This window comes from Callospermophilus lateralis, chromosome 10 (genome assembly GCF_048772815.1).
Source record: "Callospermophilus lateralis isolate mCalLat2 chromosome 10, mCalLat2.hap1, whole genome shotgun sequence".
NCBI lineage: Eukaryota > Metazoa > Chordata > Mammalia > Rodentia > Sciuridae > Callospermophilus > Callospermophilus lateralis.
Window position 1 is genome coordinate 166,985 of NC_135314.1, and position 124,681 is coordinate 291,665.

General features: G+C 52.3%; 2 protein-coding genes across 14 annotated transcripts in view; both read right to left on the reverse strand.

Annotated features, from left to right (window-relative positions):
* Nucleotides 1–6,284: 6,284 nt before the first annotated feature.
* Nucleotides 6,285–97,704, reverse strand: Dip2a (disco interacting protein 2 homolog A). 7 transcript variants are annotated; one of them, XM_076868403.2, is made up of 39 exons: nt 97,467–97,704; nt 79,244–79,315; nt 74,769–74,885; nt 68,452–68,571; nt 66,000–66,209; nt 62,416–62,544; nt 50,990–51,109; nt 49,537–49,734; nt 44,871–44,962; nt 41,364–41,474; nt 40,141–40,264; nt 39,771–39,880; nt 39,378–39,480; nt 37,785–37,849; nt 37,558–37,651; nt 36,538–36,657; nt 34,639–34,753; nt 32,721–32,860; nt 30,870–31,006; nt 30,313–30,393; nt 29,474–29,601; nt 27,220–27,334; nt 22,122–22,323; nt 21,189–21,298; nt 21,038–21,118; nt 19,413–19,536; nt 17,379–17,500; nt 17,143–17,254; nt 16,019–16,128; nt 15,414–15,544; nt 14,826–14,994; nt 14,307–14,477; nt 12,303–12,364; nt 11,617–11,674; nt 9,770–9,844; nt 8,974–9,148; nt 8,358–8,481; nt 7,683–7,931; nt 6,285–7,596 (listed from the first exon to the last, which is right to left on the reverse strand). In XM_076868403.2, exons 1-39 carry the CDS (start codon nt 97,555–97,557, stop codon nt 7,413–7,415), a joined length of 4,851 nt encoding a protein of 1,616 aa, XP_076724518.2. In that variant the 5' UTR covers nt 97,558–97,704; the 3' UTR covers nt 6,285–7,412. The 7 variants fall into 7 exon arrangements, with proteins under 7 accessions (XP_076724518.2, XP_076724517.2, XP_076724520.2 ...); XM_076868402.2 differs by having other exon boundaries at nt 62,416–62,547; XM_076868408.2 differs by adding an exon at nt 13,149–13,178 and having other exon boundaries at nt 7,505–7,931; nt 62,416–62,547.
* Nucleotides 97,705–105,146: 7,442 nt separating this feature from the next.
* Pcnt (pericentrin) overlaps nt 105,147–124,681 on the reverse strand; it is a 118,856-nt gene continuing 99,321 nt past the window's right edge. For all 7 annotated transcript variants that reach the window (XM_076867988.2, XM_076867985.2, XM_076867983.2 and 4 more), the window contains 4 exons: nt 107,791–107,867; nt 106,848–106,989; nt 106,172–106,299; nt 105,147–105,665 (listed from right to left, as the gene is read on the reverse strand). In XM_076867988.2, coding sequence (XP_076724103.2) covers nt 105,622–105,665; nt 106,172–106,299; nt 106,848–106,989; nt 107,791–107,867 — 391 coding nt within the window. In that variant the 3' untranslated portion in view covers nt 105,147–105,621. The remainder of the gene's footprint in view (nt 105,666–106,171; nt 106,300–106,847; nt 106,990–107,790; nt 107,868–124,681) is intronic.

The following is a 124,681-nucleotide window of genomic DNA, read 5'->3' on the forward strand; positions in this document are numbered from 1 at the left end:
GTGCCTGCCCTCCAATGACCACCACCACGTGTCCTCTTCTAAGCCATGCTTAGTCACTTCTGGAAGCCCATCTGAACCTCCCTGAAAACCTGAGGACGGGCAGGTGGCCATGGCAGTGGGGCAGGCCAAGGGTACGGGTGGTGGGTCAGGAACCTTAGGTCAAGCTCCTGGGTAGGGACAACGTGGCTGTACGCACATGTGCAGCACTGGTCCTGGGACAAGAGGCCAGACACACCCACATCTGCCGAGGGGCAGCCCAGCAGGCACGGCGCGTCCTCCAGGTTTTCATCATAGTTCATTTACAGACAAGTTGGGCAACTTCTCTTTTCTCTCTTGGGAATCAAAGAGCAGGAGGCGTGGACAAAGTCGTGGAGACACCCAGGGAGACAGAGAGGAGAGTGCGACTTCCAGGAGGTCCTGGGCGTCGTCACCATGGTGACCACTGTCTGCCAGGAGTTCTCTGAGCACCAGTGAGGGAGGAAGGAGACAGCAGAGCTGTGCCCGAGGGACGAAGGTCCGCAAGGGGGTGGCAGAGCTCTGCGGCACATGCTGGCTGGCAAGGCTGACCTGCTCGCAGTGGAGAGCCGAGCTCTCAGCGCCGTCCTCAGTGGCCGCACCGCTGCTTCTGCGGCACTAGGCTCTGTGTAGGGACTGCTGGACATGATCCCTTACGAGAGTCCACCCTCAGCCAGAGTGAGTGCTGCTCAGATCTCAACTCAAGAGGCCAGACGCCAGCTGCAGCCCCACCAGGTGGCCCCAGGCTTCCAGTAAGTTAGAACCTGGGAAAGGATGAAAAGGCTGCCCGTCCTCACATCTGTGGCTCTCAGTGCCCACCAAGGCTCACACAGTCGGATGCCTCCTGCCTAAACTAGAGCAAGACCACGTAGAAACAGGAAAAAATGATTCATAAACCAAGAGTACTGACATCGTCACTCGGACTGATAATTCAAACTCCACATGGGGCGAATTCTCCTTCTGGGTGACACTGCTGGCCCTGTGAGCATGTGTGTGGCAGGAACAGGTGGGCCAGGTCAGGGCCGCTCGGCCCTTCCAGCTGGGCGTGCTGCAAGCCTCCTCTCCCACCTCCTCTGCTGTCTGTGAAGCCAGAGGCCTCACTGGGTTGGGGTGCTGTGTGTCACAGTGGGTGGCAGGCTCCCCGGATGCTGCCTCTTGGTGAGGTCACTACTGGACTGCTCTGCTGGAGCTCAGCTTTCTGCCTGGTGAAGTCTAGTCAGGAGACGGGTGGCCGAACTCGCTTTTATGTCTGCGTGCTCAAATACACCGACTTTTAAATTCAAGTTACGAAATTCAGGAAAACTCAAATTGGTCTCACCTGCCCTACTTCCTGTTTTGTTTTATTAAGGGAATAGATCTGGAAATTCATAAATCAACTGCTTGCTTGAATTTGCATTAAATAAAATAGTGCACTGTCCAGTTCTCCATATCCATTAAATATGAAATAAAAACTATCTGGGGCTGGGGCTGGGGCCCAATGGTAGAACGCTTGCCTAGCATGTGTGAGGCACTGGGTTCAATTCTCAGCACCACATAAAAATAAATGAATAAAATAAAGGGCCATCAACGTCTAAAAAAAAAATTTTTTTAAAAAAGGACTATCTGCCAGACGGGATGAGGAGTTAAAGTCCCAGAAGTGGGCCTGCCCACCACGGCAGGGAGAGCAAACCTTTGGCGTGTTTGTCTCCTTGTCCTTTTTGGCCTCTTCTCCTGAATATTCCTCAGCCCCTCTCAAGGCTCCCCTGTCTTCCCCAGCCTTCCCCAACCTCCCGGCCTCCCGGCCTTCAACTCAACCTCTCCAGCCTCCCCAGGGACAGAGTTGTAGAGACTTTGGCCTGGGTGGTCATGGGCCCATCCCTGGACCAGTCAGGAGGGACAGGAACAGCTCTGGGTCCAGCTCAGACACCTGCTGACCTAAGCACAGGCCTCTGTGGCTGGCTGACAGGAGGCCGGATGGGCCTGCTGGGCTGCCTGTTCCGGGGGTCAGGGCCTGCCTGCTCCATCCTGCTCCCGGTTGCCCAAGCGACTCCACTCAGAGCTGGTACCAGGGCAGGACCTGAACCTTAGGGCACAGGCTGGTAAGAAACACCACATGTGCCTTTCAAATGCCAGCCATGGCATCACAGGCTCGTCACCACCAGCTGTGACCCAGCCCCCACAGGGCACAGCCATCAGACGCCGCCTGGCTTCACCAGCCCCGCTCACCTCACAGCCTCCGTAACCCAGTGCCAATGAGTGAAGCGCCAAGTGTTACCGGTCGTAATTAAGACGGGGTGGAGTGAAGAACATGCATGTCTGCTGCCCCCTTAGCAAGTCAGACTGGGGCAGTGCTTCTGTCCCAAGAAGCAGAGGGCACTGGCTGACTTGTGAGTCTGCTACTCTCAATGTGGCCTGCAAAGTCACCAACATGGCGGCCTTGGGTATGCTGCAGCTCCCTCACGACTTGGGCCCTTCTGGAAGTGGTGGCTGTGGTGACTGCTGGCATTCGACAGCTCTCCTGGAGAACCTGGATTCCCATGCTGGCAGGACTCCCGCACTGACCACATGTGGGCAGAACCTCCAAGGTGGTCACATCCCTGGCAGGGATGCTGAAGCCCCCACCAAGCAGCCTCAGGCAACTCTGAGAGCCAGAGGGGCTACAGCCCAGGGAGGACACCTGGGTCCTTTAGCTGCAAAGTACTCACACTTTCAATGCCATGGCTGGCATCTGAAAGGACACCAGGCCAAGGTCCACAGGGGCAGTGGGGCTACCAGAGGGGCTTCCAGCTGGGGCAGACCAAACTCAGGAAGCGCTCTGGACAATGCAAGGCACGTGGATGGGAGTGTCAGGGGCAGGAGCAGCAATGGGGGTGGACAGGAGGCTGGTGTGGGAGAGCTCCAGGCCCCAGAGGGCGGGAGACACAGCCCTCAGCTGGTGGAGTGTGCAGTCTGGTTCCTGGACCGCATGGTGATCAGTCCTGAGCTGACCACGGCCTCCTCTGACAGAAGCTGGCCGTCGCACCTTCCCACTGGCGGACAAGGCTCCGATCTGTCCTCTCCAACCACGCTCTCTATTCTGTTGTTCACAGTAGTTGTTTTAGGTGGACGGGGAATGTCTGTCCCTGAAGCCTTTCCCTGAATGATGCTCTGGGAGGTAGAGGGACCTGAGAGAAGTGGGGCCTAGTGGGAGGTATTCTGCCCCTGGGGCTTGGCCTAGGCCTTCCTCTCCGTCTTGTCCTGGCCACAGGGAGAAGGCTCCGCTCTGCCTGCCACAGGAGGCTTCCCCAGAGGCCCAAGAGATGGGCTCCTGGGCAGAGACCCCAAAGCCACCCAGGGTCCTGGGAACATACCTGCTGAGGGAGGCAGCCCCAGCACAGACCTGGTGGCTGCAGGCACCCTCCTGCCACGCCGCACCTTTCCTACTGGTGCTGATGCACGTGTCACGCACAGCAATCCTCCCATCTCCTCAGGGCCTCTATCCACAGTGTGGGCCACTGATGTCCCCTGTCACAGTACTGCCTGTCCCATCAGGTCTCTTCCCAGGTATTCCAGGAGTCTTGCCTTGGGTGTGAATGTCAATAGCAACTGCAGGTTCTTGTAGGAACCTTCTTATTAACAGGTGACGTCTTCTGCATCTGGCGGCACGGCTGCCCTGCTCTCCAGGTTGAGATTCCCACAGGACATCTTCTTCTTTCACTTTCCATCTACTCGATCTAAAAAGTGTCCCTTGCAGACAACACACAGGTGGATGGATCATGCCAAAATGACCCACGTGGCCACGACCATGGACAGGGATCTTCTGCCCTTTGCTATGTGGCCGTATGTGCCATGCGGCTCTGGGGGCCTCACTTCCTGCACTACTGTCCTCTTTTGTGTGTAGCTGATTTCTTGTAATGAAGTGTTTAGCTCCCTTTCTCATTTCCTTCTGTGTATACGCTACAGATACTTCTCTCTGTAGTAACCATACGGATTACATTGAACATCCTCAAACTCTAACATGTGACTTCCATTTTACCAGCTTAACTTCTGTGTCATTAAAAAAACTGCTTCACTAATAGCTCTGTCCCCAGCCCTTTCCACTGTGATGTTACAAGATCACATCTTCACACACTGTACTCCCCAAATGTAATGATGATTGTTTGAAATGTTTGGCCTCCTAGATTATGCAGAAAACGCCATGTGGGATTACAAACCAAAGTTGCAGTACCACAGCTCTCAGACCAGCGATGGCTGAAGACACTCGTCTCTGGGATACAGACCAGTGTCACGAGGCCAGCTTCTCTAGGTGCCCTGCACCTGCCCACTGAGGTCCCTGCCCAGTGTTCTAACACTACTCTTCAGAGTGCCTCCAGACCCTCCTGTGGACAGGTCTCCTGGAAACCAGTCCCGCTGCCATCTCAGTTCTCTTCTGTCTTGGCTGCGGAGGTTCTTGGTGGGCAGGTCTTGGTGTCCTCGGCTGTTTATTTAGCCCTTGGGATCTATCAGTCCTTAGCCTGCTGGCCTCTGATGAGAATCTGCCTCACTGAAGGGCCCAAGCATGTGACAAGCCACGCCCTCCTGCTGCCCAAAGACTCTGCTCTTCCTCTGGCTTTCAGAGTCCATCACAGTGACCTGTGTGGCTCCTCCGAGTTCCTACTTGCATTCCTTTAGCTTCTTATGCTCATATTCATGTCTCTCAGCAAACCTGGGAAGTCTGCAGCCACTGTTCCTTTGGCTGTTCTCTGTCCCCTCTTCAAATGTGCATGCTGGTACACTGGAAGGAGGCCGGGTCCTGCAGGCTTCCTGCACTCTCCCTCAGTCCTCTCTCTTATTGTCCCTCAGACTTGATGATTTCTGTTGTCCTAGCTTCAAGTCGAGGGACTGTTTCTTCCACCTCCTCAGTCTGCCTCTGAATCCCTCTAGTGAACTTTCCGTTTCAGTTAATGTATTTTCAGCTCCAGATCAGCTGAACTTCCAGCCATCTGCACAGACACTTTAGGGATCATTCATCTTTAAACACTCATTATTTAGTAAGAAGCAAAAATGTAAGAGGAGTTAACTTTTGAAATTTTGCATATATTTACCTTTTAAAGGAATTCTCTGCTTCTAAAACTGAACAGTACTCTGCAGATGAATGCTACACAATGCTGAAACACTGTTACTACAACCAATTTAATAAGGTAATCCTTTAATCTTGTAAGACCTTATGCAAAATGGTTTCAGACAGAGGGTGATGTGTCTTCCTACTCTTTCTGTATACTTACTGCAGAGAGTCAGAGACACACCAGGCCTCATGACTTCCTTTGGAGCATTCTGGAAGGTGGGAGGCAGGCCCTTTGGTGGGACCTGAGCAAACAGGAGGTAAGTCACTCCTCTGGCACGTGCTGTGCCATGGCTCTGCCAGCCACTCCAGCAGCAGCACTTTTGAGATGAGCCAGCTAGTTCACAGCCTGAAATAAAGCACAACTGACCTCAGTTAAAGCACCATCTGAACTAAAGTAAGTACAATCAAGACAAGAACGACCTACGTGGGAAAATAAGAAGGATGATTCTTAATGTGAAATGTCTCCACCAATCAATAAGAAAAACTCGAGCACAGTAAGATGCCAAATCTGAAGAGGCTGGTCCACAGTGAAATAGACAGGAGCCCCTCCCATGCAAGGGTGCACTTGGTGGCAGCAGAATCATGTGACCCTGCTGCCAGCAATGCTGGTAAGTGACCTCTGGCCATCCTTCTGGAAGGCAGGGGTGCTGAGGCTCCAGGCCTGGAGTGACCACCATGCTCACTCTGTGAGAGCTGAGCCCACGCAGAGCCAAAAGTGTGGAGTGGCAGCGTGTCTGAGTGGCGGTCCTCCGCTGCGCCCTGAAGTAGCCCATGTGCAGTGCAGAGTCAATGCCACACCTGGTGTACGTCTGGCACACCTGCAGGATGTGGGCATCGAACCCGAGGAGCACAGGGAACAGCCAGAACACTTTTATCTGTTAAGTACAAAAGCAGGTGATAAAATAGGTATGTCCTCCCGATTCTGTAAAAAATGTTTAAAAGGAAAAATTGATCCTGAAAGATTGGTGTTAATATTGAGGTATTAACATCAGAGGTACTGACATTACTATTACTATTGATAGTGATTAATATTACTATTACTCAGAGGAATGTTCATGGAGTTTTAATTTTCTTCTTTATACTTCAATGTGCTTTCTAGATTTTATGCTGTAAGCATAGTTGTTTTTATATTCTGAAAGAATGCATCATAAAATAGATCCTATTTAGGATAAGTTATAAAACCTTTCACACATTTCAAAATGCAGAATTACAAATAGTCAATAACTTTTATTAACATAATGATATAAAAATTTTAGTGTGTATACAGAATTCCCAGAGAGTAATTAAAACATTTTAATGTGCATCTTAAAATCTTAATTTACCAGATACCTTGTCTTACTGCCACTGACCTTTCAATACAAAAAGTTTATGATTTTTGTTTGCTATAAAACTACATTAAGATTAGGGTTAGGTAGTTCTGTCCCTTCTCAGCCATTCTTGGTAAAGAATGAATCCACTGCTAAGACCTCTGTGGGACCAACAATGAGCTACATGAATTCTGTATGTGGTTACAACAGTGTTGTCAGGATCTGGTCTGTTCCCACGTACCATGCTGCCATCCAGCACCGCCCGGCTGGCCAGACATGCTGTGGAACTATAGGCACTATCCAGGCTAGCCTGGTTATTTCTGTGAAACACACACAATCCATAACTTCCCACCCTTGAATCCTAAAACCCAATCACCTGTAATATCCTCTTAATCAGCTCTATAAAAATAATTTTTTGTCTCAGATTAGTGTTCAGCTTCTAGTCCCTAAACAGTTCAAGAATCTTACATTCTCTTCACTGATTCAGGTTCAATGTAACAGATCACTCAGCCTTGTTAAGTTTGAATGAAATCACTGGAAATGATTTGGCCAAATTCTGTAGGCACAGAACTCAAAGCGCACTCGCTGATGAGGAGGGTCACAGCTCTACCTCCAACAGGAACGGCCCTCCTCAGCCAGCGGGTTGGTCAGCACAATGGGGACACCTTGGCGGACCTGGGCTCCTGCCCCATCTGCTGGAATAAGGATGTCAGTTCCACACACCCCATGAGAAGCAGCATGTGGAGGCATGAGAACTCAGGAACTGGACACTGGAGGGCAGGGACAGCACGTGGACCGATGGTCTCAGGTGGCCTCATGAGCATCAGTGACAACATGTGCAGACAACCTCCACAGCGAGACTGCGAAGAAGAAGCTCCCAGCGTGGCCCCGCTGCCATCCACACGGGAGGCCAGGACATGCTCCCACCCAGCAGGCTTACCAGGCTGGGCTCTGCCCCAGGTGACAGAAGGCCGCTGTGACGTGGCCTCCAAGTTCTCTCCAAATTAGGTTTGATACGCACTTGTCATTTAAGTGGGAATAAATAACTGAATTTTACAAATCAAGAACCATGCGTGCGGCCTAAGAAGTTCCACCCTGCAGTGCAGCAGGGGCCGCCCTCTCCGCCTGGCACTCCAGGTAAATGCTGGCTTCTGTGTCTGTGAACATCCCTGGCAGGTCCCAGCACTTCTCAGGGAGTCCAGGAAGTGCTTCCTGAAGGAGCGATGGGGAAATATGCAGGCACCCGCAGAGCACAGCAGGGAACAGTGGGGCACTGAGGCTCTGGCGGTGGCACTCACATGTTGTAGGCCACGTAGACAGGGTCCAGCTGGTCTGCAAGGAAGCCGTCCCGCAGGTGCATACGCTGCTTCTCGCCCCGGGAGTTGATGGGGATCACACCAGGGTCCACAATGACCACCACGCCCACCACTAGGAAGTGCTCCTCCAGCACTGCATTGGTCACCAAGGCCACCAGGTCCAGCGCGTCCTGCTCCAGCCCATCCAGCTCCACCACCACCACCAGCAGGTTGGTCCAGGTGAATACAGCACTGTGAGAGGCAGTCACACAAAAGGCATTGGCAAAGTGCCAAGAAGCGAAAGAACAAGCATGTGCCACAGTGGGCCATGTGCCTCCAGGGCACCACGCCTCAGCCCAGCTGCTGCTGAGAACCAGGAGCCTGTGGGCACCAAGGAACCACGTTCAAAGAGATGCCGCAGCACACGTGGCAGAGTCTGGGACTTCTGCCTGCACATCTGGGGATAGTCTCTTGGTTTGAAACTGATTAGGAAGAGAAAAAACCTGAAACCCTGGCAAAGGCAATGAGGTGTGCCCTGGTGGGGTTCCCCAGAAACACACCCAGAGGAAGAACTCAGGAAGTCCTGGTCCTCCCTAGGACCTGTCCACTTGATGTGGAAGTGCCAGGCCCTGCCCTATGTGCATGCAGAGGGGCAGCGCTCCTCAGCTGGTCCCTTACCACTCAGCGATGCTCCTGTGTGCCCGGATCACAGACGTCTCGATGTCAATGGGGTGGTACCGCATGCCTCTCAGCTCCAGCGTCTCGTCCAGAGACCCCACAACATATAGTGCATCGTGTCGCTCTAGGATGCAGGTGAGAGCAGGTGCTCAGAAGGCAGAGCTGCCCAGTGTCTGTGGGCCCAGCCAGGAGCCCTGGACAGGGAGGTTTGGATGCCATCCACGCAGAGGCTGTCACTGCAGTGAGTGGCAGGCACGAGTGGTGTGTGCATGCTAACTGTTCCCACCTCTGGAAAAAGCAGCCATAGGAGCAACCTGGCTGTGGGACTGGCTGCAGTCCTCGGGACCCTGGCCACGGCTCAGACACCACACCCCCAGCACAATGGGGGGCAGACCATTGGGGAGGCTGGTTTGCCTGAGGAAGGGTCTTCTGTCTATCACCAATAACCACCATCCTTCACTCACTCCTGTCCTTGAAGGAGTCATGGGTCCGAGGAGGTGAGATCCCCGGACTAGACAAGCTCCAGCAAACAGGCAGGCACAGCAGGTCCCAAGGGCTGTCACAGACACCCACCCTGCCCCCCAGCACTGCGGCAGGCACTCACAGCGGCCCTCACCTCCACTGGCATCTGTGAGCTCTGTTCTCCGAAGGAAGCCGAGGTAGCCAGTCCTTGCCCAGACGGTCTGCGTGTCTCCAAAGCTCAGCCTGGCACTGAAGTGGTCAACATGAAGCGCCTCCTCCCCGTAGACCGTGTAGTAGCCAGTGGCGTTGTGGGGGCTGCTCACCCAGATCTGGTGGGGCCCAGAGGACAAGAACGTAGGCATGTCACAAACCAGAGAGCACAACTTCCATCCTGAGGCAGCCCCAGGCTACGAAGAGCCTCAAGGAAACCTGAGCCAACCGTCGGGGGCATCCTCAGCGTCTCACTCGTGGACTAAGCACAGCTATGGGCACAGAAGGCAAGTGACACTTCCTTCCTCAAATGAAGGTGCTTGTCCTGTGCTGGGGGGGCACAGAGCCCACACAGTCCTCAGGCCAAAACGCCCACCCGCACTGCAACCCACAGCTCAGTCCCCAGGAGGACCAGGTGGCAGACACAGCTGCTCAGACCAGACGGAACGACGGAGCCTGAGCAGACAGTACACCACATCCACACAGGCACCTTGGTGGCACTCACATGCTTCCAGGTCAGACCCGGGGTCAGAGGAGAGCATGGGCTCCTCCGGCCATCCAGGGCCCTCAGACCTGAGGCTCCCTTGCTGGGGCAACCCAGGGCAGCAGGTCTGGGAACACAGTGATGGGAGACAGGGCCAAAGTGTTCCCGGGATTCCCAAAGACATGTGTGACCCCAGGGTCAAAATTCCTGAATCTAGGACAGAAAGGGGCAGAGGGCAACCCTGGCTAACACTCACCTCGCCCAGGTGCGAGTCTCCAAGGGGCCCTTTGGTCTCAGTGTGTGCGATGACGACCTTCACCCCTGGGAGGATCTGGAAGGAGGACAGCTAGCTGTCACAAGTCCTCATCAAAGAAAACAGCAGGAAATTCCTGATGCAGGGGCATCAGAGTGTCCCTCGGAAGCCCTGCAGCAGGACTGCCCACCCGGGACAGGCTAGAAATCTAGAAGCCACTGCAAACCTGACTTTGAATTTTAAAAGAAAGGAGACATTAAAAGAAAAAATGTGAGTTGTGGACCCAGCAGAACAACCCCAGGTCCCGAGCATGTTCCGACCCTTCCCGTCTGGGCGAGCGCTGGGGTCCACCAGGACTTTCACTGAAGCCGAAAACCCTCAACCACCACTGGCCCTGCGCAACAGGGCTTCGAGAGCCTATGCTTCCCCAGGGGTCTGTGCCTGACCCCTCCTCAGTGCAGGATCGGCAGGCTGGAGGCCATGTCCCAGCCTCCTGGCCAACCCAGGGCCCCTCCCTGGCTCAGGACACCACCTGGTTGCACAGGCTTGGCTGCTAGCTCTGCACCCTCAGTTACAGATAAGAAGGGCCAGGGCGATGGCATGTGGCCCTCAGGCAGGTGAGGAGGGGACAGGGCCGTGGGAGGTGTGGTCCTACACTGGCACCAGGCCCTCCCTACTCTGCCTGTCTTCCTGAATGCTTTCCCCCCACCGTGGCCCACCTGAACCCAGAACCACAGCTCTCCTTCCAGAACACTGCCCAGAGGCCTGAGCTACTGTGCCAGCAAGAGGGGAAGGAAAGAAAAGTCCGACCAAAGGAGGAGGGCATAGGGCAGGGTGGGGACAGGCACTGGGAGGCTCCTGAGGGCAGTGACCCAGAGAACATGTGCCAGGGTGACATCAGGACTTTGCAAAACCACCTGGAGGAGCTCCAACCCAGGCAGGGCCGCAGTCCCCAGTCTCCTCACAGGCCTCCACGGGCCAGGTCTGTTCAGCTCTCAGCGGGGCTGCTGCTTAGAGAAAGTGGAAACACGTGTGGAGGCAGCTCTGCAGCCTGCACCTGCCACTGGCTCACACACGCCCACCCGCGGGCAGCCAACAGGGCCCACGTGTTGGCCATTTTGTGGCTGGCTCTGGCCCTCTCTGGGCAGCACCCTGCTTCCTAGAGGCAGCTGTGGCCGTAGCCATAGCAAGTAGAGTTGGGTAGCCTCTCTGAACCTTCTTGAGTTGTGAAGGTACAGAGAGGCAGCTCCCCAGGGGTTCTAGAGGCTCCCAGATGTGTGGCCACTGCTGTGTGGGGCCCTGAGACCCCTACATGCGCTGCATGCCCACACCACCAGCCTGACTCACTTTCTCACCCTGACCAGTGGCCCTTGCTGGGCATCCCTAGCTCTGAAGGCACCTTCGCTCCTGTGTCTGCACCGGCTGGCCTTTCCTGCAGGACGTAGCTCTCACCTGGGCATTTCAGGCCCAGAGCTCCTCCCTCAGCATCCTCAGGGGCCTCAGCAGGTGGAGGCACATCCCCACTGGCCTGCAGCCCTGGGAGGGCCCCTTCCTTGCTGCCACTTGACCTCAGCCACCCCAGTCTAAGAGCGCGTGTGGGCGGGGCCCTTGCTCCATGGCCTGGTCAAGGGTAATTAATCTCTGTATCTGCACCTAGATGCTCACTCTTGGATGTGAGCTCATGCTTCTGCGTGTGCGGAGAGGAGGAAGTGGCTTCTGCAGTGGCCCAGCCCACTCCCAGGGTCTGGCTACGTTCGCTGGGCAGCACACAGCCCCAGCACCTCCACTGGGTGGCATTTGAGACAGGTCTCAGACCTGCCCTGGGGCACAGGAGTCCCAGCTTCTACTACCTTTCCAGACTCCATCAAAGGCAGACTGTGCGGAGAACCCCGTTCCACCAAGCGTACCCTAAAAATTAACACAGAAAAAAATTCAGAATAAAACTTACTATGTGGGCAATAATCTCTGGAGACCTTTTCCCTGAGGGTGTCTGTCAACAACAGCGGGAATATCAGCCTCTTATAAACAACCCCAGGCAGGCCCCACCTGCCCTGCTTCCTGGGCTGTCCTCCACCTGGCCAGCCCCTGGCACCCAGGGAGCTGCACCCATTATTTACATAGCACAGGAGCGTGACCACCCTGAGGATCTGGCCGCAGCACACGCCTCCTGATGTGAGCGTCAGGCAGACGCTGAAGCAGCACCAGGACGATGGTGCTTCCATTAGCTGGCTGTCCTGCCTTCTAACGTTCCCCAAGAAAGCAACCGTTGCCGCCTGGGTTGTGTGAGGGAGGGTGAGGACTGCTCCCTGCAGCTCTGAGGATGTGGGGCGCACGCTGTGAAAGCCCACCTTCCCCCCAGGGCACCCCAAGACACCCACACACCTCCCCTTCTCTCAGTGCAGATGGCCCTGGCTGAGCCATAGTCCACTAACACCCAGGGCCTGGAGGCCCTGGGCCAACCAGTGTCCACTGGGACCTGGGGTGCTGTTAGTACACATCCAGGCTGAGGGACCTTGCCAGCAGGTGTGGACATTACCTGTCATGGCGCAGCGCCCGCATGTCCACGTAGACGGTCGTGGGGTCTGGGCCAGCTGTGCCCTGCAAGAGGAGGAGCACGGAGGAGCTGCCTTCGGGTTGCATTCTGCTCTGGGGCCACCGACTTGGCAGTGTGGCAGCTCCTCCTGGGCCATGGGGAGTGCCCAGAAAGCAGCCTATTCCCTAGAGCAGGTCTGCCTTGGGGCTCAGGGTCCCAGGGCAGGGCTGCTGCTGCTCTCCATCCAACACCCATGAGGGTTGTGATATCGAGTGAAACATTCAGGAACACTGAAAACATCCAGCCACACAAGCTTCGCTTCAGTTCTAACTCTCTGCTCCCAGTGGTCTCTTGCTGTGGTTGGGACGTTTCTGCTCAGTGGTGAGAGCAGGGCCTGCCCTCAACAATCCTGCTAGGGACCCAGCACAGCAGAGCTCGTTCAGATGAGATGGGAGACAACGCCTGTCCTGACTTCTTCTAAGTCTAGTGTTTGAGTCCTGATTCAAGGTCAGAATGTGCTGTTCCACTAGCTAAAAAGTCACTAACAAACGGACTCTGATCAGCACGTTCCTGAAGGTCCCAGGCAACATCAGCTGTGTCTGCCCTGAACTAACACAAAGCCCTGCTGAGATTCCAGGTCCCTGCAATGTGCCAAGGTTACACTTTGAAAATAGTTTTACTTTAGATTTTGTTACAAAGAAGCTTTTGTAATATGTCAAATAATACCCATTGTGAACAAAAGTTAGACAGCAAACGAAACACATTTTCATCTGAAATTCACGAGAAGATCACAAGAACTGGGGGTGGGGTCAGGCACTAGAAAGGTTGAGGGCAAGGGTAAGGTCATACCTGCTCAGCCAGCTTTCCCAGCCTGTTGGGCTGACAGAGGCCAAGGGGCCAGCAGAGGGAGACAGGGAGGAGACAGCCACAGGAAACACAAACAGAAGGCCACCGGCCACGTGAGAAACACGGAAGAGAGCAAAACACGTCACTGCATCTTCAGAGCACAGGTGGTATCCCAGCGAGAGCCCTGTGGCCACATGGCACCGGCTCGCCAGCAGGCAAGCACGTGCCTCCAGCACCCAGACAGGGTACAGGCTGCAGACACAGGGTGAGGCCTCAGCTCACAGGACCAGCCAGAGTGCCAGCCACGTGACGGACATCAAGGCGGGACCCCCAACACCTTCCACCGTTCAAGGTGTGAAGCTTGGAGAGGCCAACAGCCTTTCTTAGGCTGAGAGGACATCAGCAGAAACACGAGGTGCTGGCCTAACACGGGGTCTACGGCTGCACCCCACTACGCTGAGGCGTCCTTGAGGACGGCGCAGGCGCTGGAAACCCAGGAGGCCCAGTCTGGCCTGGGAGCACCTGCTTCTTGTGCCCAGCTCCTCCTGTGCAGGATCTCTGATAAGCTATGTGGGTTTAAGATGTTTCCAGAAAGATAGGCTGGGGCTATGGCTCAGCAGTAGAGTACTTGTCTAGCATGTGCAAAGACCTGGGTTCGAAATTCAGCACCACATAAAAATAAATAAATAAATAAAGGTATAGTGTCCAACTACAATTAAAAAAAATAAATATATATTAAAAAAAAAAGATATTTCCAGAAAGAAAGTCAATGGAGATGCCAAATCCAGAAAGCAGAAGAGAAGCCCTACATTGGAAACTTCATTTCTGCAACTTACTTACAGCTTCAAAACAGATTTGGGTTTACATGAATTAGCACATTTATCAATGTTCCCATTTAAACTTGCTAGATGTTGTAACATAGTGAGTCCAGCATTTCTTTTAACAAGTAGCCACACATTGCATCTGGTTAGAGATTCTTACAGGTGTACCAGTCAAATCAATGTGTTCTTTTCTAAATAACTCTTTCTTCATCAACAAGAACACTAAATCTTTTAAAATAAAGCCTTGCAGCTCTAAACGGCCATGGGAAAATGAAGCAAAGGCTCGGAGGTGGAGAGTGGAGCAGGCAAGTGTACAGGGTGCTCTGCAGCTGGCCCTTACCTGAAGGCAGATGGCCACGTTGACCCTGCACCCAAAGGTGGTGCTCACAGCACGCGCAGGGAGGCCCAGGTCCTTGAACAGCTTGGAGAAGGACTGTGTCAAGGCAATCCGCGGCCGCTCCTCGGCCACCACCATGCACGTGCGCACACATGACAGGTTCACCCCTTTCATCTGCAGAGGAGCAGGGAGTTGGTGCACTCCACACAGGCAAGGCTCCGGGCTCCACCCGTTCTGGAAGTTTCTGGGTGGGGCCCAGCATGGCCTGGCCCTGGGTCTGAGTGCACAAGGGAAGCTGACACACTTATCTGCCCCCCAGTGTCAGGCTGGGGCTTCTGACTCAGAAGCGCAGAGGGCAGCATCCAGCCCACACTCCACTCTCTCTCCTGCGGGTGTGCACCTCGAGGAAGACCTTCCCTATAGGCACAGGGCCTGGGAGGTACAGGGGCTGGCGTGGGCCTTGGGAGGGGGCCACTGCCTGGCTCAGGGCACCGTGCCCAGGAGCCTCCGCCCAGGACTCACCCTGAGTGCGCCTGTCTGTGCGCCCAGGCCCTTGGTGCACATTTCCATCACGGAGTAGGAGCAGAAGGTGACACGGGCCTTGTACTGGCTGACGGCTGACAGCCACAGGGACACGTTGCTCTCCAGCTCCAGCGGAGGCACGAGCACTGACTGGTGTCCGGAGTAGACACTGCAGGAGGGGGTCAGCTGGGGAGAAGCCACTGCACCAGGTGCTGCCCCTTCCTCAGGAGCCCCATGCTGCTCTCCCACTAGGGGACTTTGAGGGGAGGAGCTGCAGGGTGCAGGCTGGGGGTGCCATGCATGGGTCCTGGCCTCTACTTCAAACACTTGAGAGAAGCTGGGCCCCATGAGGCCTCATAGACAGAGCACCCCTCTCTAGCATCTGAAGGAGTTGGGCAGATTATTCCAGCTTCTGATGGTGGATGATGCTTGCCTTTAGTGAAAGATGCTTCTACTCTTTCAGTTCTAGACCCCGACTCCAACCACCTCATCCCAAGCAAGCCCTAACATGCATATGCAGCCTCCGGGAGGCCAAATCCTAGAGCAGCACGGGAACGGCCAGAGCCCAGAGCAGTGGACCACACTCACCTGCACAGGCACCACAGGGCAAAGCCCAGGCCACAGTAGGGGTCCAGGCAGATGGCAATCTGCCGCGAGGGGTAGAGCTCACACTGCAGTTTTATGGAGCGGCACAGGGCACTTGTGGCTGCGTGCGACATCTGGAGGAGGAAAGAAACGGTCGCTAGTGGTGAGAAAGAGGAGGGCCTGCAGCCGTGTCCACTGAGCCCCTGGCCAGGAGGGCATGCAGCTCCAGCTACAGAACCTCACACTGACTTCCTCAAGACAGCTGGCTGCCATCCCCATGACACCTGACAGGCCCCCAGGAAATGGCACAGGAGAGTCTTTGAGCAAAGATTCCAGGTTGAGCTCTTCACTCCTAATGAGGAAATGGACTCATCAAAGCCCCCCATTCCTTGGGGTCAGTCACAAGCCAGAAAGCTGGACATCCAAGAAAGTTTGACCTGCTGGCTCTCTCACTGGGGGTTTGTTGGTGCTCCTTACAAATTTTAAGACACAACGCTTGTTGCTCTTCGATCTGGATAAGCAGGACCTGCCTGAGCCACACGCCCACCCTTCCTGTCTTCTCGCGGGTTCCAGGGCAGAACACACAGGAGTTCTCTCCAAAGACCCACCTTTACTCCTGCTAATATCCCTGTGGTGGACACGCTGAAGTCCAAGTAGGCCAGCACATCCGGGGAGGGTGGTCTGAACACACTAGCCACCTTCTTTTTTGGTATGTCATCTGTTAAACAGGGACACAGTGAGGTCAGCGTTCCTGCACGTGCTCTGCCGAGGCCTCAACAGGTGAGAGAGGAGACTGGTGTTTGTGAGGCCCAGAGCACACACCCATCAGAATCAGGCCGCGTGTGGAGGCCACGCTGTCACAGATACTGCAGGTGTGTGATGGGGGGAAAGTGGGGTGAGGAGAGCAGGGGCCAGGCTACGAGGACAGCACAGGAAGCCACAGGGCTGAGGGCTTGCCCAGAACTGCAGCACCAGCAAGAGCAGGCACGCAGGCTCCAGGCTCTGCCTGCTGTACCCAGTTCTTACACCTATGAGGCAGCAGCCCCTCGACACAGGCTTGGCCAGGCAAGTGAGCCCTTGGGCTACAGGCTCTACCCCTACCCCTCAACAGCTGCCCTGAAAATGGTTCCTCCTGTCCCTCATGGTGCCAGGTGGCAGCCACAGACTACACAGTCCCTGGCTTCAGCTTTGGTGGCATCATGGAGTGCACGGGCTGCAGTGGGGAGGGAGGGCTCTCTCCTGGCTTGTACTCAGTGACTGCAGAGCTGTGGGGTGCAGCTGGGCTGGGTGTCTCACCTTAGGCTGAGACATGCTTCACCAAGCTGAACCAGCTGCCCAGGCAGAGGGGTCCAGCCCTTTCCCAGCCATGCATCTTTCCAGTGATGGGAACAGAAGGAGTCAGGGTACACAGTGGGAAATGTCCTCAAGGGGCTGGTGGAAGGCTCAGACAGTGCCAACCTGCTGTGCAGGCAGCAGGGGCAGCCAGGGCAGCAGGGTACAGACCCCAGCACGTGGGCCTGGGAAGGGGAGTTCACACCTGGGACGGGGTCCTGCGGTCTCACAGGCTGCACACTCCACAGGAGGTCACATGCCCCACACAGGCCACTTCCATTTCAGCTGGTCATTCACCCTACCACTTAATTTTGGATGGCAAGAATGTAATCCCTATAAAAAGGAGAAGAAACCCTACAAAGAGGAGTCTGTCCACGAGCCATCTCTTGAGGACGCGTACCAGTGTCCAGGATGGTTGGCCAGGTCTTGATGTCCACAGCAGCAGCTGCCTCCTTGGACTTGAGCAGCCGTGTGATGGCCTGTGTGGTGAGCACGCACGCAGACTTGCTGACCTGCACCAGGAGGGAGGAGGCTGTGAACTGTTGAGCTCGGCCTGTGGCATCCCGCCCAGCCCTGCCCACAGTAGGAGGCTGTGAGCTGGAGAGCCTAGCCTGTGGTATCCCTCCCAGCACGCACCTCCACGATCATTTTGACGGTGGGCAGCGTGGTGCCGAGGTTCTGGGGGTGTGGGGGCCGCACAGTAACAGGCACACAGCCACAGTACAGGCAGCCATAGAAGGCGGCGATGAGGTCCACCCCTGAGAAGATGAGCAGATGTCAGGAGGGCCTAGAGCACGGTATCCATTGCCAGGCCCTGCAAAAATTTTCTCGAGGTCTGGCCACAGCATTTAGAGAGGCCAGCACTGATGGAAGGGCACAGAGGCAGCCCTCGGCAGTCAGGTCAGCCCCTCGCCCTGAGGGCCGGGCAGTGGGAGGGGCCACACTACAGGGTGCACTGGGGGTGCACAGGAGCCGAGGTAGTGCCCTAGGAGGGACCCAGAAGCAGGAAGGACTGAGGCCTGCACACACTGACCCTCAGAGGAGGCTGAGACACACAGGGCAACAGGGTGTCCACAGGACCAAACCAGGAGGGGCAGCCCCCGATGCCAAGACTCCTGGGCCCCGGGCACTGGTGCGAGCCCTGGGCTGCCTGCTTCCTCACCCACCACTCTCTCGACTTCTCCAGAGGTTTAAAATTCCCTATAATTAAGGCTTGTGGGAACCTATCTTCTAGAGTTAGTCTGACAGAACCCATTCCCTGCCCTGGTCCCCCTGCACCCAGAGCACCAAGTCCTGCCAGCCTCTGTGGAATCAGAGACAACCCACAGCACCCTCAGGCTACAGACACTCCTTCTTAGAGTCAAATGAATATGCCACATCCACATGCAATCTTGGACATGAGACAGACAATGACCTAGGCGGTCCAGCCAGGGAGGGCGTTACCAGTTGACAGCTGCTAGGGCCCTTAGTGACTCAAGTGGACACGGACAGCAGCTCAGCACAAGGCAGCAGAATAAAGGACAGCACCCCACATGGAGGCCTCACAGAGAAGTACTTGGCCAGAGGTCCTCTTCCTGCAGCCCAGGAACTTGGGCTGCCTGCCAAGCATCTGCACCCCCAAACAAAAGACAGGAACTCTGTCCCTACACCCACTTCTGCATTCCTGAACGGCACTGAGCCATTGAGAACAGGGTGCAAAATGTGGACCTGTCTCGCCAGCCCAGAGACAGCCGGCACACCAGCTCGCCACCTCCAGACAGAGGGGACCACAGCACACCAGCTCTTCCCGAGACCACACTCTCCCCCAGGCAGGCTTTCAAGGCAAATTAAAAAACATGGGGCTGAGATGCAGCAAAGTAGCCAGAGTGCTGTCCTGGCTTACATGGCCCTTGTCTCCAATGTCGGCTCAAAAAACGGCCCAAACAGGCAACATGAAGAACAGCAGACACCCACAGCAGGGACAACTGCAGGCCTCAGTCATCATCCTCAACCCAACTACTAACACCCCACAGGCCATGTTCAACCTCCAGATGAAGAAAGCAACACAGTATGCTGTGGGCTGGGCAGGGGCAAGTGGGCAGGGATGAGGGCAGGGACACATGGCAGTGACCACACAGGTCACCAGGAATCAGGGGCTCAGTGCCACGGGCTGGGCAGGGGTGAGGTAGGCAGGGACACATGGCAGTGACCACACAGGACACCAGGAATCAGGGGCTCAGTGCCATAGGTTGGGCAGGGGTGAGGTGGGCAGGGACACAGGCAGTGTCCACATTATACAGTTGATAAAGCCAATGAGCAACCAAGGACATTCACATCCTGAACAACCAGGGGTCTTGGGGAGGACAGAGACCTCAGCAGATGGGTGGAACCCTGCAGCCCTAGCCTGTGCTAGAGGAAGGTTATCTCAGGGGACTCTATCATAGGCCTCTCCAGGTCTCTGTTTTTGTTCTAAATAATCAGAATCTGGGCTCTGAGAGTTGGTACAGTCTCATTCTGGACTGAGAGGCACAGTGAGCTGAGCATCTGCCACCCTGCCAGTGTGGAGCCACCAGGTCAGAGGTCCCATCCAACCACAAGAGGCTCTTGGAGGGGTCTGAGCCTGGGATGGCCACGTGTGGGGCAGAGGGGCTTTAGGCAGGCTGGGAGGGATGGTCGGAAGTGTGCACCTACCTGGGGGGTAGACCAAAGCCACGTGGTCCCCAGCGTCAAGCCTGCCCTTCTCCAGCAGAGCAGCAGCCACTCTCTCAGCCCTCTTGTGCAGCTGGACACAGGTGGCAGTACTGGTGACCGTGCCCTAGGAAGGCAATCAGGGGCATCACCATGCTGGTGTGCAAACACACAGGCACCACCCAGGACACCAGATGTGCCTGTTATCTACAGTGTGGGGCCAGGCCCTCAAGTGGCCCCGTGAGAGTGAAGCCCCCTGGGCAGGATCCAAACAGTGACAGGGCTAGGGGGCTCACATGCTCTGAGACCCCAAAGCCTAGGTCCACTAGGGCCACAGCCTCTACCCGCACCACCAGAGGAGGTTCCTGGGTCCCAGGGCAGCATGTCCCTGGGGACTTGATGCTTTACAGAGAAACAGGCCAAAAAGAACATGGATGCTTAACCAGCACCTGTACTCGCCCCCCCCCCCCCCCGTGGCTTCCTCATCCCTTGAGAGCACCCACCCAAGACCTCGGTCAGCAGCCCAGGGTGCACTCTTCACACACATGCCCCCAGCCACACATCACACTCGCCCAGGCACCTGCTCCCTGCTCCACGCTGCTGTTATGTGCCCAGCCCCCAAAGTCACCCTTCTACAGTCCAGAGCAGCCACTGTGACCACGAGTGCACCCAGCTGCTCCACCCTATCAGGGCACCCCAGCGCACCCTTGGGATGAAGGCCAGAACCCTAGGCCAGTCCCCACTCCCTGGCCTCCCAACCTGGAGGCCCTGGACAGTACTGGCTCAGCCCACTTGCCGCCAGCCCCTGGCCTACCTGCAGCCTGCCCAGCGCTTCCACTCCCCCTCTCTGATCTCTAGGTTCTCATCACACATGGCTGCACCCTGCCAACACTTAACCACGCTGTCTGCATACTTTAGAACTCAGAGGTAAAACGACCAGGAAAGATAGCTTCTCTCCTGCAGGACGCGTGTCTAGCAGGGAGAGTCACTCACAGTGTCCTGCTCACACATTACATGGGACCAACACATCTGTGAGTGAGCAGGTGCCCCAGAGTCCTCTGAGACTGTGGCAACTGCCCCTCCTATGCAAAGTTTGAGACTTCACACAGGCCGAGCAGGCGGCAGGGAGCAGGAGTCTTGTGTTTCTGCATCTTGTATTCCTGTCACGCCTGGACGTGGCATTATAGGTCTCCCGCCCACCCAGACACCACCTGTACACTAACAAGTGACCAGACTCAGAGGAGCATGTTCAGTCAGCAGGAGGACTGAACAGACACAGGAAACGTAAGTGCCTGGGATTGAAAATACAGACACTTCCTTTTAGTTCACAAACTTATGGGTGTTTACATGTATACTGTTCTTGATTTTAAAAGTGAAGTTGATGGGCTGGGGATGTAGCTCAGTTGGTAGAGCTTGACTCACATGCACAAGGCCCTGGGCCCAGTCCCCAGCACCACACACACACACACACACACACACACACACACACAAAAAAAAGTTGATGAGAATGTTCTTGTTTAATACAAGATGCTACTGTGTGAACTACATGGAAACGAGATTTCATAAGCAAAGGAGCAGGGAGCAAAGCCTTAGGCCCACTATGTTCCAGATGCGGTGGCCTGCCTCACCTTGGCATTCAGCAGCACAAACAGCGGGTGGTCAGGAGTGGTGTGCGCTCGCCACTGCAGCACGTCAGCCAGGAACAGGAACTGCACAGAGGGCCCGGCTCAGCGCCTGCAAGACCTCCTGGCCTCGGGCCCCCTCCAAAGCCACCGTTACCTTGCGCGCCTGGTCGCTGTCCTCCAGGTGGGCCAGCTCCCTCCCTGAGGCCTGTGCTATTCTCTTGCCAGCAACCAGGTTCCCCACGATCATGGACGCAGGTCCAACCTCTAGAAGTGGTTCCCAGGGAGAAGCTGGGGCTGGGAATCAGGCTCACCCTGAGCCTAAATTCCCTCACACTTGTTATTCTGAAACACACCTGAATTTGACTTTAGTCTTCTCTAAAACACAAGTGTTTGTAAAACCAGCTAAGGGTTTACACTGATTGACAGAATCACTCATAAATATAAACTAAAGCACAATGAGAAACTGAGAATATGACATATCTCTGACCTCAGCCAAATTCTTAACATGTTTTATCATTTTACTGCATTTCTGTGTCAATCTGAACACTAAGTCTTCCTGGTGACATGTATTCATGTAGTGACGTTCTATGTGTTCCAAGAAGTTGGCTTGCACTCATGACCAAGGCAATGACAAACCGCATGAACAGCTAAGCCAGCCGTAAGGTCAGGGATGGGCAACTGGCCATTGAGAGACCCCTAAAGTCCTATGAAGCCGGCCACTGTAACAGGTACAGGGCTGTGGAAGGCAGCCTGGGGGCAGGTAGCTGGGGCAGGTAGCAGGGCATGATGGTGGCCAAGAGGCTCCTCAGATCCCAAGGCCCAGGCCTGTTCCTGGGCCTCATCTCTGTCCCTAGGGAGCCACCTCCTAGCCATCCAAAGCTCAGGTGTGGGCCTTGGATTTGCCATTATCCTCACAGGTGAAATGGCCACAGTTCCTCAACTTTGGCCCAGTGCCAGCAGGCAGGGTGCTAAGCAACTGGCAAATGCTGGCTCTGGCCCTTGGGCCCAGCCCCAGGGAGTGGCAGCTACCACTGCAGGGTCTTCAGGGCTGGCCCCCAGTCACAATGGGGCTGCTGGGCAGACTGACCTGGCTGCTTCTGACGAGGTCTGGGAAGGTTGGTCACGCAGGTGTGAGGGCACATCAGCACGTTGCAGGGGTGCAGTGTTCCTCCCAAGAAGCGCTGTCTGGTTTCAGAGATGTGGATCCCCCCGAGGGGAGCCTTGGGCAGGGTGTTAGCAGGGACCAGCGCCAGACAGTACACGCCCACCTGGTGGATGCTATCGATGGCCTGGAAGGGAAGGGCCCACTGAGTATGGGCTCCAGCCATGCGGAGAAGCCCAGGGGACACCACACTGGACAGGAAACCAAGGCCCAGGGCTGTAGCACCAGGACTCCTCATGGAACGCTCAGAGCCCCTGGCCACTCAGAAAAGGGGGGAGCAGCTGATAGCCTAGAAGCACCTCAAACCAAGACAATCACACCCGTCCCTCAGACCCTCCTGAGGGCTTTTAGGCACCTGGAAAGGTCAGAGGTACCCAGGCTTACGCCAGAGGTGGGCAGGTCAAGGTCAATGGATGGAGCAGTTACCTGAATTCTGGGCAGTTTTTAAAGCGTAAGGCTGAGTGTGGTGAAAACTGAACATAGAGCTCCTCAGCCCAGCAGAAATGGCTGGTGTGGTCACACCCAGAGACAGAGCGGATCCAGAGACACTCGGATCACACAGCCAAGGGCGGACAATACTAGACCTCCAGGTATCTGGTGGAATCCAAAGCTGGAAGGCCCAGTGAGAAACCCCTCTGTCTTGCTGGGCACGGCACTGCACTGCACATCTGTGACCCCAGCAGCTGGGGAGGCTGAGGCGGGAGGATCTCAAGTTCAAAGCCAGCCTCAGCAACATAGCAAGGCCCTAAGCAATTTAGCGAGACCCTTTCTCTAACTAAAATATAAAAAAGGGCTGGGGATGTGGCTCAGTGTTTAAGCACCCCTAGGTTTAATCTCTGTACCAATAAAAAGAAATCTCTCCATTTTGAATGCCTCAGCAAGGAGTAGCTGTAGATGCTTCAATATTAGATTTTTTTAAGCTTTCACTGATGTTACGGTTTGTATCTGGAACGTCCCTCAAGAGCTCATGTGCTGGGCGATGCCCCAGTGTTCCCAGGGGAAACACTAGCCATGAGGGCTGGGACCACACCAGCGGCTCCGTCCACTTGACACATTAAAGACTTGGATTTACTGGGAGGTGGGAAAACCACAGGCAGGTGGTATGGCTGCAGGAGCATGGTCTTGGGGACAGCACCTGGCTCCAGCCCTGTCTCCGGCCTGGCCCCCTTCCTGGCTTCCATGAGCCAACAGCTCTCCTCTGCCACACCCTTCTGCCATGCTGTGTCTGTCTTGGGGCCAGCTGACCATGGACCAAACCTCTGAAACTTTGAGCCAAAATAAACCTTCCCTCCTCTAAGCTGTCAGGTCTTCCGTCACAGGGACAGAAAGCTGACAAACTGGCAATACCGTCTGCACTGAGGCTGCAGCTTCCCTGCCTATTTGACACCTCGACCAGCTCTGTGTGCTCCCCTGGATGCTGTGAGGTGTCGATGGAATTCCCAGCTCTATTCTTCTGCCTTCTCTCTTTAACCTTCTCTCCTTGCTGCTGCTTTTCTCTCCCTCCCCTTCTGCCTCCCTTTTTCTGCTGCTGGTTCTTTCTGTCCATAGTTCAATATTAATTTTACTTTCTCTACTGATTTTTCCAGCCTACTGTAGGGCATTACTGCCCTGTCGCCCTTTGGACTAGGGAGCTGCAGTGCACATCTCTGATTAGTGTTTGTGGCCCCCCAGCATGCTATCATTCCCAGGTGGCCACCTCCTGCAGCTGGCCACCCCCTCCTGGCAGGCAGGGTGCGTCCCAGTACTGTGAACTGAGTAGGGGTGCATGGACACAGAAACAACCCAGGCAGGACACGGCACAGGGCACAGCTCACTACAAAGGCCCTCACTTTAAGGTGGAGGAGAAACCCACCCCAGCAGATGTTCACAGCTCCACACAGAAACACAGGAGGCCTGAGAAAACAAGGCACTGGAAGCCTCCAGGAACAACCCTGGATGCCAAAGGAAGAAATGCTGTAAAGTCAACTGCTGAAGCAACGAACAAAAATACCTAAGGAATGCACAAAAGGAAACAAAATAGTTATGAAAGAGCATTTCAATAGAGAGACTGTGAAAAGGAGCCAAACTCGAACCCTGGAAATGAATGCTCAAATAATCAAATAAAAACCCAGTTAAGGACTGGGTCTGTAGCTCATGGCAGAGCATTGCCTAGCATGTATGAGGCACTGGGTTTGATCCCCAGCACCATATAAACAAATAAAATAAAGGCATTCTGTCCATGGAGAACTACAAAAGAAAAATGAAAGGAAAAAAAAAACAGTTAAAAGTCTCACCAATAAACTAGATCAAGCAAAAGAGAAATTTCAGGTGTAGAAGACAAACAACTTGATCACAGAGTCAGCAAAAAAGAAAAATTAGAAACTCTATAGAATGTACAAGATCTCTAGCCAGGCATGGTGGCACACACCTGTGATCCCAGCAACTCGGGAGGCTGAGGCAGAAGGATCACAAGTTCAAGGCCAGCCTCAGCAACTTAGCAAGGCTCTAAGTAACTTAGTGAGACCATCTCTAAATAAAAAATAAAAAGGCCCGGGGATGTGGCTCAGTGATTGAGCAGCCCCTTCATTCCCCAAATGTACAAGAACTCTAGAGCAACACGAAGACACCCAACTTAAGACTCAGGAAACTTTCTGAGCCTTGAGAACCAGACAGACATTCTCCACGTGGCCATCATTCAGATGTATATTACTCAAGCTCCATGTGTTTTACAGTTTGTATCATTTTTCTTGTTGCTAACTTCTAATTCATTTCTTTATGATCCAGGGGCTGTTTTTATTTTATCTTTTTCCTTGCGTCTGCTAAGACTTGCTCTGTGGTCTAACGTACGATCTATGTCGGAGTAAGTTCTCTCAGCAACTAAAAGGAAGTGTTCACTTCTTGTTGGATGAAACAGTCTGTAGGTGTCTGTCAAGTCCATTTGATGACAAGCACTGACCCTGCAGTGCGTTGATTTCCATCAGAAAGGCCTCTGCATCAGTGAGGATGGCACACTGGTGTCAGCCATTGGTGTTGTATTGGGTTCTATCTGCCCCTTATGTTGTGTAGCATCACTTCATGAAACTGGGTCACTGAACACACAAGACGCAGCTGCATCTTCTTGGACTGCTCCTTTGTCGCCAGCAGTATCCCATCTCCCCTCCCACTGGCTTTGAGATTCCATTCACAGGGGATAGTTTTCCCTTCTTTCACTTCCAGTCTGCGGACCTCTTACCCATAGGTGGGCTTCTTGTAGACAACACAGAGCAGAGACAGGTTTTTTTGTTTGTTTGTTTTTAAATATTTTTAGTTGTAGATGGACATAATAACTTTATTTTATTTATTTTTGTATGTGGTGCTGAGGATTGAACCCAGAGCCTCACGTGTGCTAGGCAAGCGCTCTACCACTGAGCCACAGCCCCAGCCCTCGAGATAGGTTTTTAAATCCAGCCTCCCACTGTATGTCTTTTTTAGTGTATTTTTCCATATTTTATGGGCACATTATAGTTGTACCTAATGGTGTGACCTGTTGTTATATGTTAGTACACGCACACAATATCAACAACTTGATCTGGCCAATATCAGTGACCAGTGTGCGACCTGTAACTGGAGGGTTAAAGATCATATACGTCAGTGGTTTTCTAGAGACTGTGTATTACTTCTTGTCATTTTGTTCCCTTTCTGAAATTTAATTTGCTCTTCATTTCACTTGCGTCTCTCCTCTTACAAGGTCTATTTTTCTCCATGCCCTTCCGGTTATTTTCATCCTCCTCGTCTATTTTTAGAATCCTTTCCGGCACCTTCTGCAGTGCTGCTTGGTGGTGACAGTCCGTGATTCTTCCTTGATTCTGAAGGATATCATTGCTGTGTAGTGCAGTCTAGATTGGTAGTCATTTTTTTCAGAGCTTGAGATACGCCATGCATGCCCCTCTGGGCTCTCGGGTTTCTGATGAGAAAGATGCTATTATTCTGATTGGTTCCACTTTCTCTCTTACAGTTTTAAATTTTTTTCTTTGATATGCGTTTTTGGCATTTTAACTATAATGTACAGTAGAAAGGTTCTTTTCTGGTCTTATCTATTTGGGGTTAGGGTTACGACAAAAATCATGTAATCATCTTAACTGATGCAGAAAGAGCCATTGACAAAATTCAACATCCTTCATGAGAAAAACCCTAAAGAAACCAAGGATAGAAAGAACCTACCTCAACATAATAAAGGCTATATGTAACAACCCCACAGCCAACATTACACCGAATGAGGAAAAACTGAAAGCATTTCCTTTTAAATCAGGAATGAAATAAGGATGTCTGCTCTCATCATTCCTATTCATTACAGTATTTAAGATTTTAGCCAGAGCAATTAGGGAAAAGAAAGAAAGGAAGGGGATAAATAAGAAAGGAAGAAGTTAATTATCCCTATTTGCAGATATTATCATATGCCTAGAAGACCCTGAAGACTCCATATAAAGGATTCTAGAGCTAATAAACAAATTCATCAAAGTAGCAGGATACAAAACCAACATACAAAAAAAATAAATCAACAACTTTCCTGTATACCAATAATAAACTCATGAGAAACAAATCAGAAAAATAATTCCATTCACAATAGCCTCAAAAAAACTAAACAAAAACCTAGGAATAAATCTAACCAAGTAGGTGAAAGATCTCTACAAGGAAAAACAAATAGAAGAAGAGAACATAAGATGAAAGATCTCCCATGGTCACGAACAGGCCTAATAAACACCATTAAAATGGCCATATTGCCAAAAGAAACCTACAGATTTGATGCAATCCCCACCAAAATGTTAATGTCGTATAATACTCTTCACAGAACTAGAAAGAAAATCCTAAAATTCATATGGAAACAAAAGACCCAGCCTCCGGGAAGGGGTTCGTGGGCCGTCACACAGGTGTCCACGCCTGCTACCCGTGGAATACTGTACTGCAAAGACATCAAAGAGGGAAATGACACTGCAGTGTGGGGTCCTGCGACCTCCGTGGCATGCACACACCCCAGTGCCTCGGGGTCCCCTTCCCAAGGACCCACCTGCAGCACGCGGCTCATCCACTGGAAGCTGTCCTCCTCAGAGGCGTCGGGCCGCTGCTCAGCCACCAGGACAATCCGGTCATCATGCAGCACGGTCACAGAGAACACAGCAATCCTGAGGGAGGACCAGGCAAGAGTGACCACACAGCAGAGGACACAAGTGCTTTGCCCTCACCACAGTCAGCCTGGTGAACAAACTCTACAGCAAATGCACAGTGACCCATCCTAGCCTCCTTGGGGCAGGGGAGAGGCCCAGCATATGACAGGAGAGCCTTCGGCACGGAGCATCAGCACGGCCCCTGTTCCAGCACTGATGCGGGTGCCTCACTGGCTCGTGCAGCTCCTGGTCAGAAGCTCGTGCGGTCCTCAACCCCAGGCGCTCCGCTCTGCACCGGCTCACCTCTCGGCTCGCTGGCATGGACAAGCGTGGGCCAGCCCTATGTCTGGCCTCAGCGATCTCACCATCTCCTCCCCTGCTGCCCTTTCCTCCTACCTTTTCCCTGGGCAGTGAGAAGCGGGTCTCCCACCAGACCCCTCCTGCTCCGAGGCAGCAGTCCCTTCTGAGCTTTTACGGCACACGTTCTCGTTCTGTCCTTTAGCAGCACACACACTGTGCACAAATCCCATGCACACCACCACTTCCTGCATACACACCACAGCCACACACACACATGCGCCACAAACACCAACCCTGACACCTGACACGCACCACACACACCAACCCACACACCTGACACCCCCCACAGTGCTTCTGAGACCTGGCCCAGTATGTCCCTCACTGGCCTCTCCGTAGCACATCCTAATGCACTTCTCTTAATGCCTTGTCTAACAGTGTTCTCGATACGCCTTGTTTTGTGGTAAAATCGCTGAGGATCCTGTGCTGGGGAGACATACTTCACTGAAACCCATGCAGGTCCCTGTGCTGCCTGAGGTGTCTGCCTGGCTTCCTGGCACAGCAGCCCCTGTGCCAGCGCATCCAGGGTGCGCCTCCTGCCTGCCCTGCCCTCCAGCACCCCTTCCCACAGCCACCACCCGAGGCCCTCCTCTCCTCACCCCTACAGCCTTTGAGCTTTCTCTCTGCACTCTGAGCAGCTTCTTACCTGGCTTGCCAGGTGTCCCTCCCTGCCCAGCTGTCCTCATGCATCTACTGTGTCTTCTTCCAAGAGCACACACAGGCCATTGGCTATGGCTTCGCTTTAGGACCCTGTACTCCTCAGCCCCCCTGGGGGCCAACAGCCTAACTGTCTGCAGATGCAATCACCCCGCCCCTGCTGACCACCTGGCTGGCATCACTTATCAATTCAGGAAGCCACTGCACATGAGGCAGCCTCCCCAGCTCACCCGAGAAGCAGGGTGAGGGTACCCTGATGCCATCCTCCCACACACCTGCACCCACAGGGTCCCCGCGAGGGGCAGGCTGTTGGCAAGGCACTTGCACCCAGGCTGGGGCTGCCCTTCCTACAGACATGGGCCCACACAGCCTGCCTGAGGGCCTTTCTGAGTGGGGGGGTCTCACAGCCCCTGCGGCCCTCTGGAGCTTCTCTACACCCGACCCAGAGGAAGGGCCAGCGGTTCATCTGACAGAATCCCTTGATGATTCCTTTCAGGTACAAAGGCAGGGCTTGGCCTGGCTCACAGGGACCTTGTTTGAGTAGCCAGAGGTACTCCTTTGGGAAGAATAAAACCTGGAGTGGTGGCCAGCTGAGCAGACCCCTGAGGACAAGGGCTCCTCCAGGACAAGGAGGAGCTGGAGGAAACCCCCTCCCAGAGACGCAGCAGTCTGCTCAGACGCAGCGAGACCCCCTAAGTTCCTTCCTCACCACATGCAGAGAAGCTAGGCACATCGTCACCTGGCAGCAATGGCACCGTGCCTGTCCCCAGTCTCACTGCACAGGAGTCAACAGAGCACAGGGCTGCTCTGTTTCCATCTGCGCTTCTAAGGTCGGAGGAGGCTGAACCTCGTCTGTCTCCTCACCTGCCCAGGGCTGGCTGACCCTTGCCCTCTGCCCCATTATACGCCTACCTGGGCCTGGCTCTCTTAAGGAAGTGAACAAACTCCTTGGGTAGTGCAGACATTAACTCTGGTATTGCTGTTGCAAACACTTATCTTTTCCTTTGTGATGTTTTTCTGATATACAGAAATTCTTAGGTTTTGCAAACCTAGATTTACTGGCTTTCTTTCCACTGCACCGACTTCCCAAACGTTAACTGGAGGGGATCTGAAACCCAGGGTGCAGGGTCTGCAGCGCATCACCTGCCTCTGTAGACAAACTTCATGGGCTCCACAGCCAGAGCAGTGGCCACGACGTCGTCTGCATTGTGTCGGCGGACTCCCACGACCATCAGCCCGTCGAGCTTGCCCACGACGAAGACCAGGTTGTCCTAGGGAGGGGTGTGGTCAGCCCCACCTAAACCCAGTGCCTCTCAACATAGGGTGCAGAGTGCTGCAGCACCCTCAGGCACTAAGGCGAGCAACGGCTGCAGGTGAGGGCTAACCTGCTACGGGTGAGGGAAGCTGCTGGGAGGTGTGGCGGCCTGGGGGTAAGCCAGACTCCGAGGGCTTCAGGTCCTGGGTGAAACCCACAAAGGACACTGGAAGCCACTGGCTGAGGGCAGGGTTCCTGAGCGTGGCACCTGATACCCTGGGCTGACCATCCTGTCACAGGCACTGAGCCCCACAAGGCACATGCTGAGCAGCACGCTGGCCTCTAGAGACCCATGAGCTGACAGTGGCACTCCCCTCCCCAAGCAACGACACCTTAATGTCTCCTGGGAGCTGGGAGTGAGACCACCCTGCTGAGAATTGTGGGGTCAGACGTTACAAAGCAAATCTAAAAACTTCAGACACCCAGAGTGGTAAAGAGCAGCATCACGTCCATGCACCTGGCACCCTGGCCCACCTCCAGCAACCCCCAGGCTGTGTATGGTCTGCAGGTTGGTCTCACAGGGGTGTGGACAGCCCTGCACACAGATAACGCCACATGCAGGCACGGTCAGCATGACCAACTGGGGCACACAGAACTCAGGTGAAGTGTCCCTTGCCCCCACCTGGTCCACCCCAACTGCCATCCTGGTTCAAGAGGACATACTCACAGGCCCAATGAAGCCCAGCAGGCCTGTCCTGGTGAAAGGCCTCTCAGAGACAGGGGCTCCTCCTACCGTGACAGGGACAGTCTGTACAGAGCAGGAGACGTCAGGCTGTGGACTGGTGGGCAGGTGAGACCCCCCCCCACCCTCCATAACACAGAGCTGTGAAAATACCCGTATTTTGTGGAGTGAGAGACCGCAAGGCTGTGGCCTGGACTCCCAAGGTCCCTGGCCTCCTGCCCTGTTTTATGGGTCGGATTCCTCCATTGCCTGAACGGTTCCTGAAGCAGGGCTCAGGTGGCCCTCACGTCTATGTCTGCCCGGTGCCTGGCTATACCTGGCTGGCCTCACCAGACTTAGTATGAGCGATGAGTGTTGTAAAGAGGCAAACTCAGCAGAGGCCTCTCTAGGCCTTCCTGCTGGCCAGGCTGTCCCAGCCTCCCCTGTTCAGGGTAGAGTGCACCTACAGCAGCAATCGCAGCCTCCGGTGCCCTGCACCCCAGGGCCCCATCAACACCAGTGGGGTCTTGACTTCAACACAAAGACCAGGAAAAGGCACGAACCTCAAACACATTCTTTGTGATTCCAGGTAATCCGTAGTATGCTGTTCCAGTTGCACTGGAACTAACACAGATCTCTCCAACTTCATCAGTCTTGCAAAGATACGGGGTACCTTCAACCTTCACAACACACACACTAGCTAAAAAGAGAAAGACATTCACAGCCATGAGTAAAGAATTTATGTCAGCGGATCACCCACAAAGCCCTACTTGCTGCTGCCATATTTGAGGTTAGGGAAACATTACAGAAACCACAAGTTCTTGTAAGACTTATGACGTAAATGTGTACAGACACACTCCACCTAGTTATCAAGTCTTCCCATGTCACATGACACTAGTTACAGGCAGTAGAGGGCCAGGATGAGGTCTGTGGTGAGTTCCTGCCGAGCATGCCTGAGGCCCTGGGCTACGTGCCCTGTGCCACAAAAACAGAAGGCAGAGGAAGGGCAGTGTAAGGTGACTTCAGAGCACAGCAGGTCGCTAATATAATAAGCCCTGTCAAAGGACTGGCCTCTCAAGTGACAGAAGCTGGAGGCACAGCCACAGTGCAGGAGGTGCCTGTGTGGCTCACCAGCCTGGGGCGGAGCTCCAAGGCAACAGGCTCAGACATGCACAGAGACACACATTGCCACAAGCCACTTCAGACGACAGTGGACACGGACACCGTGGGGGCAACACAGTGGGAGGCTAAGGAACTGCCAAAACAAGAAATCACTGGGACTGTTCACATTGGCCAGTCCACACACATGGGCACAGCCAGGGCCCACACAGGGGCCCAGAAAGTAGAGTAAGGCCTAGGGGGAGTACTGCGCACACAACACCTGGGAGAGCACCATACACACAACACTTGAGGGGGCATGTGAACTCACACCTGGGGGGCACTGCGCATACTCACACGTGGCAGGGGGTGATGTGCACACAACACCTGGGGGGACTGTGCATACTCACATGGGGGGTTGGGGTTAGCACCTGGCAGGGGGGACGTACACACAACACCTGGGAGGGGAATGTGCACACAACACCTGGGGGCACTGTGCATTCACCCCTGGTCAGGTGTTGTCCATGGCTCTCCACTGGAGCTCCCAGCACTGCACCTGAGAAGCCCATGCCTGTCAACAAGGCCACCTGTGCAGACAGGCTGCAGGGAGGGCTGCAGCCAGGCCAGGATGCCAGGTGGCCTGCACGTCCTGTGACCTGACACAGGCAGACAGCACAGGGACAAGGGTGACTGGATGCCTCTAGATATCACCAAAAGAGCAAGAGAGCTGCCTATGGGCCCCAGCAGGCTGTCACAGAGGTGGCAACCTCAGAGCCAGGGAATCGCCAAGGGCCTCCAGGGCCAGGCTCTATGCTGCTTCCTCAGTGAGACTGCACCATGGACATGCTGCTCGCCTCCCTCCTTGCTGCACTGCCACGGGGCTGTGATCCCACCATTCCCGTGACCTCTGGCCCACAGGCCAACTCTGTGGGAGGGCACGTGGGTCTCTCTGGAAGCCACAGGAACTTCTGGGATACCTCCTCACCAGCCCCCTCTCACAAGTGCCCCTTGGGAATCTTGACAGCAAGTCACTGGCCAGCGTGACCTCCTCCAAGTCTCCGCACAGGCACCGGGCCAGGAGGCATGAAGCTCGGGCCAGCACCGAGCACCACAGCATGACCACAGGTCGACTTCACTGATCACCAGCACGGCTGTGTTTCACCTCGTCCCCAAACTTAACAGAAAGGGAGGGAGAGGTCGAAAAGCACCGTACAGATGGAAAGCAGTTCTGAGCATCCTGGACGTGGACATGCTTCCAGAGCACCGCCCAGGCAGCCTGTGTCGGCTGCAGCGGGCGGCTGCTCTGGTGGCCTTACCTCCAGGCATCACCTGGCCCACGTCCTGGACAGTGAGGACAGACAGCTTCTCCTCAGTGTCAACTCTGACCACGCCGTAGCTCAGGCCATGCATGGACAGCACAGCTTTCCTTGGAGGAGGTCCCCCCAGGTCAGGCGGCCTGGAAATAAGAGCACCAGCAGGCTGGCTCAGGGATGGCACTCACCTGGCCAGCAGCCCCAGACCACAGCAAAGCAGCTGCTCGGTGCCAGGGACCATCAGACTGTTTCAAAACTCCTGGGACAGCGAGCCCTGATGCGCCTCCATCCCTGAGAAATGGCACCGTGACTTCCCAGGGAGGACATAAAGGTGACTCAGGGGGCGGGGGCTGTAGCTCAGCGGTAAAGTGCTTGCCTAGCATGTGTGAGGCCCTGGGTTCGATCCTCAGCAACACGTATAAATACGCAAATAAATTAATTAAATAAAGGTCTACTGACGATTGAAAAAAAAAAAAGGTGACTCGGCTTCCACGTGGATGATCTCAGGATGCTTGCTAGAGTCCGCTCACAGAGGCTGAGGTTATATGCATGAGGGCGCTTGAGGGGGCCAGGAAGAGCCACGAGGGTGGCCTGAGCCTGCATACTGCAGAGCTGCCACCCTCTCCCCACACAGCACAGAGGCTGAGCAGAGCGGCCCACAGCCTGCCCACAGGAACACCAGGAGACCCCAGCCACTGTGAGCCACCAGCTGGGCAGAGGCTGACCAGAGCCCTGAGGAACCCAGTGCAGCACTTGCTCAGGGAGGAACGATGACAAGGTCTCCCAGAACAAAGGAACGAGGGGGTCCAGTGTGAAGGGCAAAGGCACTTCTTTCTCCTTTTTAAAATCATTTATTTATTCTAGTTTGTTATATATGAGGGCAGAATGCAATTCACTTCACATTGCACACACGGAGCACGATTTTCCAAGTCACGGGCTGTACACAGAGTATTTTCACACCATTCGTGTCTTCATACGTGGACTTGGGGTAATGATGTCTGACTCATTCCACCGTCTTTCCTACCCCCACGCCCCCTCCCATCCCATCCGTTCCCTTTGCCCCCCCATCGCCATTATGAGTCAGCATCCTCATATCAAAGAAAACACTCGGCCTTTGGTTTTGGGGGTTTGGCTTCTTCACTTAGCCTGATACTCTCCAACTCACCCATTTACCTGCAAGTGCCATGATTTTATTCTCTTAACGCTGAGCCATGTTCCACTGTGTATATATACCAACAGAAACAAGTCACCCCAGAACAAAGGAATGAGGGGTGATTCAATGTGAAGGGCAAAGGGGTTTCTAATGCTACCTTAGAACGCAGGCTGCTCCACAGGCGGTATCTGTGAGCACCTGGCCTGCACTGAGGTAATTCTGCAAGGACAGTGCTGGAGCAGGAAGCTAATGAAGACCCTCAGCTGTGGGTAACGGCCTGCAGCCCACAGGAGCTGCTGGGCAGGTTGGGCATGAGAGCAGGAGCAAAGTGGCATGTGCACGGGACCCAGGAGGAGCCCAGAGCCAGGAGCTCAGGTGTCTGTGGCCTCCCAACACCACTGACCATGCTGCCACAGACCACCATGGCAACAACCAGGTGGTGCTGGGACCTATGAGGGTCAGGGTCAGGGGCTGGCACCTCTCCAGGCCCATCCTTGGCCAGTTGTGAACAAGGGACAGCTCATCAGGAGTATGTTCACTGAGGCCAAGGATGCAATGGCAAGACTGCCTGGGGAGGAAGCACTTAGGAAAGCACATGCCCGACGCCGCAGGGTCCCAGACAGCTGAGGGAGCCACCCTCCCACGCCCAGCATATGTCTGGGCTGCAAGGGGCTGGGCCCGAGCAGCACTGCTGCACAGCAGCCTGGAACCCTGAGGTGCCAGGGCGTCAGGACAGACCTGCTGTGGAAGGTTTTGGGATGGGCTTACCTGCGGATGGCGACTGTCAGTGCCTCAGGAGAACTGGCACAGGGGCAGATGGCCTCTGGCCTCAAGCCTCGGGACTGGAAGACATTGAGGAAGGCATCGCAGGAAGATATGGACCCTGGGGATCAATGGCATGATGTGAAGGCACTGGGGGATGGTAAGACTCTAGGCCACAGGCCTGGCAGATGCACCTGCCAGCCAGGTCCCCCTGAGCACACAGCCCCGCTAGGAAAGGTCACCGCCACAACTCAGGGCAGCCTGCCTGCAAGGTGGGCTGTGTGCAGGGGGCACATGAAATACTTCCAGTTGCAGCAAGTCAGAGGCTTTCCCCAGCCTCGTGCTCCTTAGAGGCTTTGCCCTCTCTGTCTTCTCATGGACAGTGGTGGACGGTCCTTGTGCTTCATGTCCTGGGCCAACAGAGTCGGCTGAGGGATGCCTGTAGCCCAAACATTCTGCCGCATCAAGACCATGCCGGGCACTGATGGCCCGTGGTGCGGGAGGAGCCCTGAGCTGTGCAGTCTGCATGCTGGCAGCAGGACTACCTCTGCGCCCTAGCCCTTGGCTTTTCCTCTTCTTGGGAGGGTCCTGTCACAGCCAGGGACGGCAGGCCTTAGGAGTGGGTGCTGGTGATGTGTGATGTCAGCTCCTGCCTGCTCAGGGCTTGAGTCAGCATGGCCTTGTGACCACCCACGGATTCATTGCAAACCTCTTCTACCTCAGGGGTGCACAGAAAGGAAGGGCCACCCACAGGGCCCTCAGCCTTCACACTCTGCAGAGGAAAGAGGATGACCACTTATTGTTCAGTACCATAAGGGAGGAGGGGACATCAAGAGGGACCAGAGAGTGGAAGACACATGGGAGCCCAGATAGCTAGTGGTAGGGCAGGGCTGTCAAGAGGAGGTAGCCCTGGAAGGAGTGGTGAGCTCTGACTTGGTTTCAAGGACCAAGGTCCCAAAATGGCCTCAGGCAGCAGGACTGCTAATGGCAGGCTGGGAAGAAGGAGGTAGCCAGACAAGAGCAGCACCCCAGGACTAAGGCAGGCCCCATTCAGCTCCAATGTGAACCAAAGAAATGAGAGGGTTTGGGGTGCTGTGTGCCCCACCTGCTCTCTCAAGGTAGGGGACTGATACATTGGCTGATACAAGTTCAGTCACCGAGAAACTTCTGCCACCTGGTCAGCAGGCACAGTCCACACAACAGCCCTGCTCCGCAAGGGCCACCTGAGCCTGCTCCAGGGTCCCCGGCAGCCTCTGCAGTCCACCACTGTGCACAGGAAGGTCTGAGGGCTCAGGCCACAGCCACAGGATCTCCGTCTGGGGCAACGTGGGGCGGGACAGGCATGCACGTAGGAAGAAGAGCCATCCCAGCTGGAGAAGCTGGCCAGGAGCCAGAGCAGTGGGGAATAGGCCAAGGAAGAGAGGACCCCGTTGCCTGCACATTCTGGTGCTCTCTTAAGAAAGATGACCCGACAATCCCAGAGACTCTCGAGGTCAAAGCCAGCCTCAGCAAAAGCAAGGCGCTAAGCAACTCAGTGAGAGCCTGTCTCTAAATAAAATACGAAACAGGGCTGGGGTGTGGCTCAGTGATCAAGTGCCCCTGAGTTCAATCCCCAGTACCGAAAAAAAAAAAAAAAAAAAAAGACGACATGTCAAGTTGCATTCTATGGATGGTTAAAACTGCTTTTAAAGTCAGCACCTTAACCAATAGGCATGAGACGTGCAGTGCAGCGCAGCGGCAGTAAGCACAGATGCCAGGCACATCCTACGACTTTTGTGTTTTACGTGACACTGACATGAAAGGGGCTTAATTTTGTTTCTCCACAGATTCTACTTCCAGAGGGTATCCAGACTCCCTGGAGAGCCCAGGTCTGCGGAAGGGGACACTGAGGGCTGGCCTACTCACATGGGTTGGCACCATCGGCCACAATCAGCATCCGCAGTGAGCTGAGGCTGATGTCCCTCTGCCCTCGCTGAGCCAGCAGAGACCAGTGCATGTCGCGGGACTTCACCAGCGCAGCCCGGGCTGCAGAGAGAGAGAGAGCACGTGCTGCAAGGCGCAGCCTCCTCCTCTGGCTCACCTCCTCCACCCATGCAGAGGCAGGCCCCAGGGGGCCGGGGCCTGCGTCCAGCCCCTGTGCTGCCTGCAGCTTTCTCTCACAGCTGCCTGACCTGCCCACACCTTCTCCTCAGAAGTCAACTCTGAGATGCCATCTGAGGTGACAGACTCAGAGCCACCTCTACTTCACTGTTCTCTGGAGCTCACCTTGCTCTACACACACTTGCCTGTGTGGCCTCATACGTCTCTCCCGAGTTGCTAGCCCTGGTTGATGACAGCCACTGTCTGCACCGCAGTGCTGCCTGCCCTGCCAGGTTGGCCAGCCTCCAGGTACAGAGGAGAGGGAAGCCTGGCTAGGCTCTGACTCCACCCCTTCCTGCAGGCTTCAGTTCCCTCAGTAAAGCTGGATGAACAGACAGCTGCGGTCAGACCCTGCTTGGAACCTACCCCACAGCATACTTTGTTACACAGGCAGGGAGAGTCTGGGCCTCAGGCATGCGGCTCTACCAGGCTCACAGGGGAGGTCTGAGCCGAGCCAGCTACCTGTGCCATGGCCCCCTCCGTCCTGGGGGCACACTGACCACTGGGGTCGGGAAACAGGGCCCTGCTGGTACCCCATCTCACCACAAGTCATTCCACCTATCAAAGCTTTGTCACTGGTCACTTCAAAAACCCTAAATTCAGATTAAGAGCATTCAGATAGTAAGCTCGGTTGCTCCTTTCTGAATGGCTGCTGCCTTGCACAGGCTGACCTGCTCGGCCAAGGGCCACTTGCACCCATGGTCCTACTTTCTGGCTTTATTGTTTGTAATCCACAAACGCAGTTCAGAGACGTCCAAGAGGGTAGCGCGCAGCATGGTGCTGTACCTTTGTAGGAGCACACTTTCTGGATCCAGGAGAGTGGGTTGGCCTTCATGAGCGCGTACGGGATGCTGACCACATGCATCCTGTTCATGACGCTCTGCAGGAAAAACAGACCCACTGGGTGAGCAGCACAGCCCTGGCAGAAGCCAACAGAACAGCGCATCCTCACCCCACTCCCTCAGGGCCCAGCACATCTCTTGGAACAAGACAGGACAGTCAACAGCACTCACCGTCAACACGCCGTGCCACAGACCAGCATCCCTCTTGAAGTCCAGCACGTTTGTTAGCGTGTCAGCTGAAAGCACACAAGGAGATTAACAACCAGCAGCTGTGTTCCTTTTTCTCTCTTTTGGTACTGGGGATTGAACCAAAAGGCCAGGATCTCTCTTGCTTTATCTCTGGGCTACACTCCAGCCCTTTACATTTTTTGAGACAGGTCCTTGCTAAGTTGCCCAGCCTGCCTCACACATGTGATCACCATGCCTCAGCCTCCTGAGTTGCTGGATAACAGGTGTGCACCACCATAACCAGCTGTGCTGTGTGTGTTCTAGAGAAATTCCAAGATGAGTATACCACCAACACGACAGAGCTTAAGGACCAGAATGGCACTTTCAGACACAATGCACTAACCAACCAGTGATCTTGGTGGTCTGTCAAATTCCCGGAAACATACAGCTCTGAACTGAAGTAGAGAACCTTGCTGATCACGGATCTAAAGACAGGGAAAGTCAGATCCTGAAAAAGCTGCGGGACAGTGGCCACCTGCTTCACCAGACACCCTGAGTGGACACTCCTCAGAATCAAAAGGTGAGGTATAGGACTGACACAGACACTTGCCTCTCATCACACAGATCCCCAGCTCTCCACCCAGAGGCCATAGTCCTATGCCCCTCCTGAAGAGCTGGTGGCTTAAGCCGCCTTCCAGAAGCTACCCCTCTCTTCTCCAGGGGAGGAACCCAGGCCAAGGCCTCTGCCTGCCACCTCTCAGGGGGCAGAGGACAGACCCTGGGGTCCAAAGGCCAAGGCTACCCAGGAGCTCAAAGCAGATGCTGGGAGAACCAGGGACAGGAGGGTCACCCTGAGTGCTGTAAAGCTGCTGTTCTGAACCGTGATGCCTGCAGCAGCACAAGGTCATGTCAGGTGGCACACATTAGGCCAGCTCTGGGTCCCAAGAGGAAGAGATCCCTGGAAAACACCCAGAACCTCTCCCAAGTCTCCACTGAAGCTTGAGCTATTTGATGTTACTTCCAGGTTTTATTCGAGCATTTACTATGAAAGAAAACTACCTGGGTCCACTTGGAAGGTCCTAAAAACATTTCTCACATTGGACCCTATAAATACCAATTATCTATCAATATAAAACATTGATTTAAAAATCAATTTACAATATTTCTCTAGGCTAAATACCTGATATTCAACAGTAAAACTGGGAGCTGCCTGTTCTTTCCCAAGAGGTAACCTATGATCACAAAGACCCACCCAAGTGTTTACCTGCAGGACAGTAGATGTGAGAGGGCACCTGGCAAAAGCACGCCTCACCAAGAGCTCTGCCCGTCTCAGAGGCAGCCCATCACAGACACACAACTCCCCTGTGTGCAGCCTCTAAGTCAATACCTGTGCACTGGCCGAAATGGCCCTGAGGGGTCACCAGGTCTGCAACATGTCTGGTCTCATGTTGCCAGCACGGCTGCCCACGTGGCGGCTGGAGGAAAGGGCACAGGCCTCCAGGCTGGACACCACACTGCAGGGACAATCTCAGGCAAGATGGGTGCTTAGGACTGCGTGGGGTGGAAGGGCTTCCATGCTGCCACGTGCGCGCTTACCTTCTGAGTACCCGCAGGCCTGGGTCAGAGCCCGGCACTGTGCCAGCAGGGATGTGTGGGACACCGTGACCCCCACGGTGCTGCCTTCTTTGCTGGTCTTATACTGAAAGGTTTCAAGGAGAAAGAGTGTCATGTGGCATCCCGGAGACTGTGTGAGCAGAATGAAGGCTGATGGGGCACCGGGGCAGTGGCAGGGCTACCCCGAAGCTCTTCACACATCAGGCCAGTCTCCAGGAACCCAGCAGGTGCCCAGGATAGAACCTAAGGTCTGCACAAGGTCCTGTAGGACACTTCCTCTTTCCAGGGCAGAGACAACCCCTAAGGGGAACTTCGACCTGAGGTTATGACACATAGCAGCTAACCCATGGGGACACACGTGTGGGGCTCACTCACCTCGATGTAGGCAGTCCCAGCCCCAGTGTCCTGAGCCAGAGGGAGCCAGTCCTTGGGGGGTTTGGCCAAATGCTTCCCATCAATCACCAGCCAGGCGAGGGGGGGCCAGCCTGTGACAGCAGACAGGAACACTGCGCTGGAGTTGGAGGGCCCTGCTCCCCACAGCAGGAGCCTGCGTTCAACACGCATCCAACACACGCCCATTAGCCAAGTTTAGTCTCACTTCATTTTGCTTCATTTAAATAGGTAAATCTAGCCAGTGGCCACAACCGTGGACAGAAGGGGTAGAGACACTGAAGCAGACAAAAGCCGAGACTCACTGAGTGCACTTCCCGGAGAGCAGGCCCAGCGGCACCACCTGGAGGCTCACCTTTGAAAGTCACCACCTCTCCCGTCTGTGACTTGGGCAGGCCCTTCTGACACGCATCTGTAGTCAGGGCCAGGGTGACACCACAGCTGCCCAGCAGAAACCCAACCTGCTGGCTGCCTGCATCCTGCAGAGGACAGGCAACAGAGGGCAAGTGGGCACCGGCAGAGCCACAGCACTGGCCATTAGGGCTCCAGCTCTCACAGAGAGCAGAGCTGTTTCCAACCTCAGGAAACTTCTAGAACAATTCAGTCCTATCACTGGCAGGTTATTATATTTTCAGGGAAATAGCACATAAAAATAAGAGAATCATTTTTAAATTTAAAATGCATTTTTAAAATTTGTTTTGCAGTAAAATATAAGGTTCTGGATAAAGGGCTAAGAAGTTCACTCTTGCAAATGACATTTAAACGCATTTTAATAAGCTCTAAAAATAACAGCATTAAAATTTCTGTCGCATCATGATTAAAATTTACGAGCTGACTCGGGGAGGCTGGCCTTATCAGCATGAGCTAAGCCACAAGAAACCCCTGGCTGCGGCTCTCACCACCTGTGCACGTCCTGCTACACGGCGTGCGCTTCTCTTCACCTAAGTTTAACCAATCTCTAGTTTCTTTCCTAGGAATCATTTTGTTCTAATACCCGATTACGGCTTCCTTTAGGATACTCTGGCTCCGTGTGCAAGCCTCACCATGGTACTCCTGACCAGGGCTCGCTCCCATGCTCGCTCAAGGCTGCCTCAGTCAGGTGCAGGAATCGAACTTTCTAAAACACATGCCCAGTCTGCCCTCAAGTGGTGTTTTCTACAGTGAGATTCCCAATGTTTACATCTCACATGGTGGAGCATGCTCCTGTGTCAAGATATCAGTGACAAGAAGAGAAACACATGGGACCTTTTATCTTGTTTATTCAACACTAACTACCACCTGGTTTTGAGCAAAGGCCTAACAAAGCCTTGTAGAATCACGCTCTGTTCCCTGGAGGAGAGAATGCTCATTGCTCCTTCTGGGAAGTTCAGCAGCTGACCAGGCAGCTGCCCCAGCAGGGCGGCAATCCCCACATCAGCCTGGGGACAGACGGCACCTGACTTCATGCTGAAGTCTGGCCAGCTGGCCTGGGGCCACCTTCTTCAAGGCAGGGCACACACCAGCTCATGCCAGAGCCGAAGAGAAGCCAGGCCTGGCCCCCCGTGCACCAGTGCAGAACGCCCAGCCCAGGCTTGCTACCTTTCTTGTCAATGGCACTTCTATGGGGACCGGAACCAGCTCTGCCAGGAGACACCCATAAAACGCGACCATGAACATCACAGGGTCACTGTTGGGAAACACGAGCGCCACCTGCAACAGTACAAGGGAAACCTGAGGACTCCTTGGCAGGAGGTCGTCCCAACGCAGGCTCCGACGGCAGATGAGGCTCAGACAACCGGCATTCTCACACCTTTCCAAACCTCAACTCGGGATTGGTTCACGTGACTCTGAATGACTGGCTTGTGGGTTAGGGCCATCTTTTCTCCTCAAGCCAAGGCTGTCCAGCTCTTGCTGGACAGGGCCTGTCCATGCTGACCACCACCTGAATCAAGTTATATCTAAAACAACAGTTTCCAAAGCCAACCGTCCTAACAGTGCGCTGTCACTGAGCAGTCTTCCCTCAAGAGCCACCTGGGCACCCTCCCACTCCTACCTGGGTACCCGCCAACTCCCGCCTGGGCACCTACTCCTGCTTAGGCACCTACTCATGCCCACCTTCCTGCTCCCACCTGGGCACCCTCCCACTCCGCCTGGGCACTCTCCTGCTCCCACCTGGGCACCCTCCCACTCCTACCTGGGTACCCGCCAACTCCCGCCTGGGCACCTACTCCTGCTTAGGCACCTACTCATGCCCACCTTCCTGCTCCCACCTGGGCACCCTCCCACTCCCACCTAGATACCTACTCCTGCCTGGGAACCCTCCTGCTCCCACATGGGCACCCTCCCACTCCCGCCTAGGCACCTACTTCTGCCTGGGCACCCTCCTGCTCCCACATGGGCACCCTCCCACTCCCGCCTGGGCACCTACTTCTGCCTGGGCACCCTCCTGCTCCCACCTGAGCATCTCCTCCTGCCTAGGCACCCTCCTGCTCCTACCTGGGCACCCTTCAACTCCCGCCTGGGCACCTACTCCTGCCTGGGCACCCTCCTGCTCCCATCTGGACATCTATTCCTGACTGGGCACCTGCTCCCACCTGGGCACCCTCCCACTCCCACCTGGGCACCTGTTCCCACTTGTGCACCTTCCCATTCCCACCCTGGCAGTCTCTCACTCCCACCTGGGCACCTTCCACTCCCATCTGGGCACCTACTCCTGCCTGGGCACCCTCTCGCTCCCACCTGGGCACCCTCCCACTCCCACCTAGACAGGGTGCTGCCCCTGTGAATTACCAGCTCTCCCTCATTCACCTTGCATTTTAATTTGTATCAAAATTCATTAAAATGGTCTAAAATGACCACAATACCAATGAAAAACAGTAGCACCATGCCCTGTCCTCAGTCACCTACTAAAACAACACATTTAAAATATTCTAGATCTGTCCTTTGTTGTTCACTCTCATGCTTTTAAATACTGGGTTTACGTTTCTACATTTTACATTTTAAAATATCCTGTTATTTTAGGGAAACATTTTGCATTCCTGCTTTCATCCCAAGTTTTCTTTTTTTAACTGTATCTACTCAAATTAGAAGCTACATATGGAAAAACGTTTTCATAAGCCCTGATTCTGCCATAGTAGGTCAGAACAGTCCTTAAACAGGCAGACTCAGCACAGGGCCCCTGGGAAGATGGGCAGAACCCACTCTGGACCTAGGCTCTGCAAAGCTGCCAGCAAGTCCATTCATGGGGAAGGGCAAACTCTCCTTGAGGGCTGGTGTTAACAGTTGCCCAGAGACGTGCCCCACACCCTGAGACAGATGGCTGTCAGGGAAAACATCCTTCCAGAGAGTCTGTGGTGAAGGAGTGTCGTCACCATCTGTGAAGGGCATCAGCTGGCAGCCTGTGGGCCACCGATCTCCAACATTAACCTGCTTGCTGAGTGCACCTTTTTATTAACTAAGGGCAACCTTCTCTTGCAAGTGGAGAAACCATCTGCACATCTTTGTCCTTGAAAGAAAATGAGCTGCAATCCCTAGGCTCAGGGAGTGGGGGGGAGTCAGGGTCTGGCAGGCCCGTCCTGAAGCACCTCACACACACCTTGCCTGAACACAGCACCCCTAAGAGTGGTGCCACAAGGGTCTCCCTCCTGCTGGGACAGCACCCCTCTTCCATCTGTTCCATGGACGCTGGCTGACAGCCCTAAGACACCCCATCCGATGAGCCCAGTGCCATTCAGGGTCCTGTTCCCAATAACCATCCAGTCACGTGACCCCAAGCTCCACTCACCTCAGGGCACTGCATCCGACTCTGGCCTTGGTCCCCCTGCCAGGGCTGCAGCTTGGCTGTCCTGGGACCTCCGTGTGACTCTCCTGTTGGGACCCCCTCACTCACTGTCACACATCCCTTAGGAACTTGCCAGGAAAGGGGCTCCTGAGTCAGGTGGAAACAGGTCCACCCCCTGAGTGTCTGAGGCACCCTCCTCTGTCCTGCAGGGTTCTATGGAGGAGTCCCGCACGCTATGACTGCTGGTGCTCCCCATGTGCGTGGCTCTGAGGCGCCTTCTGCCCCGTGGTCACACGCTTTAGAGTGGTCAGCTGTGTTCACGAGGAACACGACGCTCTGTAGGGCCGGCGACTCACCCTGCACTGCCTGCAGTGTTCTGCTCCCACCCTCCTCTGCACTCCCAGGGCTAAGCTGGCATGGACCTCCTTCACCAAGTCTCTGATTCTGTCCCCTGGGCTCCTCCTACTTTCCAACTCTTGGTCTTTTCTGCAGACATCCTTTTCTTGAATGCTAACTTCAGGAAATCTGCTTCCGCGCCTGATTTTCTCCCTCGCTCCCCCTTTCCATCTTCAATGCCATCTGTCCATTCTCCTTCACCCTCAGCCTCTCTCTGGAGTGAGGCAGAAGCTTCTGGCTGGCAAGTTAACATGCCACCTCACTGTGGGTGGCCTGTCACTGGGGTCTCCCCTCCCTGGTAAGTGTGCTGATTTCCAACACATACGCTGCTGTCCACACTGACCTTCCACTAGCCTGGGTCCTCAGGTCAGTGCAGCCTGCCTGTGGCGGTGCCGTCCAAGAGAACCCTGTATGACTATGGAAAACACCTCCACTCTGCCCAGGACAGCAACCATCCCCAACATGTCGCTGCTGAGCCCTGGATACATGGCTCCTGCAACTGAGGGACTGTGCTTTAGTTCAACTTAACGTTGGTTCATTTAAATTCAAACAACCATCTGGGCAGTGCAGGACTAGGGGGCTGGCTTCCAAGGCAGCCCTGTGGGGAGGAGATGACATAAAGCATCCAGGACTTCAAGGACAGGTCAATGTCAGCACGGACCCCTGCCCTGCAAAGTCAAGGCCTATCAACGCCAACACACATGAAGCCCAACATGAGCTGGAAGACCAGTGGGTGGGCGACAGGGAGGAGAGGAATGACCACTTGGCACTGCATCGCACACCAGTCCACATGGTATGTTTCCATTGCTGACTTTAAATCCCGCAGGTTAACACTCATTCTAACCAACCGACAGGACACAATTTCAACAGAACAGGCTGCTTAAGCCTGCTTTTGCTCAGTCCAATAGAGTTATATTCTAGTTACTTACTCTGTCTCCAGGTTTAAGTAGTGGTTCATTCTTACTAGTCAGTTTATTAAGTAGAGTATAAGCTAATTTTAAACTCCGACTCCAAAGTTTGCCTAAAATAAAATAAAAATACTAAGCAATGTAATATTTAAGGAGCCTAATAGTTAACATTTCAATGCAGCAATCGCAATACCCCATTAACAACATACCATTAGCTAAGACTGGAAATCCAGTTTCCAGGTGACAGCCACCCTACATAACGCTGCAACAAACATCAGTTTTCTCCCAAGAACAAGTAATACATTTATTTTTCTTAATGCAAACATAAAACAGGAGTTTATTAAAGTCTAGCAAAGCCAGCAAAACATGCCATGCTGTGCATGCGTGATGCCATACATGGGAGCACACATGCACATGTGCACGTCTGTGAGTTCTGGGAAGAGGCCACCATTCACACTGCCCCCTCAGCCAACAGCGTTGAGTGTGACCCGTGACATCCACCCTCACCTCCTGTGGCCGCTACATGTTTCTTGAAGGGCCAGAGCTTTCTCCAGTGGCTGGAGGGGCTCACGGCCAGGCACCACCTCTCTGTCCCTCCTGGCTAGCAGCTACCTCACGCAGTACCCAACCTGGGGACTGACAACAGCCTCACCCAGGAAGAAAGCAGGCTCAGCAGAAGGAGCATGGGAGACATTCATTCCCAACCCTGATGCAGCCGCCATTCCTGAACAAAACACCCAGGCTGGGCCCTCAGGCTCGGTGGACACCATGGGTTGGACAGCCTGCCCTGTGGTCCAGTGTTCAGTCCCATAGCAGTGGTGCTGACCAAGCACCACAAAGTGACGGGAGTGGCCGTGGACCCCAAGACACCAGAAAGCAAACATTTAACTCAAAACAGAGTGAGCCCACTTTAAAGTTAAGGTCAAGATGTCAACACTTATAGGGCTGGGGATGTGGCTCAAGCAGTAGCGCGCTTGCCTGGCATGCGCGGGGCGCTGGGTTCAATCCTCAGCACCACATAAAAATAAAGATGTTGTGTCCGCCGAGAACTAAAAAAATAAATATTGAAAAATTCTCTCTCTTTAAAAAAAAAAAAAAGATGTCAACAATTATAATAAACATCTCCAAACAGAAACCAATAAAAAGTATGAAAAGAATAACATGTTGTTATCAAGTTAGTTCTACCCAGAAATGCAGAGGTTCATGGAAACGCAGCACCATTAATGGAATAATGATGACAGGTGGGAGAAAACCGATAATCACTCATGACTTAAAAGTGATCTTAAATGTTTTTCAAAACCCTTCCTAAACTAGGTGTGAAAGGACACATACTTCCTTAACATGACGCTGGTCACCTTGAGCCCATGGGAATGCTCTAGCTGAGGCGGACACTGGAGCCTTCCCTCTGGGGGCAGAAGGGAGGCCAGTGCAGCTGCCCCAGCCGTGAGCAGAATGCCTCAGCCAGATGGGGGAAGTGGCAGTGCAGAAGCACCTGGGGACAGAGCTATGCTCTGTGAGTGAGAGGACGCCGTGCCTGTCCATCTTTTACAAGACTCTGGCGAGGCTGCCTGCGTGATAGTACACAGGATGATATTTATTCTTTAATGGTATTGGGGATTGCCCACAGCGTGTTTCTGCCATTATGCAGATCTTTTAATTTTATACTTTATATTTTTAGGGACAGAGCCTCACTAAGTTGCTGAGGCCGGCTTTGAACCTGCAATCTTCCTGCCTGCCCAGCTACTGGGATCACAGGTGGGCGCAACCACGCCCAGCCCCACCGTGTCACCTGAATATGCTACAACAGTAAATTTTAAAACGTAATGACACATTTACAATTAGATCAAAACACACTCCCTAAATACATAAAACTCAAAGTGTCACAAGAATCCCCAGAGTCTCCTGCAGAGAGTGTTCAGACGCTACTGAAACGGAAGACTCCATGCTGTAGAAGCACTGGTCCTCCTGGGGCCGGATCAAGGCAACTCAGCAGAAACTGGCAGGGATGCCAAGGCGCTTGGCAAGTTTCCTCTGAGACGACCTGGGATGCGATGGGGTTGGCACAGCTGGGACACCCTTGGAGGAGAAGCAGGAAACATTCTCCATGAGGCTGAGTCTCATCATAAGGCCATGGGCACCAAGAAAGCATGGCCAAGGCTCACAGGTGCCATCAGCCAACAGAAGAAGAGAAGCTAAGAGAGGCTCACAGGCAGGACTCCTGGACAGAGGGCCCAGTGCTGCGCAGAGAGGGGGCCAGCTGCTGACCCTTCTCGGGACCTCTCCCATACGGGACACAGGGCAGGGACGTTCACCGTGGGAAGGGCAAAAAAGTGGGCACTTCCCCAGGCTCACAGAGCAACTCTGTGACCACAGTCCAGGGAAGAAGTCTTCCCAGAACCCAGAAAACAAGAACCTTGAAGGCAAAGAAGGCGAGAGGCTGGAACTTCTGCCCACAGACCCACACACAGTGGCAAGGACACCGGCAGCCTGCTGGGAGCAGAAGAGGTCCTGCAGACACCTGGGAAGCCATGCAGAGGACACGGGTACATGGCAGAGGGCAGAAGGCCTCAACAACTGACCCCTCGGGAGGCCACGTCAGAGCCATGGCCACACCAACAGTTCTCACAGCGCAGGTGGAGCGTGGGCCTGAGCACTAAGCACTCACCACAGCATGTGGGTGTGGCGGTGGGCAAGCTGAGGGACGTGGGCCCCAGTCCTCGCTCTTCCACCCCTAGGGCCTGCCTGGGAAAGTGGCACCTGCTTACTGCCAGAGGGCCCACAGCAGCACCCGCCAACAGCACCACTTCTAATGGCCGCCGCTGGACGCGACCTGGGTGTCCACCAACAGCGTAACTGGTAAGTGGGTCCGGCTATGCTCTTTCCTCAACAGAAGCACACTGACCACACCTACACAAGATCCTGTGGGTGATTCTAAAAGGATGTGGATCAGTCAGGAGGGGCACTGCAGAGTTACAGCTGCACAAAACAGAGATCACTTGTCAGGGCAGCAAGACAGCCAGAGTCAGACTCCAGATGGGGAACCCTGAGTTGTGCGGACCGACCCAGTCCTCCACCCTCAAGCCAGGCACAGGGCCCCGGGCCCATCAGCAGAGACTGGGGCCTCCAGGGCACAGCCAGGCCCCCTCAGGGGTGAGCGGCACCCACAGGCTGGGGTCACCAAGTCAGTGGAGAAATTTTAATTATACATTTAGAACAGGAATAAACCTAACAAAAGCTGCTCAAGAATTCTGTACTCAACAGTATAAATATATTACTGAGAGAAATTAAGGCAGCCTTTAAAAATAGGGAAATATTCTAGTCATGGGCTAGAAGGTTCCAGAACTGTAATAATATCAATTCTCTTTGAATCAAACCACAGACTCAATGTTGTGCAACCAATATCCCAGCAAGAAGTCCTAGCAAAGTGACCACTGGTTTCTACTTTATTGGGAATACAAAGGGTCAACAACAGCACAGCAATCTTGAGGAACAGGCAGAGAGCTGGGACCCTACCACTGCACCTCAACAAAGCAGGCACAGACACATGGACTGCAGGGAGGCCTTCCCCTCATCAAAGCCACCATGAAAGGCCAGAAGGCAAGCCTCAGGCTGAGAGGAGACAGCCACAAAGCAGGTATCTGACAAAAGGCTGCAGCTGAAACAAAGAAGCCGCCATGCTGAGACTTGGAGGATCATGGACAGGGCCTTCAGTGCCAGCAGCCCCCAGCAAAGGCAGATCAGAACCTAACTCACAAGGCCATGAGATGGAGCCCAAGGGGCTCTCGGTGCTGCTCTGGGAAGGAGTGCTGCTCCCACCCCTCTGGAAAAGCAGTGCAGGTCCCAAAGCCGCAGTCTCCTGGGAGCCCTTACCTTCAGCCCCCTCCCCCAGGCTCTCACCCAGGACTGCAGACGAGAAGAGAGTGTTCACGATGGCCTCTGGAGCGGCAGTCCCAAGCTGGGACAGCCACTGGGAGAGCAAAAACAGCTCTGGGACACACACTGAGCACACAACACCCATCAATGAGCGTCAACACAGCTGCACACCGCATGGCGGAGACTCGCACGAGGCAAGCAGTGAAAGCTGCTTTCATCAAATCCTGCTTCTGGGCTGGGCTGTGGCTCAGTGGGAAGGCACTTGCCTGGCATGTGTGAGGCACTGGGTTCGAGCCTTAGCATCACATAAAAATAAATAGATAAAATAAAGGCATTGTGTCCATCTACAACTAAAAAATAAATAAAGAAATAAACAATAATGAATAAAATAAAATCCTGCTTCTATGAACGTCCAGATAGCCTGCAGCCTGGATAGCTGGGCGACAACTCCCCTCTGCGTGGAGGACATCAGTGCTGGGAGGCCACGGAGGCCTGGACCTGGCCAGCTAGAGCTCACAGAAGAGCACTCACCCTGCCAAGGGCCAAGCTGTACCTGCACTGCCAGCTGTGTGACAGCAGATGTAGCGCGGAACCCAAACACGCCAAGCACAGAGGCGCTGCGTGGTTAAAGCTGCACCAGCGTACCCGCTGCTCAGAACACAGTTGGCTGCACACACCCAGCAGCACGGCAGGTATGCGGCGCCTCAGGAACTGCTGCTGATGTGGCGGGGCAACAGGTGTGTGCAGGCCACACAGTAAGCACTGTGGCCCCCCAGCCCCCCACCAGAGTGCGACCACCCTCCTGAGTACTTGCCGTAGGTGAGGGTGTGGATGGCCTTCCCTGCTGTGTCCAGGGCAGTCAGGCAGGGGGCCTTGGGCTGCACTGTGCCCCATCGCTGAAGGGCAGCTAGCAGAGACGGTGGCCACGGCACCCCTGTGGCCAGGGGCTCCCCTCTCAGCACCTCCACCTCCTCTCCCTCAGGCTTCGGCTGATTGGGATCTGGCTGCTGAACTGTAAGCAGAGCCGGAGTTCAGACGTCAGCACTGTGGAGGCCCTGCACTCACCATCCAGTGCCTGCACCCCGTGACTGAGTCACCACTGTAAAAAGCCTGACATAAGTGGTTTAGATCTTCGTCATTACCATAGTCACATAAAGGAGAGTCAGTCGTAGATGGTGTGGCTTTCACCCTCCAGGAAAGTTCAGCCACAGACAGTGAAGGTGGCTCAGGAGGGTACATCTACTTGCACCTTGGGGATAACTGTGGCACCTGACGCCTGCCACCCCAGTGCAGCACTGCAGGCCCCAGAGCCTGGGAGGAGGTCTGAGCACCCGGCCCATCCAGGACCAAAGTGAACAGGACTTGAGGCCAGGAGCTGCCGGGACGGTCACCTCACTGATTTCCACCACCAATTCTCACTACTGATTTTCCTGTGGCCCCAAAGACCCCACCGTTAACAAGGACTGCTCTCCAAGGTGCTGAGAAGTTCAGCGCTGTAAGCACATGGTGGAGCTCTGGACCTGTCTAAGCATGAAGGACAAGCCAGGCCCCAAACTGGCCTGCCACTGAGGGCAGGCAGGCCCAGGGGTCACAACACACTCAACACCAACACTGGGCTTCATCTCTGTGCCCTTCTAAGGGCGTGGGCCTCTTTCTTCCTCTTCTTAGTTCTTCTTTTTTAAAATAAATCTATATTCTTCTTTTGCAGTACTGGGGATTAAACTCAGAGGCACTCTACCACTGAGCTACATCCCCAACCCTCTTTATTTTTTATTTTGAGACAGGGTATTGCCAAGTTACTGAGGCTGGCCTCAAACTTGCAATCCTCCTGCCATAGCCTCCAGAGTCACTGGGATTATGGGCATGTGCCACCATGCTCAGTATGTTCTTTGCTTTTAAATATATATTCCATTCATAAATGAGAGGTTAAAATTCTGAAAAGGAATTGAACATGTGCTAAAAACTCAGTACTTTAGAACCATAAGAAGACAAGTATTTCACATTTAGAGTTTAACCAAAAGTGTAAACAAGAAACCTTAGCAGTGCTGTCCTACCCCTGGACTGGGCGTGGGGACTGCAAAGTCTCTCTGACCCTGACATGTGCAGGCAGGTGTGGTTCTAAGCTCACGGCTGCACATGCTCACCAGAGTCTGGGCACAAAGAGAAAGGGTCTGACATGGCGTGGCACAGGAACTCACGTCTGTGCACCACCACCTGTGCCTCCAGATGGCACACACACACACAGGGCTCAGATCAGAGGACTCTACCTTCCAAAAGCTCCTCAAAATCGTCCACAAAGAACTCCTTCAGGGGAGGGCGCTTGGGCCTCTTCAGGGTGTTCAGAAGCTGCTGGATCTTGGAGGACACTCTGCTGTGCACAGGGACACCTGTCACAGGAAAAGCAGAGAGGGCCTGAGGCAAGACCTGTCACACACACACGCCTAGCCGCAGGCCCCAGAACAAGCCTCTTGGAGGCACCAGAACTCACACAGCCAACAGATGATCTCCAGTCTGCAGGCCCAGCAGACAACGTTCTGGAATTGGCCAATTCACTCCATAAGCACTGACTGAATCATATGTACTGAACAGTATTCCTTGTAATAGTTTTCAGCCGGTCCAGGGACCCTGGGGTGCTTGAGGGCCTTTCAGGGCACTAAGGCTAAGAACACACCATGGTGATGTAAAAGTGCCATCTGCTTTTCTTTCTCTCCTGTCACATGCACCTGAAGTCACTGTGAATGCAGGTGACCCAGACGCTTTCATCAGTCAGCCATGAAAGAGACCGTCAAAGCACGGAATGAGCCCCTTCTTCTCCCTCAGGTGGCTGTTTTGGAAATTACTTTTGCAGAAGTATGGTGATTCATCTCAACATGTAACAAGTTTATTGCTTTTTTAAGTGAAATAATAATTCTAATTTTAATTTTAATTTCTAATAAGATGAATATCAAGACATATAACCCATGCAGGCTAAAAAGCTCCGTGGTGTTCTCAATCCTTCTTAAGAAACACTGTTCTGGTTTTCAAGATGGCAGGATAGAGGTCACTTTCCTGGCTGCTATGTGGAGTGAAACCGAGAAAGCAGACAGGTGCACAACAGGGGGGCTGGGGCTATAGCTCAATGGTAGAGCACTTGCCTCACACATGACACATGCAAGGCACTGGGTTCAATCCTGAGCACCAAATAAAAATAAAGATATCGTGTCCATCTACAACTAAAAAATAAATTAAAAAGAAAAACTCTACTCCTCACGTCTATACTGCTAGATGGGTAGACACACAAACAACATGAAAAGGCAAGGGGTTAATCATCACAAACAGACCAAGGTACTCCGTACAACACCAGAGTGGAAGAAATATCCAAGAAAGAGTTTATAATGTACATAGTTAAAACGATGTGCGAAGTAAAAGCCAGTATAAGGAGTGAAATCAGAAAGAAAATACAGGAAGTGAAATATCACTTCAATAAAGAGAGATTCTGAAAAAAGAAAAGCATACAAATCTTTGAAATGAAGGAAATCAATAAATCAAATTAAAATTTCAATTGAAAGCATCACCAACAGACTTTCAGGCAATGAAGGCAAAATAAATAATCTTGAAAACAAAGTTAAACATGAAGAAAAGATGTTAAGAGACCACAAACAGAACTTGCAAGAAATGTGGGATAACCTGAAAAGACTATATTTAAGATTTATTAGGAGAGATGAAGATTCAGAGATACAAACAAAAGGAATGCACAATCTTTTCAATGAAATAATATCAGAAATTTTCCCAAACCTAAAGAATAAAATGGAAAATCAAATGCAGGAAGCATACAGGACCTCAAATATACAAAACTGCAACAGACCCACACCAAGCACATTATCATGAAAATACTCAACCCAGAGTATAAGGATAGAATTTTAAAGAACGCCAGAGAAAAATGACAGGTAAGATCTGGCAGGATGACGACATGCATTTTTTTTCTCAGCAGCTACGGATCCTTCTCTAAAATAGACCACATCTCAGGCCACAAAGCAACTCTTAGCAAATATAAAAAAAATAGATATACTTTGATTCCTATCAGATCATAACAGAATGAATTTAGAAATCAAGAATGAAATTAAAAATAGAGGGGCCGGGGTTGTGGCTCAGTGATGGAGAGTTTGCCTAGCATGCATGAAGCACTGGGTTCGATCCCTGGCACCACATAATAAAAACAAATAAAATAAAGGTATTGTGTCTATCTATAATAAAAAAAAGTTCAAAAAAATAGAAGCTACTTTAATACCCGGAGACTAAATAATATGCTATTGAATGAACAATGGATAGCAGAAGAAATCTGGGATGGAAAAAAAATACTGAGGTAAATGAGAATACTGAAACAACATATCAAGAACTCTGGGACACTATGAAGGCAGTGCAAAGAGGAAAATGCACTGCATTGAGCTCACTTATTATTAAAAGTATAGAAAGTCAACAAATAAACAACCTATCATTACAGCTCAAAGTCCTAGAACAAGAAGAATGAATCAACACCAAAAGCAGAAGACAGGAAATAAAATCAGAGCTGAAATCAATAAAATTGAAACAAAAAAAATAATCCCCAAAATCGACAAAACAAAATGTAGGTTCTTTGAAAAACAAATCAATAAAATAAAATTAATAAACCCTTAGCCGAGCTAACAAAGAAAACTCAAATTACTAAAATTCACAATGAAAAAGGAAATATCACAACACACCACTAAAATACCGATGATAACCAAACCTACTTTGAAAATTCTTACTCTGATATAATAGATAACCTTGAAAACATCCACAAATTTCTAGAGACATATGACCTAACCAAATTGAATCAGAAGGACATAGAAAGTTTAAACAGATCAATTTCAAGCAATGAAATTAAAGATGCTATCAAAAGCCAAGGAAGAGAAGTCCAGGACCAGACAGAGATTCTCAGCTGAGCTCTACCAGATCTTCAAAGAAAACTAACACCAATCCTCCTCAAATGATTCCATGAAATACAAAAGGAAGGAACCCTTCCAATTCATTCTTAATTCCTTTTAAGGTTCCAATGATATTCTTCATGGAAACAGAAAAAGCAGTTACGAAATTCATTTGGAAAAATAAGGAGAAATCCTCAGTGAGAAAAGCAAAGCAGGAGGCATCCCAATAGCACACCCTTAAACTACACCACAGAGCCACAGAAACAGCATGGGGCTGCACCAAGACAGAACGGAGACCAGTGGAATGCAAGACACTGGACAAAGGGGCCATAAGTAGTCACTGGAGAGAAGAGAGCCTCTTCAACAAGTGGTGCTGGGAAAACTGGAAACCCACATATAATAAAGTGAAATTAAGCCCCTCGCTATCACCACGCGTGACACTCAACTCAAAGTGGATGGAGGGCTCAGGCATTAGACTGGAGACCCTGTGCCTACTAGAAGAAAATATAAGCCCAACTTCCCAAAATGTCGGCTTAGGAACCAAATCTGTCAACAAGACTCCTAAAGCTCAAAGAAGTAAAACCAAGAATCAATAAATGGGATAGTATCAAACTAAAAAGCTCCTTCACAGCAAAGGAGACAATCAAGAGAGTGAAGAAAGAGCCCGCGGAATGGGAGAAAATCTTTGCCACCTGCACCTCAGGTAGAGCATTAGTCTTCAGGATATACTAAAAAAAAAAAAAAAAAAAACTCAAAAAACTCAACTTCAGACAAACCAAATAACCCAATCGATAAAGGGGCAAAGGCACTGAACAGACACTTCACAGAAGAAATACGAATGGTCAACAAACATGAAAAAATGTTCAACATCTCTAACAACCGGAGAAATGCAAATTAAAACCACACTGAGATTCCATCTCACCCCAGTCAGAATGGCAACAATCAAGAATACAAGTAACAATAAATGCGGTGAGGATGTGGGGAAAACGGTTCACTCATACATTGCTGTTGGCACTGCAAATTGGTGCAACCACTCTGGAAAGCAGTATGGAGAGTCCTCAGAAAACCTGGAATGGAACCACCATTTGACCCAGCTATCCCACTCCTCGGTACATACCCAAAGGACTTAAAATCAGCACACTGCAGTGACACAACCACATCAATGTTCACAGCAGCTCAATTCACAATAGCTAAGCTACGGAACCAACCCAGGTGCCCTTCAACAGATGAATGGATAAAGAACATGTGGCACATATACACAATGGAATATTACTCGACCACAAAGAAGAACGAAATCATGGTATTTGCCAGTAAATGATGGAACTGGAGACAATCATGCTAAGTGAAATAAGCCAGTCCTCAAAAACCAAAGGCTGACTGCTCTCTCTGACGCGCAGCTGCCAACACGTAATAAGGGGTGGGGCAGGGAAGAATAGAAGTTCATTGGATTAGACAAAGGGGAATGAAGGGAAGGAAGGAGGGATGGGAATAGGAAAGACAGAGGAATGGACTGGACGTAACTTTCCTATGTCACATATGGATAAATGACCAGTATGACTCCACATCATGTTCAATCGCAAGAATGGAAGGGATTACAGGTGTGTGCCACCAACTTGGCTTTTCCTGTTCATTTTTAAAAATGATTTTTATATTAGAAATATTAGACCTTCATCTATCACCTATGTAACAAATATTTTGGACAAAGTTATCAAAAATTTTTGAGCTTTCTTTATAGTATTATTTTACTATAAAAAAAAAAGAAGGTCTAGGGTCATAGCTCAGCAGCAGAATGCTTGCCTAGCATGCATGAGGCACTGGGTTTGAAAAAATTAACAAATAAAATAAAGGCATCCTGTCCATCTACAACTATTAAAAAAAACTTAAAAAACAAAAGAAAAAATGCAACAGAATAAGTATTATTTTCGAGTGGAATATTCAACTAACAGACTGTGTGCTGGGTAGTTCACAAGTTTAATAAACTTAAAAGGGGTTAAATATGTAGGAGAAACACATCTGAACAATGCACCTGGAAATACACTGAGATCAACAAACATCTAAAACACAGTGGGGCAGGAGAGAGGCAGAGGAGAAAGGTCCAGGAAAGATCCAGAGCAGAGCAGGCAGGAGTACTGGACGAGCAAGGCCGGCCCCAGGGCAGCAGTCGCAGGGCAACCCTAGGCAGCCTGGAAAAAGGGACCACGACACCGAAGGCAAACCCATGCCGAGCAGACCACGGTGGACACAGCCAGGTGGAAGAACCCAGCACCCAGCTGGGTGAACCCCACAGGGAGAAAGGGGCATTCATGGGTGGAGGCACCCTATTGCACAGCCCTGGGCCTGCCAGGCAAGAAAGAATAAAAGACCCCAGAGAATCCTGGAGCCCACATGCGAACACACACACACTTAGAACAATCTGAATTCAACAAAATGGCAAGACACAGCCATTACACACACACACACACACACACACACACACTCAAAAAAAAAAAATCAGTCGCTTACCTGTGTACTAACAATGAATAATCTGAAAAGAAATTACAAAAACAATTTACAACAGAATCGAAAAGAATTCACCATGGAGGCAAAAGACTTCTACAATGAAAAACACTGCTGAAGAAAAATCAAAGGCAACAAAAATAAATGCTCATGGGTAGTATGTTAACATTTTTAAATTAGAAATCCAATGTGATCCCTATAAAATCCCAAAGACCTATTCTGCATAAACAGAAACACATGTCCTAAGATTCACAGGAATCCTAAATAGTCAAAAACAGCTGGAAGACTCGGCCATGTCTGATCCTAAGAGGAGCTGAGACTGTGCGTGGTACTAACATGCGGACAGACCAGTGGGACAGAGCCGAGAGCTCAGAGGCAGTGCCCCACAGAGCAGTGACTTCTGCCAAGGGCGCGAGAGCACTCCACGGAGAAAGGACAGTCCTTCCCACAAACACCACCAGATCTCCACGAGCAGACAACGAAGGTCCCGTCACAGCCTGAACAGAAGCCATGGCTCCTTACAGGACCTCCTGAGAGGAGCGCGTGCCACAGCCAGGCACAGGGTCCTGCAGTCCTCGCCAGCTCAACTCCAAAGACATCAGCAGCACAAGAAAAAAGGGACAAGTGAGACTTCACGAACATGTTCAGATCTTGTATATCAAAAGACACGATCGATCATCCTAGTGACAGGAGGCCAAGCAGCAGGGCAGAGGGATGGCAAGTTCTAGGCCAGCCTGGGTAACTGACCAACGAAGACCGTCGCAAAAAAATAAAAAGGGCTGGGATGTGGCTCAGTAGTAAGTCATCCCTGGGTTAAATGCCCAGTAATGAGAAAAGGGAAAGAAAGTACAAAGATAGGCTAGAGAATGGAAGAAAATACTTGTGTGAATATCATACCTGATATGGAATTAACACCTAGAAAATATGGCAAAAGTAAAAAAAAAAATTAAAAAGCACAAATAATCTCAATGGCGGGGGGACCCTTGGGGCTGGGGGTGATAGAGTCTTGCCTCACATGTGTGAAGCATTGGGTTTGATTCTCAGTACCGCATAAAAATGAATAAATAAAATAATGATATTGTGTCCATCAACAACTAAAAAAAAAAAAAATTTAAAAACACAAAACCAAACCAGACCTTTAAGAGACATTTCTCCAAAAAAAAAGGTCTTCAAATGTCCAAGCAGCACATGAAGGTGCCCAGATAGAGCAAAAGCACCTCGCACCTTCAGGACGGGTACTACCAAAGCACCTGCTGGGGATGCATGAAGACCCAGAGCTCTGCACACCCAGGGTGCAAGTGAAGAGCAGCAGCAGGCAGGTCCCCCAACACTGAAAGCAAGGTTGCCCACCCACCCACCCAGGTCCTGCACCCAGGCCCTGCACCCAGGCTCCCACGTGCAGACAGAGGCCCAGAGAGCCCAACAAGGTCGCCCACCCACCCAGGTCCTGCACCCAGGCTCCCACGTGCAGACAGAGGCCCAGAGAGCCCAACAAGGTCGCCCACCCACCCAGGTCCTGCACCCAGGCTCCCACGTGCAGACAGAGGCCCAGAGAGACCAACAAGGTCGCCCACCCACCCAGGTCCTGCACCCAGGCTCCCACGTGCAGACAGAGGCCCAGAGAGACCAACAAGGTCGCCCACCCACCCAGGTCCTGCACCCAGGCTCCCACGTGCAGACAGAGGCCCAGAGAGCCCAACAAGGTCGCCCACCCACCCAGGTCCTGCACCCAGGCTCCCACCCACAGACAGAGGCCCAGAGAGCCCAACAAGGTCGCCCACCCACCCAGGTCCTGCACCCAGGCTCCCACCCACAGACAGAGGCCCAGAGAGACCAACAAGGTCGCCCACCCACCCAGGTCCTGCACCCAGGCTCCCACGTGCAGACAGAGGCCCAGAGAGCCCAACAAGGTCGCCCACCCACCCAGGTCCTGCACCCAGGCTCCCACCCACAGACAGAGGCCCAGAGAGCCCAACAAGGTCGCCCACCCACCCAGGTCCTGCACCCAGGCTCCCACCCACAGACAGAGGCCCAGAGAGCCCAACAAGGTCGCCCACCCACCCAGGTCCTGCACCCAGGCTCCCACCCACAGACAGAGGCCCAGAGAGCCCAACAAGGTCGCCCACCCACCCAGGTCCTGCACCCAGGCTCCCACCCACAGACAGAGGCCCAGAGAGACCAACAAGGTTGCCCACCCACCCAGGTCCTGCAACCAGGCTCCCACGTGCAGACAGAGGCCCAGAGAGACCAACAAGGTCGCCCACCCACCCAGGTCCTGCACCCAGGCTCCCACGTGCAGACAGAGGCCCAGAGAGCCCAACAAGGTCGCCCACCCACCCAGGTCCTGCACCCAGGCTCCCACCTACAGACAGAGGCCCAGAGAGCCCAACAAGGTCGCCCACCCACCCAGGTCCTGCACCCAGGCTCCCACCCACAGACAGAGGCCCAGAGAGACCAACAAGGTCGCCCACCCACCCAGGTCCTGCACCCAGGCTCCCACGTGCAGACAGAGGCCCAGAGAGACCAACAAGGTCGCCCACCCACCCAGGTCCTGCACCCAGGCTCCCACGTGCAGACAGAGGCCCAGAGAGACCAACAAGGTCGCCCACCCACCCAGGTCCTGCACCCAGGCTCCCACGTGCAGACAGAGGCCCAGAGAGACCAACAAGGTCGCCCACCCACCCAGGTCCTGCACCCAGGCTCCCACCTACAGACAGAGGCCCAGAGAGCCCAACAAGGTCGCCCACCCACCCAGGTCCTGCACCCAGGCTCCCACCCACAGACAGAGGCCCAGAGAGCCCGAAGCAGGGTCTGGGTGAACACTGTCCATGGAGCTCTCCTGGCAGCAGGAACACGCGGCAGGAACAGAGTCACACTGTGGACACCAGCAAAATGGTGCTGAGCTTTGAGGGCAGAGGTCCAGGATGTGCCACAACACAGATGGGCCTCAGGACACCAGTCTATGAAGTAAGCCCCCTGCAAAAAAGACCTGCGTGGTGCAAGTCCACCTAACGAGCAGAGAGAAAGGAGAACGCTGGCTGCCAGGGCTGGGGAGGGGAGTCAGTGCTCAACAGACAGACCTTCCGTCTTTCTAGACCAAGAGCTGTGGAGACAGTGGTGCTGCTCAACACCACTGTGTGGACTCCACAGCTGGTTCTCAGAGTGGTTCGGACAGACACAGGGGTGGCTCCGTGCAGATCGCCTGCCCCCATGTGTGAGGCCCTGGTCTCCTCGCCCAGCACCACAGAAAACACAAGTTAAGGCGGCCAGATACAGAGGCCCACAATGGCTGTCCCATGACTCAGAAGGAAGAGATGGGAGGATGCAAGTTTGAGGCCAGCCTGGGCAATGTGGAGACTCTTTTTCAAAACAAAATGTTTTTAAAAATTAAAAAAAAGGGCTGGGGATGCAGCTCAGAGGCAGAGCATCTCTGGGTTCAATTACCAGGAGTGAAAAAATTAAAAAGTGGTTAAGATACAAAATTTCATGTTCTACGCATTTCACTGCATGAAAAAAACTTTTTAAAAGTAGATCCATGCAATTGTCTATATTCAAAAACCATAAAAGAAAAACCATATGAGCATTTCATTAAATCAAAAAAATGATAAAAACTTTCAGAAAATTAAAAAGGAACCTTGATCAACCTGTTGAAGGAATCTATAAAAAATCTATAATTAATATCAAAACTGAAAAATATAAAACCAAATGCTTTTCCACAACTGGCATTTCGATTAACATAGACTAGATGCCTACACACCAAAATATAGCAAGAAAAACAAATAAAAGGCATGCAGTTTAGAAAGAAAATACAATAATGTCTTTATTCATAAATAATAAGATCATGCATATAGAAAATCTTAAGGATTCTACCAAAAACTGCTATTAGAACTAATCTGAGACTAATATAAGGTCAACATGAAACATCAACGGTATTTCTAGAGTCTAACAAAAAATAATCGGGAAAAATGTTAAATTTTTTACAACCGCATTAAAACGTGTTTTGAAATAACAAAATATATGCAATATTGGGCTGGGGTTGTGGCTCAGTGATAGAGTGCCTGCCTGGCATTTGTGAGGCACTGGGTTTGATCCTCAGCACCACATAAAAATAAATAAATAAAAATAAAGGTTTTATGTCCATCTACATCTAAGAAAAAAAATTTAAATATAGGCAATATCTATACATTGGAAGCTACCACACAACTGAAATACTCACTGACTAGAACACATGACACTGTGAAGATGCTGATTCCCAGAGCTAGGGACATAGCTCAGTTGGTAGAGGGCTTGCCTCATATGCACAAGGCCCTGGGTTCAATGCCCAGCACCACAGGGAAAAAAAAAAAAAAAAAAAGATGTCAATTCCCCTTAAACTGGTGTAAGGATTTAAAGAAATATCAGCAAATAGCTCCACAGAAATTTTTGTGGAAACGATAAACTGATTTTTTTATATTTTAAAACACAAAAAAGCTGGAACAACTAAAACACTTCATAAATGAAAAGCACAGTTGGAGGACACAAGCTACACAGCATCTTGAATTTTCACAGCACCACGATAGTAGCTTTCATAAATCTACAGGAATCACTTGGTGTCACAGGAATTGGTATGAGTTGGTGATCTTTATGATAAATGCATCAGGACAGCCAGACATCCAAAAACAAGAATGTGAACATTTTGATTCATACCTCTTACTTATGCTAAAATTACCTCAAAATGAATGCAAAATTGAAAACTATAAAATTCTAAAAGTAAATAGAGGGGGAAAGCTTTATGACCTTGCGTTAGGCAAAGACGCCTTAGATAAGGCACAAGAACACAATCTATAAAAGCAAAAATAAGTAAAAAAACAAAACAAAACAAAAAACAAGCCACAGACTGGGAAAAAATATAAATGATAAACCTGAATTTTGTAGACAGAATATATAAAGAACTCCCAAAATTCAATAAAAAAACAAAAAACAAACTTTTTTAAGGCAAAAGTTTTAACACTTTTCCTAAAAAAATACACAGATAGAAAATAAGCATATGAAAACATTTTTAACACACTATCATCAGTGGTTACGGAAATGAAAATTAGAGCTGTGGTGAAATTCCCCACATGCCCGCTGCTAGAGATGCAGAGGAAGGAGAATGGGACAAGCACTTTGGAAAACAGCTTGGCAATTTCTTAAAACGTCACACATACCCCTGGAGGTCACTCAGCCTTCCACTCTCTAAGAGCCTGCACTCAAGAAGTGAGAGCACACGTGCACACACACTCAGGCAGCAAGCACCACGCACCTCCACTGGAGGCAGAGACAGCTGTGGAGCATTGCGGTGACACTGCTCCAGGACTGCCGGGTCAGCTGCACCACCACTGACAAGCAAGAGCCAGACGGTAGAGTAGATATCATCATTCAACTTACAGAAAACTCCAGAAGACAAGACCAGTCTATGGTATCAGGAAGTGAACCAGAGGTTCTTGGGTGGCGGGGACACAAAGGGCAACAGCTGGACATGAGAGTGCTGGACACACCCATAGCTTTGGACATCTTGAACTTCTAAAACTTCACACGCTGAAAGAGGGCAGTTCATTCTATGCTGATTTTTATCTCAATTGAGGTCTTAAAGGTTTTAAATGTAAAGAGTGATAAATCACATTAAAACGTGTTCAATCAAGTACCCCTCTCTGCGTGGACTCAGCATTTTTCTTTTGCACTATTAAGAAAATGAAAACCTCAACGTAAAGTGACCTTCTGTTAGGAGCACCGAAATAGCCAGGAGAGTCTGCGATCTGAGATCCTCTGTTTTCTCTGTGATTTAAGCTGGCACTTTGGGGAAAAAACTTGACATGACTTTTTTAAAAAAAATACTAGAAATAGTTTCAAAAAGAGAAGGTCTGTGCAAGGGCCTTCTGAGAGCCGCTGGGAAACAGCACCAGGCACTGGCCTTGGGTGCTGTGGAGGGAAGCGGCACTCACAGAGGCTGCCGAGACCTGCCCAGTCAATTCACACATGCGTGCCAACAGCTGCACACTACCCACTGCAGGTCTCACTCCTCAACATCCAGCCCAAGTTGTGAGGTTTCCCCTCCTACTCTCCTTCTTTCCCATCTTACCAACTTCACACCAAGTGATTTTCTGTGGGAACAGTCACACCCACACTCTTTTACCTTTACTCCTGAGTGAGAGCTGACGGCTGGCTGGGCTTGCTGGGGGAGCACAGTGAAGCTGGGCTCCACACCAGAGTGATATCCTGTGCTTGTTCTTTCAGAAGGAGAAGATGAAAGTGCTCACCATCTGCTGTTTCCAGGATGCTCCCGCCGTACCCCCGAGGAGCAGCTCTCACAGAAGCCACCTGGGGACGTTCATAGTGCGGACGGTCCACGAGGCCTGTGGTGACGTCAGGAGGGGCAGAGTGCAGATCTGCTTTTGAAATGAAGAGGAGGTGCTGTTAGTTCTGAGGAGCACATACTGCTGATCAACCCACCATCGGATGCTGCCCCCAGCCAAGCCCACATGGAGCCTGACTGATTCTGCTCCCAGCTGCCCACAGCACAAGACTCTGTGAGTGCCCAGATATCACGAGCAACAGTGGTGGAGGCTCAATTCTCAGAGGGATCCGGACCTCAAACCAAGACTACAGCACAGAGATAGGCACGCGGCAACTGGCTAGTGACCACTGCAACCTAATAGGAGTCAGAATTCTCCCTCGAGGGAGCCAGACAAACCTGAGTTCACGTGTCAAGAGAACATTTCACAATGTCAGCCACACATCTGTAACCTATTAACCACCAAAGTATGCCAGAGATACAAAGACCCCACCATCACAGGCCTCAAAAGATAAAACTAAAAAATGTCTGCGATGAGCTGGGCATGGTGGCACATGCCCGGGACCCCAACAACCTGAGAAGCCAAGGCAAGAGGACACAAAGCTCCAGCCCAGGAGGCGGGGCGAAATCCCATCTCAAAAATAAAATAACAAATGAAAAACAAGGCTGCAATACCATGTGACCCAAACAGCTGCTTAAAGTAAAAAGGGTCACTGTCACATTTAAAGACTAAGATGGGAAATACAAAATGCTTCAAGCACCCCATCCTTGCCTCTCACCCGCTCACGTGTATCCCTCACGGTGCACATGCCACCTCTGTGGAAGGAAAGGCACTGCACCAGAAGGACAACAAACACTGGCCTCCTGCAGCACCGAGCAGCAGACACTATTCCAGAGTCCAGGTCCGCTAACCAGGGCAGCAATGGCCTTGGGCTGGTCTCTGTTCAGTGGCTGTGCTAAGGGTGCTCTCCAGCATTCCAGCTCACTAGCGCTAACCTTCTGCCAGCTACCACTTCCTTATGAGGAAAGACCAGATGGGAGCTGTTTACATGACAGAAATTAGACAGCCAGACACAAACCCACTCTTCATGCCACAGAACGTGCCATGTGGGAAGACCTACAGCTCTCATGACATCGTCTTACAGCCCTTCAAAGAGTGTGACACTGAGCAGACAAACATTTTAGAGCATGCCAGTCAGTAGGTTCTCTGAGATCAAAAAGAAATTTCCTTGCTGTAAAATCTAGCAAAAATAAGTGATTTAAAAATACACATGAAAAGCAAGGCATATGTGGTAACTTATCCATTATAGGTAGTTTTTTAAATAGCCACATAAACTACTCAAAAATGAACTACTATAACGAAAAGTACTGCTTTTAAATATGTGTTTACATTTGTGTCAAAATATCTAACATGGGGCTGGGGTTGTGGCCCAGCGGTAGAGCACTCGCCTAGCACGAGCGAGGCCCTGGGTTCGACCCTCAGCACCATGTAAAAATAGATAAATAAAACAAAGGCTTAAAAATATATTTAATGTATTTGATTTCCTTAATCTGAAACTAGTGAGGTGCAGTGGCACATGCCTATGATCCCAGGGATTTGGGAGGCTAAGGCAGCAAGATCACAATTTCAAGGCCGGCCTCCGCAATTTAGCAAGGCCTGAAGCAACTTAGTAAAAACCTGTCTCAAAAAAAAAAAAAAAAAGAAATTAAATTAAATTAATAAATAAAAAGGGGCTGGGGATGTAGCTCAGTGTATGCACCCCTGGGATCAATCCCTGATACCAAGAGGAAAACAACAAACATTTTTTTAAATTACCTTTATCTAAGATGTTCTCATCAAATTTTCTTACTTAATATATTCTTCCTCTTTCCATATTTCTCTCCTTAGTTCAAACTAAAGAATATCTAGTGTTAAAAATAGACAAAGGATGCTTCTGCAACAAGAGGAGGGAAGGCCAGGTGCAGACTGAACATCAGTAGCTGAAGGTGGGGACCAGTGCCTCCTGGGAGCAGAGCTTTCCTGGATCTTGGAACATTTGCCTACAGGACTGGTTGGACCTTCCCAACCCTGAAGTCAAAACCCAAAATGTTCCCGCGTGGCACGCAAAGTCTCAGATTTCAGAGCATTTAAGATTTCTATTTTCAGATTACAGAAACTTAACTTGTACTTTGAGATTTAGAATAAAAGTAAAAATGTTTCCAGAAAGCCACAGAAACAACGAAGGCAGGCTGCCCTTCACAGGAGCACCCGCAGCCCCTCTGTGTGTGGAAAGCATGATGTGGGGGCCAGCTTCTCTCTGACTCACATCACAGCGGCATGACCCTCCTCAGCAGGAATACACAGACCAAGAAGAAATGCAGAGCAACTCTGACCAGCCCCACAGAGGGAAACTAAGAACCCCGCCCACCTCCAGTGCAGCCAACTGACCACGCTTACAGGTAAGAGCATCTCAGCACACAGGCCCAGAACTGCCTGGACCAGACCACCTATCACGGGTGTACCACAGGTGCTCCTGTTTCAGTTTCAGCAGAAAAGCAAAGAAAATGAAGATCAAAAAACCTGGGGCCAGAGCTGGGATTGTGGCTCAGCGGTAGAACAGTCGCCTAGTGTGGGCAGGACCCGGGTTCGAATCTCAGCACCACATAAAAATAAAGGCATTGTGTTGTGTCCATCTACACCTAAAAAAAAAAAAACAGGGGCCAGCTCTGGCTCCCCACTGAGCAGCCAAGTATCGTCAGAAAGTTATAAATACCTCACTTTCTGTCTTCCTTCCTCTAGAAAATGAGGTCACCAGGAGTCTCCAGCAATACCGCCTGCCTGTCTAGGCACCAAAGCAAGAGTGTTTGGGGACCACATGCCAGCCGCATGCTGCCAGCCATGCCACTGTCTTTGTTTAAGCAGGATGTCACTGTTTTCCTCCCTGAGTGTGATCTGAAGTACGTGATTTGGAAGAGATCCAGGCATTTTCATGATCAGCTTTGACCGGTACCTTGATTTCAGCTGAGGGGCGCCCGGAGGAAGAAAGGCCATCATAGCCACAGCCCTGGCCCCTGCCTCAGGACTTCACCTGCTCATACAGGCCATGAGGAAAGGCAGCCAGCCCAACGGGGCTGTGACAACCACAGCAGGCAGGTGACACCGAGCAGGGGTGGGGGTGGAGGATGCCCACATGCCACAAGAATCGGGCTGCCAGCTCCCAGAGCACAGAACTACTTCAGCGACCGAGGACACCTCTCGGGTGAAAGAGGTGGGTTTCGATGGGGAAACACTGAACAACCAGGCCTACTGTTCAACAAGTACAGGGTTTGATCTGGAAGCCAAACTGGCCAGGAATCATCCCGCTCCTGTCTGGGTCGTCACTGCAAGCTCAACACCAGCTGGCATTTCAGGCAGACAGGCACCGTGACCTCTGGCTGCAGGAGCCCGGCTGTCTGTGGAAGGTGCCACAGCCCCACTGCCCTCCACTTGCCGGCCAGGGGAGCGCTTCCATCCTGGGCGCGCCTGACCCTGCCCTGCTGCGGCCATGGCCACGGCAGCTGGTTACTGACCTATGTGGGCGTGGGCTGCAAGGTCTGAGAGCGCGGCGGCGGGTCTGCCTCCCGGGTGAGATGAGGTGGAGGATGCGGAAGATGAGGTGGAGGAGCCCTGAATGACCCGGTCGAGCCAGGGCTCTGCACCGGGGTGGCTCTGGAGCACAGTGGAGCTGAGCTGCCCGGGCCGCTGCACAGAGCCCTCGTCTTCTGAAGCGGACGATGTGTCTGCGGTGAAAACAACCACGACAGGCATGATGCAGGGTGGGTGAGAGGGTGGCTTCCCGCGGGCCAGCCCAGAGGGTGCTGGACACCCAGGCCGCTCCTCCTAAGGGCATGTGAGGAGGCTGAGGGGAAGTGCTCTAGGAGTCCCACTCCTAGAGGCCCTGGCCACTGGCGCACACTGGGGTGAAATGGGCCTCTCTGCCTGAGCACGTCACTGCTGCCCGACCACATGGCCACACTCCAGGGCAGGGCAGGCCAGCCTGCAGAGCCACAGCACTGGGGCGGCCTGGGGGCTACACCCTGTCCACATGTGTCCTTGCAGGCAGATCACATGAAGTAGCTCTAGAAAGAGCTCGGTCAGTGAATTAACTGTGGACAGCAGTCTGTCGGGTCAGCACAACCACACTCACGGGTTCACAGTTCTCAAAAGAGTCTTTGGCAACGACACAGTAGAAATAATCTGACAGCAAATCCTAAGATACTTCCCAACAATAAAGGTTAAGCAAAGAACCACCACTGAACCACTGAGTCGTCTCGTGATCTGAGGCGTCTGGTTTTTCCCTATGATTCCAGACTCATCAAAGCAAACATGAGTGTCACGAGGCAGCCACAGAAGCTCGTGAATGGGAAGCCACCAACCAGCCCCTCAAACTTCGGTCAGGGTTAGTGGGAAGTTAGACAAACCCCATCTACAACTTTTAATTTCTCATGGAAACAGCAAGAAAACAACAAAAAAATACTAGAACTGTCCAAATAGTCCTCAACTGTCCCACTGAATTCCTGGTAATAACATACCAAATGATAGTGACAAGATGAGAATAATTGAGCTTTTGTATTTTACTAAGTGCTTATTTAAGGTTCTTCTCTTCACCCCAAATATTAATAGTATCTTGAGTTTTTTAAACAAAAGAAACTAAAATCCACACACAAAGTGCTGCAGAGAAGAAAGACAACTTTAGATTTTCTTTTCAAGATCTATAGCTGAGAAATTTATAAGTATTATGCTTATTTTGAAATTACTTTTAGATCTACTCAGCTCAAAAATAGAAATTGTCAATGTTAAACTGAATTGTATTAAATTAGTAGGTATTATGTACAGAGTCTCTTATTTACCATTTCCATTCTTATGTTGGTCGTATCTGTGGATGTCACTGAGAAAGTTTAAAGATTGCACATTTGAAACAAATGCTCTTTACAAATAGTTAGATTTTTTTTAAGAGAGAGAAAGAGAGAGAGAGAGAGAATATTTCAATATTTATTTTTTAGTTCTCGGCAGACACAACATCTTTATTTTATTTTTATGTGGTGCTGAGGATCGAACCCAGCGCCCCACACATGCCAGGGGAGCGCACTACTGCTTGAGCCACCTCCCCAGCCCCACAGTAGTTAGATTTCAAAGGGAAAATGAGATCGTTGTGCTGTGACTTTATCCAGGATGTGAGAAAAAATATTACCCTTGGGCTGGGGTTGCAGCTCGGTGGTAGAGCACTTGCCTAGAACGTGCAAGGCCCTGGTTTTGATCCTTAGCACCACATAAAAATAAGTAAATAAAATGAAGATACTGCATCCAGCTACAACTAAAAAATAAAATTTTGAAAAAAATATATTATCCTTGGAGCTTTTTTCCCTTGCTGCACAAATAATTGTGAACCATTTTAAGTGACTTAAACTATCAAACAGTACAACCTGCTAAGATGACCCTGCATTGCAAGTTATGTAACTAAGATTGCTGAAGCTTTAGATGAAAGCTAAAGAATTGTTGGATTCTCATTGTATGACTACAATAATTATAACCTTTCAGAAGAGATTCTTCTAACCTGAAAACTTCTATGAACTGAATTTTAGAAAATAAGTCTATTCATTAGTTATTTTGAAAGATACCAAATGCAAAAGTTGCAGATCTATATAAGTTAATAAGTTCATATACTCCACATGAATGTAAGTGTGTTATATGGAGATTTGTCTTGTAAACAGTTGAATGTACCTAAGTTTTCTGTATGTGAAAATGTGGTTAATGTGCTTATTACAAGGATAAGTAAACTTTCAGTTTTTAAATGGGAAAAAAAAAAACAAAGTGCTGCAGAGTACGCGTGTCCCCGTGGGAAGAACAGTGCCGTGCACATCACAGACACATCACAGCATGCTTACTAAGTTCCCCAAATCTGTGCTCCAAACAAAGGGACATTCCAGCTCAGGGGATCAAACACCAGGCCTCAGGCCCACTCCCAAGACCACCCATCAATACCTGGGGGGGTGTAGGCGTCCACGGAGGAGTGCGCCAGGACGGAACGTCTCTTCGAGGGCATCGGCATCCTCCTCTCTTTGTACTTGGCCAGGGCTGCTTGCACGGCCTCCGTGTGGACATCTACAGAGAAAGCAATGGCAGAAAGGCTTTGACAAGACAAGACTCTACTTCTGTCCTCATGGCTCGCGAAGGGGACAAATCTCTGACTGCCTAACCATCCTACACTTTTCTAAACAGGAACCAGAACAATATATTCATAGTTATAAATTAAAACAACAACCAAAGAAAAATCCCCAAATTTGAAAATAAAGTGAAAGAGATAAGCCTGAACAAATCTCTGCCGTGAGAACCAGCAGTGAGACTCGCCAGCCTGCTCCTCCAGAAGACCCACTGCAGACACAGAGAACTGCTTAGAAAACGTCAAGCTCTCGCACGCTGCAGCCAGTGGTAGGTGTCTTCTAGGTTGAGGGGCCTTGCACGTCTGCCCAGCTCCTGAGTGGGAGGCCATACAAGTGCAGACCAGAGCGCAGATCTACCTGGGACTGCTGCTTTGAAAAGCTCCACCCTGCCAGACAGGCACAAGCCATCAGCACAGTGACTCGGGAGCTGGGACAGGAGGGTCACAAGTTCGAGGCCAGCCTGGCAACTTAGCGAAACCCTGTCTCAAAATAAAAATTAAAGGGCTGGGGGTACAGCTCAGAGGTAGAGCATCCTAGGTTCCATCCCCAGCACCATGAAACAAAACAAAAGGAAGAATGTCTCACCTCTGTGCCACCAGCCCGACAGCCTCGGCATCATTTGAAACCTCCCCCTCACCACAGGGTCACCGAGAATCATCAGCTCTGGGGCAGGGGAGGAGCACCTCACCCTAACAGACTTGGGCAAGCCACGAAGACCACACAAGGCCGATTCAAGAGTCCCCAGAGGCCAGGATGGGCAGATAATATCACAGATGTGTACTCAGGAAAGGTGAAGAAAGGAGAGGAAAAGAGGAAACAGAATTCTTAGGCAGCCATGGAGGAGGCCAGTACCCACCCACTGTTTCAAAAACTGGCGATCAATGGAGAGAATCCACATGCACCCTGACTTTCCTGTGCCAGCCACTGACTGAGGGGAAGTTCACCGTCGGAGGCCGTCCAGGCCTCTGAGTAAGGAGCAACGGGATGCCCTTCATCATTCCACAGCCCTGAGGAATCAGAGGCAGGGACCAAGCACAGCTCTGGCTTCTGCTCCACAGTGAAGAACGAGATGGACTCCACAGAGCCCCGGACACACTGCCAGGCTGCATGGGCTGCTGACCAGGGAAGACCAGAAACTTGGTCACATGCACATCTGTGGAAGACCAGAAACTTGCCGCCACATGCACATCTCACCTGGGTCCTGGATCCAAACAGACTTTAAAAAAGGAAATGAATACTGTCTGAATACTTGATATTAAGGAATTACTGCTGAACACTGTTGAATGTTTGACATTAAGGAATAGTGACTATTCATTACTTTGTAATAATGCCATTTCTTTTAGAAATACATATAGCAGTACTCCCTACCTGTGGTTTCACTTTGAATAGTCAACTGTGGTCTAAAAATATTACGTGGAAAATTCCAGAAATAAAAAACTCAATTTTTAAATTGCATGCTCTTCTGCACAGCATGATGAAATCTCACACCACTGTGTTCCAGCTTGCCCAGGTCATGGATTACCCCTCTGTCTAGTGTATCCATGCTGTATATGCTACCCACCATAGGTTACATAGTGGCCACCTCAGTTATCACATGGACTGCTATGGTATCACAGTGCTGGAATACAAGCAACCCTTGTTTTATTTACTAATGGCCCCAGAGTACAAGAGTAGTGATCCTGTAATTCGAATATGCTAAAGAGAAGCTGTAAAGGGTTTCCTATAAGTGAAAAGGTAGAAGTTCTTAACAGGAAAAGAAAAAGAATCAGGAAAGATGGTGGAATGAGATAAACATCATTACCCAAAGTACATGTAGGAAGACATGAATGGTGTGACTCTACTTTGTGTAGAACCAGAGACATGAAAAATTGTGCTCTATATATGTATTATGAATTGAAATGCATTCCACTGCAATGCATAACAAATTAGAATAAATAAATTTAAAAGAAAAAGAATCATCCACTGAGGTTGTAAGATGTATGAGAATCAACCTTCCAGTACCCAACCCACTATTTTGAAAACGGGAAAAAAAATGGAAAGAATCCAGAATGTACTGGAAGGAAAAGAAATTCATGACTATTTTGCCATCATATCTCAAACTTGTTTAAAAGTCATGGCCATGGTATATGGCAATTAGGGATGAAACAGGCAGGTGTCAGCTGGGTGAGGTGGAGCACAGCTATCATCCCAGGCACCAGGAGCCTGAGGCAGGATCACAAGTCCAAGGCCAGCCTCAGCAACACAGAGAGGCCCCTAGCAATTTAATGAGATCCTGTCTCAAATAAAAAGGGCTAAAACATGGCTCACTGATAAAGCACCCTCAGATTCAATCTTCAGTACCAAAAAAGAAGAGAAAAAAGGATAAAACAGATGTTAAATATGTATAGGAAAACATGGCACAGGGCTGAGGTTGTGGCTCAGCGGTGGAGCACTCTCATTTCATGTGCGAAGTACTGGATTCAGTTCTCAGCACCTCATATAAATAAAAAAAGCTTCAGCACACGCCACAGGTTCAGGCATCAACTGGGGGATCCCAATCAGTGCCCTGAGGATCCACAGCTAAGTGGTAAGGAGAAAAAACCTTAAAACTAACACCAATCCTCCTCAAATGATTCCATGAAATACAAAAGGAAGGAACCCTTCCAATTCATTCTTAATTCCTTTTAAGGTTCCAATGATATTCTTCATGGAAACAGAAAAAGCAGTTACGAAATTCATTTGGAAAAATAAGGAGAAATCCTCAGTGAGAAAAGCAAAGCAGGAAGCATCCCAATAGCACACCCTTAAACTACACCACAGAGCCACAGAAACAGCATGGGGCTGCACCAAGACAGAACGGAGACCAGTGGAATGCAAGACACTGGACAAAGGGGCCATAAGTAGTCACTGGAGAGAAGAGAGCCTCTTCAACAAGTGGTGCTGGGAAAACTGGAAACCCACATATAATAAAGTGAAATTAAGCCCCTCGCTATCACCACGCGTGACACTCAACTCAAAGTGGATGGAGGGCTCAGGCATTAGACTGGAGACCCTGTGCCTACTAGAAGAAAATATAAGCCCAACTTCCCAAAATGTCGGCTTAGGAACCAAATCTGTCAACAAGACTCCTAAAGCTCAAAGAAGTAAAACCAAGAATCAATAAATGGGATAGTATCAAACTAAAAAGCTCCTTCACAGCAAAGGAGACAATCAAGAGAGTGAAGAAAGAGCCCGCGGAATGGGAGAAAATCTTTGCCACCTGCACCTCAGGTAGAGCATTAGTCTTCAGGATATACTAAAAAAAAAAAAAAAAAAAAAAAAAAAAACTCAAAAAACTCAACTTCAGACAAACCAAATAACCCAATCGATAAAGGGGCAAAGGCACTGAACAGACACTTCACAGAAGAAATACGAATGGTCAACAAACATGAAAAAATGTTCAACATCTCTAACAACCGGAGAAATGCAAATTAAAACCACACTGAGATTCCATCTCACCCCAGTCAGAATGGCAACAATCAAGAATACAAGTAACAATAAATGCGGTGAGGATGTGGGGAAAACAGTTCACTCATACATTGCTGTTGGCACTGCAAATTGGTGCAACCACTCTGGAAAGCAGTATGGAGAGTCCTCAGAAAACCTGGAATGGAACCACCATTTGACCCAGCTATCCCACTCCTCGGTACATACCCAAAGGACTTAAAATCAGCACACTGCAGTGACACAACCACATCAATGTTCACAGCAGCTCAATTCACAATAGCTAAGCTACGGAACCAACCCAGGTGCCCTTCAACAGATGAATGGATAAAGAACATGTGGCACATATACACAATGGAATATTACTCGACCACAAAGAAGAATGAAATCATGGTATTTGCCAGTAAATGATGGAACTGGAGACAATCATGCTAAGTGAAATAAACCAGTCCTCAAAAACCAAAGGCCGACTGCTCTCTCTGACGCGCAGCTGCCAACACGTAATAAGGGGTGGGGCAGGGAAGAATAGAAGTTCATTGGATTAGACAAAGGGGAATGAAGGGAAGGAAGGAGGGATGGGAATAGGAAAGACAGAGGAATGGACTGGACGTAACTTTCCTATGTCACATATGGATAAATGACCAGTGTGACTCCACATCACGTTCAACCACAAGAATGGGGAGTTATGCTCTATATATGTATGATATGTCAAAATACATTCTATTATCATGTATATCTAAAAAAGAACAAATTTTTTAAAATTAAATAAAAATAAAACTTCTACGAGAAAAAAACAAGAGAAACCTTGAGTCAGGCAAAGATTTCTTAGGAAGAACAAAAGTACTATGCACTGGGAGAAGTGGAACCTTAGGTCTCTTCAAAACCAATAGCACTTTAAGAAAATACAGAGTCAATTAGCCACAGCCTGGGAAAGGCTCGCAAGTCCCACTGATGATAAAGAAGGAGGACAAAGATGAGAACCCAGCACAAAGTTCATGAGGGCAACGCGGAAGGCTGGGGTGAGAAAAGGGGGTGCAGGACCATGGTGCGACTCCCAGCGCAGGAGGCGTGTGGCTATGTGTGGACACCTGCACCCGGCTCGTGAGTTGCAGGGTGCAGCCACCTAAGGACTCACTGCAGGGGTTCACCTTTGTCAAACTGGGAGTGTTAGATATTTTTGACACGACCACTTCTTGCTGGCCATGGTGGCACATGCCTGTTAGTTCCAGCTACTCAGGCAGCTGAGGCAGGAGGAATCAGAAGTTCAAACCAGCCTAGGCAACTTGGCAAGACCCTGTCTCAAAATAAATCTTGAAAAATATGTATGTGTATAAAGGACTGGTATGTAGCTCAGTAGTAGAACATCCTCTGTTATCTTTTTCTTTTTCTTTTTTAACTTCCAGTGCTGATAATTGAACCCAGGGTACTCTACTGAGCTACATCCCAGCCCTTTATATTTTTATTTTATTTTGAGACACGGTCTTCCTGTATTGCCCAAACTGGCCTCAGACTCAATCCAGCCTCAGCTGCCCGAGGAGCTGGAATTAGAGGTTTGCACCACTGAACCTGGCTGGAAAGGACTTACAAAAAGAGCTTAGATACAATGACAATATGAAAACATGGCTGAGCAGGTGGAGTGCTCAAAAGTGATTGACATGTAATGTACAATTAAAAACATGAATGTTTCTCAGTGAATCTTCTGATAATCCAAGTAAAATACTAAAGGCAAATTTATTCATAAAAGCACTGCCAAACAGTGGCAGAAATCTAATTAAAAGAGAATCTCCAAAATTAGCAAAGGAGCGTGAGCATGTCTGCCTCTGGTGGTGCTACTCTGGAAGTGCTGGACTCTGCACGTCCCCGGGAAAGCCAGCACAAGTCAGGAGGCCAGGCTGCTGCTACCCAAAAGCAGGACTTGGTTCCTGAGCAGTATGACGATGTAAATCGTTGCTCCACATTTTTACTGGTGCACTGTAGTGGCACATAATGGTGGGATATGCTGCTACAGATGCTTACATGCCCACAATGTAACAATATAATCTGGCTGATATCCCCCCCAGTATTTCCCCTCCCTCCCTCCCTCCCTCCCCACTTTCCTCTACTGATGTCCCTTCAATTTTCATGAGACCAACCTCACCCCTTTCTTTCCCTTTTTCCTCTCTAGCTTCCACCTGTGGAAGAAAACATAGGACACTTGACCATCTGAGTTTGGCTTATCTCGTTTAACATAATGTTCTCAAATTTCATAAATTTTCCCACAAATGACAACATTTCATTTTTCTCTCCGACTGAATAAAACTCCATTGTGTATAAGCCACATTTTCTTTATCCATTTATCCGTCAATGGACACCAGGCTGATTTCATAATCTGGCTGTTGTGAACTGTGCTGCTAGAAACATGGGTGTGCAGTTGTCAGTGCAGCGAGAGGACTTGAATTCTTCAGGGTCAATGCGAGCAGTGGTACAGCTGGGTCACAGGGTGGTCCTATTCCTGGTCTTTGAGGAGACTTCATACTGCTTTCCATAGTGGTTGGACTAATTAACCATCTCACCAATGGCGTGAAAGTGGAAAACAACTTCTCTTAACAGACATTCTGGCAAAGGAGCGCTAACCAAAAGCCAGGGTGGTCAGAGTGCAGGTCCTGCCTGCTCACCCACTTCCCAGCTGTGACCTACCTGAGCGGAAACGTTCATCCCTGGAGGTGGTGGGCCGAGACTTCTGTAGCTGGAGTGCAGCAGTGGTCAGTGAGGGCCCAGGGACTCTGTTCTCTGATTGCAGACATGGGTCTACCCCTAAAACACAATTTTTGGAAATACCTTGTATAAACAATTTGCTTTTCCAGTTATGAAAAAAATTCCACTTGAAACAGCAAGTATTTGTTACACATGGCCGCCCCCCCGCCACACACACACACACACAAGCGCGCGCGTTGTGCTCAACCTGGTGTGGTATTTGATCAAAAAAGAGCTGCTGACCTGGGATCAGAGTACGATGCAGTGCTCACTAGGACATTCATACTACCTCTCCCCTCCCCACCCGGCCAGGCCCCACCTCCCACTCTCCATCTGCAAGGGTGACAGTGACAACCCTCAGGCACCTGGACAGCACAGCACCAGGAGCTCAGGGAAGATGCATGGGCCATGGGTCTCTTATCTACAGAGTGGCCCTGAAAAGCCCACCCCTGCAAGTGACTCTCCTAAATGTGCAATACTTAAGTCCCTTGTTCTCAGCACTGTCCATGGTATCAGAAAATCCCAGGTGAGAAACAGCCACCCACCACCAGGGGCCCAGCAGCCCTTAGCTACAAACAGAGAAAGTGGAACAGAGGATGAAGAACAGCAGAGCAGCACTGCCAGGCGAGGTACCCAGGGATGCAAGACCAGTGCATGGGCCTAGCCTACCACTTAACAGGGCCTCCGGCCTGCGGCTCCCACAGCCGGGCTCTGCACAACAGCAGGAAACAGGCCACCCTCTCCACATGTCTCACCAGCCCTGACCACAGCCACTGAGGGCAGTGAGCACGGTACAGGTGCACAGGATCACCCTCCGACTCATTGCTGCTTGAGTCCTGATGGTGGGTGTGACACTTGTTAACAGAGCAAAGCAAAACCAATAGTTGGGATTCAACAAAAATAATGTGTTCAACCTCAGGCCTCTCTTCCAAAATGTCTCATTAACTGACCAGCAGCATCCCGGCCCCCATGGCTCTTGACTACACTTTGACAAGACGCAGAGTCTACCCCTACTCAAACCCGGTCAGCAGCCACTGTGACAAGCAGGGTGGCAGAAGCAATGTCATGTGACTTCCAAAGCTGGTCATGGGAAGCAACATAGCCCTACCTGGCTCCACCAGGATTCCTGAAGTCCAGCACAGGGAGACACATGCTGAGGAGCCATGCAGGAGTCTGTGGGCCCAACAGCCATGAGGGGAGGCCAGTCTCATGCTCCCACTCTAGCTGGGCAGGTGGAGTGAGCACTCTCTGAGGTGGCTGAGGCAGACCAGAGGCTGTAGAGGGGCTGTTCAGCTATGGTGTTACATTGGAAATCATGCCAAGCTCCTCAGAGCCTGAGCACACGCGTGTCTACATGTGTGTTCATACATACATCAACAGCACAGAGCAGGACTCGTGCTGTGAACGGGAGTGGGGTCTGGGACGATGGAGGGACCCAACGTAAAGTACAGACACTGGACACCCTGGTGCTTATACTCCCAAACACAGCACTTCCAGCCTCCAGGATAGACTCGTGTATTTAAAAACATACAAACAAAACCCACTCTGAAACTACAGGATCAAAGAGAAGACCTGTTTTTAATTCCCACGGCCATCAAGAGGTCATCGGTCACAGTGACTTGCACTCCCACAGCGAGGTCTGAAAGTGCATTTCCCCATGTCTTTGACAGCACCAGGCACCATAAGAGGTAAGATGTCTGGCCATTTGATGAGAGAGAGATGGCTCCCTTCAATCTGCATGCATGTCCATGTCCACGTCCACTCACGAGGTGGACAAATCTTCATGTTCATTGCCTCCATTTCCTCCACTTTGAATGTCCATTCACTTTACTTGGCTGATGAGTCCTTCAGAAGGAAAGCGCACCCCCCTGGCCTAGCACTCATCCCCAGCCCTTTACTCTCCTCCTCCAGGCCTCCAGCCTTGCCTGCAAAGACAACCCCACTTGAAGGCTACTCTCACATACTCCTGGTGTTTGCAACTTTCATGGTTAAGAACGTTCAGAGCTTTGATCTTCTGAAGTCCATGCTCACTGATGGTGTTCTCCAGGGCAGGCCAGCCACTGAGTAGCCTTTGCTGGCACCCATGCACATACTGCAGACCTCTCGTGCACCCAGCCACTGTCCCCACCTGAGGTTACTAGGAAGGTTAGGCCTTCCTCACTAGCATTGTTTCAGAAATTGTACTGGCTACTCTCAGAACTCTTCTCCTTCTACAGATTATTGCTTCCAATTCCAAGTTTAAGAAAAACACCATCCACTGATATTCAGACTGAACTGCAATATGCTCACACATTCATTTGGAAACTATCAGTTTAACAATACTGTTTTTCCACTAGAAAACTTCCATGTTTCTTCATATGTTAGGGTCTTGGTTATTTCTTCAAAATAGATTTTACAATTCTTTTTTTTTAATATTTTCTTAAATAAAAAAATAAATATTTTCTTAGTTACATATAGATACAATATCTTTATTTTATTTATGTTTCAATGTGGTGCTAAGGATCAAACCCAGTGCCTTATATGTGCTCTACCACTGAGCCACAACCCCAGGCCTAGATTTTATGACTCTAATGTAAATTTATTATTTCTTGCAAATCTATTAATAAGTATAAGATAATTTATTTTGTTGGGAATGAGATATTTTTCAAACTTCAAAAAGAAATACTGTTTGAGAAAAGCCATTGATTCTTGCATGTCTGTAGCCTTTGTACCTATGAAATGGAAAATTCTAATAATAAGCAGTCACCTGGGTTTCCGAGTTATAAAATAGTCACCTACAAAAGGACAGCAGCCTTCTGCTCCACTGCTGTGGTCACCAAAGCAGCATGGAGGGAGTGGGCTCTGCCAGTGTGTGTTCACCCCCAGGGTGGGAGCAGCAGGCCACGTGTGCACTCAGCGTGTATCTGATGAATTTTGGCAAACAGGCTTTAAGAGGTTTCAAAGTTTCCTTCAATTCCAATTTGACTCTGTTTGGGTTTTTTTGCATGAATACATATGTGAGCATTTAAAGAGTCCCCTCACCACTCTTTCTGTTGATCTATTATAAAATATATCATTCTCAACAGGCAGGATGTGGCACACCTGCAACTTAAGCAGCATGGCACAGGTTGGCAGACACTCACTCCCGGCCTCCTAGAGGACTGGGCCGGCTGGTGCCTGGCCTCCCCTCCTCCCCTACCTTTACCAGCTAGCAAGCATTCCTCAGTAGCTCAGCCTGGCCTGCTTTCCAGACTTAGGCTGGCGATGTCCCTCTGCAGGGGCTTCTCTCATCATGTCACCCTGTGGGTCTTCCCCATTTCCACAGGCTGAGTTCTGCTGGTGGAGGGCAGTGTCCTTGAGGGCACAGAGTGCCTCTGGAAATGTACACTGGAGGGAGCCGCAAGTTGCTCAATCCCACCACAAGTCCCGCCAGATCCTCGCAGCGTGGCCATGGGCTGATGGAGCACTTTGATTCATCAGGTGCTCCTGGGGTTTGCTTCTGTGAAATACCGGCTCAGGTTTTTGCCCAACCTCACCAAGCAGGAGGCTGTTTCTTAGGCACACTGGCCTGCAGTAGACAACGAGTCCCACCGGACAGTGTCTCTCTGCATGATGCTCTATGCCAGTCCTCACAGTCATCTGCCATGACCATCTGTCACTCTGCAGCCTATCTTCTTCGTCTCTTGAGGGAGACACTGTCGATTTTAACACAGTCCAACTCTTCCACCTTCCCCCTTCTGGTTGCTACTAGGGAGCGCCTGTGACGTCAGAAGCCCCTCCACCTCCAGCAGCAACAACCTCCTCTAAGGCCTTCCACAGGCTGCACGATATCTGAATCTGGCACTGGGCCTCACACATCTACACTGACCTGTGTGTCCAGTGTCGTACTTCACACAGGGACAGGCAGCTGTGTGGGCACCCAGCTGGGATGCCACCTCTCCCATGGGCCAGGTCTGCAGCGTGAGCACCAGCATCTGGGCTGCCCCTGCCCACCACTGCAAAGTCCCACAGTGACCACAGCTTTACAACAACTGTCCACATCTGGCAGGCAAACCCTCCTATGCTGTCCTTTTTGGAGCGTATTTTAGAACCCTTCACCTACACGTGGATACGAATTTTGGAATTAGCCTGTGAAGTGCCACACAAAAGAAAACTCTTGAAATGTCAATGTAGCGTGGGAAGATGGTTTTATGACGTCCGCCCAGCACGAGTGAGAAAACTGTGCCTGGCCATCCCCAGGTAACAGCAAGTCCTACCTGGAAGGAGATCTGACCACATCAGGGCTGCCAATCACAGTCTGGGCCTCTGGATCCCACTATCTAATGTCAGACACGTTACTTTTCCAGTCCTTTATAAAATATGTTTATATCCAAATCCAGTTTTCAAGCCAAGCTTAGTGAGCAGTATAATGCTGTGAAACTTATTGGTGGAGACCCTACCTTGGATGAGTGGAATGTAGCGAGCCAGGAGCTTGGCCCTTTTCTTCTCATACCCTTTTTGAGTGATGTCACCTAAAACAACAAGGGAAAAAATAATTACATTTCTTCTACACCTTAAAATTTTTTTACTAAAAATTAACATATAATTGAAAAACTGGACACCATGTTAGCATCTTCCAAGTGGGAGGGTGGCTCGGTCCACAGGTGGATCACTCAGCCAAAGCAGCAACACTGGTGGCACGCACAGCCACATGGACAGGCCTTGTGCTCAAAGGCTGCACACCAGCTACTACACGCACATGGCCCTGGAAGGCCATACCACAAGGCTGGAGTAGACAGGGCTGCCAGTGCTCGGAGCGGGGAAGGACTTCATCAGAGGACAGGACAGCTGGGTGGTGGAACTGTCCTACAGCCCAACTGTAGTGGTGGTTATACAATAGTATGCATTTGTCAAAAACTCAGAACCATAAGCCAGGAAGGGCAAATTTTATTATAGGTAAAGAATACTTGAATTTTTAAAAATTGTGAGCAGCATCCCTTGGGAGCTAGTCAAAAATGCAGACTGGGGCCATACCCCAAACCGACAGCATCCCCTACAACATTCACCAAACTCCTTACATAATTTTCATGCATGTTCCAGTTTTAGAAGAATCGGAAAAAGGGGCCCACAGGACACGGACCCCCCCAGGCCAAGCAGTGTCCCTGGGTGAGAGCCTGGGAAAAAGGACTGATGCTCCAATAAATTCCCACGGAGCAGAACAGGCTGAGAGCACATTAAGCCACCCAGAGTGAGAGAGGTAACAGGTCTTCAAGGAAACCCAGTTGGTTTGTTTGTGGTGCTGGGGATCCAAACCAGGACCTCATACATGTGAGGCAACACCCCAGCCCATGGGAACACTCTTGATCTAAGCTGCTATTTGATTCCTACACAAAACCAGAAATGCTAACAGTGGATCTTCAATGTTTTTCTGTAGACTTTCTTAAGGCCAAAAGTGCATATTATAACAAATTTACAACCAGCTTTAAGTACAACTGCATATTAGTACCACCTCCACTGCTACTATTCTTCAAATTTTTAGTGTTTGGTAAGCATCCACTCGCTTCCATCTACCGTCCCTCCCTAGATAACACGAGCAGTGAGGGTAGTCAGAAGACAGGGCTGCTGTCATTCACTGAGTGCTTATCCAAGTATTTCCTTCAGATGAATTCTTGAATTTACCTTGACTATAGGGTTTGATCGCCCATATCTAAGTTGAGCCTCATTGGGAACTCTGGGTGCACATTAATATGCTGTCCTACAGAAGAGGAGCCTGGGGCCATGGAAAGCCAGGACTGCAGCACAGCCCAGCAGCTTGCTCAGGTTCAGGCTGGGCTGCCACACACCCTTCCCACTACGCAGCCCACCCTCCTCCAGAGCCCACTGAGGACAGCAGCCCACACAGCTGGGCCCTCCCCACAGCTCTCCTGTGTCTCCACTCTCCCTTGATGCACACCAAAAACGTTTGAGGCTCTTGGTTAATACAGATAGGGATTCTGTTGGCTCAATACTATAAGAAAGGATAACAGAAAGATGTACACATGGTTCTTTAAAATAGCCACAGTCGACATGCTCAAGAACTTAAACAAAAAACATTACCAAAATAAAATGAGGAAGACCTAAGGAAATGCACAGATATGCCACTTTCATGAATCTGAAAACTCAAAACTGCAAGGACGTCATTTCTCTACCAAAGGATCTTCAGTCAGTCCAATCAAAAGTCTTACAGGTTTTATGCATGAAAACGGACAAGCTATTCTGAAGTCTATGTGGAAACAGAGAGCCAAGGTTAGCTGCATCAAGCTTGAAGACATGAAAAAGGACAAACTTGCTGTCTATTTATGTGGTGGACTGGTAAGCTACAGTTGAAATGGCAGCTGAGGAGACAGGAGGTGGGGGCAGATCCTGTCCCCAGCAGAGGGGAACTGCAGCTCCCTAAACCGGGGTCCTGGACACACAAGGACAAAAATGAAGACTTCTCTCACTTCATTCACATAATTCAGCTCCAGATGGTCCAGAGAACAACAGCGCCTCTAAAAAAACACACACAGGAAGTGTCCTCCTGCCCTGAGGCAGGGAACCTCTTAAACAGGAGGCCCAGGCACCAACCTCACAGAAGGTGAAGACAGTAATTCAGAGCCTAAGGAGGAAGCAGAATAGTGAGAGAGATGCCTCCTTCTGCAGGACTGTGCAGACCAGGCGTGGGGGCTGGTGACCTTCCTGCTTATCTTAAGGGAAATCTATCCTCTCACAGTTCCAAGGTCAGAAGTCTGAATTAAGTCACACAGCAGGCCTAGCCTGGCTCAGTGCTCCAGGATAAACCACCCTGGGCTGCTCTGCTTCTGGGGCTCTGGCCTTCCTCCCGTGGCTTGCCAGTCCACCTACCTGCACACTCACAGGACCCTCTGCCTCCTACCAAGCACACTGTGACAACACAAAGGATCTACCAGGAAATCTCAAGCAAGATCCTTCATCACAATTTGTAAAAATCCCTTCTAGCAATAAGGCAGCACTGATTCCAGTTTCCTGGGATGAGGACTTGCTACTTTTGTGGCCACCACTGTGAACATTGCAGTGGACAACCAATCTCTCTCTCACACACACACACACACACACACACAGTAGTTAAGGTGCCTGTGTTTCCTCAACCTGCCGCAGGTCAATGACTGTGGACTCAGCCTGGCCATTCTTTCCCAGTGACTTATATCATCTTGGTGCAGAGCAAGGCTACAAGTGCCACCTGGGGGCCAGGACCAGTTCTCCCAGGGAAGACCCCCATGCTGACCACTTCACACCAGTGATGGCCTCTGGGGGTCAATAGTGGCTCTCCCACAGTTCCTGCCCGTAGTGCTGGTGCTGCGTAGTGCTGGTGCTACGTGCCTCTGTGCCTCCGGGACACCAGTGCCCACAAGGCCCTGAGTGATGCTGGGGCCTACTTCCAACTGCCCATTCTCTATTTGTTTACAAAACAGTCCCAGCTACACAGGAGGCTGAGACAGGAGGATCAGTGAGCCCCAGAGTCAGGGGCCCACAGGGACAACACAGCAAGACCTCATCTCAAGCAAAACAAAAACACCCCTGGGGGAATACACCACAGGGGTCAGACAACGCCAGTGTCAGTCAGTCAGAATGGGCCAGAGCTAGTGTATCAACACAATCTGACCTTAAGAACATGTGACACCGAGACGCAAGTTCCAAGGGTTCACAGGGCATCGTGTCCATAAGGTTTTAGACATGCAGACAACATGTGGGAATTGGGGAGAAGCTGGGCAGGGAGGAGATGGAATCCGAAAGTAGTGCTTCAACTCTGTAACGGTCCTCTAAAAACAGATCTGAGCTGGGCGCAGTGATGCACACCTGTAATCCCAGCAGCTCGGGAGGCTGGCAAGTTCAAAGGCCAACCTCAGTAACTTAGGAAAACCTTGTCTCAAAATACAAACAAAATAGGCTAGAGATGTGGCTCAGTGGTTAAGCACCCCTGGTTTCAATCTCTGGTACCAAAAAAAAGAAAAGAAAGAAAAAAGATCTGAAATTCATGTGGCAAAATCTTAATTTTTTGAAAAGTTAGGTGGTAAATACATGGGTTTGTATACCATACACTTCATAAGTTTTCTGTAGGTTTGAAATAGCTCACAATTAGAAGATAATTAAATATGAACCAGTCATTCATGTCCAACAGCTTCTGTTCCCCTTTCTCTCTCTTTAGTGCTGGGGGTTGAACCCAGAGCTTCACACGTGCTAAGGGCATGCTCTGCCACGGAGCCATATCCCCAGCCCAACAGTTTCTAACATTCCGGGGTCAAGCTGAGTTCCGTGGGCAGCTGGACTACATCTTCTAAGGAACAGCAGCACCTGCTCAATGTGAAGGATTGCAGTATTTCCTACAGTGCTCATGAGCTCATGTAAATTAACCCATTTAACTGGAGAAAGACCCTGAATGTGCACTTGGAACGTAAAGGCAGACAGAGAGTAGTGTCACAAAGAAGAGTAAATGGGGTTTTTCCATAAAATCATGGCTTTTCCCTGACAAGGCAGTTGTCAATTACACATCTATGTTGTACACAGCTCCCTTTAAAAAGAGCAGGCATTAATGGAAAAATGGTTTTCAACATTGAGTAGCAAGCTGAAGTCAAACTACAGTATCACCCTACTGGACATTCCTCATCAGAACCTAGATACCTGGGCTGGGCATGGAGCTCAGTGGTAGAACACAGACGTGTACAAGGCCCTGGTTCAATTCCACAGTGTGCGCGCGCACACACACAAAACCCATTCCTAGAACTTGGGCTACTCCTGATACTGAAGGGCTCACATCACCCACTCTGACGTTCCCCAACCTGTTAGTGGCAGCGCTCGTTCTAGTGAACACCTCAGAGGACTAAGAGCAGAAGAGCTGCCCACGAAGTAGCCTGTCCTGTGTGCCTGGTGGTACCTTCCAACAGGTGTCTGTCCTCAGGCCAGGAAAACCCCCACCCTGCTACCCACAACTCCACCCTGGGCTGAGCCCACTGGTTCTCTCTGCTGGCCAGACCGCACTCATGCTTAGGCCTGCCATTCTGACTTCCCAGGGTCTAGGCTGCTGTCAGTTTATTTTATTTTCAGATTTTAAAATCTCTTCAATCATTCAATGAGATTTGGAGGACAGTCACCTTTACTGATGGGTGGTCAGAGAAATGACCAGGAAGCTCAAACTCCACAAATGTCTCCTCCTCCCAAAGCCCTCCCTGGCCTCAGCACACAAGAGCCAGGCTGCACCCTGCCCCATGTGGGTATGGCTTCCTGAGGTTCCTGATGCCTCCTAGCATGATTCAGTTCTTCCAAGGGGGAAGCTTGCATTCCGACGACTTCCATATCCCCCCTCTAGCCAGCTTTCCAGGCACCTCTGCATCTCAGAGATGGGGCATACCTTCCTGGTGCTCGCTCTCTCTGGTGGCAGAAGCCCCACCTCCCAGTCACTCTTTCGGAAGCTCCAGGCACGCAAACCCTGCTGGCTCCACTGTGAACACCTATCCACCCTAGTGGCTCAGCACTGTACAGTTGCAACACATTCTTTAAACCAACTCTTCTGTTCCCGTTCTAGACCCTTCAATCTACCTTTCAGATGCTACCCAAATAACCTTTGTCAATCAATGACAGAAGCCCAGACAAAGGTTATAAAGTGAGAACAAAGGACAGGCAGCTAGTGTAGATTAATCTGGGCTCAAAAGGAAATAAAATGCTAATACCCTCAGGACCCTTCCCCCTCCTCCACACCTGTAGTCAAAGCTACCTGCCTAGGGGAACTGTCCCTCCAGCAAGTAGTTGTTAATGAAGTACCTCCTGGGTGGCTCCCTACCTGCCCTTCTGGGCAGGTAAGGAGAGGTTCCCCTGGAAGGCTCCTTTCTCACTTTTTGACATTGTAGGCAAGATAAGAGAAGGGGGCATAAGAAAGGATAAAAAGGGTAGGACAGCCCACTCTTAGGGCACCAGCTCCTCTAAAGAGGAGTTCCTCCCACCCCTTTCTGTTCTGTCCTTTAAACAAAACCTTTTGCTCTAGCCTCAGCACTGCTCAGGTGTTCAATCTCTGACGTGGGGGAAACAGAACCCAGATCCTGATTTTCAACACAGGCTTCTAACACGGGTATCAACTCTGGTCTAATAATAATAATACTTATTATTATTAAAATATTATTAATATTATAATAATGTTATTGATATTGAAATAATGAAATGATAATTATTATTTTTTTGAGCCAGGGTCTCACTAAGTTGCCCAGGTTTTAGTGAACTTGGAATCCTCCTGCCTCTGCCTCTCAAAGAGCTGGGATTACAGGCTTGTGCTACCACCCCCAGCAATTAGGAATATTTTAATTATTGCTTAATATTTAATTAAAAAAGAAAAAAAAAAAAGAACTGCTGGCTCCATCATATAAGAAGACCTATTTAGAATAGCTGCCCTGGTGGCCCCCTGAGGACACAACAGACGGGCCACCTGTTTTGCAACACTCCTGAATTCTGGATGTGAGCACTGTATCCTGCACCCCCACATACCCTGATGGCAAGAGTGGGGGCTGAAACAAGCAGGTGAGGAACTTGATGGCAGCGCTCTTTCTCCTGGGGGCTTCCAGCACAGCACACACTCTGTCAATGCTGTCCAACATAGCGGCCACTAGCCAGGGTGAATATTTACATTTTAATTAGTTATGAGTAAATTAAACTGAACACTCAGTTCCCAACACTAGCCCTGCATGCAGTTCATGAAACAGAGAGTTCCACTTGCACTCATCTGCTGCACAGGATGACACACTGGGTGCTCAGGCAGCACAGCAAAGAACTAGTTCTGGAGACAGAGAGACTTGGCCAAGGCCTGCTTGTTCCTGGCAGGAGCCCTCTCCTCAGCTTGTTGACAGCAGCCTGCTCACATGGCCTCACGCAGCCTATCCTCTGGGCACGCACTTCCTGGCATGTCGTCTTCTTCTCCTGAGGATGCCGGTCCTACTGGATCAGGGTCCCCAGCCCATCTAACCTTCACCACCTCCTACAGTCCCCATCCTAGAGGTACAGGGTGTCCTTAGAGTTTCAGGCCCTCTCAAGGCATGAACAGTTAACAGGGCCTAAAGAAGAAACAGGCCTTCCACTCCTTCCCTATGCTAATGAATACAGAGCCCAAGGGCACTGTGCCCCCACCTCTGAGCTGGAGAACCAGGACACCCTAAGAACAGAGGCCATTTACTCCCCTTGTGTAAGGAGCACTCTTAGAAGTAGGTACCCAGACAGCACGAGCTGACAGCTAACTTGGACACCTGCCGCCTTATCCTTCTACCCCTTCTACAAGTAGCAGAAGGTAGCTGGCCGTAAGGATGACAGTGAGGTCATGCAGATTGCGAAGGAGGCTATGCAAGCCCTCACAGAAGCACAGCTCCCCAGACAGAGGCACTCAGGGGGGCGCAGACTCCCTGGGGCCTGCTACCATCACAGAAGCACTCTCCCCCAACAAAGCCGAGCGGTCGGTGGCAGAGCACTCTCCCTCCCAGCAACACTGTCCTTGCAACCCATCAGAAGGGAAGAGGCACCCAGGGAGGTAACTGCAGACTCTCCCAGGAATGGTCCTTGCTGCTCTGCTGTCACTGTGAGACCCAACCCACTGCCACCCTGGCTGGAGCTACCTTCATCCACCATCGAGAGACCACCTCAGCAGTCAAAAGACATGACCTGTAGGTGGAATGTGATCTGGGAATAGTCCCCTTCTGTGTGTATTAAGAGTGTGTTCAGGGCTGCGGCTGTGGCTCGGTGGGAGAGCGCTTGCCTAGCATGTGTGAGGAACTGGGTTCAATCCTTAGCACAACTATAAATAAATAAAATAAAGATGTTGTGTCTACCTACAATTTAAAAAAAACAAAAAATAGTGTGTTCAATATAACTGCATTTGAAACGCACCCGGCTCTAGCTTAGTTCCTTCCACCCTACTCAGGACGCCTTGTAGAAAGGAAGGGACAAGCTGCAGAAATCTTTCTAAGCAATTATCTACTGATAAACAATAGAGGTAAGGATTGTTTTTAGCTGTTGTATATCTAATGACTAAACAGCTTTTCTTTGCTAAACACTATGTAATTCCCCAGTCTTTTGAATAAACAAGTCACCGCTGGAGATGTTAGATCATTTCAGGGTATCAATATTAAACAACAAGCTCATGGCTCTGACACCAAGATATGCTCCACTGTAGACAGAACGCACAGCAAGTGGACAGCAGAGGCGGCCAGATGTGCAGGAGAGGGAGCACCTACCAGTCCCATGCTTTCCTCTACACTTTGCTGGGAACCTTAAGCTGCTCAAAACAATGATCTTAAAAAAAAAAAAAAAAGAAAATGAACGATAAACAGGCAGAATAAAGTAATATCTCCCTCTAACCTAATCCTTCTTCATTTCCACTCTTTCTCCAGTTATTCCCTGGCAGAGTAACAAAACACTCTAAGTGAACTCACCTTTACAGGAAGTGAATACACCTACACCACATCTGATGTTAACACCTTAAAAGATTAAATACATGTTTTCAAAAATGAATTACAGCTCCTTAGTTCCAGCTCTGTGTGGACACTCGCCCTCACACTGACTAGAAGGTCACAGCAGCAGCATATGCTGGCTGCTCGGTGAGAATACCGTGAGGGGGAACATGGCTTCGGGGGTGGGCGACTCCAGATCCAGGCCCATGTCTCCATGAGGCACCTCCCCAGACTCACAACCCATGACTCTTCTCCAGCCTCCAAGTCCAGGATGCGTGTTCACCTCACTTGGTAGAACTGAGATCAAAACACAGACAGGAACGCCACGGCCAAGGGGCTGCCCCGGAACAACCACCCTGACCCATGGCCACCCAGGAGGGGGTCAGGGCCTCTCAGAGAAGGGTGCTCTGGAGACAGTTCCCTCCTCCTAGCCAACATGCCTGGCTGAGAGTCACAGGCTCCAGGACCAGTCAGAACCACTCTCCTCAAGGTCCTCTGGCCTAAAACTGGAGACAAGCACCAGCTGCAGAATCCTTCAGAAAGGCCAGCGGCACCCTGGTCACAGGAGCTGGTGCTGGTGCTGCAGTGGAGACAGAGGGCTGGGAGCACTGGGACCGGACAGAGGCGGCAATGCAGAACTACATGGCAAACAGTTAACACCACAGTACCTGCCTCACACAGGCACTCAATAGACACCAGCTAGATGCAGTAAGGGATGTCTTCTCCAGAGCACCACCAGTACCACAGGCATCTCGGGTTTTTGCTCTGCCCCATCCTCATGTGGGACAGAGACCATGTGCCAGCACCTGTCCCACAACAGCCCTGCACAGCCCCTCACCCAGGGAGAGGCACCTGTTCTCAAGGACCAGAGGTCCTATGGGATTGCTTCCCCTTGCTGTGGACCCCTGGGCTCTCTGCACATGGTCCTCCCCAGAAGAGGCCCTCTCCTGCCACAGGCCTCCCACTGTACAGCCCTCCACCCAGTTTCTCACCTTGACTTGGGTGTCCTGCTCAGGGAGGCCTCTCCTGTCCTCCCCTGGGGCTCCTGCACCCACTCCCACTCCTGCTGCCTCCTTACTGCTCTGAACAGCACTCATGCATGGTCTATGCACACCATTACCTCTCCCCTCAGGATGGCATCTGAGAAGCAGAGGCTCTTGTCTTGGGAGCTGCACTGGTCCCTGAGCACATATCTACAGGTGACCATGAACACAACAGCCTCCTTGGAGTGCAGCCGTGTGCTTCACACTCCACAGCACCACAGGGCCACAGCTCAATGAGGTCACAGGCCCAAAGTCCAGGGGGACCACAGCTCCACAGGTCCACAGGGCTACTGGCCCACAGTGCCACAGGTCCATAGCTCCATAGGTCCACAGTCTACCGAAGCCACAGGTCCATGATTCCACAGGTCAACAGGTCCACAGTCCCACAGCTTTATAGGGCCACAGGTCCACAGTGCCACAGAGCCACGGGTCCACAGTCTGTAAGGGCCACAGGTCCACAGAGACACAGCACGATAGGGCCACGTTCAGACAGCCAGGGCTCCCTCACATCCTTGCTCTATTGGCCCTCACACCACCAGACTTTCCCCACCTCACCATTATGCACGAAGTTTCTCAAGCTAAAAACCCAGAATTCAATTCCTGGTTTCTGCCTGCTACCACCCCAAGCATCCAGGCCTGGGAAAAGCCCTAGAGTTCTACCTTGGGAAGTCACCAAGGATCTAGCTGAATGGGCCAAGAGTGCCTTGCTCTGCAGCACAGCCTTGAAGAATGCTTAACCAACTAGAGCCTGGGCTCATGGGGGAACACCCTGCTCTCCAAGTATCACAATGGAAAACTACATTAGAGTCAGTCACAGGCCACAGAGCTGAGAGGGGTAAATAGTTCAGTGCATGCACCAACAACTGAGCCCTGGTACAACCCAAACAACAGGCAACCAGAGAGACACACTTATGCCAACACCTCCAGTGCAACACACATGCACCAACAACAGAGCCCCAGTATACTCCCAAACAACAGGTGACACACTTATGTCAACACCTTCGGATGAAGCAGCCCTCTGACCCAGGGTTCCTAGAGACCCCAAGCAGCAGCTCTTGCCCTCCAAGAAGCAGTACTGCCATAGGTTAGATGTCTGGGATTTATGTGCAGCTCTCCTGGAAGGTGAGGAGGAGCTGGTGGCTCCTGGCCAAGGGAGAAGGAGGAGGCAGGTGGAAAAGGAAGCTGTGGGCCACGGCAGCTCTGAGAGTTTCAGCCAGACCCTGAGTCTAGCAGGACCCTCCCCAAGGGCCAGCCTGTGGATGTGTGGACCCAGAGGACAGCAGCAGAGGCCAGCAGTGGACCATGCTCTAGGGGGCCAACTCCACACAACAGTACTCTCCAGCTCGGCCTGGCCTCCAGCAAGAGGATGGGAGCAGCATAGTCACCTCCTCCAAAAACCTGGGTTCAGAGCAACAAAGACCACAGCCTGGTTCACTGCTTTCCTGAGCAGCCCTACTGAACTGGAAAACTGTTATTCAAAAAAACCTATGTATCTAACCAATTCCAGAGCATCTTGCTTAGAAACTATGAACCATCACCATTTCACTTGTTAATGAATTCAGTGAACTCTCTTAAGAATACCTAAAATCTGCCAGGTGCTAAGGACGTGAAAATGAACAGATCAGGGCTGGGAGTGTAGCTCAATGGTAGAGCACATGCTTAGCATGTGGAGACTCTGGGTTCCACACCCGACACTGCAAAAAAGAAAAAATAATTACAGATCAAAATTTCCTCTTCAAGTGTTCCTTATAAGTCAGCAGAGATGAGTTGAGCAAACAAATCATTACGGCATTGTGATAAATTCTCCAGGAGTGATACTGAATGAGCTTCAAAGAAGCAGAGCAGCAGGGACCTGCTGACTCTGAAGGGTGAAGAGGGTCTTAATGGAAGTCAGAAATTCAACAAGAAAGTTTAAACTCAGTCATAAGACAAAGGCAGGAGCTGAACAGGCAGGGGACATTGGCAATGAAGCATGAGAAAAGTTTGCAGTATTAAACTTAAATCATGGTATTGATATTCCTGTTTTAAATTGAGGCTTGAAAGACAAAAATTTGTATGTGTTTGATGTATACATCTTGAAAAGCTTGAAGGTAAATATATACCCATGAAACGTGGTTGGGTCTGGAAGGTCTGCCCAGAGCTCAGCGTGCTGAGGACACGTCCACGTGGCAGGAAGCTCAGAGGCAGGCTCTTAGGCAGTGGTGGCTCAGGAGGGCTCTGACCAGCAGGTGCATCCATTTGATGGATTAATGATTTGTATTACTGGTAAATGGTGAAAACTGCAGGCAGGTGGGGCATGGCTGGAGAGGCATGACCTTGGGGACTGGGTCCCGCCTGGCCCTTCCCCCACACCCTCTTCCTGGCTACCACAGCTGACAGCTCTCCTCTGCCACACCCTCACACCATGATATATCTGTCTTGGGGCCAGCTGACCATGGACCGGACCTCTAAAATCACAAGCCAAAATAAAACTTCCCTTCCTCCAAGTTGTTCTTGTCGGGTCTTTTAGACACAGCGATGAAAAGCTAATACACTGTCACCATAAACATGACAATCACCTCTAAAAGTCTGCTCCCTCCCTTTCTGTTGTGAGATAAGAACAGAGAACATAGAATCTACTTTCCTGAAAGACTTCTAGGCATACACTAGAGGACTGTTAACCATATATACCATGCAGTACAGTGGGTCTCCAGGAGTTACTTATCTTGCTATCACCGGCACCTCCCAGATTCTCCCTGCCCAGCCCTGCCACCACCATTCTACTCTCTGCTTCTACAAATGTGACTGTTTCGGACTCGTTTATACAAGTAGGGCTATTTGACCTGCTATTGAAATTTTTTTTTATTCGCCATATTGGTGATTGAACCCAATACCTCATACATTCTAAGCAAGTGCTCTACTACTGAGTTCCATTTCCAGGTCTTTTTTTTAATTTTGAGAGAGCGTCTGGCTAAGTTGCCCAGGCTGGCCCCAATCTTGCAATCCTCCTGCCTTGGCCTCCCAATAGCTGAGATGATAGGCATGCCCCAATGGCACTGAAATTCTTCAAGAAATGTATAAGTCAAATTCTGTTAAAGGACAATTCACTGGGATGAGTTATTATGAAAAAGAAATAAATGCTGAAAGGAATATTCCTTAATCATGAGCAGCCAGTCAATTAATATAATTTTTATAAATTCAAAGACCTGAAACACTTGGTTGTTCATATATATATTATTCATATTATAATTATATATTATATATATAAACAGAAATCTTGTGTATCAGGCAACAGCTTAAAATGTTATAAAAATACAAATAAATCTATGAAAACATCTAATAAAAGCTGCATAGCCAGCATCTCTCCAATGTTCTGGACTCAGGGTCCCTTCACAATCTTAAAAACTGAGCTTTTGTTTACATGGATCACATCTATCAATATATATCAAATTAAAACTTAAACAGAAATTTTAAAAATATTTAGTTCACTTAAATTTTTAAAATGAATCCACCATGTTAACATAAATGATACTGTTAATAAAAAACACAGATTTATAGAAACTCTGCAGCTTTGGGTCTTTAGTGACTGGCCTCTTGGAGACACTGGATGCACCTGTGCTGGTACTCAGCTGCTCAGAGCATGGTCCTGTGGAAACCCAGGTGGAGCGCCCCTCACAGGGCTGGAAAGGAAAGGGGCAGGAAGCCTCTTCAGCACTGTAGACAGGCTCTCTAAAGCGGCACCCCCACCAAAAAAAAAAAAGAGAGAGAGAAAGGAAGGAAGGAAGGGAGAGAGAGAGGGGGGAGCGGAGGGGAGGGGAGGGGAGGGGAGGGGAGGGGCTCGGGTACCAGGGATTGAACTCAGGGGAACTCGACCACTGAACCACATCCCAGCCCCTTTTTGTATTTTATCTAGAAACAGGGTCTCACTGAGTTGCACCTCGCTTTTGCTGAGGCTGGCTTTGAACTCGGGATCCTCCTGCCTCAGTCTCTTCAGCAGCAGGGATTACAGGTGTGCACCACCACATCCAACCCCACTATGTTTCTTGAAGAATAGCTGCAGTGCAGAGTCTAAAGCCCACCTGTCAACTTTCCACACTGTGACATTAAACCTGTAGGTCTGCCTCTGAACAGATCTGTATGTGATTTTGGACAATCATTTGGAGAATAGGGTTCACAGAATTGTGTAGATCTTTTGACATATTTTATCACATAATATCAAAAACTTAAGCATTTGTTAATATTGCAATAATATCAAAAAATCTTTTGAGTACTAGGAATACCACAAATAGCAGATAAAATTTTTCAAATTTTTGCTTAAAAAGCACAATATTATTGTTCATAAATTGTCAGTTATTTTCTCTCATTTCTTTTCCAGAAAATATTCACCAAATGTGCAAGTCTGCAGTTTGTCTGCTATCCATTTGTCCAAGTGCACATAGCATTTCACAAGAGCAGCTATTCACACACCAGCTGCAGGTTGGACTGCACAGCTGCAGCTTCGGCAGGCAGGTGCTCCACAGAAGCACACCCATGCCCTGCCTTTATCATGGACTGCTGAGAAGATAAAAAAAAAAAAAAATTTGCAGGTAGAGATTTTTGAAAATTCATCTTTCCTGCTTTATCACTGTAGGGTTATGTAAAAGTGGCACTTTTTTTTTATTTTTTTTTATCTGTGAGTAGGGCAGTGGTGAGTAAAACCATGCCTTGGTACTGTTGGAGTCCAGGCCTGGACTCCTGCTAAGCACAGCAGCTTTCCCTAGCATGGGCTTCAGACCATCAGCACACATTAACAATGGAGGAACAGAACTGCCATTTCGGCATTATTATGAAAGAAGCTTTTCCTCACATGCCCCAGGCAGGATCTCAGGGACCCTGAGGTCTATGATCCCTGGTTTGGGAACATGGGCAGATCACACCTGGAAGGGAACACAGGAAGCAGACACCAGAGGTGGCAATGGAAAAGGCCAGGGTCAAAGAAGACCCCTCTATCCTACTCTTCCTCTGTGCCCTCCTTCACTGCCACAGGTGTGCACTGCTTTGACACAGACTGTATGGGGCCTTATGCTCCAAGGAAAAAACAGAGCCAAACCTGACCTTTGGAGCTGAACTTGACCTTGCACCAGAGGTACTCTACAATCACTGAATCAATGCCTGTGCATAAAGATGCAAACACAGAAAGAGGGAGAACTCCAAAAGGGCAAACAAGTACAATGAGAGGGCCAAGAAAGTATTCACATCAAAAATGCCAGGGAAGGCTCAAAACAGGGCATCTGGGCTGGGCTGACACAGACTGAACAGAACTCAGACATGAGAACATTTACATTCCATAAAATATTTAGAAGCACAACAAATGCTTGTTGACACTAAGACAATTTCATACTGCCATTTTGGGAAATAAGAAGTGTATCATATATTTTAAAAATTAAAGACAATTGAAAAGGAAAAATACTATCTGAAAGAAGTTCTTCCTGGTAATGCACAAACTGAGCTTTTCAACCCCTTTTCATTTGACTCCATCCAGGCTGGAGTCCCTGCATTATTAGAATGCAAGAAAACATGCAACAGACCAAAGTCAAAGTTATGAAATAGATCTATTAACCAGATAAAAAAAATGTAGCCTATTGTGTGGGAATTTCCTCTCTAACTCACTGCAGGCCCCTAACACAAAGAACAAACTTTACACCATTGTCTGTATTTTTAAAGCAGTTTGGCAGCATTCTAGATGCTATATAACACTGGTTGCCAAAATCAGCTACAAGATGTGTCCAAGGCAATTTCTTAGAATAACAGGTAAAGCACAAAGGCCTGGGAATTCTTTTTTAAAAATCACAATTGTGCTTCTAACAACCTCACTTTATCCATGAACATTCTAATATGCCTTTGGAAGCCACAGGTATGAATTCTGTGTGTGTTCATGGAAGAAGAGTGGGTTCCAGGGAGTTCCACCCTTTATCCTCATGGTGACGTGAAGGAGATCCTAAATCAAGTATGGCACAATGGCCAGAAAAACACAAAAACACAGGAGCAAGAAAATAGCTGTGCTTTATTCCCTCCTGGGATCCATAACAGAAACTCAGTAAACCCAGCCCACAGGAGGAAATCAGAACAAAGTTGGATTCCCCAAGGTCCCACCCATCACTGCTGCAGATGAGAATCAAGAGCACGCTGGGACCACGCCCTGTGTGAGGCATGAAGGAAGGAGGGGACGCTGCCCACTAGTCTCCTCTGCCAGGCTTCCCAGGTGGTCCAGGCACCATCTACCACCACTTCCAAGGTAGCATTGTCTGTGCCCACTTCCCTCCTACCCACCCAGCAGCAACAACACTGAGTCCAAGTAAAGTCTCGTGCAGACAAATGTCAGTGCTATGGAGAAGTTACTCTTTTTTGACATAACTTTCTTCTGAACCAGAAGTTTATCTTCTGGGAAGGGGGACATCACAGGCCAAAAAAAAAAAGAGTCCCACTTCCTATAACCTCTGCTTAATTAAAATATAAAAATCACACTTGTTTCAGGGCTATGATTCATTAGTGGTCAGTCTTTTTAATTTATAAACAAAACACTTTTCAGTTTCAATGTGCTTTCACCACACTGAGTCAATCTTTACAGAAACTCTGGAATGTCAATAAGGCTGGTGTTTACCTCCTTTTACAGCAACCAAATCCAGGTTTAGAGATGTTATAATTCTGTGAAATTTTGAGACACTTAACAATAGCCAGCCCCTGTGGGGGGATGCCAAAAAACTGCCTAATCGCAGTCCATAACTAGGCATCTCTAAGTCCAATAGGGAGGCCCACTGTCAACAATGACCACAACACACTATAGGGGCCAACAGCGACGTGCAGGAGCAGGGCCAAGCTTGGCTGTGCCCAAGGAAGCACTGACCTATTTTTGCCAAAAGAAAGGTGTGGGGCCAGTCTAGGAAAGGGGAGAGGACCAAGGCTGCTGCTCTCTACCTCTTCCCTGAATGCCTGCTGGCCACCTTTCTCAGGCTTCTCAGTTCATCTCTGTGTTAGAGTCTTTTTTCTTTTTCTTTTTTTTTTTTTTGGTGCTAAGGATCAAACCCAGGGCTTTGTGCATGCAAGGTGACCAACTGAGCTATATCCCCAGCCCTGTGTTACAGTCTTATGCCCTTCTGTTAGCCCATACATCCCTGACCTATTTCAAAGCATTGGTATTAACGGGTTCAACAGATAAGAAACTTTACATAAGGAGTACTTCTTTCACTGAAGTTCTTGTTTTGCCACACAAGTTACAAAGTTCTGTGAGGAAATGAAGTGATTTAGTTACCTGTCAACTCCTAACAAGCACCAGAGCATCCAGCCACAAGAAACTGAGGGACAATGAGCATACCAAGCAGAACTTAGGAGAATCTGCAAAAGCACATTTACTTATATAAAAAGTAAGCTATGACCAGCATGGTGGTGCACGCCTGTAATCCCAGCAGCTCAGGAGACTAAGGCAGGAGGATCCAGACTTCAAAGCCGGCCTCAGCAAAAGCGAGGTGCTAAGCAACTCCACAAGACCCTGTCTCTAAATAAAATACAAAATAGGGCTCCCCAGCCCTATTCAGGTTCAGTGGTCAGGTGCCCCTGAGTTCAATCCCTGGTACCCACCCTCCTGAAAAAAAAAAAAAAAAAAAAGTAAGCTACACCTGTCATTTCCCTGAACAAGGAGCTCTAACAAATTCAGTACAGTAAGTCCTGTCAAAATCATTCCTAGTCAGACATCCTAGGGACATCTAATCACCAAGAATTCTCAAATTCATCCATTTCTTACTGCTCTTGCATTTTTTAAAATGTGCCTCATATCACAGAATCTTTAAGAATCCGAATGATAAATTCAAAAGAGTTGCCAAGCAGATGTTTTATTATGTGTAAAACAGATAACAACAAGTGTCTACCTCCTAAGGTTGGTAAAAATTACAAGTTGGTACATGCCAATGCCTATTTAATTTGATGTTGTTGTAAGAATTCACTATACCAGCCACAGTAAAACATACCAATCTGAAACGTACAGTAAAAATAACAACTAATCAATTACAAATACATAGACTGGCAAGTCTAGTAGAGGAAGGAGAATGGGAGAGGGGAGGGAGGCCAGGAGGGGAAACGTGGGAATCATGAATTGAAATCTATTTGCATGCATGTCTGAGTTTGTCAGGATGGACCCAACCACTACATATAATCATAAAGCTTTGATTAAAAATAACCAGATTGTGGAAAGAGTGGATTCTAAAAGCCGAAAATACATTTAAGTCTCAAAAGCAGAGTTAAATGTTCAGATGCTTTTCCCCCAGGACTACATGGCCTCCCTGATACTGGGGGAGACTTACTCTTCTGCCAGTGACAGTGAATGGGCCGTCAGGACACAGGCCTTGGGAGGAATAAGATCCAAATCCCAGTCTATTTGTAATGATTAGACAACCATTTACTGGACTTTTAAAAATTTTTTTAACTTTCAAAATTTCCTTGCAGGGGACTGACCTCCCTCTAAGTGTTAAGTATTCTGCAGGCATGAAGGTGTGTCAGCCTCTATGCCAGAGGGAAGGGCTGTCACTACCCCATCTTCAGGTGAGGCAACTCAAGCCAGGTGCAGGGCCTCCGAGTCTGGAGGGGGCTGCGAGCTCTGCAGAGGCCCGGGGTATGGGGCCTAGGAGTCCGAGTTGGGCTGGGGGGTCTGCATCAGGGGAGACAGCAGCAGCTCCCATAAGACGCTGGGGCGCTCCAGCCAGCAGCTGCCCCGCCCAGTAGACCCTGCAGGACCCAGACTCCTGTCTTGACTCTGACCCCTGCCGCCGGGCAGCCCGGGTCTGCAGAGGGCGGCAGGGTCGCGGGTGAGGGCGGCGGGGTCCCCCGTGAGGGTCCCGGGTGAGGGCGGCGGGGTCCCGCGTAAGGGTCGTGGGTGAGGGGAGCGGGGTCCCGCGTGAGGGTCCCGGGTGAGGGTGGTGAGGGTCGGGGGTGAGCGTGGCGGGGTCCCGCGTGAGGGTCCCGGGTGAGGGCGGCGGGGTCCCGCGTGAGGGTCGTGGGTGAGGGGAGCGGGGTCCCCCGTGAGGGTCCCGGGTGAGGGCGGCGGGATCCCGCGTGAGGGTCCCGCGTGAGGGTCGCGGGTGAGGGTGGTGAGGGTCGGGGGTGAGCGCGGCGGGGTTCCGGGTGCGGTCCTGAGGATCCCGGGGTCCAGCGCTCACCTTCCGACAGCTCCAGCTCCAGCTCCGCCAGGCTCTCGCGCACCTCGAGGGGCAGCGGCGCAGTCTCGAGCGGGCACCCGCGGTCGGCCATAGCCCCCGGTGAGCGTACAGGCGACCACCGCGCTCTCCGCGGCCTGCAGAGCCGCAGCAGTCGCTGGCAGCCGGCGGCGGGCGGAGCGAGGCCCGGGCGGCTCAGCACAGGCGGGGGCACGGGCGCAGGCAGGTCTTCTGCGCCGCCTCCCGGCCCAGCAGCCGCGTCTGGCCGCCCAGGCCAGCCCCGGAACGCGCCTGCGCGGCAGAACGGGGGCATGAAGCGCGCGTGCGCGGCGGGTCTCAGCCCCGCCCAGCAACACGAAAGGCTCGCTTCCATTGGTCCAGAGAATGCCTCGGGCCGCCCCGGGCCCCAATTGGGCCAGATGCGAGCCTCTCCCGCAGCGGGCCCCACCCGTGCGTGGGCGTGGCGGAGCGGGGCTCTGGCTCCGGAGCGAGGGCTGCAGCCGGCTCCGGTAGTGCTCCAGGACTCGCTCGGTTCCGCCTGCCTGCATCTGAGTGCTGCGTCCGCGACGGTGCGCAGACTCCACGCTGTCCCCCGACCCGTTCTGTGGTGAGTAGTGGACCAGGTGAGCTCGCGCCGGGAACGCTGTCCCGCGCCGCAAAGGCCGGGCCACGTGACCCGAGTCTGCGGTGATCTTGGCTCCGGGAGACGTGCAGGGCTCGGTCGCCCTTGCGCTCTTGTGCCCACGCCTCAACAGCACCTCTGAGCATCGAGCAATCGCAAGCCAAGTCCGCCTGCAGGCGAAGAAACCTGCCCGCTGCAGCACCGTGCTGTTTTTCTCTGACAGTAAACAGCCCACGAGGCAACTGCCTGATGTTAAGCTTGGAACCCTGCCTGGCTGGGAGAAGACCTTTGGCACGAGGTTGCAGACTTCTGGGTGGAGGCCATCAAAGGTCCCCCTATCCCTATCCTGCTGGGAGCCAAAGGAGCCAGCCCTTGTGGCTCAGCGCTGTCAACCTCGCTGGGCTCCGCCTCCCCGCCGACCGGACGCAGACGTTAAATCCTGGTTGTTTCCCAAGATAATTAAGGCAGAAATGTGAGATGCAGAGGGGACAGCTGCAGTACTATACACGGGGCAGCTTAAGAGTTTATTGTCTAAGTTCTGGAGACTAGACTTCTGAGATACGGCAGTGGCTCCATCTGAAGGCCAGCAGTCTGTTCCCTGTCTCCCTCAGCACCTGGTGGCTGCCTGCAGTCTGACGTTCTTGGCTTCCAGATGCATGCATTGCCTCAGTCTCTACCTTCACGTCCACATGGTGATCTGTGTACCCGAATTTCCCTTTTTTATAAAGAAACCATTTGTACTTGATGTGGGTGTACCTAATGAGCTCAATTCTGTCATCTTCGGGATCCACTTCCAAATAAGGTCACATTCACTGGTACCCAGTGTTAAGACCTAGGCATTCTTTCTGGGAGACACGATATCACCCATCACAAGCTTTAAGCACTAGCATGTTGAGAAGTTTTTGTAGGGTGGAATTATGATGAAGGAAGCTAGAATGTAAAATCAAGTAGTTTCCTGACATACATCAATGACCACCTCAGCATCCTAAAGAATATTGTACATTTCCTTTACATCAGTGGCATTAGGTTGATCAGCCAGATGAGCAGGACAGAAGATGCTGGAGAACTTGGTAATTCCTAGCTGCTCCAAAGTTGGAGATAAACGCTGAGAAAATTCAGAGACTGGCTACGTCCTTTTTTTTTTTTTTTTTTTTTTTCTTTTTTTTTTTTTTTAGGATCTAGGGGTATTATACAGTATCCCTTCCAAAGTAGAGGAATTACTGTATCTGGACCTCCTGCTGTTGAGAAAGCTAGACATTTGATGATTCTTTTTTTATTGAAAACTTATTTATATTACTATCAATTCAGTTCTTTTTTTTAAATTCTCTATTTCTCTATTTTATTTTATTTTGACATTTGATGATTCTTGAGCTGGTTCTTGCCTCAGGTTCTAAAGGCAGTTGTTCCACGCCTCAGAATATTGCCCTGGCCCACTCATGGGAGAATGTGGAAGACCACCAGTTTTGAAAACAGTCCAGAAAGGAAAGCCTCTGCATTAGGTCCAGGAAGTGATGCAAGCAGCTCTCCTGGCTGGGCCACATAGTCTAGCAGGTATGGCATCCGTGTCAATGGTGAAGAGTGAGGCAGTGTGTAATTTCCTTCATGACCCAATGGGAGATTCAGAATAAAGGACCTTAAGGTTCTGTCCTGCCACCTGGAACAGAGAACTGTCTGCCTTTGCAGGGGATTCTATACACGTACACACGCTGTCTTTCTGATGGAGATGGAACACCTGATTACAAGATACCAAGTGTCTATGTAACCCAAACTTCTGATTACGATAGGCAACACATAAAGTTAGCTGGACCCAGCAGCAGTCCCCATCAAATGGAAGCAATACATTTGGGATTGAGCATGAGAATGTACAGAGGTCATCAAGCAAGCTGCAGAATGTCCACTACTGTTGTATCTGAGACTGTCATTTCACATGTATGAATGACCATTGGGGGGAACTCTAACTACCAGTTGATAGAAGAAGAAAAATCTTGAACTTCGTTAACTTGGTTCACAGATGATGGGTTAACTCAGTTCAAAATGAAAACAGTGGTTACAGCCACACTCAGGGGTAGCCATGAGAAATAGCGGAAGGAACATACACATGCTCCCACTAGGCAGCATTTCAGACAGGGCTCCAAGGTGAGATGGGCAGCAATGGATGACCTGGGTAGCTGGTCAAGGAAAAGCAGTTTGAAGATGGGCCCCAAAATGTTTGCAAAGTCATGTAGCTAGACATTGCAGTAGGTACTAAGCGTGATGGTCTTTGTATGAATGCTAATGCCCACAACACAGTATCCATGAAAGAACAACTACCCTACCAAGTGGACAGAATGATGCAGACAGCTGACATTGGACAGCATCTCTCATAACAAGCTAAGCTGTTCATGACATGATGGCACACGGACAAAGCAGCCAAAGTTGTATGGACCTGGAGGTTATTCATGAGCCTAAGTGCATTGGTTCTCTGACCAAAGCTGACCTAACCCCTAGCTGCCACTCAATGTCTAACTTGTCAGCAAAAGAGACCAATACTAGGCTCAAAATATGGCTCCTTAAATCAGGAATGAACCAATCTAGTTGATGTTGGAAGTCTTCCACCGTAACATTTCCCATGATGAGCCAGTGGTTCATTTTCACAAGAGACTCATTCCGGATTTGGATTTGACTTTTCTGCCCACAAATATCACCCACAAGTGTTTGTTCCATTGACATGGCTTCCCACCTAACACTCCAAACAGGGGTTTGTTGTATACCATGGAAGTGGAGTGGCTGTGGGATCCACCACCTGATGGAGTGCCTGGATAAAGGCACAGCTGAACTGTCCAGTTGGGGGTACTCTGGAGACTGAATGCTATTTGCTAGGGTGCTTTAAATTCAAACCATTTCCACAAAGAGAGAGAACAGGTGTCGGAAAACCAAGGGGCAGGAACAAGAGTAGCCCCCACACCATCATTCCCAGTAACACTGGGAACTTTGTGGTTCCTGTCCTCCACATTTAGATTCTGCAGGGTCAAAGGTCGCATTGCCAGTCAGCCCAGTTTTTTTTTTCCCCAAAATTTGTTTTTATTGTTTATTATTTATTTATTTAAACTTTGGATTTCCATTTCCCAGAAGAAAAGAGTAGAAGAGAGGTTTGATATCATGGGAAGAGTCTCTAGGGCTCACTCCTTCTATCTTGAAGATCCTTTAGAGATCCTCCACTGTGGGACAAAGTATCCTTCTGCAGGTTTAATAGCCATCCAGGAGAAAAACGGCCAACCCTGTCACATATCATGTCATACCATCATCGTTTGAAGAAGGAAGGAGAGGGCTGGCTTTGTAGTGTGGTAGAGCGCTTGCCTAGCATGTGTGAGCCACTGCATTCGATCCTTAGTACCACATTAAAAAAATAAACATGGGCTGGGGGTACAGCTCAGTTGGTAGCTAGCAAAGCAAAAGTGACCACAGGGAAGGAGGGTGGGAGGAAAGGAGACAGGGGGAGAGAGAAAAAAGAGAGACGAAGCCCAAGGGTTCTTTTGCTCAGTTCAGATAGAAATCATGAGAAGGCAGAGCAAGAGACCCCCAAGCAGGGCTGCTGAAGCCTGTGCTGCAGCACTCCTGACGGCTCTCTGAGGAGTGTCCACGCAGGCGCACGCTCAGCTGTGGACCTTGAAATTTCAGCACCACTGTGCTGCTCAGCTTTTGGCCAGCACTGGAAGAGATGCTCACTACCACCACCCAGGAGACTGGGAAAACCCCAGGGCAAGCCTGGAGTCATTGTCCACCGAATCCAGCAGCAGCCATGAAGCAGCAGCAGCAGTGGTGGCCAGCACTGGGCTCCAGCAGGGAGACGCCAGTCTCCACCACAGCCTCTGGCTCCATCCCCATCTGATTCCAGCAGAGGCTGTGGTGACAGCCCCGGGCAGCCCCACTCCACAGGCCAGAACTGCTTGTCCAAGAAAGAATACAGAAGATACCCTTTGGGGAGGGTCTGGCCCTTTCTAATTTGTCTCAGGCCAAACAGGACACTCACCAAGAACACACCAAGAGCCCATAGACTGTGAATGAGTTCTGGGAATTTTGGAGTTCTTGCATCTAGGGACCAGCAGGCAAAAATGAAAAACATATCTTGGCAGCAGAGGAGATAGAGCTGTTTATGTTGGAATGGAGAAGTATGTGGTGGTCCTCAATGGCATTTCTTAGTAGTCCTTTACTCAACTATGTTTAAGAAATTAGGGCTGGGCGTGGTGGCAAACACCTGTAATCCCAGCAGCTCAGGAGGCTGAGACCAGAGGATCTTGAGTTCAAAGCCAGCCTCAGCAACAATAAGGCACTAAGCAACTCAGTGATACCCAGTCTCTAAATAAAATACAAAATAGGGCTGGGCATGTGTCTCAGTGGTTGAATGTCCCCAAGTTCAATCCCTGGTACCATAAAAATTAAAAATAAAAAAATAAAAAATATAGAAAAAAAGAAACCAGGAGCTAGGCACAGTGGTACATGACTGTGATCCCAATTGGTGAGGTTGATACAGGAGGATCTCAAGTCTGAGGCCAGCCTGGGCAAGTTAGTGAGACCCTGCCTCAAAACCTCAAAATAAAGGGCTGAGGGTATAACTCAGTGGTAGAGAACCCTTGGGCTAAGTCCCCAGGGCTACAAAAAAGAGAAAAAGAAACTAGGTGATCCAGCTTGCATATGTAGCATGATACATGAGCTACTGGTTTAAGGCACACCCGTGAGACGTCACCTCAAACTTGTAAGACAGGATTAGCGAGCAGATGTTGAAAGACAACCTTCAGCAGGCCACTCTGCCCTTCTGCCAGAGCAGCCGCTGCTGGGTGGGACCCGTTACATCACCATGCCGTCATGCCAGACACATGCAGCAGGGTGCCATTTTCCAGGAAGTGCTGCCTACATGTGTTGTTAGGTACCTACGCGTGCATGTGTGTGTAGTCCCTGCCCCTGACCCCTGGAGCATGATGCTGTCTTTTTTTATGAGCCAGGAGTTCAATCATGGAGCCAGTGATCTCAGTCATGGTTGTGTAGTGAAGCCGTGGTAAAAACTCTTGACCACCAAGCTCCCAGGCTGGTGGTGAGCACAGCCTGTGTGGGGGTGTCACACTGCAGAGGGTGCAGAAGCCTGCCCCAGTGCTGTGTATCTTCCACCAGGATGTTCCTGTTGCAGCCTGTGTAATAAAGTCCCATATTCAGTGCACCAAACAGGTAGGGAACCACAAATTTGTAGTTGGCTGGGTAGAATCCTGAGTAGCCTGGGGACCCCACTTGTGGAGGCAGTCTTGGGAGACTGAGTCCCTAACTTGTGGAGCCTGCGGGGTGGTGCCAGAATTGAACTGTGGGACACCCTACTGGTGTCAGTGAAGGGCAGAGCAAAATAGAATTACCAGGCAAGGATCACATAGGCCGGGCAGCACGGGTGCCACGCTGCTCCAGTGTGTTGTTCCCACATTTGCCCACTGCTGTTCCAGACATGGACTTGCTTGTCCTCCCAAAACTTGTCTGCAGACTTGTCCTTTGCTTCTAATCAGAAACCTCTTCTCATGGTGTGGCCCTGGGTTTCTGAGCAAGGACTGTACCATCTTGCCACAAACTCCCATCGCCAGCAGCAGCTTGTCCAGTGGTGGGAAGACAGGATGAAGACAGTCCCGGCTGGGATGTGCACTGAGTAAGATCCAACAGCTGGAAGACCAATAGCTGAAGATCGGAAAGGACCTTGGACCAATTCTTGCTCTCCAGCCCATGACCCTATTCTGGGAGGACTGCTCCCACCAGATGTGACCAGGGTCCTGTTGAACCAGCAGCCAAGGCTGCTGTCAGCACAGACACAGGGGAATGGGGCTCCTGAGCCAGGGGGTTCCTGGTCCCAGTAACCCAGGAGGCAGCAGTGAGCAAAGTCTGCGACCTGGGCCTCACCAGCACCTCATGGTACTTGTGCTTCAAGTTCAATCATAGGGGAAGAAAAACAAGTCCTCTGAAGTAGAGGTCACCAGTGTTGTCTTACAGGGGACAGCACAGGCCACCCAACCAGCCACAATGCTAGTAGGGGACAGAAAAACAAAGACTATACAAAGGAAGAAGGTGACAGATACCAACGAGAGCCATGACTAGTTGTGCCTCTTACTTTAACGTATGCATCAAACACACCCCCTTTCATTTCCTCTGTTTGGGATGTTGGGGATTGAACCCAGGGGTGCTTTATCATTGGGCTACATCCCAGCCCTTTTTGTTTTTTGAGACACTAAGTTCCCTAGCCTGGCCTTGAACTTGCAATCTTCCTCCCTCTGAGGAGTCACTGGGAGGAGAGGTGTGCACCATGCCCAGCTCCCCTCTCACTTTACATGAGGGGTTGTGGTGCATTCACTTTACAAACCAGTTTGCAGGCATCAAGTCACAGGGCCTGGAGGACATCTGCACTGTAGCCTAGACTGCTGCAATGGACGCTTCATGGGCCTTGGAGAGAAAGGCTACCTGGTGTCAGGGAGGTGCATCGGTTCACACTCTGGTAACAGGACACGGATAAAAGGCGAGAACAAGTAGCCCAGGGTGAACTCTGCTGACCATCTGCCTGTGTGTCCATCTTGGTTTTGCATGGGGTGTTGGATTCTGCAAAGCACCTGGCCCGGGCATCTCCTCTCTCCTTGGGGACTATCTTCTGTGGGAAGGGCCTGGTCCTGAGCTCCAGTGACCACTTCACCTGTTGTGCATCTCCAGCTGCTTCACCTTGTGGTCCAGGTCCACCTCATCCGTCATTAGAGCAGCCCAATCCTTGCATCCAACCCCCTTGAAAACTTAGAGTGGTTTTGTTTTCCACCTCTTGATGGGGTGATGCCAGAACTGAACTGTGGGACACCCTACTGATGTCAGTGAATGGCAGAGCAAAATGGAATTAGGAGGCATTCCTGGGCTGGACTTTACTGGACCATGATGCATTTTCTTCATCTTTCATTATGAATATTTTCAAACAGTGACCATATACCCACTAATTAAATGAAAGGAATGAGGAAGAGTAGGATGATGCACAGTGAAGAGTGACCTGAGCTCACTCACACGTTTGACTTTCCACAGTCTGACATAAATCTAGGTTTTATTTTTTCATTTTTTGCCAATGAGAAGTACACACTGGGTGAACCAGACACCAGCACCAGGCTGCTCACAACAGAAGGGCTTACACTTTGTTCCTTCCCACTTGTGTGCGTTTAAAACTCAAAACTTTAAACAAGTTCCCATCTGTACACTTAAGAAAATAAACAACTGGAAACTGTCCTCACTCCCCTCCCAAAGAGGCACGGAGGCTCTGCCGACAGGCCTGGGGCAGTCATGTAGCTGCCACGCAGAGGCCAGGAGGCTGGGAGCAGGAACACACAGAGATCTGCCAGAACTGCTCCATGTGGCTTTGCTGCAATGCCTCGAGGAGGGACTTGGTGGCACCTGGGGCTGGCATCAGGGGCTCATAAGGAGTACCCAGGTCACATGCGCTTTCCTTAGGAAAAAACACCTTTCCTCAAATAGAAAGGCCACAGGTTAAGAGCCACAGGACTTTATTCACTGTTTCGTCTTCTGGCGGCAGGATTTCTTTGAAGTAGAATCTAAAAACAAGTAAAAATAAGGTAGTGATTTCACACATCTTTTAAAAGTAATCTCATAATTTCCAGATGCTGTTACTGATTTCATCTCAATTTTGGTAAAAATGAAGCGTGGCTTAATTATGATGCTCAAGAACCACTGGGTAGGAGCTGCAGCTGTGGCCCAGGGGTAGAGCAAGGGGTCTGCTCATCAGCACTACATAAAAGTAAATAAAGGTATTGTGTCCACCGAAACTAAAATAAATACGTAAGTGTGTATATTAAAAATACATATTGAAAAAGAGAGAAACAGAACTTAATGTAATCTCAATGTAAGAGAAAGGACAAAACGTCCAGGCCTGAGCCATACTGACTGGCACTGGGTGTCTCTCCCGTCCACTTTGCACCCAGTGAGCATAAGACTAGAGCTGGCAAGGACTGGGCAGAACACCAGCACCCCTGCCTACGTTGTCTCACACTCCCAGGGGGAGTTACGTCATTTTAACAAGTATTCCGAGGACTGTCGTTACCTGGTTGCACCCCCACTAGTCTTTGCTGGATCATTTCTAAATGGTGAATATATTCTGTCAAAGAATGTTCTGAATCTTGAGAGGCAGCCAGAGCTCTTTCTAATCTTGAATTTGGGGATGGAGCAGATCTTCAAACCACCAAATGAGGAGAAAAAGGAAAAAAGGAAAAATTGAACCCAACAGATGGTACCATGATGTGTGCAAAGAAATGGCATCAGGAGCTGCTGTCCAGGCTTCTGGGAAACGGGCACCCCGGGCAGCTTCACCTCTTTTCTTTATCGCAGAGAGAACACTAAGACTTTAACAGCAAATGCTACATACATAGTGCTTTAAGAACTAATTCTAGACTGTTTCACAGTTAGAGTGAGTAGAAACTGTCATGTTACTTCATTCACTAGGCCATCAAATATGCATCCTTCACCCCATAGCCTGAGGAAGCCCACCTGCCCTTCCCTTGGGCAAAGAACAGGCTGTCCAGCCCCACTTGGCTGTCCTCCTCCCAGGGCCATTTTCCCTCTGCACCTGGTGAGGCCTAGACCTCCTGGCAGAACCAGTATGTGGATCTCGTAGCTCAATGTACACCTTGCCTTGTCTGGGGGCGGGGGGCAGTGCCAAGGAGCCAGAGGCTGCAAGGAGATGTCAACAGAGGTAAGCAAGCTGAAGCACCACAACTGACCTCTCCTTCCGGCTTGGAAAGGCTGCTGCTGCAGGTCCAGAGCCTTGGGCAGTGTCCCTGGCGAGGCCAGAAGGCTCGTCCTGGGTTGGTGGGGTCAGTCTGGTTTCGGGTGGAGACAGCTGCTGCTGTGGCACTCGGGGCCCTTCCCCACAGTTATTCAACATCAGAAAAGGAGAAGAAAGAAACGTGTTTGAGTAGGGAGGCCCATCTACCAAAGACTGATAAGCTTTTAAGAGCCTTCAGAGCAGTTTCAACGTTTTAAAAGTACTCAGATTATACCATATTTTTAAAAGTTTTAGAGACCTGAGTTTTGATCACCTGTATTTCATTCCCAGGGCTGGCCCTAACCCCTGGCACTGGCATAGGCAGCCCATGGTTGGAAAGCCTCAGAGGGCTGTGGGTAAGGTGGGGTTGTCCTGCCTCTACCACCTCTGAGGAGTGGGGTCAGGAGGAAGGAGGACAAACTCTGAAGACCAGGCATGGCCCAGAGTGGGGACAAGTTTTCCTGATGGCCTGAACATCAGGTCACCAGATGGTCCAGTCCTCTAGACGCTGGGATAAGGGCCCAGAAGTGTCCTGCTTCCTGGTGATGGCCTGCTGTCAGAAAGCCAGCTGTGCACTCTGCAGGTGGCAGGCAGCCCAGAGAACAGCAGAGAGGAAATCTGCCTGAGCCCCAGGTGATGAGCAGTGCCTCGAGAAAGACCAACAGGATGCAGGACCCCCGTCGCCTCCAATGCTAGTTACTGAAGACTCTGCGTATTGGCGCTTCCGTGTGCTGCAGAGCCACTCCAGGTGCCAGCATGCAGACCTGGCGCTGCTGTTCTCCTCCTGCCTCTGACAGCTGTGCTAGCTGGGCTCACTAGTCCTCACAGTGCCTTATGTAATCCTGAAACGTGGCTCAAACTGACACAAACACTATGGCACAGAAGACAGGCGTGCACACCTGGGCGGGGGGCTCTGCCTTGTGGTGGGACTCCTTTCCGATCTACCTCTTGCCATTTCTTAACCAGGAAGCGTAACCTACAATGAAAGGGGACAAAACACATTTAAAACTGCAAAATGGAAATGAAAGGAGCAATGGAAACGCTCCTAGACCTCGCAGCCCCTAAGCGATGCAGACTCCATGACGACCCAGGCTGGCTGCCACTCTGGCTGTGCTGCACACAGTATAAGTGCCTTCCCACACACTGGGTCCACAGACCCGACCACAGCTCAGCTCTGCCCTCCAGGTCTAGGTCAAAACCATCTGTGGCACCAGGGAACAGGAACAAGGAACCTTGCAGGCTTCATCTTACCATCGACAGCTCCAGACAATGCCACAGAAGCAAGGAGGCAGGGGCACAATGTGCAAGGAGTGGGTGCAGTCCTCAGGCCGGCTCTCCAGACAAGACCCTCCGAAGTCCCACAAAGGCAGGGACCAGGGGACTGAGGTCCCATGGCCCAAGCCACTACAGGAACCTTCAGAGTCTACTGACTTTCATAAGCCAAGCACCCTTCAAGACACCTCCTAGGGCAGAATATTCTCCACACCCAGCACTATCCAAAACACCCCCTAGAGCAGGGCCTTCTCCCCATCCAGCACTCTCCAAGACACCTCCTGGAGCAGGGCCTTCTCCCCACCCAGCACTCTCCAAGACACCCCCTGGAGCAGGGCCTTCTCCTCCACCCAGCACTCTCCAAGACACCTCCTGGAGCAGGGCCTTCTCCCCACCCAGCACTCTCCAAGACACCTCCTGGAGCAGGGCCTTCTCCCCACCCAGCACTCTCCAAGACACCTCCTGGAGCAGGGCCTTCTCCTCCACCCAGCACTCTCCAAGACACCTCCTGGAGCAGGGCCTTCTCCCCACCCAGCACTCTCCAAGACACCCCCTGGAGCAGGGCCTTCTCCTCCACCCAGCACTCTCCAAGACACCCCCTGGAGCAGGGCCTTCTCCTCCACCCAGCACTCTCCAAGACACCTCCTGGAGCAGGGCCTTCTCCCCACCCAGCACTCTCCAAGACACCTCCTGGAGCAGGGCCTTCTCCTCCACCCAGCACTCTCCAAGACACCTCCTGGAGCAGGGCCTTCTCCCCACCCAGCACTCTCCAAGACACCCCCTGGAGCAGGGCCTTCTCCTCCACCCAGCACTCTCCAAGACACCTCCTGGAGCAGGGCCTTCTCCCCACCCAGCACTCTCCAAGACACCTCCTGGAGCAGGGCCTTCTCCCCACCCAGCACTCTCCAAGACACCTCCTGGAGCAGGGCCTTCTCCCCACCCAGCACTCTCCAAGACACCCCCTGGAACAGGGCCTTCTCCTCCACCCAGCACTCTCCAAGACACCTCCTGGAGCAGGGCCTTCTCCTCCACCCAGCACTCTCCAAGACACCTCCTGGAGCAGGGCCTTCTCCCCACCCAGCACTCTCCAAGACACCTCCTGGAGCAGGGCCTTCTCCTCCACCCAGCACTCTCCAAGACACCTCCTGGAGCAGGGCCTTCTCCTCCACCCAGCACTCTCCAAGACACCCCCTGGAACAGGGCCTTCTCCTCCACCCAGCACTCTCCAAGACACCTCCTGGAGCAGGGCCTTCTCCTCCACCCAGCACTCTCCAAGACACCTCCTGGAGCAGGGCCTTCTCCCCACCCAGCACTCTCCAAGACACCTCCTGGAGCAGGGCCTTCTCCTCCACCCAGCACTCTCCAAGACACCTCCTGGAGCAGGACCTTCTCCCCACCCAGCACTCTCCAAGACACCTCCTGGAGCAGGGCCTTCTCCACCCAGCACTCTCCAAGACACCTCCTGGAGCAGGGCCTTCTCCCCACCCAGCACTCTCCAAGACACCCCCTGGAGCAGGGCCTTCTCCCCACCCAGCACTCTCCAAGACACCTCCTGGAGCAGGACCTTCTCCCCACCCAGCACTCTCCAAGACACCTCCTGGAGCAGGGCCTTCTCCACCCAGCACTCTCCAAGACACCTCCTGGAGCAGGGCCTTCTCCCCACCCAGCACTCTCCAAGACACCTCCTGGAGCAGGGCCTTCTCCTCCACCCAGCACTCTCCAAGACACCTCCTGGAGCAGGGCCTTCTCCCCACCCAGCACTCTCCAAGACACCTCCTGGAGCAGGGCCTTCTCCCCATCCAGCACTCTCCAAGACACCTCCTGGAGCAGGGCCTTCTCCCCATCCAGCACTCTCCAAGACACCTCCTGGAGCAGGACCTTCTCCCCACCCAGCACTCTCCAAGACACCCCCTGGAGCAGGGCCTTCTCCACCCAGCACTCTCCAAGACACCTCCTGGAGCAGGGCCTTCTCCACCCAGCACTCTCCAAGACACCTCCTGGAGCAGGGCCTTCTCCCCATCCAGCACTCTCCAAGACACCTCCTGGAGCAGGACCTTCTCCCCACCCAGCACTCTCCAAGACACCCCCTGGAGCAGGGCCTTCTCCACCCAGCACTCTCCAAGACACCTCCTGGAGCAGGGCCTTCTCCTCCACCCAGCACTCTCCAAGACACCTCCTGGAGCAGGACCTTCTCCCCACCCAGCACTCTCCAAGACACCTCCTGGAGCAGGGCCTTCTCCTCCACCCAGCACTCTCCAAGACACCCCCTGGAGCAGGGCCTTCTCCCCACCCAGCACTCTCCAAGACACCTCCTGGAGCAGGGCCTTCTCCTCCACCCAGCACTCTCCAAGACACCTCCTGGAGCAGGACCTTCTCCCCACCCAGCACTCTCCAAGACACCTCCTGGAGCAGGGCCTTCTCCTCCACCCAGCACTCTCCAAGACACCTCCTGGAGCAGGGCCTTCTCCACCCAGCACTCTCCAAGACACCTCCTGGAGCAGGGCCTTCTCCTCCACCCAGCACTCTCCAAGACACCCCCTGGAGCAGGGCCTTCTCCCCACCCAGCACTCTCCAAGACACCTCCTGGAGCAGGACCTTCTCCCCACCCAGCACTCTCCAAGACACCTCCTGGAGCAGGGCCTTCTCCACCCAGCACTCTCCAAGACACCTCCTGGAGCAGGGCCTTCTCCCCACCCAGCACTCTCCAAGACACCTCCTGGAGCAGGGCCTTCTCCTCCACCCAGCACTCTCCAAGACACCTCCTGGAGCAGGGCCTTCTCCACCCAGCACTCTCCAAGACACCTCCTGGAGCAGGGCCTTCTCCCCATCCAGCACTCTCCAAGACACCTCCTGGAGCAGGACCTTCTCCCCACCCAGCACTCTCCAAGACACCCCCTGGAGCAGGGCCTTCTCCACCCAGCACTCTCCAAGACACCTCCTGGAGCAGGGCCTTCTCCTCCACCCAGCACTCTCCAAGACACCTCCTGGAGCAGGACCTTCTCCCCACCCAGCACTCTCCAAGACACCTCCTGGAGCAGGGCCTTCTCCTCCACCCAGCACTCTCCAAGACACCTCCTGCAGCAGGGCCTTCTCCTCCACCCAGCACTCTCCAAGACACCACCTGGAGCAGGGCATTCTCCCCATCCAGCACTCTCCAAGACACCTCCTGGAGCAGGGCCTTCTCCTCCACCCAGCACTCTCCAAGACACCTCCTGGAGCAGGGCCTTCTCCTCCACCCAGCACTCTCCAAGACACCTCCTGGAGCAGGGCCTTCTCCCCATCCAGCACTCTCCAAGACACTTCCTGGAGCAGGGCCTTCTCCTCCACCCAGCACTCTCCAAGACACCTCCTGGAGCAGGGCCTTCTCCTCCACCCAGCACTCTCCAAGACACCCCCTGGAACAGGGCATTCTCCTCCACCCAGCACTCTCCAAGACACCTCCTGGAGCAGGGCCTTCTCCTCCACCCAGCACTCTCCAAGACACCTCCTGGAGCAGGGCCTTCTCCTCCACCCAGCACTCTCCAAGACACCTCCTGGAGCAGGGCCTTCTCCCCACCCAGCACTCTCCAAGACACTTCCTGGAGCAGGGCCTTCTCCTCCACCCAGCACTCTCCAAGACACCTCCTGGAGCAGGGCCTTCTCCTCCACCCAGCACTCTCCAAGACACCCCCTGGAACAGGGCCTTCTCCTCCACCCAGCACTCTCCAAGACACCTCCTGGAGCAGGGCCTTCTCCTCCACCCAGCACTCTCCAAGACACCTCCTGGAACAGGGCCTTCTCCTCCACCCAGCACTCTCCAAGACACCTCCTGCAGCAGGACCTTCTCCCCACCCAGCACTCTCCAAGACACCTCCTGGAGCAGGGCCTTCTCCTCCACCCAGCACTCTCCAAGACACTTCCTGGAGCAGGGCCTTCTCCTCCACCCAGCACTCTCCAAGACACCTCCTGGAGCAGGGCCTTCTCCTCCACCCAGCACTCTCCAAGACACTTCCTGGAGCAGGGCCTTCTCCTCCACCCAGCACTCTCCAAGACACCTCCTGCAGCAGGACCTTCTCCCCACCCAGCACTCTCCAAGACACTTCCTGGAGCAGGGCCTTCTCCTCCACCCAGCACTCTCCAAGACACCTCCTGGAGCAGGGCCTTCTCCTCCACCCAGCACTCTCCAAGACACCTCCTGCAGCAGGACCTTCTCCCCACCCAGCACTCTCCAAGACACTTCCTGGAGCAGGGCCTTCTCCTCCACCCAGCACTCTCCAAGACACCTCCTGGAGCAGGGCCTTCTCCTCCACCCAGCACTCTCCAAGACACCCCCTGGAACAGGGCATTCTCCTCCACCCAGCACTCTCCAAGACACCTCCTGCAGCAGGGCCTTCTCCTCCACCCAGCACTCTCCAAGACACTTCCTGGAGCAGGGCCTTCTCCTCCACCCAGCACTCTCCAAGACACCACCTGGAGCAGGGCCTTCTCCTCCACCCAGCACTCTCCAAGACACCTCCTGGAGCAGGGCCTTCTCCTCCACCCAGCACTCTCCAAGACACTTCCTGGAGCAGGGCCTTCTCCTCCACCCAGCACTCTCCAAGACACCTCCTGGAGCAGGGCCTTCTCCTCCACCCAGCACTCTCCAAGACACTTCCTGGAGCAGGGCCTTCTCCTCCACCCAGCACTCTCCAAGACACCACCTGGAGCAGGGCCTTCTCCTCCACCCAGCACTCTCCAAGACACCTCCTGGAGCAGGGCCTTCTCCTCCACCCAGCACTCTCCAAGACACTTCCTGGAGCAGGGCCTTCTCCTCCACCCAGCACTCTCCAAGACACCTCCTGGAGCAGGGCCTTCTCCTCCACCCAGCACTCTCCAAGACACTTCCTGGAGCAGGGCCTTCTCCTCCACCCAGCACTCTCCAAGACACCTCCTGGAGCAGGGCCTTCTCCTCCACCCAGCACTCTCCAAGACACTTCCTGGAGCAGGGCCTTCTCCTCCACCCAGCACTCTCCAAGACACCACCTGGAGCAGGGCCTTCTCCTCCACCCAGCACTCTCCAAGACACCTCCTGGAGCAGGGCCTTCTCCTCCACCCAGCACTTTCCAAGACACCTCCTGGAGCAGGGCCTTCTCCCCACCCAGCACTCTCCAAGACACCTCCTGCAGCAGGGCCTTCTCCTCCACCCAGCACTCTCCAAGACACCTCCTGGAATGGGGCCTTCTCCTCCACCCAGCACTCTCCAAGACACCTCCTGGAGCAGGGCCTTCTCCTCCACCCAGCACTCTCCAAGACACCTCCTGGAGCAGGGCCTTCTCCTCCACCCAGCACTCTCCAAGACACCTCCTGGAGCAGGGCCTTCTCCTCCACCCAGCACTCTCCAAGACACCTCCTGGAGCAGGGCCTTCTCCTCCACCCAGCACTCTCCAAGACACCTCCTGGAGCAGGGCCTTCTCCTCCACCCAGCACTCTCCAAGACACCTCCTGGAGCAGGGCCTTCTCCCCACCCAGCACTCTCCAAGACACCTCCTGGAGCAGGGCCTTCTCCTCCACCCAGCACTCTCCAAGACACCTCCTGGAGCAGGGCCTTCTCCCCATCTAGCACTCTCCAAGATACCACCTGGAGCAGGGCCTTCTCCCCATCCAGCACTCTCCAAGACACCTCCTGGAGCAGGGCCTTCTCCCCATCCAGCACTCTCCAAGACACCTCCTGGAGCAGGGCCTTCTCCCCATCCAGCACTCTCCAAGACACCTCCTGGAGCAGGGCCTTCTCCCCACCCAGCACTCTCCAAGACACCTCCTGGAGCAGCGCCTTCTCCCCATCCAGCACTCTCCAAGACACCTCCTGGAGCAGGGCCTTCTCCCCACCCAGCACTCTCCAAGACACCACCTGGAGCAGGGCATTCTCCCCATCCAGCACTCTCCAAGACACCTCCTGGAGCAGGGCCTTCTCCTCCACCCAGCACTCTCCAAGACACCTCCTGGAGCAGGGCCTTCTCCCCACCCAGCACTCTCCAAGACACCACCTGGAGCAGGGCCTTCTCCCCACCCAGCACTCTCCAAGACACCTCCTGGAGCAGGGCCTTCTCCTCCACCCAGCACTCTCCAAGACACCTCCTGCAGCAGGACCTTCTCCCCACCCAGCACTCTCCAAGACACCTCCTGCAGCAGGGCCTTCTCCCCACCCAGCACTCTCCAAGACACCTCCTGGAGCAGGACCTTCTCCCCACCCAGCACTCTCCAAGACACCTCCTGCAGCAGGGCCTTCTCCCCACCCAGCACTCTCCAAGACACCTCCTGCAGCAGGGCCTTCTCCCCACCCAGCACTCTCCAAGACACCTCCTGCAGCAGGACCTTCTCCCCACCCAGCACTCTCCAAGACACCTCCTGCAGCAGGGCCTTCTCCCCACCCAGCACTCTCCAAGACACCTCCTGGAGCAGGGCCTTCTCCTCCACCCAGCACTCTCCAAGACACCCCCTGGAGCAGGGCCTTCTCCCCACCCAGCACTCGCCAAGACACCTCCTGGAACAGGGCCTTCTCCCCACCCAGCACTCTCCAAGACACCTCCTGGAGCAGGGCCTTCTCCCCACCCAGCACTCTCCAAGACACCTCCTGCAGCAGGGCCTTCTCCCCACCCAGCACTCTCCAAGACACCCCCTGGAGCAGGGCCTTCTCCTCCACCCAGCACTCGCCAAGACACCTCCTGGAACAGGGCCTTCTCCCCACCCAGCACTCTCCAAGACACCTCCTGCAGCAGGGCCTTCTCCCCACCCAGCACTCTTCAAGACACCTCCTGGAGCAGGGCCTTCTCCTCCACCCAGCACTCTCCAAGACACCCCCTGGAGCAGGGCCTTCTCCCCACCCAGCACTCGCCAAGACACCTCCTGGAACAGGGCCTTCTCCCCACCCAGCACTCTCCAAGACACCCCCTGGAGCAGGGCCTTCTCCTCCACCCAGCACTCTCCAAGACACCTCCTGGAGCAGGGCCTTCTCCCCACCCAGCACTCTCAAAGACACCACCTGGAGCAGGGCATTCTCCCCATCCAGCACTCTCCAAGACACCTCCTGCAGCAGGGCCTTCTCTTCCACCCAGCACTCTCCAAGACACCTCCTGGAGCAGGGCCTTCTCCTCCACCCAGCACTCTCCAAGACACCTCCTGGAGCAGGGCCTTCTCCCCACCCAGCACTCTCCAAGACACCTCCTGCAGCAGGGCCTTCTCCCCACCCAGCACTCTCCAAGACACCCCCTGGAGCAGGGCCTTCTCCTCCACCCAGCACTCGCCAAGACACCTCCTGGAACAGGGCCTTCTCCCCACCCAGCACTCTCCAAGACACCTCCTGCAGCAGGGCCTTCTCCCCACCCAGCACTCTTCAAGACACCTCCTGGAGCAGGGCCTTCTCCTCCACCCAGCACTCTCCAAGACACCCCCTGGAGCAGGGCCTTCTCCCCACCCAGCACTCGCCAAGACACCTCCTGGAACAGGGCCTTCTCCCCACCCAGCACTCTCCAAGACACCCCCTGGAGCAGGGCCTTCTCCTCCACCCAGCACTCTCCAAGACACCTCCTGGAGCAGGGCCTTCTCCCCACCCAGCACTCTCCAAGACACCACCTGGAGCAGGGCATTCTCCCCATCCAGCACTCTCCAAGACACCTCCTGCAGCAGGGCCTTCTCTTCCACCCAGCACTCTCCAAGACACCTCCTGGAGCAGGGACTTCTCCCCACCCAGCACTCTCCAAGACACCTCCTGGAGCAGGGACTTCTCCCCACCCAGCACTCTCCAAGACACCTCCTGCAGCAGGGCCTTCTCCTCCACCCAGCACTCTCCAAGACACCCCCTGGAGCAGGGCCTTCTCCTCCACCCAGCACTCTCCAAGACACCTCCTGGAGCAGGGCCTTCTCCTCCACCCAGCACTCTCCAAGACACCCCCTGGAGCAGGGCCTTCTCCCCACCCAGCACTCTCCAAGACACCTCCTGGAGCAGGGCCTTCTCCCCACCCAGCACTCTCCAAGACACCTCCTGGAGCAGGGCCTTCTCCTCCACCCAGCACTCTCCAAGACACCTCCTGCAGCAGGGCCTTCTCCCCACCCAGCACTCTCCAAGACACCACCTGGAACAGGGCCTTCTCCTCCACCCAGCACTCTCCAAGACACCTCCTGCAGCAGGGCCTTCTCCCCACCCAGCACTCTCCAAGACACCTCCTGCAGCAGGGCCTTCTCCCCACCCAGCACTCTCCAAGACACCTCCTGGAGCAGGACCTTCTCCCCACCCAGCACTCTCCAAGACACCTCCTGGAGCAGGACCTTCTCCCCACCCAGCACTCTCCAAGACACCTCCTGCAGCAGGACCTTCTCCCCACCCAGCACTCTCCAAGACACCTCCTGCAGCAGGACCTTCTCCCCACCCAGCACTCTCCAAGACACCTCCTGGAGCAGGACCTTCTCCCCACCCAGCACTCTCCAAGACACCTCCTGCAGCAGGGCCTTCTCCTCCACCCAGCACTCTCCAAGACACCTCCTGCAGCAGGGCCTTCTCCTCCACCCAGCACTCTCCAAGACACCTCCTGCAGCAGGGCCTTCTCCTCCACCCAGCACTCTCCAAGACACCTCCTGGAGCAGGGCCTTCTCCCCATCCAGCACTCTCCAAGACACCTCCTGCAGCAGGGCCTTCTCCCCACCCAGCACTCTCCAAGACACCTCCTGGAGCAGGGCCTTCTCCTCCACCCAGCACTCTCCAAGACACCTCCTGCAGCAGGACCTTCTCCCCACCCAGCACTCTCCAAGACACCTCCTGCAGCAGGGCCTTCTCCTCCACCCAGCACTCTCCAAGACACCTCCTGCAGCAGGGCCTTCTCCTCCACCCAGCACTCTCCAAGACACCTCCTGCAGCAGGGCCTTCTCCTCCACCCAGCACTCTCCAAGACACCTCCTGCAGCAGGGCCTTCTCCTCCACCCAGCACTCTCCAAGACACCTCCTGGAGCAGGGCCTTCTCCCCACCCAGCACTCTCCAAGACACCTCCTGGAGCAGGGCCTTCTCCCCACCCAGCACTCTCCAAGACACCTCCTGGAGCAGGACCTTCTCCCCACCCAGCACTCTCCAAGACACCTCCTGCAGCAGGACCTTCTCCCCACCCAGCACTCTCCAAGACACCTCCTGCAGCAGGACCTTCTCCCCACCCAGCACTCTCCAAGACACCTCCTGCAGCAGGACCTTCTCCCCACCCAGCACTCTCCAAGACACCTCCTGGAGCAGGACCTTCTCCCCACCCAGCACTCTCCAAGACACCTCCTGCAGCAGGGCCTTCTCCCCACCCAGCACTCTCCAAGACACCTCCTGCAGCAGGGCCTTCTCCTCCACCCAGCACTCTCCAAGACACCTCCTGCAGCAGGGCCTTCTCCTCCACCCAGCACTCTCCAAGACACCTCCTGCAGCAGGGCCTTCTCCTCCACCCAGCACTCTCCAAGACACCTCCTGCAGCAGGGCCTTCTCCTCCACCCAGCACTCTCCAAGACACCTCCTGGAGCAGGGCCTTCTCCCCATCCAGCACTCTCCAAGACACCTCCTGGAGCAGGGCCTTCTCCCCACCCAGCACTCTCCAAGACACCTCCTGGAGCAGGGCCTTCTCCTCCACCCAGCACTCTCCAAGACACCTCCTGCAGCAGGACCTTCTCCCCACCCAGCACTCTCCAAGACACCTCCTGCAGCAGGGCCTTCTCCTCCACCCAGCACTCTCCAAGACACCTCCTGCAGCAGGGCCTTCTCCTCCACCCAGCACTCTCCAAGACACCTCCTGCAGCAGGGCCTTCTCCTCCACCCAGCACTCTCCAAGACACCTCCTGGAGCAGGGCCTTCTCCCCACCCAGCACTCTCCAAGACACCTCCTGGAGCAGGGCCTTCTCCTCCACCCAGCACTCTCCAAGACACCTCCTGGAGCAGGGCCTTCTCCTCCACCCAGCACTCTCCAAGACACCTCCTGCAGCAGGACCTTCTCCCCACCCAGCACTCTCCAAGACACCTCCTGCAGCAGGGCCTTCTCCTCCACCCAGCACTCTCCAAGACACCTCCTGCAGCAGGGCCTTCTCCTCCACCCAGCACTCTCCAAGACACCTCCTGGAGCAGGGCCTTCTCCCCATCCAGCACTCTCCAAGACACCTCCTGCAGCAGGGCCTTCTCCTCCACCCAGCACTCTCCAAGACACCTCCTGGAGCAGGGCCTTCTCCTCCACCCAGCACTCTCCAAGACACCCCCTGGAACAGGGCCTTCTCCTCCACCCAGCACTCTCCAAGACACCTCCTGGAGCAGGACCTTCTCCCCACCCAGCACTCTCCAAGACACCTCCTGCAGCAGGGCCTTCTCCTCCACCCAGCACTCTCCAAGACACCTCCTGGAGCAGGGCCTTCTCCTCCACCCAGCACTCTCCAAGACACCTCCTGGAGCAGGGCCTTCTCCCCATCCAGCACTCTCCAAGACACCTCCTGGAGCAGGGCCTTCTCCCCATCCAGCACTCTCCAAGACACCCCTTGGAACAGGGCCTTCTCCTCCACCCAGCACTCTCCAAGACACCTCCTGGAGCAGGACCTTCTCCCCACCCAGCACTCTCCAAGACACCTCCTGGAGCAGGGCCTTCTCCTCCACCCAGCACTCTCCAAGACACCTCCTGGAGCAGGGCCTTCTCCCCACCCAGCACTCTCCAAGACACCTCCTGGAGCAGGGCCTTCTCCCCACCCAGCACTCTCCAAGACACCTCCTGGAGCAGGGCCTTCTCCTCCACCCAGCACTCTCCAAGACACCTCCTGGAGCAGGGCCTTCTCCCCACCCAGCACTCTCCAAGACACCTCCTGGAGCAGGACCTTCTCCCCACCCAGCACTCTCCAAGACACCTCCTGCAGCAGGGCCTTCTCCTCCACCCAGCACTCTCCAAGACACCTCCTGCAGCAGGGCCTTCTCCTCCACCCAGCACTCTCCAAGACACCTCCTGGAGCAGGGCCTTCTCCTCCACCCAGCACTCTCCAAGACACCTCCTGCAGCAGGACCTTCTCCCCACCCAGCACTCTCCAAGACACCTCCTGCAGCAGGGCCTTCTCCTCCACCCAGCACTCTCCAAGACACCCCCTGGAGCAGGGCCTTCTCCTCCACCCAGCACTCTCCAAGACACCTCCTGGAGCAGGGCCTTCTCCCCACCCAGCACTCTTCAAGACACCTCCTGGAGCAGGGCCTTCTCCTCCACCCAGCACTCTCCAAGACACCTCCTGGAGCAGGGCCTTCTCCCCACCCAGCACTCTCCAAGACACCTCCTGGAGCAGGGCATTCTCCTCCACCCAGCACTCTCCAAGACACCCCCTGGAGCAGGGCCTTCTCCCCACCCAGCACTCGCCAAGACACCTCCTGGAACAGGGCCTTCTCCTCCACCCAGCACTCTCCAAGACACCCCCTGGAGCAGGGCCTTCTCCCCACCCAGCACTCTCCAAGACACCTCCTGGAGCAGGGCCTTCTCCCCACCCAGCACTCTCCAAGACACCCCCTGGAGCAGGGCCTTCTCCTCCACCCAGCACTCTCCAAAACACCTCCTGGAGCAGGGCCTTCTCCTCCACCCAGCACTCTCCAAGACACCACCTGGAGCAGGGCATTCTCCCCATCCAGCACTCTCCAAGACACCTCCTGGAGCAGGGCCTTCTCCTCCACCCAGCACTCTCCAAGACACCACCTGGAGCAGGGCATTCTCCCCATCCAGCACTCTCCAAGACACCTCCTGGAGCAGGGCCTTCTCCTCCACCCAGCACTCTCCAAGACACCCCCTGGAGCAGGGCCTTCTCCTCCACCCAGCACTCTCCAAGACACCTCCTGGAGCAGGGCCTTCTCCTCCACCCAGCACTCTCCAAGACACCACCTGGAGCAGGGCATTCTCCCCATCCAGCACTCTCCAAGACACCTCCTGGAGCAGGGCCTTCTCCTCCACCCAGCACTCTCCAAGACACCCCCTGGAGCAGGGCCTTCTCCTCCACCCAGCACTCTCCAAGACACCTCCTGGAGCAGGGCCTTCTCCTCCACCCAGCACTCTCCAAGACACCTCCTGGAACAGGGCCTTCTCCTCCACCCAGCACTCTCCAAGACACCTCCTCAAGCAGGGCCTTCTCCTCCACCCAGCACTCTCCAAGACACCTCCTGGAGCAGGGCCTTCTCCTCCACCCAGCACTCTCCAAGACACCTCCTGGAGCAGGGCCTTCTCCTCCACCCAGCACTCTCCAAGACACCTCCTGGAGCAGGGCCTTCTCCTCCACCCAGCACTCTCCAAGACACCTCCTGGAACAGGGCCTTCTCCACCACCCAGCACTCTCCAAGACACCTCCTGGATCAGGGCCTTCTCCTCCACCCAGCACTCTCCAAGACACCTCCTGGAGCAGGGCCTTCTCCTCCACCCAGCACTCTCCAAGACACCTCCTGGAGCAGGGCCTTCTCCTCCACCCAGCACTCTCCAAGACACCTCCTGGAGCAGGGCCTTCTCCCCACCCAGCACTCTCCAAGACACCTCCTGGATCAGGGCCTTCTCCTCCACCCAGCACTCTCCAAGACACCTCCTGGAGCAGGGCCTTCTCCTCCACCCAGCACTCTCCAAGACACCTCCTGGAGCAGGGCCTTCTCCTCCACCCAGCACTCTCCAAGACACCTCCTGGAGCAGGGCGTTCTCCTCCACCCAGCACTCTCCAAGACACCTCCTGGAGCAGGGCCTTCTCCTCCACCCAGCACTCTCCAAGACACCTCCTGGAGCAGGGCCTTCTCCTCCACCCAGCACTCTCCAAGACACCTCCTGGAGCAGGGCCTTCTCCCCACCCAGCACTCTCCAAGACACCTCCTGGAGCAGGGCCTTCTCCTCCACCCAGCACTCTCCAAGACACCTCCTGGAGCAGGGCCTTCTCCTCCACCCAGCACTCTCCAAGACACCTCCTGGAGCAGGGCCTTCTCCCCACCCAGCACTCTCCAAGACACCTCCTGCAGCAGGGCCTTCTCCCCATCCAGCACTCTCCAAGACACCTCCTGCAGCAGGGCCTTCTCCTCCACCCAGCACTCTCCAAGACACCTCCTGGAGCAGGACCTTCTCCTCCCAGCACTCTCCAAGACACCTCCTGGAGCAGGGCCTTCTCCTCCCAGCACTCTCCAAGACACCTCCTGGAGCAGGACCTTCTCCTCCCAGCACTCTCCAAGACACCTCCTGCAGCAGGGCCTTCTCCTCCACCCAGCACTCTCCAAGACACCTCCTGGAGCAGGGCCTTCTCCACCCAGCACTCTCCAAGACACCTCCTGGAGCAGGGCCTTCTCCTCCACCCAGCACTCTCCAAGACACCTCCTGGAGCAGGGCCTTCTCCCCATCCAGCACTCTCCAAGACACCTCCTGGAGCAGGGCCTTCTCCACCACCCAGCACTCTCCAAGACACCTCCTGGAGCAGGGCCTTCTCCCCATCCAGCACTCTCCAAGACACCTCCTGGAGCAGGGCCTTCTCCACCACCCAGCACTCTCCAAGACACCTCCTGGAGCAGGGCCTTCTCCACCCAGCACTCTCCAAGACACCTCCTGGAGCAGGGCCTTCTCCACCCAGCACTCTCCAAGACACCTCCTGGAGCAGGACCTTCTCCTCCCAGCACTCTCCAAGACACCTCCTGGAACAGGGCCTTCTCCACCCAGCACTCTCCAAGACACCTCCTGGAGCAGGGCCTTCTCCTCCACCCAGCACTCTCCAAGACACCTCCTGGAGCAGGGCCTTCTCCACCCAGCACTCTCCAAGACACCTCCTGGAGCAGGGCCTTCTCCTCCACCCAGCACTCTCCAAGACACCTCCTGGAGCAGGGCCTTCTCCCCACCCAGCACTCTCCAAGACACCTCCTGGAGCAGGGCCTTCTCCTCCACCCAGCACTCTCCAAGACACCTCCTGGAGCAGGGCCTTCTCCACCCAGCACTCTCCAAGACACCTCCTGGAGCAGGGCCTTCTCCACCCAGCACTCTCCAAGACACCACCTGGAGCAGGACCTTCTCCTCCACCCAGCACTCTCCAAGACACCTCCTGGAGCAGGGCCTTCTCCACCCAGCACTCTCCAAGACACCTCCTGGAGCAGGGCCTTCTCCACCCAGCACTCTCCAAGACACCTCCTGGAGCAGGGCCTTCTCCTCCACCCAGCACTCTCCAAGACACCTCCTGGAGCAGGGCCTTCTCCACCCAGCACTCTCCAAGACACCTCCTGGAGCAGGGCCTTCTCCACCCAGCACTCTCCAAGACACCTCCTGCAGCAGGGCCTTCTCCCCACCCAGCACTCTCCAAGACACCTCCTGGAGCAGGGCCTTCTCCTCCACCCAGCACTCTCCAAGACACCTCCTGGAGCAGGGCCTTCTCCTCCACCCAGCACTCTCCAAGACACCTCCTGGAGCAGGGCCTTCTCCCCACCCAGCACTCTCCAAGACACCTCCTGGAGCAGGGCCTTCTCCTCCACCCAGCACTCTCCAAGACACCTCCTGGAGCAGGGCCTTCTCCTCCACCCAGCACTCTCCAAGACACCTCCTGGAGCAGGGCCTTCTCCTCCACCCAGCACTCTCCAAGACACCTCCTGGAGCAGGGCCTTCTCCCCACCCAGCACTCTCCAAGACACCTCCTGGAGCAGGGCCTTCTCCTCCACCCAGCACTCTCCAAGACACCTCCTGGAGCAGGGCCTTCTCCACCCAGCACTCTCCAAGACACCTCCTGGAGCAGGGCCTTCTCCTCCACCCAGCACTCTCCAAGACACCTCCTGGAGCAGGGCCTTCTCCACCCAGCACTCTCCAAGACACCTCCTGGAGCAGGGCCTTCTCCTCCACCCAGCACTCTCCAAGACACCTCCTGGAGCAGGGCCTTCTCCCCACCCAGCACTCTCCAAGACACCTCCTGGAGCAGGGCCTTCTCCTCCACCCAGCACTCTCCAAGACACCTCCTGGAGCAGGGCCTTCTCCTCCACCCAGCACTCTCCAAGACACCTCCTGGAGCAGGGCCTTCTCCCACCCAGCACTCTCCAAGACACCTCCTGGAGCAGGGCCTTCTCCCCACCCAGCACTCTCCAAGACACCTCCTGGAGCAGGGCCTTCTCCTCCACCCAGCACTCTCCAAGACACCTCCTGGAGCAGGGCCTTCTCCACCCAGCACTCTCCAAGACACCTCCTGGAGCAGGGCCTTCTCCCCACCCAGCACTCTCCAAGACACCTCCTGGAGCAGGGCCTTCTCCTCCACCCAGCACTCTCCAAGACACCTCCTGGAGCAGGGCCTTCTCCACCCAGCACTCTCCAAGACACCTCCTGGAGCAGGGCCTTCTCCTCCACCCAGCACTCTCCAAGACACCTCCTGGAGCAGGGCCTTCTCCACCCAGCACTCTCCAAGACACCTCCTGGAGCAGGGCCTTCTCCTCCACCCAGCACTCTCCAAGACACCTCCTGGAGCAGGGCCTTCTCCTCCACCCAGCACTCTCCAAGACACCTCCTGGAGCAGGGCCTTCTCCTCCACCCAGCACTCTCCAAGACACCTCCTGGAGCAGGGCCTTCTCCACCCAGCACTCTCCAAGACACCTCCTGGAGCAGGGCCTTCTCCACCCAGCACTCTCCAAGACACCTCCTGGAGCAGGGCCTTCTCCTCCACCCAGCACTCTCCAAGACACCTCCTGCAGCAGGACCTTCTCCCACCCAGCACTCTCCAAGACACCTCCTGGAGCAGGGCCTTCTCCTCCACCCAGCACTCTCCAAGACACCTCCTGGAGCAGGGCCTTCTCCTCCACCCAGCACTCTCCAAGACACCTCCTGGAGCAGGGCCTTCTCCTCCACCCAGCACTCTCCAAGACACCTCCTGGAGCAGGGCCTTCTCCCCACCCAGCACTCTCCAAGACACCTCCTGGAGCAGGGCCTTCTCCCCACCCAGCACTCTCCAAGACACCTCCTGGAGCAGGGCCTTCTCCTCCACCAGCACTCTCCAAGACACCTCCTGGAGCAGGGCCTTCTCCTCCACCCAGCACTCTCCAAGACACCTCCTGGAGCAGGGCCTTCTCCACCCAGCACTCTCCAAGACACCTCCTGCAGCAGGCCTTCTCCCCACCCAGCACTCTCCAAGACACCTCCTGGAGCAGGGCCTTCTCCTCCACCCAGCACTCTCCAAGACACCTCCTGGAGCAGGGCCTTCTCCCTCCACCCAGCACTCTCCAAGACACCTCCTGGAGCAGGGCCTTCTCCTCCACCCAGCACTCTCCAAGACACCTCCTGGAGCAGGGCCTTCTCCCACCCAGCACTCTCCAAGACACCTCCTGGAGCAGGGCCTTCTTCCTCCACCCAGCACTCTCCAAGACACCTCCTGGAGCAGGGCCTTCTCCTCCACCCAGCACTCTCCAAGACACCTCCTGGAGCAGGGCCTTCTCCTCCACCCAGCACTCTCCAAGACACCTCCTGGCAGGGGCCCAAGAACTCTCCAAGACACCCCTGGAGCAGGGCCTTCTCCTCCCACCCAGCACTCCTCCAAGACACCTCCTGGAGCAGGACCTTCTC

What these genes read in the sequence shown, in the direction of transcription:
- Dip2a (XM_076868402.2), bottom strand. Translation starts at nt 97,557, where the DNA reads ATGGCCGACCGCGGGTGCCCGCTCGAGACTGCGCCGCTGCCCCTCGAG. An exon ending in TTTTGAGGAGCTTTTGGAAG is followed by an intron (nt 49,735 to 50,989) that starts GTAGAGTCCTCT and finishes CTCTGCTTACAG; the next exon opens with TTCAGCAGCCAGATCCCAAT. An exon ending in GAGACTCGCACCTGGGCGAG is followed by an intron (nt 9,149 to 9,769) that starts GTGAGTGTTAGC and finishes GGGCCCCACCAG; the next exon opens with ATCTGGGTGAGCAGCCCCCA.